The sequence below is a fragment of the Tachyglossus aculeatus genome, chromosome 1 (assembly GCF_015852505.1).
Source record: "Tachyglossus aculeatus isolate mTacAcu1 chromosome 1, mTacAcu1.pri, whole genome shotgun sequence".
Lineage (NCBI taxonomy): Eukaryota > Metazoa > Chordata > Mammalia > Monotremata > Tachyglossidae > Tachyglossus > Tachyglossus aculeatus.
This window is the reverse complement of record NC_052066.1, coordinates 152964038-153069112: the sequence shown is the minus strand read 5'-3', so window position 1 is coordinate 153069112 and position 105075 is coordinate 152964038. Positions and strand designations below refer to the sequence as shown.

General features: G+C 44.3%; 1 protein-coding gene across 1 annotated transcript; it reads left to right on the top strand.

Moving 5' to 3' along the window:
* The first annotated feature begins 18680 nt into the window (after window positions 1-18680).
* Window positions 18681-104473, top strand: AK7 (adenylate kinase 7). The gene is made up of 20 exons (XM_038746046.1): window positions 18681-18816; window positions 19371-19523; window positions 19587-19651; window positions 26074-26262; window positions 28459-28567; window positions 33278-33372; window positions 42469-42579; window positions 49563-49646; window positions 54612-54700; window positions 58416-58506; window positions 59541-59618; window positions 63113-63262; window positions 73936-74064; window positions 79672-79801; window positions 84591-84719; window positions 84844-84912; window positions 88726-88923; window positions 92140-92360; window positions 101952-102110; window positions 104362-104473. Exons 1-20 carry the CDS (start codon window positions 18681-18683, stop codon window positions 104398-104400), a joined length of 2424 nt encoding a protein of 807 aa, XP_038601974.1. The 3' UTR covers window positions 104401-104473.
* Window positions 104474-105075: the final 602 nt, after the last annotated feature.

Sequence of the window (105075 nt, the reverse complement as noted above, 5' to 3'; positions counted from 1 at the left end):
AGGATGACACCAAGGTTGCGGGCTTGTGAGACGGGAAGGATGGTAGTGCCATCAACAGTGATGGGAAAGTCAGGGAGAGGGCAAGGTTTGGGAGGGAAGACAAGGAGTTCAGTCTTCGACATGTTGAGCTTTAGGTGGCAGGCAGACATCCAAATGGAGATGTCCTGAAGGCAGGAGGAAATGCGAGCCTGGAGAGAGGGGGAGAGAGCAGGGGCAGAGATGTAGATCTGGGTGTCATCAGCCTAGAGATGATAGTTGAAGCCGTGGGAGCGAATGAGGTCACCAAGGGAGTGAGTGTAGATTGAGAACAGAAGGGGACCAAGCACTGAACCTTGGGGAACCCCCACAGTGAGAGGATGGGAGGGGGAGGAGGAGCCTGCAAAAGAGACTGAGAATGAACGACCGGAGAGATAAGAGGAGAACCAGGAGAGGACGGAGCCTGTGAAGCCAAGGTCAGATAGCATGTTGAGGAGAAGGGGGTGGTCCACAGTGTCAAAGGCAGCTGAGAGGTCGAGGAGGATTAGGACAGAGTATGAGCTGTTGGATTTGGGAAGCAAGAGGTCATTGGTGACCTTTGAGAGGGCAGTTTCCGTGGAATGAAGGGGACGGAAGCCAGACTGGAGGGGGTCGAGGAGAGAGTTGTTGTTGAGGAATTCGAGGCAGCGCGTGTAGACAACTCGTTCAAGGAGTTTGGAGAGGAATGGTAGGAGGGATATGGGACGATAACTAGAAGGTGAGGTGGGGTCAAGAGAGGGTTTTTTTAGGATGGGAGAGACATGGGCATGTTTGAAGGCAGAGGGGAAGGAACCGGTGGAGAGTGAGCGGTTGAAGATGGAAGTTAAGGAAGGGAAAAGGGATGGAGCGAGAGATTTCATGAGATGAGAGGGAATGGAGTCAGAAGCACAGGTGGCCAGAGTAGCACTTGAGAGGAGGGAGGAGAGTTCCTCTGATGATACCGCTGGGAAGGTTGGGAGAGTAGCAGAGAGTGTTGAGAGCCGGGGGGTTGGAGAAAGTGGGGAAGAGACTTTGGGGAGGTCGGACCTGATGGATTTAATTTTGTTAATGAAGTAGGAGGCCAGATCGTTGGGGGTGAGGGAAGGAGGAGGGGGGGAACCAGGGCCTGAGAAGGGAGTTGAATGTACGGAAGAGCTGGCGGGGGTGATGGGCATGGGTGTCAATAAGGGAGGAGAAATAGTTTTGTCTGGCAGAAGAGAGGGCTGAGTTAAGGCAGGAAAGGATAAACTTGAAGTGAACGAGGTTGGCATGGTGTTTAGACTTTCACCAGCAGCGTTCAGCAGCTCGAGCATAAGAGCGAAGGAGGCGGACAGTGGCAGTGATCCTTACCACAGCAGGTAAGCTGGCAGTGCCAGGAGCAGATGCCTTTTATCCAATGGGCCAAAGTAACTCTGGCTTCTCTGGGGTCAGCAGGCAGGTGTTTTGCTCCAATGCTCTGTACCCATTAAGTGCTCAATAAATATGTATGATTGATTGATTGTATTAGTTCCTGCATCATAGGGCCGTGAAGATGAATTCGATGGGAACAGCTTTGCATTCATAGGGCCGTGAAGATGAATTCGATGGGAACAGCTTTTCCCAGATCCAGGCATTGTGGTGGAGTTGAAATCACATAGTACCCCAGTGTTTTCCTTGTCAGGGCACTGGAACAGAAATCGTCTCTGAATCCTAGGCCAGTGGAGGTTACTCACCCAAACTCTGCGTCCAGACAGGTCTGTGCCATAACCAACCCAGACAGAAGGCTTTCACGGATGAAATGATTCACATGACTGGCTTGGAACAGAGACGGTCCAGGTGGGTGTCTTAATTAGTAATTAATTAATTGAGTGTATTAGTTACTTAACTTCTCTGTGCCTCAGTGACCTCATTTGTTAAATGGGAATGAACACTGTGAGCCTCCCGTGGGACAACCTGATCGCCTTGTGACCTCCCCAGCGCTTAGAACAGTGCTTTGCACATAGGTAAGCGCTTAATAAATGCCATTATTATTATTATTATTGGTTAAGCTTTTACTACATGTCAAGCACCCAAGTGCTGAGATAGATACAAGTTAATCAGGGTGGGCACAGTCTCTGTCCTACAAGGGGCTCACAGTCTCAAGTAGTAGGGAAAATAGGATCAAACCCCCATTCTGCGGTTAAGGAAACAGGTGCAGAGAAGTTAAGCGACTCGCTCAAGGGCCCACAGCAGGCAATAATAATAATAATTGTGGTATGTGTTAAGCGCTTACTATGTGCCAAACACCATTCTAAGCCCTGGGGTAGATACAGGGTAATCAGGTTGATCCACGTGGGGCTCACAGTTTCGATCCCCATTTTACAGCTGAGGTAACTGAGGCCCAGAGAAGCAAAGTGACTTGCCCAAGGTCACACAGCAGACAAGCGGGATTAGAACCCACGTCCTCGGGCAAAGCAGGGATTAGCACCTAGGTCCTCCAACTCCCAGGCCTGTGATCTCTTCCCCAGGCCCCACCGCTCCCTAGCATCTGTCTCCCTAGCATCAGAGAAGCGGCGTGGCTCAGTGGAAAGAGCCCGGGCTTGGGAGTCAGAGGTCATGGGTTCGAATCCTGGCTCTGCCACATGTCTGCTGTGTGACCTTGGGCAAGTCATGTAACTTCTCTGAGCCTCAGTTCCCTCAACTGTAAAATGGGGATTAAGACTGTGAGCCCCACATGGGACAACCTGATCACCTTGTATCCCCACAAGCGCTTAGAACAGTGCTTTGCAATAGTAAGCGCTTAACAAATGCCATTATTATTATTATTATTATTATTATCATTATTATTATTATTATTATTATTATTATTATCTGTCTGCTGCCGCTTCCCATAGCTGGCCAGCTCAATCTGCCAGGCTCATAACCTGGGTAATATCCACCTCAGTCGGCTGGCCTTTGAACTAATCCTCTGCAAAGTCATCATCATCATCATCATCAATGGTATTTATTGAGCACTTACTGTGTGCAGAGCACTGTACTAAGCGCTTGGGAAGTACAAGTTGGCAACATATAGAGACAGTCCCTACCCAACAGTGGGCTCACAGTCTAAAAGTCAAAGTCCCTCTGACTTGAGTCCAGAACAATTGCCCGAGGCCCGCTCTGGCCCTGCCACGTCCCCTCAGTCAGTCGGTCAATCGTACATACTGAGCGCTTATGGTGCGCTTTGCACTGTACTAAGCGCTTGGGAGAGTACACTATAACAATAAACAGACACGTTCCCTGCCCACAATGGTCTAGAGGGGGAGACCGACATTAATATAAATAAATTACAGATATGTACGTAAGTGCTATGAGGCTGGGAGGGGGGCGGTGAATAAAGGGAGCAAGGCAGGGCGATGCAGAAGGGAGGTGGGGGAAGAGGAAAGGGGGGCTTAGTCGGGGAAGGCCTCTTGGAGGAGACAGGCCTTCAATAATCAATCAATCAATTGTATTAATTGAGCGCTTACTGTGTGCAGAGCACTGGACTAAGTGCTTGGGAAGTACAAGTTGGCAACATATAGAGACGGTCCCTACCCAACAGTGGGCTCACAGTCTAAAAGGGGGAGACAGAGAACAAAACCAAACATACTAACAAAATAAAATAAATAGAATAGATATGTACAAGTCAAATAAATAAATAAATAGAGTAATAAATATGTACAAACATATATACATATATACAGGTGCTGTGGGGAAGAGATCAATCAATCAGTCGTATTTATTGAGCGCTTACTGTGTGCAGAGCACTGGACTAAGCACTTGGGAAGTACAAGTTGGCAACATATAGAGGCAGTCTCTACCCAACAGCAGGCTCACAGTCTTCTAGACTGTGAGCCCAATAAGGCACAGTAAGGTACCATCGAACAACTCTCATCATCATCATCAATCGTATTTATTGAGCGCTTACTGTGTGCAGAGCACCCACCCGGAAGGGAGAGAGGGATGTTATCTGCAGTTCTGTCCGCCTGCTTCCTTCCGACCTCTGTGGCGTTCTCGGGACTCAGAGCTGAGGCTGCCTATTGTACTTTCCCAAGCGCTTAGTACAGTGTTCTGCATGCAGTAAGCGCTCAATAAATACGACTGAATGAATAACAACCAGCAGCGAGACAACCCCTTCTACTGCTGCAATCCCACCAGGGCAATAGGAGCAATACATGTAAATGTGGGCATGATTATGTGTGATGTGTCAAATGAAGATCTGCACGTGTAACCCCGCCCCACCCTGCTGCCATTTTTTCTGTGGTTGCCAGGATAATAAACCCTTCCCCATCTTAGGATAGCAGAATCAGTTGATTCATTCATTCAATCATATTTATTGAGCACTTACTGTGTGCAGAGCAATGTACTAAGCACTTGGGAAGTACAAGTTGGCAACATATAGCGACAGTCCCTACCCAACTGTGGGCTCACAGTCTAGAAGACAATATGTTGCCAATTTGTACTTCCCAAGTGCTTAGTACAGTGCTCTGCACACAGTAAGCGCTCAATAAATACGATTGAATGAATGAATGAATGACTAGAAGGGGAGACAGACAACAAAATGAAACATGTGGACAGGTGCCAAGTCATCAGAATAAATAGAAGTAAAGCTAGATACCCATCGTTAACAAACTAAAAAGAATAGTAAATATGTGCAAGTAAAATAAATAGAGTAATAGATCTGTGCAAACATATATACAGGTGCTGTGGGGAGGGGAAGGAGGTAGGGCGGCGGGGTGGGGAGGAGGAGAGGAAAAAGGGGGCTCAGTCCGGGAAGGCCTCCTGGAGGAGGTGAGCTCTCAGTAGGGCTTTGAAGGGAGGAAGAGAGCTAGCTTGGCGGATGTTCGGAGGGAGGGCATTCCAGGCCAGGGGGAGGACGTAGACTGGGGGTCGACGGCGGGACAGGCGAGAACGAGGCATGGTGAGGAGGTTAGCGGCGGAGGAGCGGAGGGTGCGGGCTGGGCTGGAGAAGGAGAGAAGGGAGGTGAGCTAGGAGGGGGCGAGGGGATGGACAGCCTTGAAGCCCAGGGTGAGGAGTTTCTGCCTGATGCAAATAAATAAATAAATAAATAAATATCTATTGTGTGCAGAATCCTAGAGTAAGCACTTGGGAGAGTATAATAGAAGATACAATTCCTGCCTTCAAGGAGCTTGCAATGGGGATTTATGGGGGGACTCCACCTCCCCAGGCCTTTAGTGAGCCGGGACGGGAAGAGTTGCCATAGTGATTCCACCTCAGACACCAGAGGAGACTATATCCCCTTCTGCTGTTGGAGTTGAAAATCATACCACTGCCATATTGTTTTAACCTGACTTAATAAAACAAAAAAAATACTTTTTTGGTTGCCCTAATTTAGAAATAGCGCTTTAAGCTCTTACTATGTGCGAAACACTGTTCTAAGCGCTGGGGAGGTTACAAAGTGATCAGGTTGTCCCACGGAGGGCTCACAGTCTTAATCCCCATTTTACAGATGAGGTGACTGAGGCCCAAAGAAGTGAAGTGACTTGCCCAAAGTCACACAGCTGACAACTGCCAGAACCAGGATTTGAACCTATGATCTCTGACTCCAAAGCCCGAGCTGTTTTCACTGAGCCTCGCTGCTACCACTTCCTGTGCTGTAGATGTCTATTAGCATTGTATGAGCTCTCCAAAAGAAGTTCTCTTGACTTCAAAATTTTAATGTAGTGTAGTTTAGATTGTAAATCACTTATTTATTTATATAAATGTCTGTCTCCCCCTCCAGACTGTAAGCTCGTTATGGGCAGGGAACTTATCTGCTAATTCCTTTGTATCGCACTCTTCCAAGCCTTTACTATAGTGTTCTGCACGCAGTAAGTGCTCAATAAATATGATCAATCGATCGATTGATGGCACAGAAGATTTGAAAGTGGACAGCTTGGATTCTGGCTTGGATTCTTTACCTGGCTCATCCACCGCGTTGCCTTCTGGTGTTGAAGTCCATTTTCCCTTCGTACCCGCTAAAAAAAAAAAAAGATACACTGATATTTTCCCGTGACTGAAATGTGAGGGTAATAGTAGTCATCGAGTGCCTTGAAATGCTTTGATTGTAGGTAGTTTGGGTGGAATTCTCATCATTTAAAGCTCTTTAAAGGGAGTTGATTTAAACAACTACTTAATTAAAATATGAAAGCACATTTTTAAGGATGCTGAGTTCTGGAGATGAAGCCAATTGGCTGCATATTCTTGCTAGGGCCATCTGGCAGCCTGGTAGATCACCCCAAGCAGCTAGTTCTTTCCTCTGGAAGTGGGGAGTGGGGCTTGGGAAGTTCCCAAGCCCTGGAGCTGGAGCGGCAGGTGGAATTCCATGGGAGGCAATGGTAGGATTCCAAGGCATGTCGTTCTCAACCCCAGATTTTCCCTAACAGTAGGTCAGCAACCCTATTTTCCTAACAGTTCTCCCAGTATTCATGGAAACACATCTCCCGTCAACTCTTTCCTCTGTATGTACTTGGGGTACATATTTTACTATTCTATTTATTTTATTTTGTTAATATGTTTTGTTTTGTTTGTCTCCCCCTTTTAGACTGTGAGCCCACTGTTGGGTAGGGACTGCCTCTATATGTTGCCAACTTGTACTTCCCAAGCGCTTAGTACAGTGCTCTGCACACAGTAAGCGCTCAATAAATACGATTGATTGATTGATTGTCAACTTGTACTTCCCAAGCGCTTAGTCCAGTGCTCTGCACACAGTAAGTGCTCAATAAATACGATTGAATGAATGAAGGAATGAATTTGTTAAGCGCTTACTATAATAATCATGACGGCATTTGTTGGGCATTTGATGATGGCTTGTTAATATTTTGCTATTCTATTTATTTTATTTTGTTAATACGTTTTGTTGTCTGTCTCCCCCTTCTAGACAGTGAGCCCACTGTTGGGTAGGGACCGTCTCTATATGTTGCCAACTTGTACTTCCCAAGCGCTTAGTACAGTGCTCTGTACACAGTAAGCGCTCAATAAATACGATTGAATGAATGAATGAATGAATGGAGCCATCAGGCCTCACCTCTCGCCGAAGGAGCCCGTCCGGTTGCTTATATTATAAAAGTCCTCCATAATAATAATAATAATGATGACATTTATTAAGCGCTTACTACGTGCAAAGAGCACTTCTCCTCAAAATCCTGGGACCATAAAACAAAAGTCAAACCAACAAATAAAGTTGGTTTCGAACAAGAAAATACGACTTTCCGGAGATTTTTAACAGGCAAGAAAACCGACCCAGAATAAATTAGACATCCCTTTTCTTTCCTAGGGAAGCAAAGAATGTGAAACATTGAACCATCAGGAGTTTGTCAGTTCAGAGGTAACTTAGGCAACCGGCAGACCAAGTGGCAATGTCTTTGTCACTAATTCCAGATATCATCATCATCATCATCATCAATCGTATTTATTCAGCGCTTACTGTGTGCAGAGCACTGTACTAAGCGCTTGGGAAGTACAAGTTGGCAACATATAGAGACAGTCCCTTCCCAACAGTGGGAACATTAAGGTCTCATTCCACTACCAATCTACCTTCTCTAACCGGCCTCCTCTAGGTTTAATATTTAAGTTATTTTTCAGAAACTGTAATTATCAGTATTACTATGTAATTCTAATAAGAAGAATTATGGCATTTGAGCGCTTAGAACAGTGCTTGGCATTCATTCATTCATTCAATCGTATTAACTGAGCGCTTACTGTGTGCAGAGCACTGGACTAAGCACTTAAAAAATACCATTATTATTATTATTATTATTATTGCAAGTCCTTAGTTATGTGCCAAGCACTGAATGATACAGTATGATCAGGTTGAACGCTGTCCCTATCTCAACCTCATCTCATGGTCTAAGCGTGATAGCAAACAGGTATTAAATCCCCATTTTACAGATGAGGAAACTGAAGCACAGACAAGTTAAATCAATCAATCAATCAATCAATCAATCGTATTTATTGAGCGCTTACTATGTGCAGAGCACTGTAGTAAGCGCTTGGGAAGTACAAATTGATGACTCGCCCAAAGCCACCCAGCAAGCAAGCGGCAGAATGGGGATTTGGGCTCAGGTCTTTTGATTCCCAGGCCCATTTTCTAGGCCGAGCACTGAAACCTCTAAATTCCAGGGAGTTGAAGAAGGCCCTAGGAGAAGCACGGGAATGGGAAATTTTATTTGTTATAAATCCCATCCAACTTTCGAGGGAGGTGTCTTGCTTGGATCCTGCAAGCCCTGGTGAGTTTGCACCTGTGTCATATTTCAAACTCATCAAGCTCCCACGGATATTCCGATTTATGGAAGAAAAACACCAAATCCTAATAATGGATGGAACTCAGCCAAGTCTTTCTTTTGGCTCCCAGAATTGCAATGATGGATTGATTATGAGGTGTGTCGGATTTATTTTTCTTATATAATTGCACCCATCTTTACACAACATTTCAAAACCGCAATTTCAGGATTTAATTTTCTTAAAGATAAAATGTATCCTCACCTTCAGACAGTTCTCCTCACTGTGTAGTGGTTGAGGGCCAGTCAGTTCCACCACGATGTTTTAAAAGAAGGACCATAATAGATGATTCTTGATTAAGGCAATGGCTTGTTTTAAGACTCTTGAAAAGCAGCCCTTTATTTGGAAGTTTTTCTTTTGAGGTCTGTGAATCCGCTCTAATTGCTAACTCAAGGTCCCTATCCGGGCATTCAGGTCTTCTGAAGTTGAGCCAAGACTATTAATAATAATAATAATAATAATAATGGCATTTGTTAAGCGCTTACTATGTGCAAAGCACTGTTCTAAGCGCTGGATCTTGTGAAACTGGGTAAATACATAAAAAAACTGTACCAACCCTGCTGAAATACATCTGTTCACTGAGGGTCAAAGAAGAAGCCACTTGAGAAACAGCATTGCTTAGTGGGTACAGCACAGGCTCGGGAGTCAGAAGGAACTTTAGTTCATTCATTCAATCGTATTTATTGAGCGCTTACTGTGTGCACAGCACTGGACTAAGCGCTTGGGAGAGGATAATCTAAGAATTAAATAGACATATTCCCTGCCCACAACGACCTGGGTTCTAATCCCAGCTCCTCCGCTTCTCTGCTGTGGGCAAATCACTTCACTTCTCTGTGCCTCAGTTAGCTCATCTGTAAAATGGGGATTAAGACTGTGATCCCCATGTGGGGCAGGGACTGAGTCCAACCCAATTTGCTTATATCTACCCCAGCACTTAGTACAGTGCCTGGCACACAGTTTGTGCTTAACAAATACCATCCTTATTATTATTATTACATTATTGTTATTATTACAGTGCAATTGGCCTTATGTCCAAGTGAGTGACTCCTCACACAGCAGGGATCCCTCACCTCGCCCCCTCCTACCTCACCTCCCTTCTCTCCTTGTCCAGCGCAGCCCGCACCCTCCGCTCCTGTGCCGCTAATCTCCTCACCGTTAGGCCTCGTTCTCGCCTGTCCCGCCGTCGACCCCCGGCCCACGTCATCCCCCGGGCCTGGAATGCCCTCCCTCTGCCCATCCGCCAAGCTAGCTCTCTTCCTCCCTTCAAGGCCCTACTGGGAGCTCACCTCCTCCAGGAGGCCTTCCCAGACTGAGCCCCTTCCTTCCTCTCCCCCTCGTCTCCCTCTCCATCCCCCCATCTTACCTCCTTCCCTTCCCCACAGCACCTGTATATATGTATATATGTTTGTACGTATTTATTACTCTATTTATTTATTTATTTTACTTGTACATATCTATTCTACTTATTTTATTTTGTTAGTATGTTTGGTTTTGTTCTCTGTCTCCCCCTTTTAGACTGTGAGCCCACTATTGGGTAGGGACTGTCTCTATATGTTGCCAACTTGTACTTCCCAAGTGCTTAGTACAGTGCTCTGCACACAGTAAGTGCTCAATAAATACGATTGATGATGATGATTAAGTAGACAGTTATCCTAGATGAGGTTGAGTAAGATTATTCAAGGCTGTCCATCCCCTCGCCCCCTCCTACCTCACCTCCCTTCTGTCCTTCTCCAGCCCAGCCCACACCCTCCACTCCTCTGCCGCTAATCTCCTCACCGTGCCTCGTTCTCACCTGTCCCACCATCGACCCCCGGCCCATGTCCTCCCCCTGGCCTGGAATGCCCTCCCTCCGTACATCCACCACACATCCTTCTCTCTTCCTCCCTTCAAAGCCCTACTGAGAGCTCACCTCCTCCAGGAGGCCTTCCCAGACTGAGCCCCCTTTTTCCTCTCCTCCTCCCCATCCCCCCACCCTACCTCATTCCCCTCCCCTCAGCACCTGTATATATATATTTGTTCAGATTTATCACTCTATTTATTTTACTTGTACATATTTACTATTCTAGTTATTTTGTTAATGATGCGCATATAGCTTTAATTCTGTTTGTCCTGGTGATTTTGAAGCCTGTCTGCATGTTTTGTTTTGTTGTCTGTCTCCCCGCTTCTAGACTGTGAGCCCATTGTTGGGTAGGGACCATCTCTATATGTTGCCAACTTGGACTTCCCAAGCACCTTAGTACAGTGCTCTGCACACGGTAAGCGCTCAATAAATACGATTGAATGAACGAATGCATGAATTTGCCTCTCTCCCTCTCTTCAGTTTCATACCTCCTCCTGCCTTCAACACATTTATACTTGGATGTCCTCCCGTCACCTCAAGCTTAACATGTCCCAAACAGAACTCCTTATCGTCCCACCCAAACCCTGTCCTCTTCCTGAATTTCCCATCACTGTACATGGCACCACCATCCTTCCTGTCTCACAAGCGCAGAAACTTGGCATTATCCTCAACTCACCTCTTTCATTCAGCCCATATATTCAATCCATCACTAAATCCTGTCTGCCCCACCTTCACAAGATCCCTAAAATCCACCCTTTCTCCTCCATCCAAATTGCCACCTCATCAATACAGTCACTCATCCTGGATTACTGCATCAGCCCTCTTCCTGACCTCCCAGCCTCCCGTTTCTCCCCACTCCAGTCCATACTTCACTCTGCTGCCCAGTTCATTTTTCCTTCAAAAACGTTCAGGAAACGTCACCCCACTCCTCAAAAAACTCCTGTAGTTGCCCAACCACCTCACCATCCAAAAAAAACTCCTCACCCTTGGTTATAAAACACTCCACCACCTTGCCCCCTCTTACCTCACCTTGCTTCTCTCCTTCTACAACCCAGCCCTCACACTTCACTCCTCTAGTGCTAAACTTCTCAATGTGCTTCCATCTCGCCTGTCTCGGAGCTGACCCCTCACGGGCTTTGGAGTCAGAGGTCATGGATTCAAATCCCGGCTCCGCCAATTGTCAGCTGTGTGACTTTGGGCAAGTCACTTCACTTCTCTGGGCCTCAGTTCCCTCATCTGTAAAATGGGGATGAAGACTGTGAGCCCCTCATGGGACAACCTGATCACCTTGTAACCTCCCCAGCACTTAGAACAGTGCTTTGCACATAGTAAGCGCTTAATAAATGCCATCATTATTATTATTTTATTATTATTATCCTGCCTCTGGCTTGGAACGCCCTCCCTCCTCAAATCCGCCAGACAATTACTCTCCTCCGCTTCAAAGCTGTATTGAAGGCACATCTCCTCTAAGAGGCCTTCCCAGACTAAGCCCCACTTTTCCTCGTCTCCCACTCCCTTCAGCTTCGCTCTGACTCGCTCCTCTTGTACTTCCCCCCTCCCAGCCCCACAGCACTTATGTACGTATCCGTCATTTCATTTATTTGTGTTGATGTCTGTCTCCTGCCCTCTAGACTGTAAGCTCGTTGTGGGTGGGGAATGTGACTGTTTATTTTTGTATTGTACTCTCCCAAGCGCTCAGTACAGTGCTCTGCACACAGTAAGCGCTTAATAAATATGACTGAATGAATAAATGAATGGATGAATTTGCCATTTTACAGGAACAAGGCTCTACAGAAACAATGTCACATGAATTTGTTGTCTGTCTCCCCCTTCTAGACCGTGAGCCCGTCGTTGGGTAGGGACCGTCTCCATCTGTGGCCGAATTGTACTTTCCAAGCGCTTAGTCCAGTGCTCTGCACGTAGTAAGTGCTCAATCAATACGAATGAATGAATGACTGCTTTGACTCCCTTCAAAGCCCTATATATGTTGCCAATTTGTACTTCCCAAGCGCTTAGTACAGTGCTCTGCACACAGTAAGCGCTCAATAAATACAATTGAATGAATGAATGAATAGAAGGGGGAGACAGACAACAAAACGAAACATGTGGACAGGTGCCAAGTCATCAGAATAAATAGAAGTAAAGCTAGATGCCCATCATTAACAAAATACAAGTACAAAAAACAAAGTACAAGTTGGCAACGTATAGAGACAGTCCCTACCCAACAGTGGGCTCACAGTCTAGAAGTGGGAGACAGAGAACAAAACCAAACATACTAACAAAATAAAATAAATAGAATTCTCAAATAATAGTCTCAAGGTAGCAGGGGCTTCTCAAACAAAACTGCTGCTTTATTACAGTCACCCATTTCTATTTGCGGTACGGCGGGCTGGTCTGTTTTCTCCTGTAGGCTCCCAGGTGTTCACAGCTATAATAATAATAATGTTGGTATTTGTTAAGCGCTTACTATGTGCCAAGCACCGTTCTAAGCACTGGGGTAGATACAAGGTGACCAGGTTGTCCCACGGGGGGCTCGCAGTCTTCAGCCCCAGTTTACAGATGAGATAGAGTGGCTCAGTGGAAAGAGCCCGGGTTTTGGAGTCAGAGGTCAGGGGTTCAAATTCCGGCTCCACCAGTTGTCAGCTGTGTGACTTTGGGCAAGTCACTTCACTTCTCTGGGCCTCAGTTACCTCATCTGTAAAATGGGGATGAAGACTGTGAGCCCCCCATGGGACAACCTGATCACCTTATAACCTCTCCAGCGCTTAGAACAGTGCTTTGCACATAGTAAGCGCTTAATAAATGCCATCATTATTATTATTATTAGGTAATTGAGGCACAGAGCATAATAATAATAATGATGGCATTTGTTAAGCGCTTACTATGTGCCAAGCACTGTTCTAAGCACTGGGGGGATACAAGGTAATCAGGTTGTCCCACATGGGGCTCACAGCCTTGATCCCCACTTTCCAGATGAGGGAACTGAGGCACAGAGAAGTTAAGTGACACAGCTGACAAGTGGTGGAGCCGGGATTTGAACCCACGACCTCTGACTCCCAAGCCCGGGCTCTTTCCACTGAGCAACACTGCTTCTCTGAGGTTTGGCTCAATTATGCATTTAAAATGAGTCTCTGTTCTTGTCTACAGGCCCGCCGCCGCTTCAGCTCACAATATAGCAGCTGTGTGGCTATCTGCGGTTTTTGTTTTCATTTTTTAATGGTACTTGCTAGTCATCCATTCTTTTCCCACATGCCGGCCTGGGAAGGTGATGCAATGCTTTTTGCTTTGATCAATCAATCAATCATATTTATTGAGCACTTACTGTGTGCAGAGCACTGTACTAAGCGCTTGGGAAGTACAAGTTGGCAACATATAGAGACAGTCCCTACCCAACAGTGGGCTCACAGTCTAAAAGGGGGACTGGCTGAAAAACGAGCACTAAGGCCCAGAAATGCAGAGTGAAGAAGCAGCGTGGCTCAGTGGAAAGAACACGGGCTTGGGAGTCAGAGGTCATGGGTTCAAATCCCGGCTCCGCCACTTGTCAGCTGTGTGACTTTGGGCAAGTCACTTAACTTCTCTGTGCCTCAGTTACCTCATCTGTAAAATGGGGATTAAGACTGTGAGCCCCCCGTGGGACAACCTGATCACCTTGTAACCTCCCCAGCGCTTAGAACAGTGTTTTGCACATAGTAAGTGCTTAATAAATGCCATTATTATTATTATTATTAATAATAAAAACAAACAAAAAACTGCAATTCTTCAAAAACAAGGCCAAGTAAGCCCCACCAGTATTAGGAATTTTCAAGGCTGCACCATTCAGGAAGAGTGGTGTTCATCATCATCATCATCATCAATCGTATTTATTGAGCGCTTACTGTGTGCAGAGCACTGTACTGAGCGCTTGGGAAGTACAAGTTGGTAACATATAGAGACGGTCCCTACCCAGCAGTGGGCTCACAGTCTAAAAGGTGGAGACAGAGAACAAAACCAAACATACTAACAAAATAAAATAAATAGAATAGATATGTACAAGTAAAATAAATAAATAAATAGAGTAATAAATATGTACAAACATATATACATATATACAGGTGCTGTGGGGAAGGGAAGGAGGTAAGATGGGGGTTCATATGAGTCAGATCCTCTTTTAGACTGTGAGCCCACTGTTGGGTAGGGACTGTCTCTATATGTTGCCAACTTGTACTTCCCAAGCGCTTAGTACAGTGCTCTGCACACAGTAAGCACTCAATAAATACGATTGATTGATTGATTGATTGATCCTCTGTGAAGGAGAGAGTGGTCAAAAGTAATTGGGTAGAAGAGGAAGAGAAGATAAACATAAAGAGCCCTATTTGGCCCGTGGTTCTCCACATTCTTTATTAATTAAAATCGAAAATTCCCTTTCCACGAGGTTGCATTTTCGTGTTTATTAATTCAGGAGGCACCAGCAATGGTTAAAGCCCCTAAAAGAACAGAAATCACTTAAAGACTTTCCAGCTTTTTCCTTAACAATGGGCCATTTGTACATGAAGGGTAGGGGGGTGGGGTGGACTGAAAGCACGGAACACCAATGACTCACACACTTCCCGCTTCTGGATGGATCCCTGTCTGTTGAGGGCCCTGAGCACTGCTCTCATAATATTAATAATAATAATAATGGCATTTATTAAGCGCTTATTACATGCAAAGCACTGTTCTAAGCGCAGGGGCGGTTATAAGGTGATCAGGTTGTCCCACGGGGGGCTCACAGTTTTAAATCCCCATTTTACAGATGAGGGAATTGAGACACAGAGAAGCCCAAGGTCACACAGCTGACAGGTGGCGGAGCCGGGATTTGAACCCATGATCTCTGACTCCAAAGCCCGGGCTTTTTCCACTGAGCCACGCTGCTCATCCCTCGAGACCTCTGACCATGAGCCTGTAATGGGGATTTGGCAGGAATCGGCCCATCCTTGACCTTCCAGGCTCAGAAAGTAGAAAAGAGAAGCTGAGCTCAAAGGCCGGGACTCACCCTCCCTCTACCGCATCTCCACAAGTAATAATGACAATAATAATAATGATGATGGCATTTATTAAGCACTTACTATGTGCAAAGCACTGTTCTGAGCGCTGGGGAGGTTCCAAGGTGATCAGGTTGTGGGACAGTCTTAATCCCCATTTTACAGATGAGGTAACTGAGGCACAGAGAAGTTAAGTGACTTGCCCAACATCACACAGCTGACAATTGGCGGAGTCAGGATTTGAACCCATGACCTCCAACTCCAAAGCCCGTGCTCTTTCCACAGAGCCACGCTGCTTCTCAGGAGCCACGACTTGTAGACCTCTAATAGCGGTAATTCTGAAATTCGTCCAACACTCTGTACTAAATACTAGAGTAGACCAAAGATATTCTGGCCAAACACAGTCCCTGTCCCATATGGGGCTCGGTCTCTAAGTAGGAGAATGTAACCTCCCCAGCACTTAGAACAGTGCTTTGCACATAGTAAGTGCTTAATAAATGCCATTATTATTATTATTATTAATATATTAATAATATAGTATTATAGTATGTAATATATACTATATTTATTATATAGTATATATTATTATATACTATATTATTATAGTATAGTATATAGTATAGTATCGTATATATATATGTACTAGTATATACTAGTATACAATACTATATACAGAAAACAGGTATTGAATCTCCATTTTACAAATTAGGAAATCAAGGCACAGAGAAGTCAAGTGACCTGCCCACAGATACACAGCAGACAGGTGGCAGAGTTGGGATTAGAACCCAGGTCCTCTGACTCCCAGACTCAAGATCTTTCAATTAGGCCCCACTGCTTGTCTACATCTCCTCCCTAATGCTTTCTCTCTGTCAATTATTATTATTATTAATAATAATAGTATTTGTTAAGTGATTACTATGTACCAAGCACTGAGCCCACTGTTGGCTAGGGACTGTCTCTATATGTTGCCAACTTGTACTTCCCAAGCGCTTAGTACAGTGCTCTGCACACAGTAAGTGCTCAATAAATATGATTGATTGATTGTTCTGAGTGGTAGAGTAGATACAAGCTAATCAGACTGGACACAGTCCAGGTCCCACAAAGGGCTTACAGTCTTAATTTCCATTTTGCAGATGAGGTAACTGAGGCACAGAGAAGTTATCTGAGTTGCCCAGCGTCATCTAGCAGACATGTGGCAGAGGCTGGATTAGAACCCAGGTTCTTCTAACTCGCAGGCCTGTGCTTAGAGAGTTTATTGTGTGCAGAGCACTGGGACCTTGCTGTGGAAGAGAAGGAAGAATAAATACATGGGGTCTCCAGACCAGAGTCAAAACATTTTTCTGCTTGATGTTTGCCCCCATCTGGATTCATTCATCCATTCATTCAATCGTATTTATTGAGCGCTTACTGTGTGCAGAGCACTGTACTAAGTGCTTGGGAAGTACAAGTTGGCAACATATAGAGACGGTCCCTACCCAACAGCGGGCCCACAGTCATCTTTATCGTTATACTGTACTTTCCCAAATGCTTAGTACAGTGTTCTGCACACAGTAAGTGCTCAATAAATACAATTGAATGAATGAACGAAAAACTTTCCCCAGTTTGCCCACCCAACCTGCACGCTAACAATAATCATGGTTCTTATTAAGTATTTACTGTGTGCAGAACACTGTACTAAGTGCTGGGGTTGATACAAAGTAATCAGGTTGGACACAGTCCCTGTCCCACGTGGGGCTCACACTGTTAATCCCCATTTTACAGTTGAGGTAACTGAGGCCCATGAAAGTGAAGTGACTTCCCTAAGGTCACACAGCAGACCTGTGAGGGAGGTGAAATTAGAATCCAGGTCCTTCTGACTGCCAAGACCAGGCTGCTTTCTGTAGCCCCCTGGTGGGTAGTGAAGTGGCCCATCTCCCGGCCCGCCCTCACGGTCCAGGGAGCCGGAGGGACGAAAGGGGAGGGAAGAAATGGGAGAGGAGAGGGGAGGGAATGAAGGGGAGGAAAGGGGGAGGGGAGAAAGAGGAGAGGGAAGGGGAGGGGAGGGGAAGGGAAGGGAGGAAAGAAAGGAAAGAGGTGGGAGGGAAAGGAAAGAGGAGGGAGGGGAAGGAAGGGGAGGGGAGGGGAGAGGAGGGAGAAGAAGGGAGGGAAGGAAAGGGGAGTGGAGGAAAGGAGAGGTAAGAAAGGGGGAGAAAAGGGAGAAAAGGGGAGGGAAGAAAGGGAAAGAAAGGGGAGAGGAGTGAAGGGAAGGAAGGGGGAGGGTGAAAAAGTGAGGGGAGGAAAGAAAGGAGAGGGGAAGGGAAGGGAAGGAAAGGGGAGAGGAGGGAAGGAGCAGAAAGGGGAGGAGAGGGAGAAAAAGGGAGGGTAGGAAAAGGGAGTGGAGGAAAGGAGAGGTAAGAAAGAGGAGGGTACAAAAGGGGAGGGAAAAAGGGAAAGAAAGGGGAGAGGAGGGAAGGGACGGAAGGGGGAGGGAGGAAAGGGGAGTGGAGGAAAGGAGAGGGAAGAAAGCGGAGGGGACAAAAGGGGAGGGAAAAGGAAAGAAAGGGGAGAGGAGGGAAGAGAAGGAAGGGGGAGGGTGGAAAGGGGAGTGGAGGAAAGGAGAGGGAAGAAAGCGGAGGGGAGGAAAAGGGAGAAAAGGGGAGGGAAGAGAGGGGAGGGGAGGGGAGAAGGGAGAAAAGGAGAGGGGAGGGAAGGGGACGGAGAAAAGGGGAGGAAGGGAGGGAAGAAAGGGAAGGGGAGGAAGAAAATTGGTGGGGAGAAGGGAGGAAGGAAAGGGGACGGGAGAGAAGGGAAGGGGAGGAAAGGAGAGGGAAGAAAGGGGAGAGGAGGGAGGAAAAGGGAAGGGGAGAGGAGGGAAGGAAAGAAGAGGGAAGAAAGGGGAGGGAAGAAAGGGGAGAGGGAAGGGGAGGGAGAAAAGGGCAGCGTGGCTCAGTGGAAAGAGCACGGGCTTTGGAGTCAGGGGTCGTGGGTTCAAATTCCGGCTCCGCCACTTAGCTGTGTGACTTTGGGCAAGTCACTTGACTTCTCTGGGCCTCAGTTCCCTCATCTGTAAAATGGGGATGAAGACTGTGAGCCCCACGTGGGACAACTCGATCACCTTGTACCCTCCCCAGCGCTTAGAACAGTGCTTTGCACATAGTAAGCGCTAATAAATGCCATTATTATTAAAAGGGAGGAAAAGGGAGGGAAGAAATGGGGGGGGGGGGCGAGAGAGGGATGCCCATCGGCTGCCGGCCTCCCCGCCCGCTTCTAGTTTTCCCCTCCCTAGCAACGGGAGCGGCGTTCCCCTTAGCAACCGCGTCCCCTTTAGCGCTGGATAATAATGATAATAAAAATGATGGCATTTATTAAGCGCTTCCTATGTGCAAAGAACTGTTCCAAGCGCTGGGGAGGTTACAAGGTGATCAGGTTGTCCCACAGGGGGCTCCCAGGCTTCATCCCCATTTTCCAGATGAGGTCACTGAGGCCCAGAGAAGCAGAGTGACTTGCCCAAAGTCACCCAGCTGACAAGTGGCAGAGCCGGGATTTGAACCCACGACCTCTGACTCCAAAGCCCGGGCTCTTTCCACGGAGCCACGCTGCTTCTCATTGGATGCCCACTGGCTGCCGGCCTCCCCGCCCGCTTCCAGTTTTCCCCTCCCTAGCAACGGGAGCGGCGTTTCCCTTAGCAACCGCGTCCCCTTCAGCGCTGGATGCCCATTGGCTGCCGGCCTCCCCTCCCGCGGCCGGTTTTCCCCTCCCTATCATCATCAATCGTATTTATTGAGCGCTTACTATGTGCAGAGCACTGTACTAAGCGCTTGGGAAGTACAAATTGGCAACATATAGAGACAGTCCCTACCCAACAGTGGGCTCACAGTCTAAAAGGGGGAGACAGAGAACAAAACCAAACATACTAACAAAATAAGATAAATAGGATAGATATGTACAAGTAAAATAAATAAATAAATAGAGTAACAAATACGTACAAACATATATACATATATACAGGTGCTGTGGGGAAGGGAAGGAGGTAAGATGGGGGGATGGAGAGAGGGACGGGGGGAGAGGAAGGAGGGGGCTCAGTCTGGGAAGGCCTCCTGTAGGAGGTGAGCTCTCAGCAGGGCCTTGAAGGGAGGAAGAGAGCTAGCTTGGCGGATGGGCAGAAGGAGGGCATTCCAGGCCCGGGGGAGGACGTGGGCCAGGGGTCGATGACGGGACAGGCGAGAACGAGGTACGGTGAGGAGGTTAGTGGCGGAGGATGCGGGCTGGGCGTTTCCCTTAGCAACCGCATCCCCTTTAGCCCTGGATGCCCATTGGCTGCCGGCCTCCCCTCCCTCCGCCGGTTTTCCCCTCCCTAGCAACGGGAGCGGCGTCCCCCTTAGCAACCGCGTCCCCCTTAGCGACGGCCCGGTGCCCACGGCCATGTCGGAGGATGAGGAGGCGGCGGGGCCGGGCGGAGGGCCGGCGGCGGCGGCGGCGGCGGGCGGGGGCCCGGCCGGGGGAGCGGCCCCCAAAGCGCTCCGCAGCCAGAGGCTCTTCCTCAACCAGCTGGACTCCTACGGCAGCAGGAACATCGCCGAGGTTGGGCCGGGGGACCACCGATGTAGTCATTTAGGGTCATGGCCGGGGCCTCCCCATCCCCCAGACCTCCCTCCCTCTCCGACTTGTACTTCCCAAGCGCTTAGTACAGTGCTGTGACCTCCCTCCCCCTCCGACTTGTACTGCCCAAGCGCTTAGTACAGTGCTCTGCACACAGTAGCCTCCCCATCCCCCAGACCTCCCTCCCCCTCCGACTTGTACTTCCCAAGCGCTTAGTACAGTGTTCTGCACACAGTAGCCTCCCCATCCCCCAGACCTCCCTCCCCCTCCGACTTGTACTTCCCAAGCGCTTAGTACAGTGCTCTGCACACAGTAAGCGCTCAATAAATGCGATCGAATGAATGAATGAATCAATCAATCAATCATTCGATCGTATTTATTGAGCGCTTACTGTGTGCCGAGTACTGTACTAAGCGCATGGGAAGTCCAAGTTGGCAACATATAGAAACAGTCCCTACCCAACAGTGGGCTCACAGTCTAGAAGGGGGAGACAGAGAACAAAACCAAACATACTAACAAAATAAAATAAATAGAATAGATATGTACAAGTAAAATAAATAAATTAATTAATAGAGTAATAAATACGTACAAACATATATACATATATACAGGTGTTGTGGGGAAGGGAAGGAGGTAAGATTCTATTTCTCCCCCTCTCTCCCCCCCCCCCTCTCTCTCTCTTTCCCCCTCATCCCCCTCTTCTCCCCCTCGTCCCGCTCTTCTCCCCCTCGTCCCCCTCTCTCCCCCTCGTCCCCCTCTCCATCCCCCCATCTTACCTCCTTCCCTTCCCCACAGCACCTGTATATATGTATATATGTTTGTACATATTTGTTACTCTATTTATTCATTTATTTATTTTGTTTGTACATATCTATTCTATTTATTTTATTTTGTTAGTATGTTTGGTTTTGTTCTCTGTCTCCCCCTTTTAGACTGTGAGCCCACTGTTGGGTAGGGACTGTCTCTATATGTTGCCAATTTGTACTTCCCAAGCGCTTAGTACAGTGCTCTGCACATAGTAAGCGCTCAATAAATACGATTGATGATGATGATGATGAAGGGAAGGAGGTAAGATGGGGGGATGGAGAGGGGGACGAGGGGGAGAGGAAGGAGGGGGCTCAGTCTGGGAAGGCCTCCTGGAGGAGGTGAGCTCTCAGCAGGGCCTTGAAGGGAGGAAGAGAGCTAGCTTGGCGGATGTTGGGAGGGAGGGCATTCCAGGCCCGGGGGAATGACGTGGGGCAGTGGTGGATGGTGGGACAGGTGAGAACGAGGCACAGTGAGAAGGTTAGCACCAGAGGAGTGGAGTGTGAGGGCTGGGATGGAGAAGGAGAGAAGGGAGGTGAGGTAGGAGGGGGCGAGGGGATGGACAGCCTTGAAGCCCAGGGTGAGGAGTTTCTGCCTGATGCGTAGGTTGATTGGTAGCCACTGGAGATTTTGGAGGAGGGGAGTAAGATGCCCAGAGCGTTTCTGGACAAAGACAATCCGGGCAGCGGCGTGAAGTATGGATTGAAGTGGGGAGAGCCAGGAGGATGGGAGATCAGAGAGGAGGCTGATACAGTAGTCCAGACGGGATAGGATGAGAGCTTGAACGAGCAGGGTAGCGGTGTGGATGGAGAGGAAAGGGCAGATCTTGGCAACGTTGCGGAGCTGAGACCAGCAGGTTTTGGTGACGGCTTGGATGTGAGGGGTGAATGAGAGAGCGGAGTCGAGGAGGACACCAAGGTTGTGGGCTTGTGAGACGGGAAGGATGGTAGTGCCGTCAACAGAGATGGGAAAGTCAGGGAGAGGGCAGGGTTTGGGAGGGAAGACAAGGAGTTCAGTCTTGGACATGTTGAGTTTGAGGTGGCGGGCAGACATCCAGATGGAGATGTCCTGAAGGCAGGAGGAGATGCGAGCCTGGAGAGAGGGGGAGAGAGCAGGGGCAGAGATGTAGATCTGGGTGTCATCAGCGTAAAGATGATAGTGGAAGCCGTGGGAGCGAATGAGGTCACCAAGGGAGTGAGTGTAGATCGAGAACAGAAGGGGACCGAGAACTGACCCTTGGGGAACCCCCACAGTAAGGGGATGGGAGGGGGAGGAGGAGCCTGCAAAAGAGACTGAGAATGAACGACCGGAGAGATAAGAGGAGAATCAGGAGAGGATGGAGTCTGTGAAGCCAAGGTCGGATAGCGTGTTGAGGAGAAGGGGGTGGTAGCATCGAAGGCAGCTGAGAGGTCGAGGAGGATTAGGATAGAGTAGGAGCCGTTGGATTTGGCAAGGAGGACATTGGTGACCTTTGAGAGGGCAGTTTCCGTAGAACGTAGGGGACGGAAGCCAGACTGGAGGGGGTCGAGGAGAGAGTTGTTGTTGAGGAATTCTAGGCAGCAAGTGTAGACAACTTGTTCAAGGAGTTTGGAAAGGAATGGTAGGAGGGAGATGGGGCGATAACTAGAAGGTGAGGTGGGGTCAAGAGAGGGTTTTTTTAGGATGGGAGAGACATGGGCATGTTTGAAGGCAGAGGGGAAGGAACCGGTGGAGAGTGAGCGGTTGAAGATGGAAGTTAAGGAGGGGAGAAGGGATGGAGCGAGAGATTTCATGAGATGAGAGGGAATGGGGTCAGAAGCACAGGTGGCCGGAGTAGCACTTGAGAGGAGGGAGGAGAGCTCCTCTGAGGATACTGCTGGGAAGGATGGGAGAGTAGCAGAGAGGGTTGAGAGCCGGGGGGTTGAGAGCCGGGGGGTTGGAGGTGGGGGAGTGACTTTGGGGAGGTCGGACCTGATGGATTTAATTTTGTTGAATTTTGAATGAATGAACCCAGCCCGCACCCTGGGCTTTTTGGATGCTCACTGGCTCACTCTACCTCCATCTCATCTCTCATTCATCCAATCCTACCTATTGAGCACCTGTATATATGTATATATGTTTATACATATTTATTACTCTATTTATTTGTTTATTTTATTTGTACATATTTATCCTATTTATTTTATGTTTTAATATGTTTGGTTTTGTTGTCTGTCTCCCCCTTCTAGACTGTGAGCCCACTGTTGGGTAGGGACCGTCTGTATATGTTGCCAACTTGTACTTCCCAAGCGCTCAGTACAGTGCTCTGCACACAGTAAGCGCTCAATAAATACGATTGAATGAATTAATCCCCTAGACCGCCCTCCCCCTTCAACTTGTACTTCCCAAGCGCTTAGTACAGTGCTCGGCACACAGTAAGCTCTCAATAAATACGATCGAATGAATGAATGAATGAACCCAGCCTGCACCCTGGGCTCCTCGGATGCTCACTCTACCTCCATCTCATCTCTCTCATTCATCCAATACTACCTATTGAGCGCCTAATGCATGCAGAGCACCCAGCGCTTAGAGCAGTGCTCTAAGCACATAGGAAGCGCTTAACAAATACCACCATTAGTACTAAGCACTTGGGAAAGGGCAATACGACAATACAGAGAGTGATATTCCCTGCCCGCAGAGAGCTCACAGTCTCGCCTCCGACCTCTGGCCTGTATCCTGCCTATGGCCTGGAATGCCCTCCATCCTCATATCATAATAATAATAATTATTATTATTATTATTAGAATATTTGTTAAGTGCTTACTATCCGCCAAGCACTGTTCTAAGCGCTGGGGGGATACAAGGTAATCAGGTTGTCCCACGTGGGGCTCACAGTCTTCATCCCCATTTTACAGATGAGGTAACAGGCACAGAAAATCAATCAATCATATTTCAATCAATCGTATTTATTGAGCACTTACTGGGTGCAGAGTACTGTTAAGTGGTCTGCCGAAGGTCACACAGCAGACGAGCAGTGGAGCCGGGATTAGAACCCATGTCCTCTGATTCCCAAGCCCATGCTCTTGTCATTAACCCCCGCTGCTTCTCCATTAGGTCAGAGAGATAATTGTTCTCCCCCACTACAAAGCCTTATTTAAGGCACATCTCCTCCAAGAAGCCTTCCCTGACTAAGCCCTCCTCTCCTCTTCTTCTTGCCTGTCCTCTAAAGAACCTTCCTCACTCGAGGCCAGCCTAGTCCTCCCCCATCCTTCCTCCGTTATCCCCTTCCAAAAAAATTTTAAAAAGCCCCTTACAGCAAAACCACCGAACCGGTGTCTTCCATAGATTGTGTGCCAGGAGTGAGGCAGGAACTGTGTCCAACTTGATTATCTTGTATCACAACCTGGCGTAGTGGCTAGAGCTTGGGCCTAGGACTCAGAAGGTCATGGTTTCTGTTTCAGACTCCGCCATTTGTCTAGTGTGTGACCTTGAGCAAGTCGCTTCGCTTCTCTGGGCCTCAGTTACCTCATCTGTAAAATGGGGGTTGAGACTGGGATGCCCATACGGGACCGTGTCCACCCTTATTTGCTTGCATCCACCCCAGCACTCAGTACAGTGCCTGGCACATAGTAAGCGCTGAACAACTGCCATTAAACAAAAAATAAACTGAGCTGATTATCTTCCTCAGCGCTTAGAACAGTGCTTGACACATAATAAGTGCCTAAAAAAACCCATTATTTTTATTATTGTTATTATCATATAGCATGGTCTAGTGGAAAGAACATGGCCTGGGAATCAGAGGATGTAGGTTTTAACGTGGGTCGCGGCTGGCTTCCTGTGGAAGGCCAAGGAAAGAAGGCCCAAAAGGACGGGGTTTGGGGAAACGCTTATTTAGTTTTGTTTGGTTTTGGTTGTTGGGTTTAGTACCATGCCTGGCTCATAGTAAGCGCTTAACAAATGCCATTAAAAAAAAAAACCTAAACTGATTATCTCCCTCAGACTAGTGAATGGAATTGCTAGTCTTTAAACTCCTTATGGGCAGGGAACGTGTCTGCTAATTCTGCTGTAGTGTACTCTCTCTAGTGCTTAGTACAGTTCTCTGCACGTAGTAAGTGCTCAGTAAATACCACTGATTGTTTGATTGATTAATACCACTTAGATCGTGGAGTGGAAGAGGGAGGTCGTATTAACTAGACACGGAAAGCAAGTACAGAAGAGAAGCAGCGTGGCTCAGTGGAAAAGAGCATGGGCTTTGGAGTCAGAGGTCATGGGTTCAAATCCCGGCTCCGCCAATTGTCAGCTGTGTGACTTTGGGCAAGTCACTTAACTTCTCTGTGCCTCAGTTCCCTCATCTGTAAAATGGGGATGAAGACTGTGAGCCCCCGTGGTACGACCTGATCACCTTGTAACTTCCCCAGCGCTTAGAACAGTGCTTTGCACATAGTAAGTGCTTAATAAATGCTATTAAAAAAAAAGTAGAGAAGATAGGAGAAACTGTAAGCTCGTTGTGGGCTAGGGACGGGTCCACCAGCTCTGTTGTGTTGTACTCTCCCAAGCACTTAGTACAGTGCTCTGCATACAGTAGGTGCTCAATAAATACCATCTATTTGATTGATTGATTGAAGGCAGTTTAATGCAACCTTTGAACAAGAAGTCTAAAGCTTGGTCAGAAGATAGACTGATAGACTGATAGATGGATAGATGGATAGATAGATAGATGGATGGATGGATGGATGGATGGATGGATGGATGGATAGATAGATAGATAGATAGATAGATAGATAGATAGATAGACTGGTCAGAAGATAGACTCCCCCTTCTAGACTGTGAGCCCACTGTTGGGTAGGGACCGTCTCTATATGTTGCCAACTTGTACTTCCCAAGCGCTTAGTACAGTGCTCTGAACACAGTAAGCGCTCAATAAATACGATTGATTGATTGATTGATTGATTGATTGATAGTGGGACCATGAATCTAGATAGTGAGCCAAGGGAGACATGGGAAGAGAAGGCTAATGACTGGAGGAAAATGCAGTGACTCTTTGAATCAACTGAACACGAGAGTATGAATGAGATTGGGTAGGCTAGAGTTACAAAAGTGAAAGAAAGAGAAAATTACAATTGATAGAACTATGCTCCCATTCTCTTCTTCTTCTTCTTCTTCTTATTATTATTATTATTATTATTATTATTTGCTATTGAATCATTTCCGATTCATAGGGACTCCATGGATATACTTTCTCCAGAACATCCTGTTCTCTGCCATAATCCGCAACCTTTCTAATGGTTCTTCCGTTATCGCTGTTATGGTCTCTGCCCATCTAGCTGCTGGTCTGCCTCTTCCACATTTTCCCTGGACTTTTCCTAGCATTAGTGTCTTCTCCAGAGAATTAGTCCTCCTGATTATGTGGCCAAGATATGCTAATCTAAGTCGAGTGGCCTTCCAAAGACCACTTTGGTTTCATTTGCTCTAAAATCCATTTGTTTGTCTTTTGGGCTGTCCATGGTATTCGAAAAAGCCTTCTCCAACACCACCCAAAAGGAAATAATTAGGATAGCAGTATATTCTGAAAATTAGATAATTTGATTGCACTGTCATTTATTCGTTTCCGATGACTGCACCGTTTTCTGCTTTTCTTATAGTACTTATCCAAATGTGTGGTTGGAGCTTCTCTGGAAGAAATAGAAGAAGAAGAAGAAGAGGATGATGAAACTAAATCAATCACACCTGAAAATGTAATAGGAAAAACAAAGGAGGGCACATTCCAGATAGTAGGAACGCTATCCACTGCAGAAAGTGAAATTCCACATTTTGCTCTGGAAGCCTACTTTGTAAGTACGGGTCTTTTTCACAAAGTTTCTGATTTCTTTAAACGACAATTAAAACTGCCTCGAACAATACAACCACTTTAAAACTAAACCATAAAGTGCTGGGATTCAGACCATTTAAATGATCATTTTTTTTTCCTGCAGGGTTGATGTAAATGGCAGGTTAATTATTTTATTATAAGTATGCCACCACCTCTTCTTGTCTGTGGGTCTGGCTCTCATTTGACCTCCCAGCCCTGATGCCCCTAAAGCCCCAAATTCATCATTGCATTTTTTTTTTTAAAAAGGCACCCCTCGGTGGTGGTGTACTTAAAATAAAATAATTCACCTGCCATTTACATCAATCCTGAGGGGGAAAAAAATCTCAATCTGGGGCTTTAAGGGGCATCAGGAAGGTAAAATGAGAACTGACATACAGAGGATAAGGAACTTGACCCACAACTTCCCTCCCCCACCGATTTTGCTCCCCAAAATACATAAAGAAAGGGAAGGGAAAACAGACACCAACACCCTGCTAGAGGGACCCATTGAGAAAGTGGCTGGGGCTTCGTGAGGATCAATCAATCAATCAATCAATCGTATTTATTGAGCGCTTACTGTGTGCAGAGCACTGTACTAAGCGCTTGGGAAGTACAAGTTGGCAACACATAGAGACAGTCCCTACCCAACAGTGGGCTCACAGTATAAAAGGGGGAGACAGAGAACAAAACCAAACATACTAACAAAATAAAATAAATAGAATAGATATGTACAAGTAAAATAAATAGAGTAATAAATATGTACAAACATATATACATATATACATGTATATATACAATGAGGATGTCATTGCATTGGTTATTGCCAACTGAATTAATACCAATCAGTGACTGGCTGGATAAACAGAGAACCGTCTTGGAGAAACCTGCTTTATAAGTGATTTTAACCACTTTACAGTACAGCAATGGGTTTCCATTTTCCTCTCCAAGTTACTGAATTATTCAGATATTCATTTGATTGAAATATCCGGCCCCAAATGGGACCGGTAGAACAAAGTTCCAGTGCTTAGAACAGTGCCCGGTGCATACTAAGCACTTAACAAATACCATAAACAAGTTTACCAAACATGTTTGTGAAGAAAAAAAGGCAGTCCTAATTCTGAAATTCGGAAGGAACACAGATCCTGTTATTCAACTAATTGTTTTTACTGAACACTTGCTGTATGCCGAGCAGTGTACTAAGACTGTGAGCTCACTGTTGGGTAGGGACTGTCTCTATATGTTGCCAGCTTGTACTTCCCAAGCGCTTAGTACAGTGTTCTGCACACAGTAAGCGCTCAATAAATATGATTGATTGATTGATTGATTGATTGGGAGAGTACAATATAACAGAGTTGATAGACACATTCCCTGCCCACAGTGAGTTTGCAGTCTAGAGGGGGAGACGGAGATTAATTTGAATAAATAAATTATAGATATATACATAAGTGCTGTGGGGCTGAGGGAAGGATGAATAAAGGATGCAAATCCAAGGGCAAGGGTTATTCCCAGTTAATAACCAACCAGAGCAGTGGACTGGGTTTGAAATCCTATAATTCATACAGAAAAGAAACTCAGGCATATAGGATCCATTAGGAAGACAAAGTAATCTCTAAGAATACCTTTATCTACCGTAAGAATTCCTAATTTTTAAACATTAAAAGTTTCAAAAGTACCCAATTGATGTTTGCAATCAAGATACCTTATTCTAGCAGGAATACAAGTTATGCATACCTTGGGTACACTGAACATACCCGAAGAATAAACTTTTCAGCACTTCTGGGTGATTTGTCATGTCTTATTGCAAAATTAATACTGCACAAGTTTTGAGTTAGTTTTAAGTGAGTTACCAATTTTCTTCTAGAGTCGCTAATTCCTCCCTTCTGAATCTGAGTTTACCCATCACGCAGAGATCCTCTTTAAATCAACTCCCTTATATATCGAAAGCAATTATGCAATTTGTTCATCATCTCTCCTAGACCATTTTCCACAAACCTCTTTGTTGCCCCGAAACTACACACAGAAGACAACAGAAATTGTATTTCAAATAGAAATTCCACTGCAAATGTTACTCACATGGCTCTTTTGATATAGTGCTTCTAATTTAGAAATCTTCATTCATCCTGAATATTGAGCATATATGTTGACTTCCTGAAACAAATGATTGTAAATATTTTTTCAGAACCTCTCTCGAGAATCGCTTCAAACACACCTGCTGGAGTGTGATGTTATAATTTACAACATCAGTGAAAATGCAGAGCAAATAGAAGAATCCATGTGGGCTGTTTCTGGTCAGTAAAGCATTTGCTTTAATTTTCGGCAGCAAAATTTTCACATATTCAATTTGCCTTAGGTTCACATTATGAATGTTGTATTAATTGAATAAATGCAAGTAATGCTACTTCCTCATTAGTGTCTTTTATATGTCTTGGCACTTTAAAGAGATTATGTTAGAAGGATCAGGAACACTGATAAAATTGCTCTGAAAAATGTACTTTAAAGGACATGCTAGTAGATAAGACATGTATGTCAATTATTATCTTTTGGAATAGAGAACTAGAAAATAAAAAAACAAAATCAGTTCAGCTCAGTAACCATCGTGAACTTCAAAAAACTCATGAAAAAAGAAAACTTGAAAGTCAGTGCATATTTATGGGGGGAAAAGGAGGTACAGCATTATCCATAAAGATCATCATCAATCGTATTTATTGAGCGCTTACTGTGTGCAGAGCACTGTACTAAGCGCTTGGGAAGTCCAAGTTGGCAACATATAGAGACGGTCCCTACCCAACAGTGGGCTCACAGTCTAAAAGGGGGAGACGGAGAACAAAACCAAATATACTAACAAAATAAAATAAATAGAATAGATATGTACAAGTAGAATAAATAAATAAATAAATAGAGTAATAAATGTGTACAAACATATATACATATATACAGGTGTTGTGGGGAAGGGAAGGAGGTAAGATGGGGGGATGGGGAGGGGGACGAGGGGGATGGATAAAGGTAGATTTGGGGCTCCAAAATTTAAGAAATTGAATAGAAGATCGAGAACAGCTCCGTCGCACTGTTAACTTCTAGTCGTCTGGTCACAACTATGTTTTCAGTTTGCATTCTATACCTAAATGTATTTCAGTGAGGGAGATTCTTAAACGGGGATTTAGGAAAATTTTGAAGTGTCCTTCTTTTTGATAAATACAACTTAAACTCTTGAAGTAGTGTAGGGTGTGTGTGTTTATGGTCTGGCACAATTACCTATTTAGATAAGGTAATTTAGATAAGGCTGAAGAGATTCAAAGTCTCCTTCTGTACAGTCACCACCAAGTCCTCTTCCCCCCTTCTAATAATAATAATGATAATGGTATTTGTTAAGCACTTACTATGCGCAAAACACTGTTCTAAGCGCTGGGGAGATACAAGGTGATCAGGTTGTCCCACTTGGGGCTCACAGTCTTAATCCCCATTTTACAGATGAGGTAACTGAGGCACAGAGAAGTTAAGTGACTTGCCCAAAGTCACACAGCTGACAATTGATGGAGGCGGGATTTGAACCCATGACCTCTGACTCCAAAGCCCGGGCTCTTTTCCACAGAGCGACGCTGCTTCAACCATATCACCCTCCTTACTGTTCTCTCTGCTTCCAGCCTCTCCCTTCTCCAGTCTATCCCCCATTCAGGCTCCTGATCATCTTCCTAAAATGCCATTCGGAGTTCATCGTTCCCATTCTCGAAAGCCTCCAACGACTATTATTATTATGCCATTTGTTAAATGCTTACTATGTGCCAAGCACTGTACTAAGCACCGGGGTAGATACAGGATCATCAGACTGGACACAGTCCCTGATCCTGTCCCACGTGGGGCTCATGGTCCCATTTTACAGATGAGGTAACTGAGGCACAGAGAAGCGACTTGCCCAAGTTCACACAGCAGAGAAGTGAGTGATAGAGCTGGAATTAGAGCGCGACCATTTAATTTATTTTATCTTAAATTATCTTAACTTCTCTGTGCCTCAGTGCCCTCAGAGAAGCAGCATGGCGCAGTGGAAAGAGCACGGGCTTTGGAGTCAGAGGTCATGGGTTCAAATCCCGGCTCTGCCACTTGTCAGCTGTGTGACTCTGGGCAAGTCACTTCACTTCTCTGGGCCTCAGTTCCCTCATCTGTCAAATGGGGATTAAAACTGTAAGCCCCCCGTGGGACAACCTGATCACCTTGTAACCTCCCCAGCGCTTAGAACAGTGCTTTGCACATAGTAAGCGCTTAATAAGTGCCCTTATTATTATTATTTTGCAAAATGGGGATTCAATACCTGTTCTCCCTCCTACTTAGACTGTGACCCCCAGAAGGGACCTGATTATTTTGTACCTATCCCAGCGCTTAGTACTGTGCTGGGCACATAGTAAGCACCTAACAAATGCCACTGCTATTATTATTAGAACCAACAGTCCTTTCAAAACATAACTGTGATTTCTATTTTAACCAACTGCCCCCAAATGCGAGGCAGACATTTCTTTCTCTCCATTATTTTTAATAACAATAATATTATTATTAATAATAATAATAAAATTATTTGTCCAAGCAATTTCACATCCACAGGCTAAATAGGAAAATTCACCTAGAAAGGGCTCTTTCAAAATGCTCCCATAGGTATGCTTGAGTATCGTATCGCTTTGGGGTTTTTTTTCCCCTTCCGAAAGCTTGGTCTGACACAATTGTAAGTTTAAATGTAAAAAAATAAGATATTTATTTGCCAGGGGTAGAGTTTTGTACCTTGTGGAGCTATGGTGTTAGTAGAGAGAGCTATGCCCCAAGAGAAGAGACACAATGCGATATAGTGTCGCTGACATCTGCTGTAGTACCTCGTTGTCCTGAAATACTAAGGATTCATTCATTAGGATTCAGTTGCAATTATTTCCTTTCATGATCTCAACAGTGCAGTGCTTTTTCGTGTTTTTTTCCCCTGAAAATCAACTGGAATTAATTCCTTTTACAAACAAAAAATATTTTCATAAGCCCAGCTTTTATAATTTATTTACCTGGCTTCAGGCAAAGGCCAAAATATGGGAGGAAAAAAATGAAAAGAGACCTAGGTTTACCAAAAAATAAAATGTTAGGCTGAAGAGGAAAAAACTTGGGCATAGTTTAAATGCTAGAGAAGCTGCTTAGAGAAGCAGCGTGGCTCAGTGGAAAGAGCCCGGGCTTGGGAGTCAGAGGTCACGGGTGCTAATCCTGCCTCCGCCCCTTGTCAGCTGTGTGACTTTGGGCAAGTCACTTAACTTCTCTGTGCTTCAGTTACCTCATCTGGAAAATGGGGAGTAAGTCTGCGAGCCCCACGTGGGACAATCTGATTACCTTGTATCCCCCCCAGTGCTTAGAACAGTGCTTGGCACATAGTAAGTGCTTAACAAATACCATCATTATTATTATTCTTAAATGAGTGTTTCAGAGCTGGTTAACTTTAAGCATTTATAAAGTGGATGGACTATTGATCTAATTTTATGAACTCATAGACAATAGGGGCAATCCGGTTACAAGAGCAGATATTGCAAATATTCACTGGAGGAGCAAGTCAAGAGGACAGAATTGGATAGCAATGAAGATAACAGTTTTTTTTTAAGTTGGAAAATAGTTCATTCAAAGAGAGCAGCTCTGGTCATTTGAATAAAAATAATTTTAATTTACATATTTATAAACCTAAATACCTGTGAACCTATTCTCATTTTGAGTTTGGGATTGAAATTGCAATAATGACACTAAATTCTTTAATAGTTTATCTCTGAAAAACACCACAAACGTTTCTTAGTTTTACCCTCTCAGCGGTTCATTTCCATCGACCATGATAAGCAGATTTGTACTTCCCAAGCACTTAGTACAGTGCTCTGCACACAGTAACTGCTCAATAAATACGATTGAATGAATGAATGAATGAATGAACAATGAGAACCCCACTCTTTGAATGAATAAAGATTTAAGAAGATATGATCCCCCTCTCCATCCCCCCCATCTTACCTCCTTCCCTTCCCCACAGCACCTGTATATATGTATATATGTTTGTACATATTTATTACTCTATTTATATTTATTTTACTTGTACATATCTATTCTATTTATTTTATTTTGTTAGTATGTTTGGTTTTGTCTCTGTCTCCCCCTTTTAGACTGTGAGCCCACTGTTGGGTAGGGACTGTCTCTATATGTTGCCAATTTGTACTTCCCAAGCGCTTAGTACAGTGCTCTGCACACAGTAAGCGCTCAATAAATACGATTGATTGATTGATTGATTGTCCCCCTCTCCATCCCCCCATCTTACCTCCTTCCCCCTCCCCACAGCACCTGTATATATGTATATATGTTTGTACATATTTATTACTCTATTTATTTATTTATTTTACTTGTACATATCTATTCTATTTATTTTATTTTGTTAGTATGTTTGTTTTTGTTCTCTGTCTCCCCCTTTTAGACTGTGAGCCCACTGTTGGGTAGGGACTGTCTCTATTTGTTGCCAACTTCTACTTCCCAAGCGCTTAGTACAGTGCTCTGCACACAGTAAGCGCTCAATAAATACTATTGATTGATTGATCGATTAAAGCAGCTGAATCCTCTAGTGATTAATTGAATTTTCCAGACAAGAAAAAAGGTGTATGTCAAATTAAATAAAAATGACTTCGTGGTGAAAGAAGAAATCAGGGCTACTAAGTTTGTAGATCACTGCCAGATCCATGAAACCTAGAGCACTGTTTCGTGTACTTCCCAAGCACTTAATACAGTGCTCTGTAAACAGTAAGCACTCAATAAATACTATTGATCAATTGAATGAATAAATGAATCTAATTGAACATCTCTTTTGCTCTTCCATGTACTTGTACCTAGCTCCCAGTGACAACAGCAGTGGGTGTGAACGTGCCTCTGGGGGTAGAATTTAAAACTCAAAGTACTGTATCAGGATTTTTAAAGGAAAATATCTCACGTGAAAAGAAGTTCTTCGCTTTTTGTCCCCACAGCATTACACTCTATGATGGACCGTTTTGAAAACCGAAAGACATTTATCTTACTCTCAACCGTGATGACGTGGGCACGATCCAAACCTATTGATCCCGTAAGTAATGAAGAAAGTTTGGCTTTTTTTTTGGTTTTAATCAGGTGTTTACAGTCTCTGTACACCAAGGGTCTGTGGTCTTTGGACAGTGATTTATTTCCTTCCCTCCACCACCGTCCCCCCATAAATCATCATCACTGGTCCCCCTCTCCATCCCCCCTGTCTTACCTCCTTCCCTTCCCCACAGCACCTGTATATATGTATATATGTTTGTACATATTTATTACTCATTTATTTATTTATTTATTTTACTTGCACATATCTATTCTATTTATTTTATTTTGTTAGTATGTTTGGTTTTGTTCTCTGTCTCCCCCTTTTAGACTGTGAGCCCACTGTTGGGTAGGGACTGTCTCTATATGTTGCCAACTTGTACTTCCCAAGCTCTTAGTACAGTGCTCTGCACATAGTAAGCGCTCAATAAATACGATTGATTGATTGATTGGTATTTACTGAGTGCTTATTGTGTGCAGAGCACCTGTACTAAATGATTGTAAATATGCTTGTAATGCCTGCAATTTGCATCACTTTGAAATAATAATAACAGTATTTGTTAAGCTGTATGTGCCAAGCACTGTTCTAAGCACTGGGATACATACAAGGTAATCAGGTTGTCCCACATGGGGCTCACAGACTTAATCCCCATTTTACAGATGAGGTAACTGAGGCCCAGAGAAGTGGAGTGACTTGCCCAGTGTCACACAGCTGACAATAATACTGATGGCATTTGTTAAGCGCTTACTATGTCCCAAGCACTGTTCTAAGCGCTGGGGGGATACGAGGTAATCAGGTTGTCCCACGTGGGGCTCACAGTCTTAATCCCCATTTTCCAGATGAGGGGACTGAGGCACAGAGAAGTTAAGTGACTTGCCCGAGGCCACACAGCTGACGAGTGGCGGAGGCGGGTTTAGAACCCAGACCTCTGACTCCCAAGCCCGGGCTCTTTCCTCTGAGCCACGCTGACAAGTGGCGGAGCCGGGATTAGAACTCACTACCATGCTGAAATGTGCTAATCATAGAGCAAAACAAATTCTCTCAGGCCCAAACTACTACCCGGTTGTCACGAGGTTGTCATGAAGTTGTGCTAAGCGCTGGGGGAGATAAGCAGCGTGGCTCAGTGGAAAGAGCACGGGCTTTGGAGTCAGAGGTCATGGGTTCGAATCCTGGCTCTGCCACATGTCTGCTGTGTAACCTTGGGCAAGTCACTTAACTTCTCTGAGCCTCAGTTACCTCATCTGTAAAATGGGGATTAAGACTGTGAGCCCCACGTGGGACAACCTGATCACTTTGTATCCCCCAAGCGCTTAGAACAGTGCTTCACACATAGTAAGCGCTTAACAAATGCCAATATTATTATTAGAGAAGCAGCATGGCTCAGTGGAAAGAGCTCGGGCTTTGGAGTCAGAGGACATGGGTTCGAATCCCAGCTCCACCACATGTCTGCTGTGTGACCTTGGGCAAGTCACTTCACTTCTCTGAGCCTCAGTTCCCTCATCTGTAAAACGGGGATTAAGACTGTGAGCCCCACGTGGGACAACCTGATCACCTTGTATTCCCCCAGCGCTTAGAACAGTGCTTTGCCCATAGTAAGCGCTTAACAAATGACATTATTATTATTATTATTATTATTTATGAGGTGCTTTTGAAAGCGGCATTTACCCCCTGACCAATTAACTGAATGCATTCATTCATTCACTCATTCACTCGATCGTATGTATTGAGCGCTTACTGTGTGCAGAGCACTGCGCTAAGCGCTTGGAAAGTACAATTCAGCAAATGTATCACGGAGGACAGAAGACAATCACGATTACAGAGCGGAGACTCATCCAGGCGGAGAATCACTCCACCACCAGAAAAATGAGTGGAAAGGAAATTAAGTGATCGGCACCTATGTTTGTAAAGGTATTTTTTATGTGTTTACTCTATGCCAAGCACCGGGAAGCAGAGTGGCTTACTGGAAAGAGCCCGGGCTTGGGAGTCAGAGGTCGTGGGTTCTAATCCCGCCTCCGCCACTTGTCAGCTGTGTGACTTTGGGCAAGTCACTTAACTTCTCTGGGCCTCAGTTACCTCATCTATAAAATAGGGATTAAGACTGTAATCCCCAAGTGGGACAACCTGATCACCTTGTATCTATCCCAGCGCTTGGAATAATGCTTGGCACATAGTAAGCGCTTAACAAATACCATCATTATTATTATTATTATTATTACTTTACTAAGCACTGGGGTAGATACGAGGTAATCAGGTTGAACACAGTACAGGTCTCACATGGGGTTCACACCTTTAACACCCATTTCACAGATGAGGTAACTGAGGCACAGAGAACTGCCTCAAACACTGCTCAACTGGCCTTAAAACTGATAGACTAGGGAGCCCATTGTTGGGTAGGGACCGTCTCTATATGTTGCCGAATTGTACGTCCCAAGCGCTTAGTTCAGTGCTCTGTATACAGTAAGCGCTCAATAAATATGATTGAATGAATGAATGAATGATAGGACAAGGCTACTTCCTTAAACAACTGAAGTGTCCTTTATGACACTGGGCAACTCAATCCTCTGGCTTTCCTTATTTTTCTCCTGCTCCTGAAGACCGCATGAATATGGGCAGTGTAAGTCTCGCTGACGGGGTTTATTCAAACCCGTTGGAGCAATTTTTAGCTCAAGGCATGTAAATGGCAATCATAAATGAGGAAAATTCCTTGTAACTGCTTGCCTTCTTTTACCATTTCCGTGGGACAAGGAGCAGCGTGGCTTAGTGGAAAGATTCTGGGCTTGGGAGTCACAGGTCGTGGGTTCTAATTCCGGCTTTGCCACTTGTCAGCTGTGTGACCTTGGGCAAGTCGCTTCACTTCGCTATGCCTCAGTTACCTCATCTGTAAAATGGGGATGAAGACTGTGAGCCCCACATGGGACAACCTGATTACCTTGCATCAGCCCGAGCACTTAGAACAGGCACATAGTAAGCACTTAACAATTACCATCATCAACAATGAAGAAGTAAATTGCAAAGAAAAGTAGCATGGCCTAGTGGATAGAGCTTGGGCCTGGAGTCCGAAGGATCTGGGTTCTAATTCTGACCCCTTCATGTCTCTGCTGGGTGACCTTGGGCAAGTCATTTAACTTCTCAGGGCCTCAGTTACCTCATTGGTAGCATCACTGCGTCCCACCTGATTAGCTTGTATCTATCCCTGCCCTTAGTACAGTGCCTGGCACCTAGTAAGCACTTAAGTGCCATAATATAAATCCTTATCTTATAAGATGGGGGCAGCTCAGACAGAGAGAATTTGATTTAGTGATTTATTGAAGTGTGCTAGAACAATAGAAGTTAAAATTTTCTATTTGCTTAGCAAACAGCAGGACTCATTTCTCTTCATTCCTCTCCCCTTCCTTCCTCTCCCCCTCATCCCCCTCTCCATCCCCCCATCTTACCTCCTTCCCTTCCCCACAGCACCTATATATATGTATATATGTTTGTACATATTTATTACTCTATTTATTTATTTTACTTGTACATATCTATTCTATTTATTTTATTTTGTTAGTATGTTTGGTTTTGTTCTCCGTCTCCCCCTTTTAGACTGTGAGCCCACTGTTGGGTAGGGGCTGTCTCTATATGTTGCCAACTTGTACTTCCCAAGCTCTTAGTACAGTGCTCTGCACACAGTAAGCGCTCAGTAAATACGATTGATTGATTGATTGATTGATTGATTTCCTGTTTAGCTGAAATAGGTCTAGCTAGCTCACTCAAAAACTTGGTAAGAACTAGAATCTGAGACATTTGGATCTTAACCTCCAGAACCAGTTTGAAAGACCAAAGGTTCTATCCTGCACCAGATCGCTCCTTTTTAAATTTACTCTGGGCTCACAGAAGTAACTCAGCAGGATGAAATGTTTCCATTCATTCATTCATTCATTCAATCGTATTTATTGAGCGCTTACTGTGTTTTGACTCTGGAGCCGATTTTTGGTCAGAGGACAGTTTTTACCAGTGATCAACTCCTCCGCAGCTGGAAGAGCACGGGCTTGGGAGTCGGAGGACGTGGGTTCTAATCCCAGCTCTGCCACTCGTCTGCTGTGTGACCTTGGGCAAGCCACTTAACTTCTCGGTGCCTCAGTTACCACAGATTAAGACTGTGAGCCCCACGTGGGACAACCTGATTACCCCAGGGCTTAGAACAGTGCTTGTCACATAATAAGCACTTAACAAATACCACAGTTATTATTATTAATATTAATTATTATTCATTCAGTCATATTTATTGAGCGCTTACCAAGTGAAGATCAGTGTGGCTACTCTGATCTTTATATTGGTCAGTCTGGTTTTCAAGTAGGCCGTCTCCTGTCTGGTACGGTTATTGACCGGACGGCTTTTGGGTGAGGTATTTTTATTTTTTGAATGCCCAGCCTCCTCCTACCTTGGCTTCTGCCACCAGGTTCCATGGTGCCCTTGATTCTGTCAACCGGGAAAGGGAGCGCAATTGCTCTGTATCTTGTGGACAAGACAAGATGTCCTTCAGGACATCTCCATCTGGTTGTCTGCCCACCACCTAAAACTCAACATGTCCAAGACTGAACTCCTTGTCTTCCCTCCCAAACCCTGCCCTCTCCCTGACTTTCCCATCTCTGTTGACGGCACTACCATCCTTCCCGTCCCACAAGCCCGCAACCTTGGTGTCATCCTCGACTCCGCTCTCTCATTCACCCCTCACATCCAAGCCGTCACCAAAACCTGCCGGTCTCGCTCCACAACATCGCCAAGATCCGTCCTTTCCTCTCCATCCAAACCGCTACCCTGCTCGTTCAAGCTCTCATCCTATCCCATCTGGACTACTGCATCAGCCTCCTCTCTGATCTCCCATCCTCGTGTCTCTCCCCACTTCAATCCATACTTCATGCTGCTGCCCGGAATGTCTTTGTCCAGAAACGCTCTAGGCATGTTACTCCCCTTCTCAAAAATCTCCAGTGGCTACCAATCAATCTGCGCATCTGGCAGAAACTCCTCACCCTGGGCTTCAAGGCTGTCCATCCCCTCGCCCCCTCCTACCTCACCTCCCTTCTCTCCTTCTCCAGCCCATCCCACACCCTCTGCTCCTCTGCCGCTAATCTCCTCACTGTACCTCGTTCTCGCCTATCCCACCATCGACCCCTGGCTCACATCCTCCCCCGGGCCTGGAATGCCCTCCCTCTGCCCATCTGCCAAGCTAGCTCTCTTCCTCCCTTCAAGGTCCTACTGAGAGCTCACCTCCTCCAGGAGGCCTTCCCAGACTGAGCCCCTTCCTTCCTCTCCCCCCTCTCCGTCCCCCCATGTTACCTCTTTCCCTTCCCTATAGCACCTGTATATATGTATATATGTTTGTACATATTTATTACTCTATTTATTTATTTATTTATTTTACTTGTACATATCTATTCTATTTATTTTATTTTGTTAATATGTTTTGTTTTGTTCTCTGTCTCCCCCTTCTAGACTGTGAGCCCACTGTTGGGTAGGGACTGTCTCTACATGTTGCCAACTTGTACTTCCCAAGCGCTTAGTACAGTTCTCTGCACACAGTAAGCACTCAATAAATATGATTGATTGATTGATTGATTGATTGTGGGAGTCAAGGTGCCCCTGGAGAAATGCTTTCAGTTGGAGCAAACTCGACATACTTCTGCAAAATGGCACGCATGACATCACTACTTTATGCTACCTTCTTGGCAAAGCACATATTGTGTCACATGCTTCTCAATTTCATTCATTCATTCAATCATATTTATTGAGTGCATACTGTGTGCAGAGCACTGTACTAAGTGCTTGGAAAGTATAATTCAGCAATAGAGACAATCCCTGCCCACAATGGGCTCACAGTCTAGAATGGGGAAGATAGACATCAAAACAAGCAAACAGGCATCGATAGCATCAATAGAAATAAATAGAATTATAGATTCATTCATTCATTCAATCGTATTTATTGAGCGCTTACTGTGTGCAGAGCACTGTACGAAGCACCTGGGAAGTACAAGTTGGCAACATATAGAGATGGTCATCATCATCATCATCAATTGTATTTATTGGGCGCTTACTGTGTGCAGAGCACTGTACGAAGCGCCTGGGAAGTACAAGTTGGCAACATATAGAGACGGTCCCTACCCAACAGAGGGCTCACAGTCTAGAAGGGGGAGACAGGCAACAAAACCAAACATATTAACAAAATAAAATAAATAGAATAAATATGTACAAGTAAAATAAATAAATAGAGTAATAAATATGTACAAACATATATACATATAGACAGGTGCTGTGGGGAAGGAAAGGAGGTAAGGTGGGGGGATGGGGATAGGGAGTAGGGGGAGAGGAAGGAGGGGGCTCAGTCTGGGAAGGCCTCCTGGAGGAGGTGAGCTCTCAGCAGGGCCTTGAAGGGAGGAAGAGAGCTAGCTTGGCGAATGGGCAGAGGGAGGGTATGCCAGGCCCGGGGGATGACGTGGGCCAGGGGTCGACGGCGGGACAGGTGAGAATGAGGCACGGTGAGAAGGTTGGCACCAGAGGAGCGGAGTGTGAGGGCTGGGATGGAGAAGGAGAGAAGGGAGTTTCGGAGGTTCATTCATTCATTCATTCAATCGTATTTATTGAGCGCTTACTGTGTGCAGAGCCCTGTACTAAGCGCTTGGGACGTACAAGTCGGCAATATATAGAGATGGTCCCTCCCCAACAATGTGCTCACAGTCTAGAAGGGGGAGATGGACAGCAAAACAAAACACGTAGACGGGTGTCAAAATCGTCAGAACAAATGGAATTAAAGCTACATGCACATCATTAACAAAATAAATAGAATAGTAAATATGGACAAGTAAAATAAATAGAGTAATAAATCTGTACAATAATATACAAGTGCTGTGGGGAGGAGAAGGAGGTAGAGTGAGGGGGATGGGGAGGAGGAGAGGAAAAAGGGGGCTCAGTCTGGGAAGGCCTCCTGGAAGAGGTGAGCTCTCAGTAGGGATTTGAAGGGTTCTAATCCCGGCTCCGCCATCTGTCTGTTAAGCAGCGTGGCTCAGTGGAAAGAGCCCGGGCTTTGGAGTCAGAGGTCATGGGTTCAAGTCCCGGCTCCGCCACTTGTCAGCTGTGTGACTTTGGGCAAGTCACTTCACTTCTCTGGGCCTCAGTTCCCTCATCTGCAAAATGGGGATTAAGATTGCGCGCCCCACGTGGGACACCCTGATCACCTTGTAACCTCCCCAGTGCTTAGAACAGTGCTTTGCACATAGTCAGCGCTTAACAAATACCGTCGTTATTATAGAGAAGCAGCGTTGTGACAGTGAGCCCACTGTTGGGTAGGGACTGTCTCTATATGCTGCCAACTTGTACTTCCCAAGCACTTCGTACAGTGCTCTGCGCACAGTAAGCGCTCAATAAATACGATTGATTGATTGATTGATCACTGGCCACCCTAGTGAAGGAAGAAGGTGCAGCCTACCTCATCGTTCTGTTGGCTTAGTTTGAAAAGCTTTTCTTCTGTGTCCCTATCTTGAACTCTACTTTGAATCTAACCAATTTTCTAGCTGGTCAGCCAGTTTTGAGAGCCAAAGTGGAATCGTCAAGATTCAAGGTTGAGCATGAGCATTCTTGAGCTGGCAAATTTTGGCTCACCCTGTAATCTTTGGGAAAACAAGGTTCCATAATCGCAATTTAAGGAAAAGTACAGAAACAAAGCAGAACAAGAAGCATTTAATTTGATTTTATCCTCTTTCTGTCTTCGAGTACAGAGGAAGTATGGAGTTATGTTTTGTTTTGTTGTCTGTCTCCCCCTTCTAGACTGTGAGCCCGCTGTTGGGTAGGGACCGTCTCTATATGTTGCCAACTTGGACTTCCCAAGCGCTTAGTACAGTGCTCTGCACACAGTAAGCGCTCAATAAATACAATTGAATGAATGAATGAATGAAAAAGCCACATTCAAGAGACACACATCATTCATATGAATGATATGGATTTTTAGGATTTTTCTCTAACTGATCCAACTTTTCATTCATTCATTCAATCGTATTTATTGAGCGCTTACTGTGTGCAGAGCACTGTACTAAGCACTTGGGAAGTACAGGTTGGCAACATATAGAGACGGTCCCTACCCAACAGTGGGCTCACAGTCCAACCATGCCAAAAAGCAAAACAAAACAAAAACAATGCTCTCTGAAACATTTCTGATGAGTTTTTTTCCAACATTTTCACTGACCAAGTAGACTTAAATACATGTACGAATCCCTCTTAATTCAAATTCAGTTCAAACTGAATTAACACATTTTCACTGTCATCAGTACATATGTATATATGTTTGTATATATGTATATATGTTGTATATATGTTTGTACATATTTATTACTCTATTTATTTATTTATTTTACTTGTACATATCTATTCTATTTATTTTATTTTGTTAGTATGTTTGGTTTCGTTCTCTGTCTCCCCCTTTCATTCTGTGAACCCACTGTTGGGTAGGGACCGTCTCTATATGTTGCTGACTTGTACTTCCCCAAGCGCTTAGTACAGTGCTCTGCACACAGCAAGTGCTCAATAAATGTGATTGATTGATTAATTGATCAGTATGTTTGACACAAAGTTTCTAACGGGATCTTGGGAAGGACTGATCTTTTTAAATGTGTCGGGTGTGTGTGGTGTATGTGGTGTGTGTGTGTGTCATGTGTGTGTGGGGTGTGTGTGTGTGTGTGTGTGTGTGTGTGTGTGTGTGTGTGTGTGAGCACCCGTACTGAGGTATTTCACTTCTCTGTACCCAAAGGAATTGGAATTTCCTTGGGTAACTGATGCCCATGGAAATCTTTTTTTTAAATCACCGGCATTATAAGCAGTTTGCAGAATATCGGTCCTTAAATACCACACATGCTTTGAGGACATACAGTCAGGTGTAGTCACCAACAAAAGGAGGCCTCGGAGCACCGTGAAAGAAAGAATTTTAGAATATGAAATTACCTAAGAAGTGGTTGAAGAATAGGGAGAGAAATGTCTAAATTTCGTTTGAACTTGAAATGGAAGTTTTTATGTCTCCCCCCAAATTAAAGTGGCTAATAATGGAAAGGAAATTTATTTTAGTATTTGTTTTTTTTTCAGGATGATCCCGAAATTCCTTTTACTGAAGAAGATTATCGCAGGAGGAAAGCACATCCTAACTTCATAGACCACCTAAATGCTGAAAAAACTATAATCAAATTAGGAAAAACAGTAAGAAGCCAAAGAATATCCAATGGCAGTTAGAATCGTTATGTTCTACTCCTCTTACATAACCCCTTTTGATCCTCGGTTTGTTTTTAGAAGAACAGAAGCATTGCAGAAGGCTGGAACTAGCGTTCATTCATTCATTCAATCGTATTTATTGAGCACTTACTGTGTGCAGAGCACTGTACTAAGTTCTTGGGAAGTACAATTTGGCAACATATAGAGACGGCCCCTACCCAACAGTGGGCTCACAGTCTAGAAGGGGGAGACAGAGAACAAAACAAAGCACATTAACAGAATAAAATAGACAGAATAAATATGTACAAGTAAAATAAATAAATAAATAGAGTAATAAATACGTACAAATGTATATACATGCATAAAAGTGCTGTGGGGAAGGGAAGGAGGTAAGGCGGGGGGGATGTCACTCTCTAGACACTAACACAACAAGGAAGAGAAAGAATATCTTACAAGCCTATTATTTTCTGTATCCGGTCCTGGTTGTCACAATTTATGAGACATTATTATTATTATCATTACTATTATTATTGTTATTATTATTATTATAGTATTTGTTAAGTGCTTATTGTGTGCCAATCAATCAATCAATCAATCAATCATATTTATTGAGTGCTTACTGTGTGCAGAGCACTGTACTAAGCGCTTGGACTGTACTAAGCACTGTTCTAAACTCTGGGGTAGATACAAGGTAATCAGATTGTCGCATGTGGGGCTCACAGTCTTCATCCCCATTTTACAGATGAGGGAACTGAGGCACAGAGAAGTTGCCCAAAGTCACAACGCTGACCTGTGGCAGAGGCAGAATTAGAACCCACAACCTCTGACTCCCATGCCCAGGCTCCTTCCAGGAGGGAGGCACATCTGTGATTTGTTTTGGCAGTGCATTACTAATAAATCAGGCACATAATAATGATGGCATTCGTTAAGCGCTTACTATGTGCAAAGCACTGTTCTAAGCTCTGGGGGGGATACAAGGTGATCAGGTTGTCCCACGGGGGGGGGGGTGGTCACAGTCTTCATCCCCATTTTACAGATGAGGGAACTGAGGCACAGAGAAGTTGCCCAAAGTCACAAAGCTGACAAGTGGTAGAGGCAGAATTAGAACCCACAACCTCTGTCTCCCATACCCGGGCTCTTTCCACTGAGCCACGCTTTCAGATAGATTTTCCTTAGCCTGTGAGCCCCACGGGGGACAGGGACTATGTCCAGCCTGATTAATTCGTATCTACCCCAGCGCTTAGAACAGTGCTTGGCACATAATAAGCGCTTAACAAGTACTGTAATTATTATTAGAGTAATTATTTCTGATCTAGAGGTTGCCCCTCCTATTAAACCGAGGTTTTCTTCTGACACAGAAATGTGGTCAGAGGGGACTGGATCGCTCTCTTGCCTTCCACCCAGGGGAAGGGGAACGTTTCCGGCAGCTCATCCGCTTTCTTATGTAATAATAATAATAATAATAATAATGATTATTATCTCCATCCCCCATTTTACCTCCTTCCCTTCCCCACAGCACCTGTATATATGTATATATGTTTGTACAAATTTATTACTCTATTTATTTATTTATTTATTTTACTTGTACATATCTATTCTGTTTATTTTATTTTGTTAGTATGTTTGGTTTTGTTCTCTGTCTCCCCCTTTTAGACTGTGAGCCCACTGTTGGGTAGGGACTGTCTCTATATGTTGCCAACTTGTGCTTCCCAAGCGCTTAGTACAGTGCTCTGCACACAGTAAGCGCTCAATAAATACGATTGATGATGATGATGATTATAATGATGGCATTTGTTATGTGCTATTAGAGGCTTCCCCCTGGGGATGGGGAGAAGAGAAATAGCTCATTGGTAACAAAATATGACATCTGCTGGTTTCAGGGCATACCACAGTGAGGACTTTCAATGACCCAATGGACTAGCAAAAAGACCTATGCTTTTCAAGCGCTTAGTACAGTGCTCTGCACACAGTTAGTGCTCAATAAATACGGTTGAATGACGTGTGCAGGTGTGAAGAGGCAGAGGGGTGTGTAGGAGATAAAACAGACAGAGGCAGCAGACGAATATCCAGCTGTGAGCCCGCTGTTGGGTAGGGACCGTCTCTATATGTTGCCAACTTGTACCTCCCAAGCGCTCAGTACAGTGCTCTGCACACAGTAAGCACTCAATCAATATGATTGAATGAATGAATGAATCACACACACACACACACACACACAGTCACTGTCATCCTGGGAGTGGAAGAAAGCAGCACGACTGATATAAAAGAAAGAAACAATATTAATAATAATTATGGTATTCTTTTTTTATGGCATTTATTAGGCGCTTACTATGTGGAAAGCACTGTTCTAAGCGCTGGGGAGGTTACAAGGTGATCATCATCATCATCAATCGTATTTATTGAGCGCTTACTGTGTGCAGAGCACTGTACTAAGCGCTTGGGAAGTCCAAGTTGGCAACGTATAGAGACGGTCCCTACCCAACAGTGGGCTCACAGTCTGAAAGGGGGAGACAGAGAACAAAACCAAACATACTAACAAAATAAAATTAATAGAATAGATATGTACAAGTAAAATAAATAAATAGAGTAATAAATATGTACAAACATATATACATATATACAGGTGCTGTGGGGAAGGGAAGGAGGTAAGATGGGGGGGATGGAGAGAGGGATGAGGGGGAGAGGGAGGAAGGTTGCCCCACGCAGGGCTAACAGTCTTCACCCCAATTTTACAGATGAGGTAACTGAGGCCCAGAGAAGTGAAGTGACTTGCCCAAAGTCACACAGCTGGCAATTGGCGGAGCCGGGATTTGAACCCCTGACCTCTGACTCCAAAGCCCGAGCTCTTTCCAGTGAGCCACGCTGCACTTACTATGTTCCAGGCACTGTGCTAAGCCCCGGAGGGGATACAAGTAAATTGAGTTGGGAACAGTCCCTCTCCCACGTGGGGCTCACAATCTCAGTCCCCTTTTTACAGATGAGGTAACTGAGGCACAGAAAAACGAGGTGACTCGCCCAAGGTCACGCAGCAGACAAGGGGCAGAGCTGGGATTAGAACCCATGACATTTTGATTCCCTGGCCTGTGCTCTATCTACTAAACCATGCTGCTTCTCTCATCCACACGCACACCGTCAAAGTCATCCTTGGAGCGGAAGAAAGCAGCAAGACTGATATAGGAGAAAGAAATAATAATAATAGTGATAATTACGGTATTTCATAAGTGCTTACTATGTGCCAGGCACCGTACTAAGCGCCGGGGCGGATACAAGCAAATCGGGTTGGATACGGTCCCTGTCCCACTAGGAGCTCACAGTCTCAATCCCCATATCACAGATGAGGTAACTGAGGCCCAGAGAAGTGAAGTGACTTGCCCAAAGTCACACAGCAGACAAGAGAAGCAGCGTGGCTCAGTGAAAAGAGCATGGGCTTTGGAGTCAGAGGTCATGGGTTCAAACCCCAGCTCCGCCAATTGTCAGAGTCAGAGGTTGTGGGTTCGAATCCCAGCTCTGCCAGTTGTCAGCTGGGTGACTTTGGGCAAGTCACTGAACTTCTCTGTGCCTCAGTTCCCTCATCTGTACAATGGGGATGAAGACTGTGAGCCCCCTGTGGGACACCCTGATTGCCTTGTAACCTCCCCAGTGCTTAGAACAGTGCTTGGCACATAGTAAGCGCTTAATAAATGCCATTATTATTATTATTATTATAAGAGGCGGAGCCGGATTAGAACCCATGACCTTCTGACTCCCAAGCCCGCGCTGTATTCACTACACCAAGCTGCTTCAAAGAAAGTGAAACAACAGTAGGTGCAACTGCTGCGCTTAACCTCGATGATGATGATGATGATAATAATAATAGTGATGGTATTTGTTAAGCGCTTAACCTCGTTGATGATGATGATGATAATAATAATAGTGATGGTATTTGCTAAATGCTTAACCTCGATGATGATGATGATAATAATAATAGTGATGGTATTTGCTAAATGCTTAACCTCGATGATGATGATGATAATAATAATAGTGATGGTATTTGTTAAACGCTTAACCTCAATGATGATGATGATAATAGTGATGGTATTTGCTAAATGCTTAACCTCGATGATGATGATGATGATAATAATAATAGTGATGGTATTTGTTAAGCGCTTAACCTCGATGATGATGATGATAGTAGTGATGGTATTTATTAAGTGCTTAACCTCGATGATGATGATGATAATAATAATAGTGATGGTATTTATTAAGCGCTTAACCTCGATGATGATGATGATGATAAAAATAGTGATGGTATTTAAGTGCTTAATCTCGATGATGATGATGATAACAATAGTGATGGTATTTGTTAAGCGCTTAGCCTCGATGATGATGATGATAATAATAGTGATGGTATTTGTTAAGCGCTTAACCTCGATGATGATGATAATAATAATAATAATAGTGATGGTATTTGTTAAGCGCTTAAACTCGATGATGATGATGATAATAATAGTGATGGTATTTATTAAGCGCTTAACCTTGATGATGATGATGACGATAACTTGTACTTCCCAACTTCTACTTCCCAAGTGCTTAGTACAGTGCTCTGCACACAGTAAGCGCTCAATAAATAAGATTGAATGAATGAATGAATGATGATGATAATAATAATAGTGATGGTATTTGTTAAGCGCTTAACCTCGATGATGATGATGATAGTAGTGATGGTATTTGTTAAGCACTCAGCCTCGATGATGATGATGATAATAACAATAGTGATGGTATTTGTTAAGCGCTTAACTTCGATGATGATGATGATAATAATAATAGTGATGGTATTTGTTAAGCGCTTAACCTCAATGATGATGATAATAATAATAATAATAGTGATGGTATTTGTTAAGCGCTTAACCTCGATGATGATGATGATAATAATAATAGTGATGGTATTTGTTAAGCGCTTAACCTTGATGATGATGATGATGATGATAACTTGTACTTCCCAACTTGTACTTCCCAAGCACTTACTACAGTGCTCTGCACACAGTAAGCGCTCAATAAATACTATTGAATGAATGAATGACGATGATAATAATAATAGTGATGGTATTTGTTAAGCGCTTAACCTCGATGATGATGATGATAATAGTAGTGATGGTATTTGTTAAGCACTTAACCTCGATGATGATGATGATAATAATAATAGTGATGGTATTTGTTAAGCACTTAAACCTCGATGATGATGATGATAAAAATAGTGATGGTATTTGTTAAGCGCTTAACCTTGATGATGATGATGATGATGACGATAACTTGTACTTCCCAACTTCTACTTCCCAAGCACTTACTACAGTGCTCTGCACACAGTAAGCGTTCAATAAATAAGATTGAATGAATGAATGAATGATGATGATAATAATAATAGTGATGGTATTTATTAAGCGCTTAACCTCGATGATGATGATGATAATGTGATGGTATTTGTTAAGTGCTTAACCTCGATGATGATGATGATAATAACAATAGTGATGGTATTTGTTAAGCGCTTAACCTTGATGATGATGATGATGATGATGATAACTTGTACTTCCCAACTTGTACTTCCCAAGCGCTTAGTACAGTGCTCTGCACACAGTAAGCGCTCAATAAATACGATTGAATGAATGAATGAATGCTGCCTCATGTGGTTGTCAGTCCTCTCCTCTAAAATGTAGCCTGTTGGTTCCCATGAAAGTTGGCCTTGGGCTGTGGCAGGGCTGGGTGGGAGAAGGGGAAAAAAAGGTCAATAATCAGTCCTGCTGTCCATGTCACAGGTCTTCCAGCCAGTCACTGCTTGGGGACCAACTCCAAGCCCATCAGACAGACAGTGACATTTCTAAATTTACATACATAGATACATATATAAGCATACATATATATTTATATAAATATCTGTATCTATAAATAACGCGAATATATGTAGACTAGCTGAAGAGTCCCACCAAATGACAATCTAGATAACTTCCCTGCTTTTGCCTGAACTGCCCAAATTAGTTGTCTAGATGGTCCTAAATTCACCAGATGCATCCACTTTGTTTTGGCTGTCATCCTCTTTTAAGCAGCTCTTGAAATTTCCCAGGATTGCTATTTTATCTGGGGAAAATTTGTCCCTGAAATTGAAGTAGATTTTCTGACTACATTTCCAAATGGACTTAATCCATGTTATAATATTTTATTAAATCCACTGAGCATGTCAGGGTAGTTTGGTTTACATAAATAACGTTTGGAACAACTTAGTCAATACCTTTTTTTAAATTCACAATGGGTTTCTCTCTTCCCTATTCTCTGTACTACAGCTACTAGAGATGCAACGTGGCTTAGTGGAAAGAGCACGGGCTTGGGAGTCGGAGGATGTGGGTTCTAATCCCTCCTCCGCCACTTGTCACCTGTGTGACGTTGTGCAAGTCACTTAACTTCTCTGTGCTTCAGTTACCTCATCTGTAAAATGGAGATTAAGTCTGTAAGCCCCACATAGGATGACCCGATTACCTTGTATCTACCCCAGCACTTAGAACAGTGCTTGGCACATAGTAAGCATTTAACAAATACCATTATTATTAGTAGTAGTATTAGTATTATTATTATGTGTTTGAAATATCACCCCATACTGGCCTGAAAGAATTAGTGAGGCTTCCAAAGCTTCTCAAGTTACTATATGGGCATCATTCATTCATTCTTTGATTTAATTGTATTTATTGAGCACTTACTGTATGCAGAGCACTGTACTAAGCGCTTGGAAAGTACAATTCAGTAGCAGATAGAGATAATCCCTACCCAACAACGGGCTCACAGTCTAGAAGGGGAGACAAACAACAAAACAAAACAAGTAGACAGGCATCAATAGCAACAAAATAGATAAATAGAATTATAGATCTATGCGTATATTATGAGATGCTGGAACACTGAATGGTAAATAATTATTTACAAGTAACTTTCTCACTGTTCTACTTTAATAGAATAAACAGAAATTTTCAACGTATGTAGTTGCTGCTGGACTTACATATGGAGCCGAAGGAGGAATCTTACATTCGTTTTTCAAGGTATACTTCTTTCATAAAGATATTAATTTGATATTTTTCTAGTTTATGATAGTTCCAGTTTACTGTGGGAGTGACTAGGGAGTATGGAAGCAGGGTGAGGTTCACTTGGAAAACAAGAATACCTTAAATTTGAGTAGCACTGTTGCATAGCTATTTCATTTTGTTCTCACTGCATTTCTGTGAGGAGAGAATAGACCATTATTAGTTTTCCTATTTTATACATGGGAAAGATGAAGCCCAGAGAGCTTAAGTGCCTTGCATGAAATCACACAGGCAGTCTGTGCAGAGCTGGGGGAGAGCATAGGTTTTCTGTCACTCTGGACTGTAATCTTGTTGTGGGCAGGGAACAAATTCACCAAATCTGTTGTACTCTGCCAAGTGCTTAGTACAGTGCTGTGCACTCCATAAGCACTTAATAAATATCACTGAGTTGGGGCAGAGCATAGGTTGTTTGTTCCTCTAGACTGTAATCTAGTTGTGGGCAGGGAACATGTTCACCAAATCTGTTGTATTGTACTCTCCCAAGTGCTTAGTACAGTGCTATGCCCACAGTAAGCACTTAATAAATACCACTGATCGATTGATCAAACGTGGACTCTTCTCACTTGAGCACACAGGAAAAGGAGGACAACAGCACTAGAAGAAATCAATCCATCAATCAGTCATATTTATTGAGAATATTTATTGAGAATTGGAGAAGCAGCGTGGCTCAGTGGAAAGGGCACGGGCTTTGGAGTCAGAGGTCATGGGTTCAAATCCTGACCCCACCACTCGTCTGCTGTGTGACCTCGGGCAAGTCACTTCACTTCTCTGGGCCTCAGTTCCCTCATCTGTAAAATGAGGATTAAGACTGTGAGCCCCCTGTGGGACAACCTGATCACCTTGTTCCCAGCGCTTAGAACAGTGCTTTGCACATAGTAAGTGCTAAATAAATGCCATTATTATTATTATTATTATTATTATTATTATTGAGCACCTGTTGCGAGCAGGGCACCAAACTAAGTGCTCGGGAGAGTACAAACAGCAATATAAAAGACCCATTCCCTGCCCACAACAAGCTTACAGTTTGGAGGGGGAGGCAGACATTAATATAAATAAATAAATTACGGATCTGTACATTAGTGCTGTGGGGCTGGGGCGGAGATGGTGAAAGCCTCTGTGAATACCAAGATATAGGAAAGTTATAAATGTAAGGTGTTGTCCGTCTTTAGCATTTGTCGAAAATGATATGCTGACTTTGGGTCTACTGAATCACACAATTTCTTGTTGCTGTTCTACTTCTGTATCTCTACGCCAGCAATCTTCCTTGAGTTCAAACTCGATCCTGTCTTCCTTTTCAACTGTGAGCCCACTGTTGGGTAGGGACTGTCTCTATATGTTGCCAACTTGTACCTCCCAAGCGCTTAGTACAGTGCTCTGCACACAGTAAGTGCTCAATAAATACGATTGATTGATTGATTGATTGATTGACTGATTAGCCTCTCTCTGTATGCTGGCCGCACAAGGGCCTTGAAAACTGTCCATGAGAACTATGCTGATGAAACCTCCCTCCTCCACTCTCAAACACCTAGAATTTGAGGACTAGCGAGAGTTTCAGCTAACTTTCATGTTTTTCCTCAAAGAATTACCTCTACTTCTTCTGGTCAATTGCCTCAACCCTGTTTCTCTCTGGCAGTATTTCATCTTGCTCTTTTAAGACTGCATGGCAACATTTCCCAAAAGGCTAAATGCACTAGGCCTGAATTGCAACCAATAGTGATATTATTATTAGTAAAAATAGTAATCGTTAAGCACTTACTATATAGGGAAGCAGCGTGTCTTAGTGGAAAGAGCCCGGGCTTGGGAGTCCAGAGGTCGTGGGTTCTAATCCCAGCTCTGCCACTTGTCTGCTGTGTGACCCTGGGCAAGTCACCTCACTTCTCTGTGCCTCAGTTAGCTCCTCTGTAAAATGGGGATTAAGACCGTGAGCCTCACGTGGGACAACCTGATTACCTTGTATCTACCCCAGCGCTTAGAACAGTGCTTGGCACATAATAAGCACAATAACAAATACCATTATTATTATTATTGTTATATGTCAAGCACTATTCTAAGCACTGGGGTGGATACAAGCTAATTAGGTTGGACACAGTCCCTGTCCTACATAGGGCTCACAGTCTTAATCCTCATCTTACAGATGAGGTAACTGAGGCACAGAGAACTTAAATGACTCACCCAAGGTCCACAGCAGACAAGTGGCAGAGCTGGGATTAGAATCCAGGTCCTTCTTACTCCCAGACCTGTGATTTATCCACTAGGCCACAGTGCTCCGCAGGCCATGCTGCATACTGAACGCTTACTATGTGCAGAGCAGTCAGCCAGTCGTATTTATTGAACACTTTCTGTGTGCAGAGTACTGTCCTAAGCGCTTGGGAAAGTATGCTAAAACAATAAACAGACACATTCCCTGCCCAGAACAAGTTTACAGTCTAGAGGGGGAGACGGATATTAATAAGAATAAATTACAGATATCATCATCATCAATCGTATTTATTGAGCGCTTACTATGTGCAGAGCACTGTACTAAGCGCTTGGGAAGTACAAATTGGCAACATATAGAGACAGTCCCTACCCAACAGTGGGCTCACAGTCTAAAAGGGGGAGACAGAGAACAAACATACTAACAAAATTAAATAAATAGAATAGATATGTACAAATAAATTAAATAAATAAATAAATAGAGTAAAAAAAATATGTACAAACATATATACATATATACAGGTGCTGTGGGGAAGGGAGGGAGGTAAGATGGGGGGATGGAGGGGGGGACGAGGGGGAGAGGAAGGAAGGGGCTCAGTCTGGGAAGGCCTCCTGGAGGAGGTGAGCTCTCAGCAGGGCCTTGAAGGGAGGAAGAGAGCTAGCTTGGCGGATGGGCAGAGGGAGGCCATTCCAGGCCCGGGGGATGACGTGGGCCGGGGGTCGATGGCGGGACAGGCGAGAGCGAGGTACAGTGAGGAGATCAGCGGTGGAGGAGCGGAGGGTGCGGGCTGGGCAGTAGAAGGAGAGAAGGGAGGTGAGGTAGGAGGGGGTGAGGTGATGGACAGCCTTGAAGCCCAGGGTGAGGAGTTTCTGCCTGATGCACAGATTGATTGGTAGCTACTGGAGATTTTTGAGGAGGGGAGTGATATGCCCAGAGCGTTTCTGGACAAAGATAATCCGGGCAGCAGCATGAAGTATGGATTGAAGTGGAGAGAGACACGAGGATGGGAGATCAGAGAGAAGGCTGATGCAGTAGTCCAGACGGGATAGGATGAGAGCTTGAACGAACAGGGTAGCGGTTGGGATGGAGAGGAAAGGGCGGATCTTGGCAATGTTGCGGAGCTGAGACCGGCAGGTTTTGGTGACGGCTTGGATGTGAGGGGTGAATGAGAGAGCGGAGTCGAGAATGACACCAAGGTTGCGGGCTTGTGAGCCGGGAAGGTTGGTAGTGCCGTCAACAGAGATGGGAAAGTCAGGGAGAGGACAAGGTTTGGGAGGGAAGACAAGGAGTTCAGTCTTCGACATGTTGAGCTTTAGGTGGCGGGCAGACATTCAAATGGAGATGTCCTGAAGGCAGGAGGAGATGCGAGCCTGGAGAGAGGGGGAAAGAGCAGGGGCAGAGATGTAGATCTGGGTGTCATCAGCATAGAGATGATAGTTGAAGCCGTGGGAGCGAATGAGGTCACCAAGGGAGTGCGTGTAGATCGAGAACAGAAGGGGACCAAGCACTGAACCTTGGGGAACCCCCACAGTGAGAGAATGGGAGGGGGAGGAGGAGCCTGCAAAAGAGACTGAGAAAGAACGACCGGAGAGGTAAGAGGAGAACCAGGAGAGGACGGAGTCTGTGAAGCCAAGGTCAGATAGCGTGTTGAGAAGAAGGGGGTGGTCCACAGTGTCAAAGGCAGCTGAGAGGTATGTATGTAAGTGCTATGGGGCTGGGAGAGGGGATGAATAAAGGAAGCAAGTCAGAGTGACGCAGAAGGTGGTGGGAGAAGAGGAAAGAAGGGCTTAGTCAGGGAAGGCCTCTTGGAGGAGATGTGCCTTCAGTAAGGCTTTGAAGCAGGGGAGAGTAATAGTCTGTGGGATATTCATTCATTCAATTGTATTTATTGAGCGCTTACTGTGTGCAGAGCACTGTACTAAGCGCTTGGGAAGTACAAGTTGGGAAGTACAAGTTATCATCATCATCATCATCAAGGTTAAGCGCTTAACAAATACCATCACTATTATTATTATTATCATCATCATCGAGGTTAAGCGCTTAACAAATACCATCACTATTTTTATCATCATCGTCATCGAGGTTAAGCGCTTAACAAATGCCATCACTATGAGGAGGGAGGGCATTCCAGGCCAGAGGCAGGGAATGGGCAAGAACACACACACACAAACGGACACAAACACACATTCTCTCCAACACCCCCAACCCATCTCTGTTGTATTCTCCCAAGCGATTAGTGCAGTGCTCCGCACACAATAAGCCCTGAATAAATCCGAATGATTGAATGATCCCCAGCCTTGTGCTGACAGATTGAAGTTCTCTCATCATTCTAATGCCAGAAAACACACGGCTGTTGATAATCTCACTATTCAAGTCAGAGTTGTTCGAAGGTTCAGGAGTCGGGGAAGAAGCCATTGAATGTCGAAGAAGGAGGCATTTGAGCCAAGGTAAAGTTGGCACACGCTGAAAAGCCAGTGCCTCATTCACAAAGTTAGAGTATGCTCTAAGAAATACTGCAATTATATTATTTAGCACTATCACGAAAATGTGCTCGATGAAGGTCATAGAGGGGGAACCCTGTAAAATCCTTGCTGTCACTATCATGCACTGAACAGATGGCCTAAACTGCTACTAGATGGCTGGGCAAGAGATCCTCTAGCCCCAGTTAATGATCCTAATGCATGTCTAGCATTATATATTAGAAATAACTTTTCATTTCTTTTCAGAACGCTTGGTTGGGTGAGATTCCCGCATTGCCCATTTTTGGTGAGGGAACAAATATAATTCCAACCATTCATATCCTTGATTTAGCAGGGTAAGTATTTTTGATAGGCAAAGCTTTCGGGCAATTAAATAAAACCTGGTGACTCCAAATCACGAATTTTCTATTAAGCTTTTGCACGAGTAATTTCTTTCAATGAAGTATTTGCTCCTAAAAATCAAACCCTTCAAGCAGGGTGCATCATGGTAGTAAAAAACAGAAACAAGGCAAAGGTTCCTGAAATAACTTGCTGCTAATTTCCAGGGCAATGCCATTTATTTTGGATGGGGCTGGGTCAAGATTTGAGTCTCCATAGAGAAGAGAAGACAGCCACAGTTCTGAGATTTGGGACTTTATTCATATTCATATCTGTCTCCCCCTCTAATCAATCAATCAATCAATCAATCGTATTTATTAAGCACTTACAGTGTGCAGAGCACTGTACTAAGCGCTTGGGAAGTACAAGCTGGCAACATATAGAGACAGTCCCTACCCAACAGTGGGCTCACAGTCTAGAAGGGGGAGACAGAGAACAAAACCAAACATACTAACAAAATGAAATAAATAGAATAGGTATGTACAAGTAAAATAAATAAATAAAGTCCAAGTTGGCAACATATAGAGTTGGAATTGGAAGCTCATTGTGGGCGAGGAATGTGTCTGCTAATTCATTTGAATTGTACTCACCCTAGTGCTTAGTACAGTGCTCTGCACATAATAAGTCCTAAATAAATACCACTGATTGATTTATCAACTTCAGGACCGAGAGCCTATGACAAGGAATTGATTACAGTGCTACAATATAGTGCTATAATAATATAGTGTTTTGTCCAGAAGGAACTTGTCTTTTAATTCTGTTGTACTGTACTCTCGCAAGTTCTTAGTACAGTGCTCTGCACATAGTAAGCACTCAATAAATATGACTGATTGATTGACTGACCAAGGACCAATCAATCAATGGTATTTGAGCACTTGGGAAAATATAATACAGTCGGGAAGCAGTGCGGCTTAGTGGAAAGAGCCTGGGTTTGGGAGTCAGAGGTCATGAGTCCTAATCCCAGCTCTGCCACTTAGCTGTGTGACCTCAGAAAAGTCACCTCACTTCTCTGGGCCTCAGTTACCTCATCTGTCAAATGGGGATGAAGACTGTGAGCCCCACCTGGGACAACCTGATTAACTTGTATCTACCCCAGTGCTTAGAACAGTGCTTGGCACATAGTAAGCGCTTAACAAATTCCAACATTATTATTATTATTATTATTATTATTATTATTAGACATGATTCCTGCCCACAGGAAGCTTACAGTCCACATACAGAACCACTCACATGCTCCTCAATCAATCAGTGGTGTTTACTGAGCGCTTATTGTATGCAGAGCGCTGATTAGGAAATGTGTCTGTTATACTGTTATATTCTATTCTCCCATTGGCTTAGTGCAGTGCTCTGCACACAGTAAGCACTCGACAACTCGATAAATACAACTTGAGGGGGTGCAATACAACAGAGTTGATAGACCTGTCTTCTCACTTCAAAATGAAGAATTCTTTATGAATATGAATCTTTCCCCAAATTACTTATGCATAGATAAGGTTGACTTTATTATCAATTTCAGGTTCTCAAACTCCCCCCCGCAAAAGGGAGGAGCAAGGCGTGTGTTGCCTTCTCCTTTTGTACTATTTTTCTGGAGAGGCTTTTAGCCCAAACCTTGAGGGAAAGCCTGGTTGGAAAGCTTGATGGCATTACTGAGCTCCAAAAGATTGTTCCCCTACTAGATTGTCTGCTCTTATAGAGCGGGGGTCACGTCTATCATTCAGTCAGTGGTATTAATTGAGTGCTACAATATGACTGAATTACACTGTGCTCTCCCAAATGCTTAGCACAGTGCCCTGCACACAGGATTCATTCAATAAAAACATTGATTGCTTGATTGATTAGTTGATGCATACCCACTGAGCTCTATTCTCCCCTCAGAGACTAGGGCAGTCCTTGTGTTATGGCCATCTGGGTAGGAAGAGGAGAATGTTCTGGCAGCAAATGTGGCCTGGGTATTCATATTCAATCAATCAATCAATCAATCAATTGTATTTATTGAGCACTTACTATGTGCAGAGCACTGTACTAAGCGCTTGGGAAGTACAAGCTGGCAACATATAGAGACAGTCCCTACCCAACAGTGGGCTCACAGTCTAAAAGGGGGAGACAGAGAACAGAACCAAACATACCAACAAAATAAAATAAATAGGATAGAAATGTACAAGTAAAATAAATAAATAAATAAATAAATAAATAGAGTAATAAATATGTACAACCATATATACATATATACAGGTGCTGTGGGGAAGGGAAGGAGGTAAGATGGGGGATGGAGAGGGGGACGAGGGGGAGAGGAAGGAAGGGGCTCAGTCTGGGAAGGCCTCCTGGAGGAGGTGAGATTAATACAATCAATCGATTGTATTTAATAATAATAATAATGACATTTGTCAAGCGCTTACTATGTGCAAAGCACTGTTCTAAGCGCTGGGGAGGATAAAAGGCGATCAGATTGTACCACGTGGGGCTCACAGTCTTCCTCCCCACTTTACAGATGAGGTAACTGAGGCCCAGAGAAGTTAAGTGACTTGCCCAAAGTCACACAGCTGACAATTGGCGGAGCCGGGATTTGAACTCATTACCTCTGACTCCCAAGCACGTGCTCTTTCCATTGAGCCAAGCTGCTTCTCTATTGATTAAAGGCTCTACTGTACTGAGGGCTTACATGGTACTAAGCGCTTGAGTTCAATATAACAGAGCTGGTAGACCCGTTCCCTGCCCATAACAAACTTACAGTCTAGAGGATGCTACAGAAGGTGATTTGGCCTAGTTTTCGGTTTTTTGCCGGGTCCCATGAGATCCCTCGGCTGCTGACGTGGATCCCTCCTGCGAAATCCTCTCCCGCTCATCGGTGTTCTAGCTGCTGCCAGGCTTAATGAGAGTGAATTTCCTTGTGGGATATCACGGTGAAGGAGAGCAGGGGAGCCTGCAGCAGTGACTTTCTGCTGGGATACCTTGAAAGCTTTTATTTCTTTAGGTATGCATTGATTTTTTTAAAGACACCTGTACCTGAAGTACAGATGACCACCTTGAAGTGAGCATAATTTTCCATGCCCCTCTGCCCAGACCATGTCCCCTTTAAAGTCCCTGTCACATAATCTGGCTTGGCATATATAGCAACTGCCCATCTAGACAGGGAAGGTCATCCTTTCCACCGTGGAAGTAGCATGACCTGGTGAAAAAAGCACGGGCTTTTGGGTCAGAGGTCATGAGTTCTAATCCCAGCTCTGCCACTTGTCTGCTGTGTGACCTTGGGCAAATCACTTCACTTCTCTGTGCCTCAGTTACCTCACCTGTAAAATGGGGATTAAGACTACGAGCCCCCTGTCTGTCACTCTTTATGGGCAGGGAATGGATCTGGTGTTGCTATATTAGAGTCTCCCAAGCACTTAGTATAGTGCTCTGCACACAATAAGTGCTCAATAAATATGATTGAATAAATGTGGGACAAGGACTCAGTCCAACCTGATTACCTTGTATCTACTCCAGCGCTTAGATGGGTGCTTGGCACACAGTAAGCGCTTAACAAATTCCACAACTATTATTATGTGAAAGAATGCCTTTAGCCACCAAAAATATTCCCAACAATCCACTCCCTGTCCCCGCTAGCTTGATTTTTTGAAATCTCTCTGTATTAGGGAACTTGAGTTTTCATTTTTCGTTGTTGTTGTATTGCAGAGTGTTACAAAATATAGCAGATCATAGGCCAAGGACTCATTACCTAATTGCCGTGGATGACTCTCTTCATACTCTGGGAGAAATAGTTAAGGTAAAATACTTACATGCTCTATTTTGATATTGTTCTTGCACCTTACCTGTACAATGCAAATAAATAAATTACAGACATGTACATAAGTGCTGTGGGGCTGGGATGGGGGAAAGAACCAAGGATGCAAGTCAGGGTGGCCCAGAAGGGAGTGGGAGAAGAGGAAAGGGAGGGCTTAGTCAGGGAAGGCCTCTTGGAGGAGATGGGCCTTCAATAAGGCTTTGAAGGTGGGGAGAGTAATTGTCCGTCGATGTGAAGTGGGAGGGTATTCCAGGACAGAGGCAGGATGTGGGCTAGGGGTCGGCGGTGAGATAGGAGAGATTGAGGCACAGTGAGAAGGTTAGCAGTGGAGGAGTGAAGTTTGACAGCTGAGTTGTAATAATGATAGTAACGATGGCATTTATTATGCACTTACTATGTGCAAAGCACTGTTCTAAGTGCTGGGGAGGTTACAAGGTGATCAGGTTGTCCCACGGGGGCTCACAGTCAATCCCAGTTTTACAGATGAGGGAACTGAGGCTCAGAGAAGTGAAGTGACTTGCCCAAAGTCACACAGCTGACAATTGGCAGAGCCGGGATTCGAACCCCTGACCACTGACTCCAAAGCCCGGGCTCTTTCCATTGAGCCACACTGCTTCTGTAGAAGGAGAGTAGGGAGGTGAGGTAGGAGGGGGTAAGGGGGTGGAGTGCAGAGTACAGGGAAGTGAAGTGACTTGCCTGAGGTTACACGGCGGGCAAGCGGCAGAGGTGGGATTAGAACCCAGGTCCTTCTGACACCCAAGCCCATGCTCTAGCCTTTAGGCCACTCTTCCACATGGAGCTCTTGAAAATACTGCCATCTTAGACCAAAAGAGGGAGGGGAGGCTGGAGTCCTCATGGAGGGGAACGAGGGAGAACCTTGGCAGATTGTGCTTAATTTTCATTTTTATATGAATAGTGCAACATCTTTTTTTTTTCATTTCAGTGTTATTTTGGTTTGTTTTCATTTTATTTTAAATATCCGTGTCAATAAAATAAGTTATTCTTTCCTTCAACAGTGCATCAGTAAAAATGCCGGCTCTGGAAAAGTCCAGAAATTCCCCAAGGAAAATGCTTTCTTAGCCAAAGACCTGACAGTTAGTATAAATGTTACTATTTTTCCAAATCTTTTTTAGGAGCAGGTTTGAATGAAATAGTTTAAATGTGCAGCAATATATTCTCCTGAACCGTTTGGATCACGAGTTAAGTTGTAGCTGGAGAAAAATGTGCCATTTTTGTCACTGTGGGCATTAGCTGAAGCCGCATTGATTGAGTGCCTTCTGTGTGCAGAGCACTGTGCTAGGTGCTCGGGGAGCATACATAAATCAAAGACCCAGCCTCTGCCCTCACAGAGGTAACAATACAATGAGGAGGCCCTAGACGATATGTGAATTAAAAGAGTATGATAATACACCAATACTTAGGATAAATAAAATCAGCCCAAATAAAGTAGTCTTAAATCTTGTCAGAGGAAAGAAAATAATTTGGGGTCTTAGAACAATAGCATCTTTTAGATGCTAAAAGTCTTTTAGACTGTGAGCCCACTGTTGGGTAGGGACTGTCTCTATATGTTGCCAATTTGTACTTCCCAAGCGCTTAGTACAGTGCTCTGCACATGGTAAGCGCTCAATAAATACGATTGATGATGATGATGATGAATAGCGTCGATGGAAATCACTTGACTCACATTACAAATAAGTTCTCTTACATTCTAAAGGAATGTAATTAGGGAACATATATGAAAAGTGATGTAGAACCTGTAAGGCACAAATATAGGGAATGAAGGAAGTTTTAGGTGTGTGCCATAAAATAATAATAATAATGGCATTTATTAAGCGCTTACTGCATGCAAAGGACTGTTCTAAGTGCTGGGGAGGTTACAAGGTGATCAGATTGTCCCACGCGGGGCTCATAGTCTTGATCCCCATTTTACAGATGAGGGAACTGAGGCCCAGAGAAGTGAAGTGACTTGCCCAAAGTCACACAGCTGACAATTGGCGGAGCTGGGGTTTGAACCCCTGACCTCTGGCTCCAAAGCCCGGGCTCTTTCCACCGAGCCACGCTGCTTCTCGTGGAGACACCAAAGCCGACATTTAATTACATTCACCCACTGCTGCTGTTTCAATCACCGCTGTCAGTTTGCCATGGAAATAGTCTGGTTTATTGTTTAGGTCAGTCCGTCAATCAATCAATAAATGATATTGATTGAGCACTTAGTATGGTGTGCAGAGCACCGTAATAAGCATCTGGGGGAATTCTGTAGTGTTGGTAGATATGATTCCTGCCCTGGAGGTGCTTACAGTCTTGTGGAGGACAGACAGAAGATACATTAGAGGAAGCAGCAGAATGTAAGATTGGGTGTGTAAGTGGTGTGGGGTTGGAGATAGGATGAATATCAGAGCATTTATGGGCTGTGGATGTAAGTACCATATTTATCTATGGCATTTTAATCACTCAATCACTCAATCACTCAACCGAGTGATTTCAGTAGGGCTTTGAAGCGGGGAAGTGTGCCAGTTTGGCAGATTTAAGGAGGGAGGGCCCATGGCAAGTTGAGATTTGAACCCAGGTCCTTTGAGTCAATCAATCAATCAATCAATCGTATTTATTGAGCACTTACTGTGTGCAGAGCACTGGACTGAGCGCTTGGGAAGTACAAGTTGGCAACATATAGAGACAGTCCCTACCCAACAGTGGGCTCACAGTCTAAAAGTCCCAGACCTGTGGTCTTTCTAGACCGCACTGCTTCTCATGTTTTCAGCTTTAACACTTAAACTCTTTAGAAAGCTCTATTAAAATGGCTGTGGGAAATTGAATTAAAAATATGTTGAATGAAAACAATCCCTGAAGACAATAGAGAGGCTCTGTAAGTATTTAAGAAAATGTATCTCCCGCCCCCTTTCAGATAGGTATTCAGGCTAAACAAGGGGGCTGTCTCTTGCCATGCAGAAGTTTACTTAATAATCAGGTCTTTTCCCTTGATACAATTTTCTTGATGAAGGTTGAATTCTACTTTCAATGGACTCATTCATTCATTCATTCAATCGTATTTATTGAGCGCTTACTGTGTGCAGAGCACTGGACTAAGCGCTTGGGAAGTACAAGTTGGCAACATATAGAGACAGTCCCTACCCAACAGTGGGCTCACAGTCTAAAAGTCCCAGACCTGTGCTCTTTCTAGACCGCACTGCTTCTCATGTTTTCAGCTTTAACACTTAAACTCTTTAGAAAGCTCTATTAATATGGCTGTGGGAAATTGAATTAAAAATATGTTGAATGAAAACAATCCCTGAAGGCAATAGAGAGGCTCTGTAAGTATTTAAGAAAATGTATCTCCCGCCCCCTTTCAGATAGGTATTCAGGCTAAACAAGGGGGCCGTCGCTTGCCATGCAGAAGTTTACTTAATAATCAGGTCTTTTCCCTTGATACAATTTTCTTGATAAAGGTGAATTCTACTTTCAACGGACTCATTCATTCATTCAATCATATTTATTGAGCGCTTACTGTGTGCAGAGCACTGTACTAAGCGCTTGGGAAGCACAAGTTGGAAACATATAGAGACGGTCCCTACCCAACAGCGGGCTCACAGTCTAGAAGGGGGAGACAGAAACAAAACAAAACATATTAACAAAATAAAATAAATAGAATAAATATGTACGAATAAAATAAATGAATAAATAGAGTAATAAATACGTACAAACATATATACATATATACAGGTGGTGCGCTTATTGTCCCTTGAATACCTCAAGAAAGTGTCAGGCAATCAACATTTCCAATGACTGAATTGCTGAAGGCTGAGTTACAGTGAAAATTTACTGAATGAAAAAAGGCACGAACACCCTGATAGTCCTACTCTAGATCTTACCGGAATAGTCATTTAATGCTGTTGAAATTTAAAATTTGCATTGCTAATTAGGCTCAGATTTTGAAAAATAAATTGCCAGGATAAAGTCAAATTAGAATTCACTTTCCATTGTAGTCTCACTTCCCTCACCATAGGAACTATCTACACAACTTTTTTGCACCCCTCTATCTGTAATTTATTTTAGTGTCATTTTCCTCCACTAGATTTTCAAGATCCTTGAGGGCTGGAATCATGTCTAGTAATTGTATTGTACTCTCCCAAGTGCTTAGTACAGTGCTCTGCACTCAGCAATGACTGAAAAAATATGACTGATTGGTATTTAATAGTTTGTTCTATTTTTATGGCTTTTGTGCCACCAGCATAGCCTAGATTGTGGCTTTTCATTTTAGAAATAGAGAGTTTAAATACAGAGAGTATAGATTTGATTAAAATAAAAGATTAATATTGTAGAAGTGATTATATGGGATTATTATTATTACGTGATAATAATTATTATCATAATTATTTATGAGAATTTCCCACCTGAAACAAGCAAGTTGCCACAGTTTACTGATATCATAGTATTGAAAAATGTTTTGTTCTTTAATTATTAGTGTTTTTTTGTTTGGTGATATTTTAGTTATTTTTAGGCTAGAAGTAAGTAGAGGAGAATTGGTCTGATGAGATTGTCTAAAAAAGAAACCCCCAAACTCTAATTATCATTCCTATGACTTTTTTTTTAGCAAGCGTCTCTAGACCAGTTACTGGTGAACCTGCGAATGGAAGCCGTATTTTTGAAAGAAAATTTTAACATTAGATGGGTTGCTCAAGCAGGGTTGGTGGACAGTATCGGAAAAATCTTCAAAGAATACAAGAAAAAAAGAGGATTATTGGTAATTATTTTTCGAATGTTGTTGAAACTCTCGATTTGTCCAAGGAGGATTGTTTCGAAAATAGTACTGCCTGAATTTGTTGTTGTTGTTGTTGGGAGTGGGCGTTCTTTCAATTCTCGTATGAGCAAGCTAGGCCCATTCTGAACTTTTGAAAACTTCAACTTGGGCAAGGATTGAAGATAACAAATGGAAAACTATCTATATTTACCAACATTTAATCAACACTTAATAACTATTGAATTTGACACAAGTTGATAGTAATAAGTGGCTTAATCAATACGTGTTCTGAACAAACAGCCTGCTTAACTCTGGCATTTTATGAAAGTACAGTGTGACTTGGGGATAAGAGTGTTCTATTATCCGCTCCGAGTAAATACGGGATAGTTGGAGAAAGAAAATAAGACGTTAGGGCAGACCCGCTCCAACTGTAAAATCGCAAAACTTTCATCTGCTATTCAGCTAGCTTTCCCAGTAGGCACTCAAAAAGTTCCCTGATTACTACTTCTTGAAGTCATCTGTTAAATTAGAAAATAGTAGTGTGCTCTGGGGAACCAGCCAGCTGCGGCAAATATTATTATCATTATTGTATTTGTTAAGCATTTACTATGTTTCAAGCATTGTTCTAAGCCCTGGGATAGATACGAGTTATTTAGGTCGTACACTGTCCACTGTCCACATTGGGCTCAGACTTTAAGTAGGGAGCAGAACAGGCATTTATCTGTAAAAAGCTAAATCATATAAACAGAAAGTTATTTGTTTCGGAGGAGAAGCAGTGTGCCCTAGCGAGATGAACACAGGCCTAAGAGTCGGAGGACCTGAGTTCTAATCCCAGCTCCACCGTTTGTCTGCTGTATGACTTTGGGCAAGTCACTTAACTTCTCTATATCTCAGTTTCCTCAGCTGTAAAATGAGGATTCAATATCTGTTGTCCCTCCTATAATAATAATAATGGCGTTTATTAAGCACTTACTGTGTGCAAAGCACTGTTCTAAGGGCAGGGGAGGTTACAAGGTGATCAGGTTGTCCCACATGGGGCTCACAGTCTTAATCCCCATTTTACAGATGAGGTAACTGAGGCACAGAGAAGTTAAGTGACTTGCCCAAAGTCACACAGTTGACAAGTGTTAGAGCCGTGATTTGAACCCATAACCTCTGACTCCAAAGCCCGTGCTCTTTTCACTGAGCCACGCTGCTTCTCCTATCAATCAAAGGTATTCATAATAATAATAATAATAATAACGACGGTATTTGTTAAGCGCTTACTATGTGCCAACCACTGTTCTAAGCGCTGGGGTAGATACAAGGTCATCAGGTTGTCTCACGCGGAGCTCACGGGCTTAACCCCCATTTTACAGTTGAGGTAACTGAGGCACAGAGAAGTTAAGTGACTTGCCCAAAGTCATACAGCTGGTAAGTGGTGGAGGCGGAATTAGAACCCACAACCTCTGACTCCCAAGCCCAGGCCCTTTCCACTAAGACACGCTGCTTCTCTGAATTTATTGAGCGCTACTATGTCAGAGCACTGTACTAAGCGCTTGGGAGAATTCATTCATTCATCCATTCAGTCGTATTTATTGAGCGCTTACTGTGTGCAGAGCACTGTACTAAGCGCTTGGGATAATACAATTGGACAGAATTAGAGGACACATTACTGACCTATAATGAGTTTACCATCTAGTCTACAGTCTCCTTCTCAGACTGTGAGCCCCATGCGGGGCAGGGACTGTGCCCGATGATTGATTTTAATCTACCTCAGTGCTTCGAACAGCGCTTGACAAAGTAATAACTTAATGAATACCATTAAAAAAGTTCCCATTTTACAGATGGGGAAACTGAGGCCCGGAGAAGTCATGTAACTTGCCCAAGGTCACACAACAGGCAACATAGCTTAATGGACATGGTATGGGCCTGGGAGTAAAAAAGAGCTGGGTTCTAATCCCAGCTTGTCTCCTTGTCTGCTCTGTGACCTTGGGCAAGTCACTTCACTTCTCTGGGCCTCAGTTCCCTCATCTGGAAAATGGGGATGAAGACCGTGAGCCCCATGTGGGACAAGGCTATTCATTCATTCAATCTTCTTTATTGAGCGCTTACTGTGTGCAAAGCACTGTACTAAGCGCTTGGGAAGTACAAGTCGGCAACATAGAGAGACGGTACCTACCTAACAATGGGCTCACAGTCTGGAAGGGGGAGACAGACAACAAAACAAAGCATGTAGACAGGTGTCAAAATCATCAGACCAAATAGAATTAAAGCTATATGCACATCATTAACAAAATAAATAGATGTCCATCCTATCAGCTTGCATCTACTACAGTGTTTAGTGCACTGCCTGGCACATAGGAAATGCTTAACAAATACCATAAAAAGCAAACAAACCTGGCAGAGCCACACAGCTACTCCTACACAACAAGTAACATGCCGTTTATATGATTTAGATATTTAGATATTTATTCATTCATTCATTCAATCGTATTTATTGAGCGCTTACTGTGTGCAGAGCGCTGGACTAAGCCCTTGGGAAGGACAAGTTGGCAACATAGAGAGACGGTCCCTGCCCACCAGTGGGCTCGCAGTCTAGAAGGGGGAGACAGACAACAAAACAAAACATATTAACAAAATAAAATAAATAGAATAGTAAATATGTACAAGTAAAATAAATAAATTATTAAATAGAGTAATAAATACGTACAAACGTATATACATATATACAGGTGCTGTGGGGAGGGGAAGGAGGTAAGGTAGGGGGATGGGGGGAGGAGGGGGAGAGGAAGGAGGGGGCTCAGTGTGGGAAGGCCTCCTGGAGGAGGTGAGCTCTCAGTAGGGCTTTCAATCAATCAATCAATCATATTTATTGAGCGCTTACTGTGTGCAGAGCACTGTACTAAAGCGCTTGGGAAGTACAAGCTGGCAACATATAGAGACAGTCCCTACCCAACAGTGGGCTCACAGTCTAGAAGGGGGAGACAGAGAACAAAACCAAACTTACTAACAAAATAAAATAAATAGAATAGATAGGTACAAGCAAAATAAATAAATGAATAGAGTAATAAATATGTACAAACATATATCCATCTATACAGGTGCTGTGGGGAAGGGAAGGAGGTAAGATGGGGGGGATGGAGAGGGGGACGAGGGGGAGAGGAAGGAAGGGGCTCAGTCTGGGAAGGCCTCCTGGAGGAGGTGAGCTCTCAGCAGGGCCTTGAAGGGAGGAAGAGAGCGAGTTTGGCGGATGGGCAGAGGGAGGGCATTCCAGGCCCGGGGGAGGACGTGGGCCGGGGGTCGATGGTGGGACAGGTGAGAACGAGGTACGGTGAGGAGATTAGCCGTGGAGGAGCGGAGGGTGCGGGCTGGGCTGGAGAAGGACAGAAGAGAGGTGAGGTAGGAGGGGGTGAGGTGATGGACAGCCTTGAAGCCCAGGGTGAGGAGTTTTTGCCTGATTTATCTATATCTATATCTTATTTATATAAAGAAGCAGCATGGTGTAGTGGATAGAGCATGAGCCTGGGAGACAAAAGGACCTGGGTTCTAATCCCAGCTCCGCCACTTGTCTGCTGGGTGACCTTGGACAAGTCACTTCACTTCTCTGGGCCTCAGTTGCCTCAGCTGTAAAATGGGGATTGAGACCATGAACCCCAAGGCTGACAGGGACTGCGTCCAACCCGTTTTGTTTGTATCCACCCCAGCGGTTAGTACGGTGCGTGGCCCATAGTAAGCACTTAATAAATACCATAATTATTATGATTTAGTCATTTACAGAGAAGCTTGGGTCATGCCCTGTGCTTCGCTTGGGCAGCTGCTCTATGCTTTCTGCTGCAGAATGATTTCTATTCTTAACTTTCACAGTTTCACAGGAATAATAATAACGATGGCGTTTATTAAGCGCTTACTATGTGCAAAGCACTGTTCTAAGCACTGGGGAGATTACGAGGTGATCAGGTTGTCCCACGGGGGGCTCATGGTCTTCATCCCCATTTTACAGCTGAGGTAACTGAGGAACAGAGGAGTTAAGTGACTTGCCCAAAGTCACACAGCTGACAATTGTTGCCAACTTGTCATCATCATCAACATCAATTGTATTTATTGAGCGCTTACTGTGTGCAGAGCACTGTACTAAGCGCTTGGGAAGTACAAATTGGCAACATATAGAGACAGTCCCTACCCAACAGTGGGCTCACAGTCTAAAAGGGGGAGACAGAGAACAAAACCAAACATACTAACAAAATAAAATAAATAGAATAGATATGTACAAGTAAAATAAATAAATAAATAGAGTAATAAATATGTACAAACATCTATACAGGTGCTGTGGGGAAGGGACGGAGGCAAGATGGGGGGGATGGAGAGGGGGAAAGGGGGAGAGGAAGGAAGGGGCTCAGTCTGGGAAGGCCTCCCAAGCGCTTAGTACAGTGCACTGCACACAGTAAGTGCTCAATAAATACGATTGAATGAACTGGCGGAGCCGGGATTTGAACCCCAGACCTCTGACTCCAAAGCCTGGGCTCTTTCCACTGAGCCACACTGCTTCTCCAGCTGACCAAGGTCAAGCTGAACTGGATAAGTGAGAGACACCACCAAGTCAGCAGTTTAAATGCGAACCAAGGGGAAAGTGTCCACTCTTATATCAGAGGGAAAGTGACTTGTAATGCAATAGAGGGAAAGCATAAGTCAAAACTCCCCCGTGCCGGGCAGCAGCAGCATGGGAGACGGTCAAGAGCAGAGACTCCAGTTTACTGTGTGGAAGGTGGCAATGGTAAACCACTTCCACATGTTTAATAATAATAATAATAATAATAATGGCATTTATTAAGCGCTTACTATGTGCAGAGAGCACTGTTCTAAGTGCTGGGGAGGTTACAAGGTGATCAGGTTGTCCCATGTGGGGCTCACAGTCTTCATCCCCATTTTACAGATGAGGTAACTGAGGCTCCGAGAAGTTAAGTGACTTGCCCAAGGTCACCCAGCAGATGTGGCAGAGTCGGGATTCGAACCCATGACCTCTGACTCCAAAGCCCGTGCTCTTTCCACTGAGCCACGCTGCTTCTCTGTTTAGCAAGAAAACTCTCTCGATAGACTACCAGAACGATCGATCAATCAATCGTATTTATTGAGCGCTTACTGTGTGCAGAGCACTGTACTAAGCGCTTGGGAAGTACAAGGCGGCAACATCTAGAGACGGTCCCTACCCAACCGTGGGCTCACAGTCTAGAAGGGGGAGACAGAGAACAAAACCAAACATACTAACAAAATAAAATAAATAGAATAGATAGGTACAAGTAAAATAAATAAATAAATAGAATAATAAATATGTACAAACATATATACAGGTGCTGTGGGGAAGGGAAGGAGGTAAGATGGGGAGGATGGAGAGGGGGACGAGGGGGAGAGGAAGGAAGGGGCTCAGTTTGGGAAGGCCTCCTGGAGAGCGGGGCGTACTGGGAGAGCTGGGTCTGTGGTGTCGCTATGGGTCGGAGGCCACTCGACGGCATAAGACAAGATAAGACGATTGGAGGAGGAGAGTGGCTTAGTGGATAGAGCACGATTCCGGGAGTCAGAAGGTCATGGGTTCTCATCCCAGCTCTGCCACCTGTCTGCCGTGTGGCCCTGGGCAAGTCACTTAACTTCTCTGTGCCTCAGTTACCTCATCTGTAAAATGGGGATTAAGACTGTCAGCCCCATAGGGGACAACCTGATCACCTCTCCCCCTCCCCCCCTCCTTACCTCCTTCCCTTCCCCACAGCACCTGTAGATATGTATATATGTTTGTACGTATTTATTACTCTATTTATTTATTTATTTATTTATTTTACTTGTACATATTTATTCTACTTATTTTATTTTGTTAGTATGTTTTGTTTTGTTGTCTGTCTCCCCCTTCTAGACTGTGAGGCCCCTGTTGGGTAGGGACCGTCTCTAGATGTTGCCAACTTGTACTTCCCAAGCGCTTAGTCCAGTGCTCTGCACACAGTAAGTGCTCGATAAATACGATTGAATGAATGAATGAATGAATCACCTTATATCCCCTCCAGCGCTTAGAACGGTGCTTCGCACATAGTAAGCGCTTAACAAATACCACCATTATCATTATTATTATTATTATTATTATTATTATTATTATTATTATTATTATCTACCCCAGCATTTAGAACAGTGCCTGGCACATAGTAAGAGCTTAACAAATACCACCATTATTATTATTATTATTGTTATTATTATTATATCTACCCCAGCATTTAGAACAGTGCCTGGCACATAGTAAGAGCTTAACAAATATAACCATTATTATTATTATTATTATTATTATTATATCTACCCCGGCATTTAGAACAGTGCCTGGCACATAGTAAGAGCTTAGCAAATACCACCATTATTATTATTATTATTATTATTATATCTACCCCAGCATTTAGAACAGTGCCTGGTGCATAGTAAGAGCTTAACAAATACCATAATTATTATTATTTTCCTCTGTTGCATTACCGGACACTTTCCCTCTGTTGTATTACAGGTCACTTTCATTCATTCATTCATTCATTCATTCATTCATTCATTCAATCATATTTATTGAGCGCTTACTGTGTGCAGAGCACTGTACTAAGCGCTTGGGAAGCACAAGTCGGCAACATATAGAGCTGGTCCCTACCCAACAACGGGCTCACAGTCTAGAAGGGGGAGATTCAACTTACGTATTCAATCCATCACTAAATCCTGTTGGTCCCACCTTCACGGCATCACTAAAATCCACCCTTTCCTCTCCATCCAAACTGCTACCACATTAATACAATCACTCATCCTATCCCACCTGGATGACTGCATCAGTCTCCCTGCTGACCTCCCAAGCCTCCTGCCTCTTCCCACTCCAGTCCATACTTCACTCTGCTGCCCGGATCGTATTTCTAGAAAGACTGTGAGCCCACTGTTGGGTAGGGACCGTCTCTATGTGTTGCCAACTTGCGCTTCCCGAGCGCTTAGTACAGTGCTCTGCACACAGTAAGCGCTCAATAAATACGATTGATTGATTGATTGACATGTCACTCCACTCCTCAAAGAACTCCAGTGGTTGCCCATCCATTCTCCCCCTCGTCCCCCTCTCCATCCCCCCCATCTTACCTCCTTCCCTTCCCCACAGCACCTGTATGTATGTATATATGTTTGTACAGATTTATTACTCTATTTATTTATTTATTTTACTTGTACCTATCTATTCTATTTATTTTATTTTGCTAGTATGTTTGGTTTTGTTCTCTGCCTCCCCCTTTTAGACTGTGAGCCCACCGTTGGGTAGGGACTGTCTCTGTATGTTGCCAACTTGTACTTCCCAAGCGCTTAGTACAGTGCTCTGCACACAGTAAGCGCTCAATAAATACGATTGATTGATTGATTGATTGATCCACCTCCGCATCAAACCAAAACTCCTCTCCCTTGGCTTTAAAGCACTCCATCAACTCTCCCATTCCCACCTCTCCTCCCTACTCTCCTACTACAGCCCAGCACATTTCTCTCCTCTAACGCTAAACCTGCTCGCTGTGCCTCGATCGCCCCATCTCGCACCCGACCCCTCGCCCACATCCTGCCTCTGGCCGGGAATGCCCTCCCTCCTCAAATCCAACAGACAATGACTCTCCCCCGCTTCAAAGCCTTATTGAAGGCACATCTCCTCCAAGAGGCCTTCCCTGACTAAGCCCTCTTTCCTCTTCTACTCCCATCTTCGTCACTCTGACTTGCTCCCTTTGTTCTTCCCCCCTCCCAACCCCACAGCACTTATGTATGTTTGTACATACTTATTACTCTATTTTTATTTATTTATTTATTTATTTATTTATTTATTTATTTATTTATTTATTTTCCTTGTATATATCTATTCTATTTATTTTATTTTGTTAGTATGTTTAGTTTTGTTCTCTGTCTCCCCCTTTTAGACTGTGAGCCCACTGTTGGGTAGGGACTGGCTCTACATGTTGCCAACTTGGACTTCCCAAGCGCTTAGTACAGTGCTCTGCACACAGTAAGCGCTCAATAAATATGATTGATTGATTATGTCCATATTTGTAATTAACATCTGTCTCCCCGCCACCAGACTGTAAGCTCGCTCGCTTGGGAAGTCCAAGTTGGCAACATATGGAGACGGTCCCTGCCCAACAGTGGGCTCACAGTCTAGAAGGGGGAGACAGAGAACAAAACCAAACATATTAACTAAATGAAATAAATAGAATAGATATGAACAAGTAAAATAAATAAATAGAGTAATAAATATGTACAGACATATATACATATATACAGGTGCTGTGGGGAAGGGAAGGAGGTAAGACGGGGGGATGGAGAGGGGGATGAGGGGGAGAGGAAGGAGGGGGCTCAGTCTGGGAAGGCCTCCTGGAGGAGGTGAGCTCTCAGTAGGTCAAATCACTCCTGCTGTGACCCGATGCACAATTCCTTTGCTCCCACTGCCAGTGTTGATCCAGGCTGGCTTCGGAGACATTAGAGGTACTCCAGGGAGGTGGTGGCAGCAGGGCATGGGATTGAGTAATTTGGAGCTTGGGAAGTCCAAGTTGGCAACATATAGAGACAGTCCCTACCCAACAGTGGGCTCACAGTCTAGATCAATCATCATCATAATATTTTACTTGTACATATCAGTCAATCAATCGTATTTATTGAACGCTTACTGTGTGCAGAGCACTGGGCTAAGCGCTTGGGAAGCCCAAGTTGGCAACATAGGGAGACAGTTCCTACCCAACAGTGGGCTCACAGTCTAGATCAATCAGCGTCATAATATTTTACTTGTACATATCTATTCTATTTAATATGTTAATACGTTCTTCTAGACTGTGAGCCCACTGTTGGGTAGGGACTGTCTCTATATGTTGCCAACTTGGACTTCCCAAGAGCTTAGTACAGTGCTCTGCATGCAGTAAGTGCTCAATAAATACAATTGATTGATCGCTGTGAGCAGGGAATGCGTCCGTTTGTTATTGTATTGTACTCTCCCTGGCGCATAATACAGTGCTCTGCCCACAGTAAGCGCTCAATAAATACAACTGCTGAAGGGTTCAGACCAGAGCGGACAAGCCTAGCAGGAATCCTGAAAAGAGCTGGCTAACACGGGCCTGGCAGCAACCAGAAGAACTCCCTTCCGAGTCATGGTGCCACAGGACACTTAACTCTGTCATTACACTCTGCACCCCTTCATAATAATAATAATAATGATGGCATTTATTAAGCGCTTACTATGTGCAAAGCACTGTTCTAAACGTTGGATCATCGATGCTGTTTAGTGGGAGCTTACCATGTGCCGAGCACCGTACTAACCTTCTGGAAAACCACAAGCAGCCGCGTGGCATAGTGGATAGAGCCCGGGCCTGGGAATTAGACGGTCATGGGTTCTAATCCCGGCTCGGCCACCTGTCTGCTGTGTGACCTTGGGCAAGTCACTTCTCTGGGCCTCAGTTACCTGATCCGAAAAATGGGGATCGAGACTGTGCGCCCCACGGGACAACTCGATTTGCTTGTCCCTACTCCCTACCCACTGTTGGGTAGGGACCGTCTCTATATGTTGCCAACTTGTACTTCCCAAGCGCTTAGTACAGTGCTCTGCACACAGTAAGCGCTCAATAAATATGATTGATTGATTGATTGATTGTCTCCATCCCAGCGCTTTGCACAGTGCCTGGCATGTAGTAAACACTTAACAAATACCACACATTATTATTATTGTTATTACAGTAGAATTAGTATCCAGCGGGAACATGTCTGGAAGGGGAGAGAGTATGTAGGTGGTACTGGGTAAAACACTCGGACTCTAATCAGTTCCTTCACACAACTTCTTGGCCCCAAATCAATCAATCAATCGTATTTATTGAGCGCTTACTGTGTGCAGAGCACTGTACTAAGCGCTTGGGAAGTACAAGTTGGCAACATATAGAGACAGTCCCTACCCAACAGTGGGCTCACAAGCCTCCGGACCCTGGCTCATCCACTGTTCATTCATTCATTTGGTCATATTTATTGAGCGCTTCCTGTGTGCCGAGCACTGTACTGAGCGCTTGAGTGATCCACCCTTATCACTAAGTGCTTGGGAAAGTAGAACAGTAGCAAAGAAACTTTCCCTGCCCTCAAAGCGCTTCCAATTTAACAGGGGAGGCCCCCAAGATTAGTGGGAAAAAGAACAAGGATAAAGCAGGAAGCAGAACAGACCTATCGGGACCAACATCTGCACAAATAGCTGAAGGTATAGAAAAATATATTTAAAAAATGAAAATATACGCATTTATGTGAGTGATGGGGATAGGAAGAAACTAAACGAAGGGTGTGGTTGACTGTTGGGCACATTCATTCATTCAATCATATTTATTGAGTACTTACTGTGTGCAGAACCCTGTTCTAAGCACTTGGGAAGGGACAGATGCGACTGGGGTTCCCTGAATTAATCAGGGAAGGCTTCTAGGAGGAGATGGGACTTCAGCAGAGTTGTCTATGGGGAGAGCCGCGGCTTGGTGATTTTGGGCGTGGAGAGGGACTTTCCAGACAGAGACAACACTCAACTCAAAGAGGTTTATATATTTTTAAAAAGATGCACCAACGCATGCCTGTATCTCCCTCTGAAATGAAAATTATCCATTTCCCATGTGGTGTGCGACATATACTTAAGGACTATATTTTTCACGTTCCTTCTATTTCAGCCAATCAAGATTTGTATCGTCGGTCCTCCTGCAGTGGGAAAGTCTACCATTGCTGAAGCCCTTTGCCAACATTACAAATTACATCACATTAAAATAAAGGATGTGATTTCTGAAGCCATAGCAAAGCTGGTAACTATGCTTTTTGATCATGCTCTGGGTTTTAATTTTCAATTTTTGGAAACCATTATTACCACCTACAGTCTCTGAAAAAGGATTAATCTTTATCCGTTGTATCAAGGTCATAGGAGATTGTATTCTACAGGATATCATTTCCCTCTACCCTATTGATAGTATTGTATTCATTCATATTATATATTAGGATATATAATAATTACATATTATATTAATATACTATAACCGTAACAAAGATAACGGAAGAATTGTTAGCGAGGTTATGGATTATGGCAGAAGACAGGGCATTCTGGAGAAAATACATCCACAGAGTAGCTATGAGAAGCAGTGTGGCTCAGTGGAAAGAGCACGGGCTTTGGAGTCAGAGGTCATGGGTTCAAATCCCGGCTCTGCCACTTGTCAGCTGTGTGACTTGGGGCAAGTCACTTAACTTCTCTGGGCCTCAGTTACCTCATCTGTAAAATGGGGATTAAGACTGGGAGCCCCCCATGGGATAACCTCATCACCTTGTAACCTCCCCAGTGCTTAGAACAGTGCTTTGCACGTAGTAAGCGCTTAATAAATGTCATTTTTATTATTATTAAATGACTTGACGACACTTGATAATAATAATAATATAATATGCATGTATTACAGGAAACAGCATGGCCTAGTGGAAAGAACATCAATCAATTAATTGTATTTATTGAGCGCTTACTGTGTGCAAAGGGCTTGGGAGTCAGAGGATGTGGATTCTAATCCCAGCTCTGCCACATGTCTGCTATGTGACCTTGGACAAGCCGCTTCACTTCTCTGTGCCTCAGTTACCTCATCTGTAAAAGGGGATTGAGACTGTGAGTCCCATGTGGGACAGGAACTATGTCCAGCCCGATTATCTTGCATCTGCTCCAGCGCTTAGAACAGTTCTTGTCACCTAGAAAGCGCTTAACAAATACTATAATTATTCTTATTCTTATTATATATGTATAAATGCATGCATGATAGTGTGGTTCAGTGGAAAAGAGCCCGGGCTTTGGAGTCAGAGGTCATGGGTTCAAATCCCAGCTCTGCCAATTATCAGCTGTGTGATTGTGGGCAAGTCATTTAACTTCTCCGGACCTCAGTTCCCTCATCTGTAAAATGGGGATTAAGACTGTGAGCCCCCCGTGGGACAACCTGATCACCTTGTAACCTCCCTAGCGCTTAGAACAGTGCTTTGCACATAGTAAGCATTTAATAAATGCCATCATTATTATTATTATTTGTGTGTATATCCACATACATCTTTATACATGCACACACCTCCCACACCACGGTCCTTCATTTTAGAAGACAATGTCAACTCGGTTGTACTGTACTCTCCCAATCACTCAGTTCAGTGCTCTGCACAAATTAAGTGCTCAGTAAATGTGATCAATCGATGCTACTGACTGAACTGTCCCATGATTCAGGTACAGTTTCACCAAGCAGCATGTTCTGGCGAGCTAGGGTTGAGGTAGAAACGGACACTTTTTCTATCCCCTGTCCTAATTGGAAGGATTAGTTGGGCTCATTTTAATGTAGTTGCTCAGAAAAACAGGTAGTTGCTGAGCCCTTATTATTATTATTAATCATTAATCATATTTATTGAGTGCTTATTGTGTTCAAAGCCCTGTACTAAACGCTTGGGAGAGTACACTATGACATCAAACACATTCCCTGCCCACAAAGAGCTCACAATTCTACTGAAATAAGCAGCGTTTCCCGAATTTGCACTCTGAAAGTCCGTGTGTCTCCATTTACTAATTGTGAAGCCTTGTTCCCATACTTGGAGCAACTTATTTTTGTAGAATCAGGTGTGTGTCGAGCTCATCTGTTACCCTGGGATTCCTCAAACGAAGCACCTTTCACTTCAGAAGTGATTTAGTAAAACTTCAAAAATTTTGTCACAAAAATTCGGACTACCACTATTCCAAAAAAATTTTCTTAGGCCTTTCTAGAGCCACCTACTCTCTCTTCAGGCTTCAGTCAATCAATCAATTGTATTTATTGAGCGCTTACTGTGTGCAGAGCACTGTACTAAGCACTTGGGAAGTACAAGTTGGCAACATATAGAGACGGTCCCTACCCAACAGTGAGCTCACAGTCTAGAAGGGGGAGACAGAGAACAAAACCAAACATATTAACAAAATAAAATAAATAGAATAGATATGTACAAGTAAAATGAATAAATAAATAAATAGAGTAATAAATCTGTACAAATATATATACATATATACAGGTGCTGTGGGGAAGGGAAGGAGGTAAGGTGGGGGGCATGGAAATGGGAGGCGTGCCCCTTCTGAGTGTTAAATAATTAACCTTGTACATACTTAAAAGGTGAGACCAGAGAGGGAGAGGAGAAGAAGTAGTATATTTATTAAGCGCTTACCATGTGCGGAGCCCTGTTCTAAGCACTGGGAAAGACTATACAGGTGGGATTTAGACACAGTCTCTGCCCCTGCGGGGGCTCACAATCCAGATTCATGTAAGCTCATTATGAGCAGGGAACATGTCTCCTAATTCTGTTGTATCATACTCTCCCAAGCGCTTAATACAGAGTTCAGCACAGAGTAAGCACTCAATAAATATGATTGATTGATTGATTGACAAGCATTTTCCGTGATCCTGTTCTAAAACAGAAAGCCATAAATCTGGAAAGCGCTGGTTCCGACATATTCCATTGGAATGGAATTGACCTAAGCTATTCATGGTGCTCTTGGTTTTAGGCCTCCTTTGCAACAAGTAGGAGGAGTTGTAGTATTTATTGAGCGCCCGCTTGGCGTAGTGGGTGCCTGGGACCTATAGGGATACCAAGTCAGTCAGTTAATCAATCAGTGAGATTTATTGAGCGCTTACTGTAATCAAAGCACTGTACTCAACACGTAGGAGAATGCCGTACAACAGAGTTGGTAGACACGCGCCCTGCTCACTATTTGGTTTTGTTCTCTGTCTCCCCATTTTAGACTGTGAGCCCACTGTTGGGTAGGGACCGTCTCTATATGTTGCCAACTTGTACTTCCCAAGCGCTTAGTACAGTGCCCTGCACACAGTAAGCGCTCAATAAATACAATTGATTGATTGATTGCTCACAGTGTGTAAGCAGGGTGGCCTAGTGGAATCAGAAGGGCCTGGGTTCTAATCCCGACTCCGCCACGTGCCTGCTGTGTGACCTTGGGCAAGCCATATCACTTCTCGGGGCCTCAGTTACCTCATCTGTAAAATGGGGATTAAGACAGTGGGAAGTGTCCAACCTGATTACCTTATGTCTACCTCTGCAATTAGAACGGTGCCTGGCCCATAGTAAGCACCTAACAAATACTATAAAAAAATGAGCTTACAGTCTATGGAGGGAGACAGACACTAAAATAAATAAATAATTTACAGGTCTGTATATAATTGCTGTGGGGCTGAGGTGCGGGTGCATGAATACCAAATTCATTCATTCATTCAATCAAATTTATAGAGTGGTTACTGTGTGCAGAGTACTGAACTGGGTGCTTGGGAGATTACAACAACAGATAGACACATTTTCAGCCCACAGGGAGCTTACAGTCTAGAAGGGGGAGCCAGACATTAATGTAAAAAAATTACAGATCTATACATAAGCAGCAGCAGCACGGGAGAGAGTCGAGGGCGGAGACTCAAGTTGACTGCGTGGAAGAAGGTGATGGTAAACCGCTTCTGTATTTTTGCCAAGAAAACTCTGTGGATCCACTGCCAGAACGATTGCAGATGGAGGTGGGGCGTTCTGGGAGAGATGCGTCCATGGAGTTGCTAATCAATCAATCAATCAATCGTATTTATTGAGTGCTTACTGTGTGCAGAGCACTGTACTAAGCGCTTGGGAAGTACAAGTTGGCAACACATAGAGACGGTCCCTACCCAACAGTGGGCTCACAGTCTAAAAGGGGGGAGACAGAGAACAAAACCTAACATACTAACAAAATAAAATAAATAGAATAGATATGTACAAGTAAAATAATAATAATAATAATAATGGCATTTGTTAAGCGCTTACTATGTGCAAAGCACTGTTCTAAGCGCTGGGGGGGATACAAAGTGATCAGGTTGTCCCACGTCGGGCTCACAGTCTTAATCCCCATTTTACAGATGAGGGAACTGAGGCTCAGAGAAGTGAAGTGACTTGCCCAAGGTCACCCAGCAGACAAGTGGCGGAGCCGGGATTCGAACCCATGACCTCTGACTCCAAAGCCCGGGCTCTTTCCACTGAGCTTCGCTGCTTCACCGTACTAAGCACTTGGGAGTACAGTGCTCTGCACGCAGTAAGCGCTCAATAAATACGATTGAATGAATGAAGCGCTTAGAAAATGCCATCATTATTATGAATTATTATTTATTATTATTATTAGGGTCGGAGACGACGCGACGGCGTAAGACAAGACATGCAAATGCCCAAAGGGTGGAAATGTGTGCCCACTGGGGTTGATTGTGTGTCTCCAGTGTACACAATGCTGTGCAAATGTGTACCTACTGGGGCTGACTGAGGGCCTACCGTGTACACAGCGCTGTACTACCCATTTGAGAGAGCACAATAAAGTTAGTAGACAGTATCATCATCATCATCAATCGTATTTATTGAGCGCTTACTATGTGCAGAGCACTGTACTAAGTGCTTGGGAAGTACAAATTGGCAACAAATAGAGACAGTCCCTACCCAACAGTGGGCTCACAGTCTAGAAGGGGGAGACAGAGAACAAAACCAAACATACTAACAAAATAAAATAGAATAGATATGTAGAAATAAATTAAATAAATAGAGTAAAAAATATGTACAAACATATATACATATATACAGGTGCTGTGGGGAAGGGAGGGAGGTAAGATGGGGGGATGGAGAGGGGGACGAGGGGGTATCCCTGCTCTCCAGTCAGCCAGTCAGTCAAACATGTTTACTATATGCAGTATAACAATCAACAGACATTCCTTGCTGGCAGTGAGCTGACAGTCTAAAGCGGGAGACAGGCATTAATATAAATAAATTATTTTTATTTAAATAATTAGAACTGTGTGTTGCACATAGTAAGCGCTTAAGAAATGCCATTATTATTATCATTATTACATAAATTACAGGTATGTGCCTAAGAGCTGTGGGGCTGGGAGGGAAAATTAATAAAGGGAGCGAGTCAGGGTGACGCAGAAGGGAGTGGGAGGAAAGGAAAGGAGGGCTTAGTCGGGGAAGGCCTCTTGGAGGAGGTGGGCCTTCAGTAAGGCTTGGAAGGGAAGGGAGAGTAGTCAGATATGAGGAGGGAGGGCGGTCCAGGCCGCAGGCGAGAGGTCTGTGGTGAGAGTTTGAGGTACAGTGAGAAGGTTAACCTTAGGGGAGCGTTACCATTAGGTGCTTATAATTTGCACACAGCAAGCGCTCAATAAATACAATTGAATGAAATAGGGTTGAATAATCCAGCTTCACAGGTCCCCCTTTGGGCAGGGCAGGAAAGCAACTTGCCTTCGTGGCTCATTCTTCTCAGGATTCCAGAGAAACCTTCTACCTTTAATACCTTCCTTATCTAAACAATTTCATATAGATGTATATTTTATTTAAGTATATCCAGATCCAATTCTCATGTTGCCTTTCGCTATTAGGAGCTCACCGTGGCGCCCAAAGCTGAAGTGGAGCAAGACGAACAAGACGAAGCTGAAGAAGAGGAAGACAATGTGGAAGACGCCCAGGAGCTCTTGGACGGAGTCAAAGAAAACATGGAGCAGAATGCAGGTCGTATTTATTGAGCGCTTATTGTGTGCAGAGCACTGTACTGATCACAGGCCCCTGGAGGGATGGTTTCACCTGATTTTTAAAATGATCAAATTCATTCATTCATTCATTCAATCATATTTATTGAGCCCTCGCTATCATCAATCGTATTTATTGAGCGCTTACTGTGTGCAGAGCACTGTACTAAGCGCTTGGGAAGTACAAATTGGCAACATATAGAGACAGTCCCTACCCAACAGTGGGCTCGCAGTCTAAAAATGTGCTATGTGCAGAGCACTGTACTAAGCGCTTGGGAAGTACAAGTTGGCAACATAAATCACGTATCCTATAGCAACATTAGGTCAGGGAGCAGCAATTCCCTTGCTTGTGGCAATGTCCTCCAGTCTGCCGATAATAATAATAATAATAATAATAATAATAACAATAATAATAATAACATTTGTTAAATGATAATAATAACATTCTCTTAAGCTCCTTCTGTGTGCCAAGGTGCTTATTACATGCCAAGTCCTGTACTAAGATGTGGGGTAGATACAGGATAATCAGTTCCCGCATGGGGCTCCCATTCTAAATAAGAAGAAGAGCAGGTATTGAATCCCCATTGACCAGATGAAGGTGCTGAGAGATAGAGAAGTGAAATGACTTGTCCAAGGTCACACAGCAGACAAGTGGTGGAGCCAGGGTTAGAACTCGGGTCTTCTGTCTCCCAGACCTGTGCTCTTTCCACTAGGCCACACTTACTGGTTTATTAGAGCTCCCTCTGAACAAGCTGTGATACTGTTCCTACCCACTTCCTCCCCATGTTGCTGGGCATTATAATACTTGACTTTATCATAAGTCTTTTTTTTTATTTTCAGAGATTCAGCACTTGGGGTTTTTTCTTAGCCTTTTGTCTTTTGGGTCAGCCTGATCAAAATATTGTTTGGATGACGTCTTGCTCCATATGAAAATGGCCCTGCTGAGAGCTCACCTCCTCCAGGAGGCCTTCCCAGACTGAGCCCCTTCCTTCCTCTCCCCCTCGTCCCCCTCTCCATCCCCCCATCTTACCTCCCTCCCTTCCCCACAGCACCTGTATATATGTATATATGTTTGTACATTTTTTTTACTCTATTTATTTATTTATTTAATTTACTTGTACATATCTATTCTATTTATTTTATTTTGTTAGTATGTTTGGTTTTGTTCTCTGTCTCCCCCTTTTAGACTGTGAGCCCACTGTTGGGTAGGGACTGTCTCTATATGTTGCCAATTTGTACTTCCCAAGCACTTAGTACAGTGCTCTGCACATAGTAAGCGCTCAATAAATACGATTGATGATGATGATGGTGATGATGAAACTTGATTTCTGTCACGTGCTGGGTTATAATACTTGACTTTATCGGAAGTCTGATTTTCAGAGATTCAGCACTTGGTTTTCTTATAGTCTTTTGTGTTTTGGGTCAGACTGAACAAAATATTGTCTGGATGTCAATTCTTGCTCCATATGAAAGTTGATTCTTGTCACGTGCTGGGTTATAATACTTGACTTTATTGTAAGTCTTTATTTTCAGAGATTCGGCGCTTGGTTTTTTTATAGCCTTTTTAATTTTGGGTCAGACTGAGCAAAATATTGTTTGGATGTCAATCCTTGCTCCATATGAAACTGGGTTCTTGTCCCATGCTGAGTTAAGGGGTAGCAACAGGAGGGAAAGTAGACTATGGAGGAGCAGCTTGACCTACTGGCAAGGCGTGGGCTTGGGAGTCAGAGGTCATGGGTTCTAATCCCAGCTCCGCTACTTGTCTGCTGAGTGACTTTAGGCAAGACACTTAACTTATCTGTGCCTCAGTTACCTCATCTGTAAAATGGGGATTGAGACTGTGAGCCCCACGTGGAACAACCTGATTACCTTGTATTTACCCCAGTGCTTAGAACAGTGCTTGGCACACAGTAAGCGCTTAACAAATGCCATTATTATTATTATTATTATTATAAGCCATGTAAGGCATCTTAAGCACCAGTCCCAAGGTGGAAGATTATCATCCTGTCTTTATATATAGGCGCATTGCTTCTTTGTAATGGCATCCTACAGGCACTGGTTTAGCCTCAAAGGGCTGGTAGCTGTGCCTTGATTACCATGCCCATGAAATTACTTCTCCATAAAGCGTGATTTAGTGGATAGAGCACGGGCCTGCCTGGGAGTCAAAAGGTCATGGGTTCTAATTCCGGCTCCATCACTTGTCCGCTGTGTGGCCTTGGACACTTCTCTGGTCCTCAGTTACCTCATCTGTAAAATGGGGACTGAGACTGAGAGCCCCACGTGGGACGGCAATCCAAGTTGCTCGTATCCGCCCCAGCACTTAGTACAGTGCCCGGCACATAGAGAGGGCTTAACAGTTGCCACGATTACTATTATTATTATAAAGGCATCATTCCATCTCTTACAGTCCTCTAGACTGTGAGCTCATTCCCTAGCTTGCAAACTCATTGTGGGCAGGGAATGTGTCTGTTAACTCTGTGGTATTGTACTCTCCCAAGCGCCCAGTACAGTGTACTTCCCAAGCGCTTAGTACAGTGCTCTGCACACAGTAAGCGCTCAATAAATACGATTGATGATGATGATGATGCTCTGCACACAGTAAGTGCTCAATAAATACCACTGACTGATCTTCAGCATTCTGATGCTCCTTTGCCTTCATGCATATAGGTCTGGAGCAGCTCCATATGCTAAGAAAGTATTGTGCAGCGAGATAGATTGCTTGTGGCTCAGTGGAAAGAGCGCGGGCTTTGGAGTCAGTGGTCATGGGTTCGAATCCCGGCTCCGCCAATTGTCAGCTGTGTGACCTTGGGCAAGTTGCTTAACTTCTCTGGGCCTCAGTTACCTCATCTGTAAAATGGGGATTGACTGTGAGCCCCCCGTGGGACAACCTGATCACCTTGTACTTCCCAAGCGCTTAGTACAGTGCTCTGCACGCAGTAAGCGCTCAATAAATACAATTGATTGATCGATTGATTGATTTTGTTGTTCACTTTGTGTATTTTTTGTTCCCTCTGATAATGAAAAAAGACTGGATGAGTTAAGGGCCATCTAACTGGGCTGTGTTCTTTCTTTGGAAAGTAGGCGTTGAAAGTTTCCTGTCATGTGAAGAGTGACTTTTAGACTGTGAGCCCACTGTTGGGTAGGGACTGTCTCTATATGTTGCCAATTTGTACTTCCCAAGCGCTTAGTACAGTGCTCTGCACGTAGTAAGCGCTCAATAAATACGATTGATGATGATGATGATGATGACAGTGCCTGAAATGTGCAGCTGTATTTCCAGGGGATTACTGCTGTTCTTCTGAGAAGATAAAATCATTTGGGTTTTAGGCCTTTGCAACCTTTCACGTCATAAAATCTCTGAGGTCTGCAAAATCATCCATAAATCACTGTTCGATCACTTCTCTCGTCAAATGAAAAGCCTTTATTTGCGAAGAAGCACATGGCAAAGCTTTGTCACTGAAGCAAACCCGGCAGTGATTAATGAGCCCTATTTTGAAAAGGCTTCTCTACATTTTTATCGGCGCTTAGTACAGTACCTGGCACATAGTAAGCCCATAGCAAACACCATAAAAAAGAGTAGATTTTAATTTTTAAAAAGTCCACTGTTAAAATCTAATTGTGATAAAATGTGATGTCCGAATATTATTAAATGAGCAGTTCCGGATTCATTCATTCATTCATCCAATCGTATTTATTGAGTGCCTACTGTGTGCAGATCACTGTACTGAGCGCATGGGAAGTACAAGTTGGATCGAACGATCTTCAGTCTAACGCTCTCCCAACTGAGCTACTTCGGCCCACAGGATTATTTGGCCTTCTTCTTAATTTACTGCAATATGAACCTTGCAGGGTGGTAATGTGGAACTATTTCTAGAAACTTCAGCCTAGATCGTTAACGCTTTCTTGTCACTTCCAAAGTATTTCAAATTTTGAAAGAGATAATGATGCTACGAACACTCCTAAAGTTCCTACCTAATGGTCGATGAAGTTCTTAGAGAATTGATTGTACGTCTGAGTGCTAAACTTTGAATGCCTTGAAGGCAGGGATTCATTCCTTCCTTCAATCAGATTTATCGAGGCTACCAGCGCTTAGAACAGTGCTTTGCACATAGTAAGCGCTTAATAAATGCCATCATCATTATTATTATTATTACTGTGTGCAAAACATTGTACTAAGCGCTTGGGAGAGTACTAATGTCACAATAAACAGACTCATTCCCTGCCCACAATGAGCTTACAGTCTAGGGGTCATATCTACTTAGTTTTTTGAACTCTGCCGAGTACTTAGTACACACGGTACGCATGGTATATACACGTGGTAAGTGCCCAAGAAATACCATATATATATACAGATTGTTGTATCAGTTTTCCCAACTGGTAATATAGTTCTGATATATGTCAAGTATGCGGATTTTTCCTTTTGGTGCTCTTTGATCCAAATTTCACCATTCATCTTTTAGCGCCTTTAGTTAAAGATCCTGATGGCGCTATTACAGTCCCTGTGTTCCTAGGATAAATTTTCTTTAATTGGACTTTATGTAGACCAGAGGCCATGGCCTTCCTACCTAGATACCATCTCTTCTGTTCACATCTAGTAGTTATTTTTCCCATTTTGATTCCTTCCCTGCCCCTGAACCTGTTGATTGGTTTAATGGGATGCGTTCCCTCAAAGATGACAAATACCATTTCTTGCGAGTAACCTTGTCATAACAATAGCTTATGAAGTATTTGGGTACTGTCTATATTAACATGTGCATTCTCCTTATCTTCAGGTCGACTAGATGATAACTATGTGATTAGATTCATGAAAGAAAAACTAAAATCAATGCCTTGTCAGAATCAAGGTTACGTTTTGGATGGATTTCCAAAGACCTACGATCAAGCAAAAGACTTATTTAGTAGTAAGCCTTGGTGTTATCTCTTTTGGTTTGGGTGTTTACTCCAGAAACAATTGTAACATTATTTTCCATCATTCTGATCATTTAAATAATTCTGACTCTGTACTATGCGCTTACCTTTTATTAGATGAAGAGGAGGAGGAGGAGGAAGAAATCAGAAACCACCTACCTCCCTTTGACAAATTAATCATGCCTGGTGAGTTTAGAATTTTCTCCAAAGTTCCGGGGGGCTTTTGTAAGGAGTGTTTTGAATATGTTTCTTGCGATCAATAAGTAGTTTAGAAAAAAATCGATAAATTAATTAATGGCATTTATTGAGCATTTACCCCTCTCAGGGTGGCACCTGGAGAGTTTCCAGTACTCTACCGGTCTCGGTTATGGGAGGGAGAGTCAAGCGGAGGCCTATCGATTCCATTCCCAGCTTCTTGGTTAGTGGCTAGTGAGTGGAAAGCAATCTGCTACGAGTCAAAACTCAACCTGTGTTGGACAACAGCAGCATGGGAGAGAGTCGAGGGCGGAGACTCAAGTTTACTGCGTGAAAGGAGGCAATGATAAACCACTTCTGTGTTTTTACCAAGAAAACTCTATGGATACACTACCAGAATGATTGCAGATAGAGGTGGGGCATTTTGGGAGAGCTGTGACCGCGGAGTCTATAATTCTATTTATTCTGATGGTATTGACACCTGTCTACCTGTTTTGTTGTCTGTCTCCCCTTTCTAGACTGTGAGCCCGTTGTTGGGTAGGGACTGTCTCTATATGTTGCCAATTTGTACTTCCCAAGCGCCTAGTACAGTGCTCTGCACACAGTAAGCGCTCAATAGATACGATTGACTGAATAAATGGAGTCGCTTCGGGTCGGAGATGACTCGACAGCATAAGAAGAGACAATTGAGCATTTACTAGGTGCAGATCACGGTATTAAGTGCTTGGGAGAGTACAACACAACAGGGTTGGTGGACACATTCCCTGCTCACAGTGGTCTAGATGGGGAGACAGCCCACTGTTGGGTAGGCACTGTCTCTATATGTTGCCAATTTGTACTTCCCAAGCGCTTAGTACAGTGCTCTGCACATAGTAAGCACTCAATAAATATGACTGATGATGAGGATGATGATGATAAATAAATAATTTACACATATGCACGTAAGTGCTCTGGGGCTGAGAGAGGGGTGAATTCCAAATGCCCAAAGGGTACAGATCCAAGCTGTAAACCAAGATAAACCGAGCAATATGTTAACTTTAAGATTAGAGATGTCAAAAGTTATTCTCTCCCTGAAAATTCTATTTGTACTGCTCCCCTATTTTGACTATGATAATGAAGATCACTTTAAAAAAGCAGATGGTTAATCCCTAATTCAGTGACAAAGCCACCATGCACTGGAAAACTGAAGGTTTTTGCTCAGCTTAAGGTGACACTGATGCCAACAGATGTTGCAGAATTAATCAATGAGTAGTATTTATTAGCATCATATTTATTAGCATCAATCCTGTGGGTGTCCTTGATGGACTACGGTAAAGCAACAATTCATATGCTTGTAAGCAAAAAAAAAAACCGAATAGGACTATAACAAAGTACAAAAGATCTCTGATTTTCGCAGCCCTATGATTTATCAGGAGGAATCACAAGCCAAGAGATCTTACAATCTTTCGATCTAAACGGGGAGATGCACCGACACAGATTATTTCCAGTTAGTAGGAGGAAGAGGAAAGAGGCAACTGGGATATCAAGAGTGAGGAACAATGGGCAGGGGAATAAGGAAGTGAATTCGTAAGTAGGGTGTGTAGATAGATGTATATAGCCTTAAATGCTAGGGTGATCCTGAGATGACAAGCTCCTGTGCTGGTGAGAGTTCAGTCAGAGAATGCTTCATGGAGGATCAACTTCAGAGAGTTTTTGAAGTTCAGTGGAGGTTTTTTTTACTGGTATTTATTAAGCAATTACTGTGTGCCAGGAGCTGTACTGAGCGCGGGGATAGACGCGAGTCAAACATGTTGGAAACAGTCCCTGCCCGACATGGGGCTCCCAGTCTTAATCCCCAGTTTAAAGATGAGGTAACTAAGGCTCAGAGAAGTGAAGTGACTTGCCCAAGGTCACACACAGCAGACAGGTGTCAGAGCCGGGATTAGAGGCCAGGTCCCGTGCTCTATCCACTGGGCCACATGGCTCCTCTAGACTTTTTGTCTGGAAACCGTTCAGACCCTTGAACTGAAATTAAGCTGGTAAAAAAATATTTTCATCTGTCTATCAACTTCTTTAGCGGTTTTCAGGGTATTCTGTAGGTAAACAAATGTTTGAAAAGGCACTCCGCTGGACCTGAGCAATCATTACATTTTTTATGTAACAAGAATATCGTTTGAAGAAAAACATATATAAGCATAACATTCTAGCAAGTGCTACACATAATTTTTTTTTTAGTCAAATGGCACGTTTCTTATCTTTGTTTCATGACGTATTTTCAAGATGTGAACAACTATTTTAGATGGCTTAAGCCAGAGCAGTTGACTCTTCAGTAATGAGGGTCCCGTGAGGAAGGTCTTGTCTTCTGCTGTCGAGTCGTCTCCAACCCGTAGCGACTCCATGGACACAACTCTCCTAGAACGCCCCGCTCTCCATCTGCAATTGTTCTGGTAGTGGATCCATAGAGTTTTCTTGGTAAAAATACAGAAGTGGTTTACCGTTGCCTCCTTCCACCCAGTAAACTTGAGTCTGTACCCTCAATCATCCTCTATTTATTTATTTATTTATACATATTTATTCTATTTATTTTACTGTGTTAATATGTTCTGTTTTGTTGTCTGTCTCCCCCTTCTAGACTGTGAGCCCGCTGTTGGGCAGGGACCGTCTCTATATGTTGCCAACTTGGACTTCCCAAGCGCTTAGCACAGTGCTCTGCACGCAGTAAGCGCTCAATAAATACGATTGAATGAATGAATGAACTCTCTCCCGTGCTGCTGCTGACAAGTGGCAGAGCCAGGATTAGAACCCTGTGCTCTAGCTTCTAAACCACGCTGCTTCTTTGAGTGAGAGAAAAAAACAACAACATGGACTTTGTCATGGGGAATTTAGGCCTGACGCACTGGAATTTTTCCTAGTGAGAAGGGGGACAAGGAATGTTTCACTTTTTTATCCTGTGCTTTCCAAATGTTCAGTACTGCGCACAGCACCAAAATGGGCTCTCATTAAAAGGCTTTCAAGCGCTTAGTACAGTGTTCTGCACACAGTAAGCACTCAATAAATATGATTGATTGAAGGAATGAGTGCTATCATTATTACCACTTCTTAAGTCCTCCCCTTTGATATGCAGCTTTTATGGGGTGTTTATATAAACTCTCTTCTAATCTGACCAGCGGAGACAGTTTTAAACCAAGGAACTCGCTGATGTATGCCCCTGCATTCCAGTGCGATGGGCATGATACTATCAATCAATCAATTGTATTTATTGAGCGCTTACTGTGTGCAGAGCACTGTACTAAGTGCTTGGGAAGTACAAGTTGGCAACATATAGAGACAGTCCTTACCCAACAGTGGGCTCACAGACTAAAAGGGGGAGACAGAGAACAAAACCAAACATACTAACAAAATAAAATAAATAGAATAGATAGGTACAAGTAAAATAAATAAATAAATAGAGTAATAAATATGTACAGACATATATACATATATACAGGTGCTGTGGGGAAGGGAAGGAGGTAAGATGGGGGGGATGGAGAGGGGGACGAGGGGGGAGAGGAAGGAAGGGGCTCAGTCTGGGAAGGCCTACTGCAGCAATTAATGAATAAGTACCTCTTTAACAGTCCCTCCCTCAAGAATCTCAAGGCAACAGTTCCCCTTCTCCTTCTACTACATGAAATAAGCTTGCTTTATCCTTTAATCTGTGTCTAATGCCTCTAGTATTTAAGTCGGTTTACTCTTTCTTCCAAAAGAGAATCTCCAATCTGCTTTCTGAAGGAAATCCGTAATGGAAAGTGAAAAGTATTTCTGACAGTAGTTATTTCTTCTTTACAGAATATGTTGTCGCTTTGGAGGCATCTGATGAGTTCCTAAAAGAGCGGGTAATGAATCTTCCCGAGAGTACTGTAGCCGGAACTCATTACGCTCAGGATCGATTCTTGAGGACTCTTAACCTCTTTCGGGATATCAACACGGAAGATGAAACTGTTCTTAACTATTTCGATGAACTCGAAATCCACCCTCAGCGTATTGGTACGGAACGCGACGACGCGAGCGTGAAATGTTTAGGAAAGTGGCAGCGTGATAAGTTATGGTTACGTTCAAAAGCCAGTGGAAGATAAAACCTACATCCTACAAAGTCACACTCCAGGTTAATCCACAACTTTCACTCAGTATGAATTTTATTAGGGCCGAGGGGACCACCAAGAAAGGCAGGAATGGAAGTTTTCCTCAGTTACAGAACATAGACAAATAGGTTCATGTCGATAAAGGTGGCAAATATAAATATGCCCTACGCAGCGTGGCTCAGTGGAAACAGCGGAGTCCTTGGCAGTCCTTCTATCAATCAATCAATCAATCATATTTATTGAACACTTACTATGTGCAGAGCACTGTACTAAGCGCTTAGGAAGTACAAGCTGGCAACATATGGAGACAGTCCCTACCCAGCAGTGGGCTCACAGTCTGAAAGGGGGAGACAGAGAACAAAACCAAACATACTAACAAAATAAAATAAATAGAATAGATATGTACAAGTAAAATAAATAAATAGAGTAATAACTATGTACAAACATATATACATATATACAGACTGTGAGCCCACTGTTGGGTAGGGACTGTCTCTATGTGTTGCCAACTTGTGCTTCCCAAGCGCTTAGTACAGTGCTCTGCACACAGTAAGCGCTCAATAAATATGATTGATTGATTGGGAGTCAGAGGTCATGGGTTCTGATCCCAGCTCCACCACTTATCAGCTGTGTGACTTTGGACAAGTCACTTCACTTCTCTGTGCCTCAGTTACCTCATCTGGAAAACGGGGATTAAGACTGTGAGCCCCGTGTGGGACAACCTGATTACCTTGTATCTCCCCCTGTGCTTAGAACAGTGCTTGGCACATAGTAAATGCTTAACAAATACTAAAATTATTATGATCAGTGGTATTTATTGAGTGGTTACTATGTGCAGAGTGGTGTACTAAGCACTTGGGAAAGTACAATACTACAGAAGTTGGCACATAACGGAACATATGTCAATCAAAAAGAGCACGGTCTTGGGAGTCAGAGGTCTTGGGTTTGAATCCCTGCTCTGCCTCTTGTCAGCTGCGTGACTTTGGGCAAGTAACTTAACTTCTCTCTGCCTCAGTTATCTCATCGGGAAAATGGGGATTAATCAATCAATCAATCGATCATATTTATTGAGCGCTTACTGTGTGCAGAGCACTGTACTAAGCGCTTGGGAAGTACAAGTTGGCAACACATAGAGACAGTCCCTACCCAACAGCGGGCTCACAGTCTAAAAGGGTGAGATTGTGAACAAAATCAAACATACTAACAAAATAAAATAAATAGAATAGATATGTACAAGTAAAATAAATAAATAAATAGAGTAATTGAGTGGTGATTAAGGCCGTGATTAAGATTAAGATTAAGGCCATGAGCCTCACATGGGATAACCTGATAACCTTACATCTACCCCAGTGCTTATCATCATTATCATCAATCGTATTTATTGAGCACTTACTATGTGCAGAGCACTGTACTAAGCGCTTGGGAAGTACAAATTGGCAACATATAGAGACAGTCCTTACCCAACAGTGGGCTCAAAGACTAAAGGGGGGCTCACAGACTAAAAGTAAGCGCTAAACAAATACCATCATTATCGATGGAACTCATTGAGCGCTTTCTGTGTCAGCATACTTGAGAGACTATGCAACGACAGAGCTGGTAGACACGATTTCTGCCTATATATTCCTAAATTCCATGGAATCAGGAAGGTGGAAAAAAGCTCAGATGTGGAGTAAATGGAGCTAGGTAAAGAGAGAAGCAGTGTGAGTCTGAGGTCAGGGGTTCAAATCCTGGCTCTGCCAATTGCCAGCTGTGTGACTTTGGGCAAGTCACTTAACTTCTCTGTGCCTCAGTCACCTCATCAGTAAAATGGGGATTAAGTCTGTGAGCCCCCAGTAACGGAGCTAGGTAGGACTAACCTGGAAATCTTCCATGGAAAGGGTGAAGATGGGGAAAGGGAATTAATTAGCTAATAACCCATCATCTAGTGTAAATAAGGCAGTCGAGTTTAGTGCTTTCCCCATTTCCTGGGCATTTGAAAAGACAAAGTGAAAAAGTTATAATTAAAGAATGAAATAATCACCGGTATTCGCTGAGGGCTTACTGTGTGCGGGGCATACGTCCGCGGGACGGGAGGCACCATCCTTCTAGTGATTCCTCGGTTAATAGGTAGTCTGTCAAACAGGTTCTGCTAGTTGGCCTGAAATAATGGTGTTTTGACGCACATTTGTTTCATCGCAACACGGCGACGTCCTGATGAACCGCTCCGTGGATAAATATGAAACATTTTCCAAGTCCGTCTCAGCTCGTTGTTCTGCTAATGGAACGAATTAAGCAACGATAATTTTTACTGACTTAGCATCAACTGCCACTGCCTGCTGGGAGAAAGTGAGGGGCTAGTCCCAAGGAGGCACTCAATCAATCCATCCGTCATATTTATTGAGCGCTTACCGTGGGTAGAGCACTGTACTCAGCGTTCAGTAGAGTACAACACAGTTGGCAGACACGCTCCCTGCCCACAGCGAGCTCTCAGTCTAGAAGGGGACACAGACGTCAGTATAAATAAATTGCGGATCTGGACATAAACGCTGTGCGGCTGAGGAAGGGGGGAATAAAGGGAGCAAATCCAAGTGTCCTCGGAGAGTAAAACTATTTTACGAGAAGCTGCGGGGACTGTAAGATCGTCTCCATTCATTCGATCATATTTATTGGGCGCTTATTCTATGCAAAGCACTGTACTAAGCACTTGGGAGAGTACAATGGAATAACAGACACATTCCTGCCCACAGCAAGTTTACAATCTAGAGGGACGGTAAGCCAGTTGTGGGAAGGGAACGTGTCTACCAATTCTCTTGGATTGTACCCTCCCAAGCGCTTAGTGCGGTGCTCTGCACACAGTAAACGCTCAATAAATACCACTGATTGATTGATTGATTGGGGGGGGGTGCCTACCTTCCACCACGCCGGCTGGCCTCCGCTTCCGTGACAAAAAAAAGCTGGCAGGAAATCCTTTTCTCCTCGGGATCCAGGTGTATTTGGAGTCAGCCTCTGTGCCCCAGCTAAATCATCAATCGTATTTATTGAGCGCTTCCTGTGTGCAGAGCACCGGACTAAGCGCTTAAATAAGAGTCGGCAACTACGTGCTTGTAACTGGGCCTGTGGTCCGTTTTCCCGCCGTTCGCAGATGTAGGCAAATTCGAAGATCTCCAGAACAGACTGGTCATCAAGCAACTTATCAAAGACATCGGCGAGCCTCGGAACTACGGTTTGACAGACGAGGAAAAAGCCGAATTACAGCGCGAGGCGGCCGAGGCTCGCCTCGCACGGGAGGCGGCAGCAGAAGCCGAACGGGAACGGAAGGAAGCATCGGAAAAAGCTGAGAAGATCGCTCGTTGGGAGGAATGGGTAAGTTTAGTAGAACTCCCTCCACGGAGCTAATGATTTATAACATTATATAAAATAGGAATAATAATCGTAACGATGGTATTGGTTAAGCGCTTCCTAGGTGCCAAGCACTGTTCTGAGCGCCGGGGGAGACACGAGGTCATCGGGTTGTCCCACGTGGGACTCGCGGTCTTCATCCCCATTTGACGGGTGAGGTCACTGAGGCGCAGAGAAGTGAAGCGACTCGCCCAGAGTCACACAGCTGACAGGTTTCTAGACTGTGAGCCCACTGTTGGGTAGGGACCGTCTCTATATGTTGCCGACTTGTACTTCCCAAGCGCTTAGTACAGTGGTCTGCACACAGTAAGAGCTCAATTAATATGATTGATTGATTGATTGTCTGTCTCCCCCTTCTAGACTGTGAGCCCGTTGTTGGGTAGGGACCGTCTCTATATGTTGCCGACTTGTACTTCCCAAGCGCTTAGTACAGTGCTCTGCACACAGTAAGCGCTCAATTAATACGATTGATTGATTGATTGATTGATTGTCTGTCTCCCCCTTCTAGACTGTGAGCCCGTTGTTGGGTAGGGACCGTCTCTATTTGTTGCCGACTTGTACTTCCCAAGCACTTGGTACAGTGCTCTGCACACAGCAAGCGCTCAGTAAATACGATTGAATGATTGATTGACTCTTTTAGACTGTGAGCCCACTGTTGGGTAGGGACTGTCTCTATATGTTGCCAACTTGTACTTCCCAAGCGCTTAGTACAGTGCTCTGCACACAGTAAGCGCTCAATTAATACGATTGATTGATTGATTGATTGTCTGTCTCCCCCTTCTAGACTGTGAGCCCGTTGTTGGGTAGGGACCGTCTCTATATGTTGCCGACTTGTACTTCCCAAGCGCTTAGTACAGTGCTCAGCACACAGTAAGTGCTCAATTAATACGATTGATTGATTGATTGATTGTCTGTCTCCCCCTTCTAGACTGTGAGCCCGTTGTTGGGTAGGGACCGTCTCTGTTGCCGACTTGCACTTCCCAAGTGCTTAGTACAGTGCTCTGCACACAGTAAGCGCTCAATGAATACAATTGATTGATTGATTGATTGATTGTCTGTCTCCCCCTTCTAGACTGTGAGCCCGTTGTCGGGTAGGGACCGTCTCTATTTGTTGCCAACTTGTACTTCCCAAGTGCTTAGTACAGTGCTCTGCACACAGTAAGCACTCAATTAATACGATTGATTGATTGATTGATTGATTGATTGTCTGTCTCCCCCTTCTAGACTGTGAGCCCATTGTTGGGTAGGGACCATCTCTATTTGTTCCCGACTTGCACTTCCCAAGAGCTTAGTACAGTGCTCTGCACACAGTAAGTGCTCAATTAATATGATTGATTGATTGATTGATTGTCTGTCTCCCCCTTCTAGACTGTGACCCCGTTGTTGGGTAGGGACCGTCTCTATTTGTTGCCGACTTGCACTTCCCAAGTGCTTAGTACAGCGCTCTGCACACAGTAAGCGCTCAATAAATACGATCGAATGAATGAATGAAGTGGCGGAGCCGGGATTAGAACCCACGATCTCCGACTCCCAAGCCCGGGCTCTTTCCACTAAGCCACGCTGTTTCCCTAATCTGAAATACATCTGAAAATGTATGACAAGAAGCAGCATGGCCTAGTGGAAAGAGCACAGGCCTGAGAGCCAGAAGGTCATGGATTCGAATCCTGGCTCTGCCACTTGTCTGCTGTGTGACCTTGGGCAAGTCACTTCACTTCTCTGCACCTCAGTTACCTCATCTGTAAAATGGGGATTGAAAATCTGAGCCCCACATCGGACAGGGACTGCATCCAATTGGATTTGTTTGCATCCACCCCAGCGCTTAGCACAGTGCCTGGCACACAGTAAGCACTTAACAGATACCATCATCATCGTCATCATCATAGTCCTGGGAGTCAGAGAAGCAGCGTGGCTCAGTGGAAAGAGCCCGGGCTTTGGAGTCCGAGGTCATGGGTTCAAATCCCGGCTCCGCCATTTGTCAGCTGGGTGATTTTGGGCAAGTCACTTCACTTCTCTGGGCCTCAGTTCCCTCATCTGGAAAATGGAGATGAAGACTGGGAGCCCCCCGTGGGACAACGTGATTGCCTTGTAACCTCCCCAGCTCTTGCACATACCAAGCGCTTAATAAATGCCATTATTATTATTATTACTACTATGGATTCTAATCCCGGCTCTGCCACACGTCTGCTATGAGACCTTGGGCGAGTCACTTCACTTCTCTGTGCCTCAGTTACCTCATCTGGAAGATGGGGATTGAAACTGGCCCTACTGAGAGCTCACCTCCTCCAGGAGGCCTTCCCAGACTGAGCCCCTTCCTTCCTCTCCCCCTCACCCCCTCTCCATCCCCCCATCTTACCTCCTTCCTTTCCCCACAGCACCTGTATATATGTATATATGTTTTTGTACATATTTATTACTCTATTTATTTATTTATTTATTTTACTTGTACCTATCTATTCTATTTATTTTATTTTGTTAGTATCTTTGGTTTTGTCTCCCCCTTTCAGACTGTGAGCCCACTGTTGGGTAGGGACTGTCTCTCTATGTTGCCAACTTGTACTTCCCAAGCGCTTAGTACAGTGCTCTGCACACAGTAAGCGCTCAATAAATACGACTGATTGATTGATGGATTGAAACTGTGAGCCCTATATGGGGCAGGGACTGTGTCCAACCCGATTTGCTTGTAACTGCCCCGGCGCTTAGTACAGTGTCTGGCACTTAGTAAGCACTTAATAAATACCACAATTATTATTATTATTATTATTATTATTATTATTAAATAAGCTGGAGCCAGAACACAGCAGAAACATCGGCTCAGAGAATGAAGGGGAAAGTCCTGTTGATTCAGGCACCGGCTCAGTCGCCAAGCCGGCCATTGTTACCTCTTGGCACATTTGGTAAAACTCATCCCGGCACAGATTTGACCACGAAACTGCCCCCGATCATTCCTGCTCCAGCGAAGAAAGGCCTCTCCTATAAATCCATCGAGGCTGAAGGCTATATATTATAAATTATTCATTAATATTAACGCCTGTCTCCCCCTCTTTCAATCAAAGGTATTTCTTGAGTTCCTGCTATGTGCAGGGCACTGTACTAAACATTTGCTTGGCACATGGTAAGCGCTTAGTAAATGCCATCATCAGCGTTAAGCCCTGTACAGATTTATTACGCTGTTTTTTTTACTTGTACATATTTCCTATTCTATTTATTTTATTAATGATGGGCATCTAGCTGCAATTCTATTTTGTTCTAACAATTTTGACATCGTCTACATGTTTTGTTGTCCGTCTCCCCCTTCTAGACTGCGAGCCCACGGTTGGGTAGGGACCGTCTCCATATGTTGCCGACTTGTATTTCCCAAGCGCTTAGTACAGTGCTCTGCACACAGTAAGCGCTCAATAAATACGATTGAATGAATGAATGAATTTGGGGGAGTACATTATAACAGACTTGGTAGACCCATTCTCATGATGGGCAGGGCATGCGTCTGCTAATTCTATTGCACTGTACTCTCCCAAGCGTGCAGTACAGTACTCTGCACATAATAAGCGCTCAATAAATACCATTGATAGCTTGATTGCAGAGCACTCATTTAATTGCATTTATTGAGCTCTTACTGTGTGCAGGGCACTGTACTAAGTGCTTAAGGGCTTGGGAGAGGTCAATACAATAGTGTTTGTAGACAGATCCCTCCCCACAAGGAGCTTACAATCTAGAGGACGAAACAGACATTAGTAGAAGTGACGGCTAGGGGAAATGGGAGAGTATAAGGAGGTGTAATAATTAACTAATTAACTTAATTGTGGTATTTGTTAAGCGCTTACTCTGTGCCAAGCACTGTTCTAAGCGCTGGGGAGGATACAAGGTGATCAGGTTGTCCCAGGTGGGGCTCACAGTCAATCCCCATTTTACAGGTGAGGGAACTGAGGCACAGAGAAGTGAAGTGACTTGCCCAAAGCCACAGAGCTGACAAGCGGCGGAGCCGGGATTTGAACTCATGACCTCCGACTCCAAAGCCCGGGCTCTTTCCACTGAGCCACGCTGCTTCCCCAAGGTGGACATAAGGGTGGAGGCGCTGCCCAAAAAGAAGGGGAAACTGGATCCCATTTTGCAGATGAGGTGACTGAGGCCCAGCGAATAGTAATAATAATGGGATTTGTTGAGCGCTTACTAGGGGCCAAGCACTGTTCTAAGCATCCGGGGGGCTGGTGGGGGAGGGGAGTATACAGGGTGATCAGATCAGGTGTCCCGCGGGGGGGCTCCCGGGCTTCATCCCCATTTTACAGATGAGGCGACTGAGGCCCAGCGAATAGTAATCATAATGGTATTTGTTAAGCGCTTACTATGTGCAAAGCACTGTTCTAAGCGCTGGGGGGGGGGGATACAAGGTGATCAGGTTGTCCCACGTGGGGCTCCCGGGCTTCATCCTCTATTTATTTATTTATTTTATTTGTACGTATTTATTCCATTTATTTTATTTTGTTAATATGTTTTGTTTTGTTCTCTGTCTCCCCCTTCTAGACTGTGAGCCCGCTGTCGGGTAGGGACCGTCTCTAGATGTTGCCAACTTGGACTTCCCAAGCGCTTAGTACAGTGCTCTGCACACAGTAAGCGCTCAATAAATACGATTGAATGAATGAATGAATGAATGCCTTCCCCATGAGCCATTCTCCATGGGGACAATTAGATGTCTCCCCCTTTTAGACTGTGAGCCCACTGCTGGGTAGGGACTGTCTCTATATGTTACCAACTTGTACTTCCCAAGCGCTTAGTACAGTGCTCTGCACACAGTAAGCGCTCAATAAATACGATTGATGATGATGATGATGATGATGACAACCTATGGCGATTTCTGACACACTGGAGACACGTTTACTACGTGTCTGGAATGTGATGTAGTGGATAGATTGCAGCCCTGGGAGTCAGAAGGTCGTGGGTTCTAATCCCAGCCCTGCCACTTGTCTGCTGTGTGACCTTGGGCAAGTCACGTCACTTCTCTGGGCCTCAGTTACCTCATCTGTAAAGTGGGGATTGAGGCTATGAGTCCCTTGTGGGACAGGGACTGTGTCCAACCGATTTGCTTGTATCCACCCCAGCACTTAGTCTAGTGCTTGTCACAGAGTAAGTGCTTAACAAGTATCACAATTATTATTATTATTATTATCAGTAGTAGTAGTACAGTGTAGTACAGTAGTACAGCGCTTAGTACAGTGCTCTGCACACAGTAAGCGCTCAATAAATACGATTGATAGTAGTAGGAGTAGTAACAGTAGCATTGGTAAATGTTGAGGAACTCAAATGTTTGGAAATCAATCAATCAATCAATCAATCAATCGTATTTATTGAGCGCTTACTATGTGCAGAGCACTGTACTAAGCGCTTGGGAAGTACAAATTGGCATCACATAGAGACAGTCCCTACCCAACAGTGGGCTCACAGTCTAAAAGGGGGAGACAGAGAACAGAACCAAACATACCAACAAAATAAAATAAGTAGGATAGAAATGTACAAGTAAAATAAATAAATAAATAGATAAATAGAGTAATAAATATGTACAACCATATATACATATATACAGGTGCTGTGGGGAATGGAAGGAGGTAAGACGGGAGGATGGAGAGGGGGACGAGGGGGAGAGGAAAGAAGGGGCTCAGTCTGGGAAGGCCTCCTGGAGGAGGTGAGCTCTCAGCAGGGCCTTGAAGGGAGGAAGAGAGCTAGCTTGGCGGATGGGCAGAGGGAGGGCATTCCAGGCCCGGGGGATGACGCGGGCCGGGGGTCGATGGCGGGACAGGCGAGAACGAGGTACGGTGAGGAGATAAGCGGCAGAGGAGCGGAGGGTGCGGGCTGGGCTGAGAAGGAGAGAAGGGAGGTGAGGCAGGAGGGGGCGAGGGGATGGACAGCCTTGAAGCCCAGGGTGAGGAGTTTCTGCCTGATGCGCAGATTGATCGGTAGCCATTGGAGGTTTTTGAGGAGGGGAGTAATATGTCCAGAGCGTTTCTGGACAAAGATAATCCGGGCAGCAGCATGAAGTATGGATTGAAGTGGAGAGAGACACGAGGATGGGAGATCAGAGAGAAGGCTGATGCAGTAGTCCAGACGGGATAGGATGAGAGCTTGAATTAGCAGGGTAGCGGTTTGGATGGAGAGGAAAGGGCGGATCTTGGCAATGTTGCGGAGCTGAGACCGGCAGGTTTTGGTGACGGCTTGGATGTGAGGGGTGAATGAGAGAGCGGAGTCGAGGATGACACCAAGGTTGCGGGCTTGTGAGACGGGAAGGATGGTAGTGCCGTCAACAGAGATGGGAAAGTCAGGGAGAGGACAAGGTTTGGGAGGGAAGACAAGGAGCTCAGTCTTCGACATGTTGAGCTTTAGGTGGCGGGCGGACATCCAGATGGAGATGTCCTGAAGGCAGGAGGAGATGCGAGCCTGGAGGGAGGGGGAGAGAGCAGGGGCAGAGATGTAGATCTGGGTGTCATCAGCGTAGAGATGATAGTTGAAGCCGTGGGAGCGAATGAGGTCACCAAGGGAGTGAGTGTAGATTGAGAACAGAAGGGGACCAAGCACTGAACCTTGGGGAACCCCCACAGTGAGAGGATGGGAGGGGGAGGAGGAGCCTGCAAAAGAGACTGAGAAAGAACGACCGGAGAGATTAGAGGAGAACCAGGAGAGGACGGAGTCTGTGAAGCCAAGGTCAGGTAACGTGTTGAGGAGAAGGGGGTGGTCCACAGTGTCAAAGGCAGCTGAGAGGTCGAGGAGGATTAGGACAGAGTATGAGCCGTTGGATTTGGCAAGCAGGAGGTCATTGGTGACCTTTGAGAGCGCAGTTTCCGTGGAATGAAGGGGACGGAAGCCAGACTGGAGGGGGTCGAGGAGAGAGTTGTTGTTGAGGAATTCTAGGCAGCGCGTGTAGACAACTCGTTCAAGGAGTTTGGAAAGGAATGGTAGGAGGGATATGGGACGATAACTAGAAGGTGAGGTGGGGTCAAGAGAGGGTATTTTTAGGATGGGAGAGACATGGGCATGTTTGAAGGCAGAGGGGAAGGAACCAGTGGAGAGTGAGCGGTTGAAGATGGAAGTTAAGGAGGGGAGAAGGGATGGAGCGAGAGATTTCATAAGATGAGAGGGAATGGGGTCAGAAGCACAGGTGGCCGGAGTAGCACTTGAGAGGAGGGAGGAGAGTTCCTCTGAAGATACCGCTGGGAAGGATGGGAGAGTAGCAGAGAGTGTTGAGAGCCGGGGGGTTGGAGAAAGGGGGGAAGAGACTTTGGGGAGGTCGGACCTGATGGATTTAATTTTGTTAATGAAGTAGGAGGCCAGATCGTTGGGGGTGAGGGAAGGAGGAGGGGGAGGAACAGGGGGCCTGAGAAGGGAGTTAAATGTACGGAAGAGCTGGCGGGGGTGATGGGCATGGGTGTCAATAAGGGAGGAGAAATAGTTTTGTCTGGCAGAAGAGAGGGCTGAGTTAAGGCAGGAAAGGATAAACTTGAAGTGAACGAGGTTGGCATGGTGTTTAGACTTTCGCCAGCAGCGTTCGGCAGCTCGAGCATAAGAGCGAAGGAGGCGGACAGTGGCAGTGATCCAGGGCTGTGGGTTAGTGGTGCGAGAGCGGCGAAGGGAAAGGGGAGCGAGCGAGTCTAGCTGAGTAGAAAGGGTAGAGTTGAGAGCAGTAATCTGATCATCAAGACTGGGTAGAGAGGAGAGGGCGGCGAGGTGGGGTGTGAGGCGTTCCGAAAGATGGGTGGGGTCCAGAGAGCGGAGATCTCTGTGAGGGAGTAATACGGATTTACAGGGGAAAGGAGTGTGAGTGAGGAGGCAGGTGAGAAGATTATGATCAGAGAGAGGGATCACAGAGTTGGTGAGGGTGGACACAGTGCAGCGGTAGGAGATGATGAGGTCGAGGGTATGACCAAGTTGGTGAGTGGGTGAGGTGGGGTGGAGGAAGAGGTTGGCAGCGTCAAGGAGAGATAGAAGGCGGGCGGCAGAGGAGTCGTTAGGGATATCCATGTGGATATTGAAGTCTCCGAGGATCAGAGTGGGCATGGAGAAGGAGAGAAGGAATGTGAGGAAGGGGTCAAAGTCGTTAAAGAAGTTGGAAGTGGGGCCCGGAGGGCGGTAGATGACGGCTACAAGAATCTGGAGGGGGTGGTAGAGGCGAATAATGTGGGCTTCAAAGGAAGGGAAGGAAAGGGAAGGGGGAGGAGGGATAGTGCGAAAGCGACATTGGGGGGCGAGAAGGAAACCGACACCTCCTCCTTTTCCGGTGAGTCTGGGGGAGTGGGAGAAGAAGAGGCCTGCACTGCAGAGAGCAGCAGAAGAGACCGTGTCGTCCGGCGACAGCCATGTTTCAGTTAGGGCGAGGAGGAGTAGAGAACTGGAAAGGAAAAGGTCCAGGATGAAAGGGATCTTACTTAAAACGGAGCGGGGGTTCCAGAGGCCACACTTGGCATCAGCTGTCGAGGGTGGGGAGGGAGGGGGAAGGGTGCGAGGGGTGGGGAGGGTTTGGATTGGGATGAGTTGGAAAAGTACAAGAGCACAAGAGATTTCCAATGGGGAAGAAAGACATAAAAATATCTGTAACTATTGGAATGAGAATAACTAGTTGCAACTGAAATACAGGAAGGGGGTAAATAAATGTGTGCTGGAAGTAGTTGTTGGAAAGATGGTTTTACGAAGGAAATGTGTTCTTATAACACGCACGTGTGCCGTGAATTAATCTTTTCAACTGGTGGGATGTGATCAAAGCGGGTTGCTCAGGGGCCCAACATTTCTTTTTTTTATCATCATCATCATCATCAATCGTATTTATTGAGCGCTTACTATGTGCAGAGCACTGTACTAAGCGCTTGGGAAGTACAAATTGGCAACATATAGAGACAGTCCCTACCCAACAGTGGGCTCACAGTCTAAAAGGGGGAGACAGAGAACAAAACCAAACATACTAACAAAATAGAATAGATATGTACAAATAAATTAAATAAATAAATAAATAGAGTAAAAAAATATGTACAAACATATATACATATCTACAGGTGCTGTGGGGAAGGGAGGGAGGTAAGATGGGGGGATGGAGAGGGGGGCGAGGGGGAGAGGAAGGAAGGGGCTCAGTCTGGGAAGGCCTCCTGGAGGAGGTGAGCTCTCAGCAGGGCCAGGTGAGCTCTCAGCAGGCATTTTATGGCATTTATTAAGCGCTTACTATGTGCGAAGCACTGTTCTAAGCGCTGGGGAGGTTACAAGGTGATCAGGTTGTCCCACGGAGGGCTCACAGTCTTAATCCCCATTTTCCGGATGAGGTAACTGAGGCACAGAGAAGTTAAGTGACTTGCCCACGGTCACACAGCCGACAACTGGCGGAGCCAGGATTTGAACTCATGACCTCTGACTCCAAAGCCCAGGCTCTTTCCACTGAGCCACGCTGTTGGTTTAGTGAAGGCGCACATTTCTCACCTACCCTTTCGGGTTGCAAATTTTAAAGATGTCATCGGAATTGAAGGCTAATTGTCCACTAGTCATAATTTGTTTGGATGGCTTTTCCTCCCCACGTGCGATGTCTCTGTGCAGAATAAACAACTAGAAGAAGTGAAGAGAGAAGAACAGGAATTACTGGAGGCCCAGTCTACCCCTCTGAGGAACTATTTAATGAAGAACGTCATGCCGACGCTCCTGCAAGGCCTAAATGAATGCTGTAAGGTCAGGCCGGATGACCCGGTTGATTTTCTGGTAGGAGGAAATTTCATTTTTCAGAGATATACCAAATTCAATTGAAAAAAGGGAGGTGGAAAAACAACATCAAGTTAGCACGCCCTGCTCCGCCACTTGTCAGCTGGGTGACTTTTTATTTTACTCGTACATATTTATTCTATTTATTTTATTTGGTTCGTATGTTTTGTTTTGTTGTCCGTCTCCCCCTTCTAGACTGTGAGCCCGCTGTTGGGTAGGGACCGTCTCTCTATGTTGTCAACTTGGACTTCCCAAGCGCTTAGTACAGTGCTCTGCACGCAGTAAGCGCTCAATAAATACGATGAATGGATGAATGAATGAATGCCCTAGTGGCTATAGCTCTGGCCTGGGAGCCAGAAGGTCGTGGGTTCTAATCCCGACTCCTCCACGTGTCTGCTTTGTGCCCTTGGACAAGTCACTTCACTCCTCTGCGCCTCAGTTATCTCATCTGCGAAATGGGATTTTGACTGTGAGCCCTCTGTGGGGGCAGGTGTGACCAACCTGATTATTCATTCATTCATTCAATCATATTTATTGAGCGCTTACTGTGTGCAGAACATTGTACTAAGCGCTTGGGAAGGACAAGTCGGCAACACATAGAGACGGTCCCTACCCAACAACGGGCTCACAGTCTAGAAGGGGGAGACAGGCAACAAAACAAAACATGTGGACGGGTGTCAAAATCATCAGAACAAATAGAATTTAAAAAATGAATAGTAAATATGTCCAAGTAAAGTAAACAGAGTAATAAATCTGTACGGATATATACACAAGAGAAGCAGCGTGGCACGGTGGAAAGAGCCCGGGCTTTGGAGTCAGAGGTCAGGGGTTCAAATCCCGGCTCCGCCACTTGTCAGCTGGGTGACTTTGGACAAGTCACTTCACTTCTCTGGGCCTCAGTTCCCTCATCTGTAAAATGGGCATTAAGACTGTGAGCCCCCAGTGGGACAACCTGATCACCTTGTATCCCTCAGCGCTTAGAACAGTGCTTTGCACATAGTAAGCACTTAATAAATGCCATTATTATTTATTATTATACACAAGTGCTGTGGGGAGGGGAAGGAGGTAGAGTGGGGGGGGATGAGGATGATTTCCTTGAGTCTACCCTAGCATTTAGTACAGTGCCTGGCACATACTAAACACTTAACAAATACCATTAAAAAACCCATAAATAGTTCCACACTGGATCAGGCTAATGGGACATCCTGCCCAAAATTCTCTGAGAGAGGCACTAAAGAATCCTTGGAGAAGAGTGATGAAAATCAAAAAGTTAGGGACCTATTTTCTTACATCCCTACCAATTCTCTCTGACAATCTATAATGTTCTTCATGATCATTGTAGTTATTGTTTCCTTTGTGCCAAGTAAGCACTGGGGTAGATACAAGGTAATCAGATCGGACCCAATCCCTGTTTCACAGTAGGCTCTGTCTTTGACGGAGCAAGAGCAGGGAGCTTAAACCCATTTTACCGATGTGGAAATTGAGGCCCAGAGAGGTTAAGTTACTTGTTCAAAGTCACACAGCAGGCCACTAGCATCTCACAACTCCCCGCCCTGTTCTCTTCCCACTAGGCCAGGGTTTATCCAACTTATTTGGCCGAGAAAAATAAATTATCATCATCATCAATCGTATTTATTGAGCGCTTACTATGTGCAGAGCACTGTACTAAGCGCTTGGGAAGTACAAATTGGCAACATATAGAGATGGTCCCTACCCAACAGTGGGCTCACAGTCTAAAAGGGGGATATATGAGAAGTAATATTTTTATTTACCTTCTGGGCAAAGGATTCTGAAATTCATTCGCAGTCAGAACCGGACTTTTGTTTCTAGGTTAAAATTAAACATGTCAGTATTTTTAACGCTTGATTGTAAATGTTCCGAGAAGCTCGCATCTTACCTCCTTCCCTTTCCCACAGCACCTGTATATATGTATATATGTTTGTACATATTTATTACTCTATTTATTTATTTTACTTGTACATATCTATTCTATTTATTTTATTTTGTTAGTATGTTTGGTTTTGTTCTCTGTCTCCCCCTTTTAGACTGTGAGCCCACTGTTGGGTAGGGACTGTCTCTATATGTTGCCAACTTGTACTTCCCAAGCGCTTAGTACAGTGCTCTGAACACAGTAAGCACTCAATAAATACGATTGATGATGATGATGATGATGATGAATGAATGAACGAAAAACAACACGTATAACATTTTGTGGAAATTGATAACTTTTCTCTTTTCTCTTTAATTGCAGGCAGAATATCTCTTCAAGCATAATCATGAAATGGAATGAGTTTTTCTCCCATACTTTCAGTTAGAGATGTTTAACAGTTAATTGTCTGCAAAAGAGATTTTTTTTTCCACTAGCTCTGGTTAGATGTTTTTTTCCTTTTCTGCTGATTTAAATGTGCTCATTCAATTCAACCCCATGGCCGTGAGATGGTATACACTCAGTTCTGCCTTTCACTACACGTTTTGAATATAATGCAAAGACAAAATTAGGGACCATTCTCGGCTACCACGCATTTATCCACATAAGTGAGACGTGGTATCAGAAGAAAGGTAACATGCAGGGTAACATGCAGCGTCACAATCAGTTCAACGACATATATTTTCCTTTAAAACCGCGTTCATAAGACTCTAACACCCGCATCACGGTAGAACTGAATGTCCTGCAAATAACCTGAAAGTAATGTTGGTTAAAAGGTCTTTAGCCGTGTTTTGAAAATAATGAACTCGGACTTCATTCCTTATACAAAATTGGAAACATCGCTTTGGTCATCACTAATTATCTGGAATGTTAAAGACGAGCTTTAGTTAAAATAAATGGTAAGAGAAAAATGAGACTCGATGCTTTATCAAATTGCAGCTGAGTGGATTCTGTAAGTTTTCCAGAACTGAATGTCCTGCAAATAACCTGAAAGCAATGTTAGTTAAAAGGTCTTTAGCCGTGTTTTGAAAATAATGA

What these genes read in the sequence shown, in the direction of transcription:
- AK7 (XM_038746046.1), top strand. Translation starts at nt 18,681, where the DNA reads ATGCCCACTGGCTGCCGGCCTCCCCGCCCGCTTCCAGTTTTCCCCTCC. An exon ending in TGAGGAGGCGGCGGGGCCGG is followed by an intron (nt 19,524 to 19,586) that starts GCGGAGGGCCGG and finishes CGGCCCCCAAAG; the next exon opens with CGCTCCGCAGCCAGAGGCTC. An exon ending in AGCAAAAGACTTATTTAGTA is followed by an intron (nt 84,720 to 84,843) that starts GTAAGCCTTGGT and finishes ACCTTTTATTAG; the next exon opens with ATGAAGAGGAGGAGGAGGAG.